Below are 144,179 nucleotides of genomic sequence, written 5' to 3'. Positions count from 1 at the left end.
GAAGCATGTTTGTCCCTAGAGGAACAGTAGAGCCCCAGGACACGTATCACTAACCTCATGACAATACCTACAAACACTAGTATAGGATACACTAATCGACAGTTGCTACTGAAAGACAAATAAATAATACAAACTAAAATGAATTGACTGTAATACAAAGAAGGACAACTTTATCACTTTTTCTTTACAGTATACGTACAGTTCAAATACGAATGCTTAACTATAAGAGCCATCTCTAAACCCAGCTAATACATTTCTTCCTTTTCTTTAGCTTCAGTATATTAAGACCACCTTCTGCAAATGACTGTTCACCGACATACGCAGGTAAAGCAAAAATAAAGTTTGTTAATACTGGCTTCACCTACCAATATACAATGGACACGTTTATTGCTTTGCCAATACAAAACGTTTTTTTAAAACATGCTGAAGTTGGAGAGTACTTAATAACTATACTTTTAGGAGGATAGAGCACCACGGTTTTCAACCACAGTTGAAATCACAGTCGCTGGAAAGGTGAGCGGATAAAAGAACATACAAGATATACAGTGGGGAAAATAAGTATTTGAACCCCTGCCGATTTCACAAGTTTGGCCACTTACAAAGAAATGTGTGATCTATAATTGTAATGGTAGGTGTATTTTAACAGTGAGAAACAGAATATCAACAAAAAAATACAGAAAACTGCATTTTATAACATTTATGACTTTATTTGCATTTGATGCAGAAAATAAGTATTTGAACCCCTAGCAAAACATGACTTAGTACTTGGTGGAATAACCCTTGTTGGCAAGCACAGACGTCAGACGTTTCTTGTAGTTGGTCACCAGGTTTACACACATCTCAGGAGTCAGGAGGGATTTCGGTCCACTCCTCTTTGCAGATCCTCTCAAAATCCTTAAGGTTGCGTTTTCAATGGGAGGGAATGAGGGAATGAGGTTCAAGCCCAATATTCCACGTTACATGGCCCCATTCATAGTCCTCTCGATGCGGTGGAGTCGTCCTGTACCCTTGGCAGAGAAACAGCCCCAAAGCATAATGTTTCCACCTCTATGCTTGACAGTGGGGATGGTGTTCTTGGGGTCATTCAGCATTCTTCCCCCTACAAACGCAGCAAGGCGAGTTGATGCCAAAGAGCTTGATTTTGGTCTCATCTGACCACATCCTGTCTCCCAATCCTCCTTAGAATCATTCAAGTGTTCATTGGCAAACTTCAGACGGCCCTGTACATTTGCTTCCTTGAGCAGGGGGACCTTGCGAGTGCTGCAGTACTTCAAACCATTATGGCTTAGTGTGTTGCCAATGGTTTCCTTGGTGACTGTGGTCCCAGCTGCCTTGAGATCATTCACAAGCTCCCCCTGAGTAGTTCTGGGGTTATTCTGCACCTTTCGGATGATCACCGATACCGCATGAGGGGATATCTTGCATGGAGCCCCAGACCTAGAGCGATTGACAGTAGTTTGGTGTTGCTTCCATTTACGAATAATCGCACCAATAGTTGTCTGCTTCTCATCAAGCCGTTTGCCGATGGTTTTGTAGCCCATTCCAGCCTTGTGCAGGTCTACAATCTTATCTCTGACGTCCTTGGACAACTCTTTGGTCTTGCCCATGGTGGTGAGGTTTGAAAGTGTGAAGTATGATTCTTTGGAGAGGTTTCTTTTATACACGTCACCAGTTGAGATCAGGTGTACCTTGTTAGTTAGGGGACCTGGTCATTAGGAGCCAGAATTTTTGCTGTTTGCCTGGGGCAAATACTTATTTTCTGCATCAAATACAAATAAAGTCATAAATGTTATAAAATGCAGTTATCTAAACTAACTGTACTATACAAGCAATGAAAACAGTATTTGGACATTTTATGTGTCTCTACCATAGCAACATACATTAGTAAGTTTCTATGATTCATTTCAGTGTCCAATGCATTTCCTGTAATTCTTGTCCTTACCTAAAAGATAACACACTCAAATTTAGTGAGGGGTTGTTTCTGAAAGCACCATCAAGCCACCTTTATGCTCCTGATCAACATTGCAATATAATTAAATGAAGGAGGTAATGTCCTCTTCTCCCCTGCACCACAATATTGACTTAGCAGTACATTTCAATGCTATAAGCAACTCAGTCAGAGGAGCAGTCAGCCAGAACAGAGACTCTGTAAAGCGTGGCTTACAAGAAGAGAGCTGACCAGATAAGGCTGGCTGGGCAGTCCAAACACGAAGAGAGAGAAAAAAACAGGACTGGAAATATTCAGACATTCCACGGGGCCCTGAGCATTTCAAATGGTGCAAGGATAACGCATGTCTTAGACAGCAGTTAATATGCAGGAATATGATCCTCATCGTTTTGTGCCGCTGGATATGCGCCTGAAAAGCAGCCTAGTGCAAACCCTCACCTGATTGTGCAGTTCTCATGCAGAGACGCTCTCGGGCAGATTTAAAAGTAAGCACCCATTTGAATACAGGCAAGCTAATTAAATGTAAGTCCATGAATGATTTTATATTATGCCTCTGTAAATCCCACTGAGCAGAATATGATCACAACATTTTAGCCAGTGCATGCAAGTAAAGCCTATTGGAAGATAAACATGGATAATGCCTCAGTTTAAGGATTACATTTAGCCTGAAGTTATGGTCTTTAGTTATGGATGGCAGAGATGAAGGCAAAAATAAGAACTTAGCTGCCAATTAAAAGTTTTTGAAAGGAATGCCTGCTGATTGGAGATGACTCTGGTAGGCACTCATGGGCCTGCTGTGGATCCCAAGCTGTTCAAGCAGTTAATTAAAAAAAAAAGTCATGGCGGCACCAATTGGTTACAGATTGCAATTAAAGCGCTTGGCGAGACATGCCAGGAGAAAGCAATCCTGCTCAGCTAATGAGAGAACGCCTGCACAGGTCAAAGGAATCTGAGACGGCAAGGCTTATTTATTTTGTAATCCATTATTTAAAAAACCAAGAGAGACAAGGCCGGGCATGCCCTCTCATCTCCCGGAGAATGCATCGTTGTTTCTATGGCAACCCTGCCTTGGTTTCCCAAAGTTGGATAATGACAAACAGGGATTGTGCTACGTATCTGAAAGCCATCCAATTTCACTGCATTCATTCGATACATTCGTTTAAAAATACAGGATCTACCTTAACCATGTGGTTTGCTCTACCTTTGCTTTTCCAATTTTGGTTTCTGCCACTGAGACCTGTGTTGGACAGATATCTGTTTGACTGTTCTGAGACCTGTGTTGGTCCGATATCTGTTTGAAAGTGCTGCATTGGCTGTGTGTGTGGAGGCTTGGATAGAAAGTGCTTTGCTCTGCCTCGCTTACACAGGTGAAAAGGTTGAATTGCTTAACTTGGTCGATAGAAGCACTTGAGGCAGATGGTGCCGGGAAAGCAGTCTCTGCTCTTTTCAGCAGAGTATTACCCTGTATTGTGGGGCCTGATTCCAAGTGCACAGCAGAGCCCAGGGCATTTTTGTGACGCAAAAGCCAGCCAGCCAGGGTGGAAGAGGCTTGTCACAGGGAACACCTGGAAATGAAGAAAGCTCAGGCAGTGACAAGGATTGCTCAGACATCAAACAGGATGAAACAGGGTATTGAGTCCATAACAGAGCAATCATGAATTTTAGCCAGGGTTGCTCCTCCAGAGACAGCAGGTTGCCATTTCCTGTATACATCATGCCCATTGTTATTTTTCTGTAACGCGTTTCCTTAAGTCTGGCCGGGAAAAGCAAAGAAATTCTCTGAGTGTACATCTGTGCCTTGAAATCAGATGTCTGTCTCTGTTGATGGAGTGTCCAATGTGATCCTTCACATTTTGTTGTTTTCTGCATTATGCCATGAATTTATGTCATATTGTGAGGTTTTACCTCAACAGGACACACTCACTCGACAGTGGTAATGGATATGTTGTCCATATGCAGATATCAGGGGGAAAATAAGCCCTTCAAGGTGCTGATTTACTGTAAACTTGTTGGCAACTGAACAAGCCCACGCCAGAGAGACAGATCCCAAGGCAGCTTTCACACAGGGACACAAGGCTGACTGGGACCTTGGTACTGAGCTGAGATTTTTCTGCGGTGTGCTTTCCCCCACATCCTTTGCTGTATGCCAGTCTGTGTTCAGACTAAATAAGTGTTTTTTTTCCTGTTACTTCTGCAGCAACGAAAAAGAGCTTCTTACCTTTACTATTGTCAAGATATAAACCTGTCTGCATTGTTAAAATGTGTACAGATGGTAAATACTAATTTACCCCAAAAAGAAGGGCTCTTTGAACCCTGCTAAATTCTTTAAATAGAGAGGGCATTAGCATTATCCATATTGTACCTCCATCAAATTGTCTTCGGGCAGTCAATCAGTATTCAAGTGACTGATGTTAGCTTACACTGAATTTAACCATATGGTAGCAGTTTGTTAGATGTTAGTATCTTGCAAGACAACTATATATAATCTATCCTTATTATACATTTCCATGCCTTCCAACTCTTAAACACACCAGGGACAAGGCTATTCTCTCTGGGTCTCTCGTTGCTATCTTGTGTGTACCCACTTCTTTTAGCACGCCTAAGTCCCTCGTTTAAAATGTCATTCAGTACGGACATAATCCATTTGGCGAGGAGGGCTCTAATTGTGGAGCCGATTAAAAGCTCTGAGTGGAATGAGAGTGAGAGGGAGACGGCGGGAGTGTGGATATGGCGCGGGGGACGTCTGCCGGAACCGGGGAGGAGTGAGTTCATTTACAGCATGATTGAGCCTGATGAAACTCCCACCACTTTCGTCAGTCTGCATAAACTCAGCCAGCCAAGCGGCTGGAACATTTCTCTCCTTTAACAAGCTGGCAAAATCACTGCCTCACCACAATTAAGCCGTAATGTGGCATGGAGCACCGACACAGGTGCCCAGGGAGCTCGTCGCTCTAATGAAACATTCTGCAAGTCCAAGAGTTCAAGCTGTCCAGCAGAGACATTTTGCAGATTGTGTGGAGTTTCTAAGCTATCAGATGACAGGCATTTTACTATCTCAGGGAGGCTTTGTCTGGAAACACGTTCTTTGCACTGATCTATGGTGAGGTCCAGAGTTTTCTTCTGTGACCATAGTTACAGCCACAGAAGGGATTAAGTGAACAGGTCTGGCATCAGTAGTATTGAGCCGGATGCAGCTGACACAGTGTTTACCAAAAAGCGTAACATTTACCCGTGGTGCTCGTTGGCTGCTTTTTCTCACATGAGAAGCCCCAGTGAGCGTGAGCGAGCGAGGGAGGGGAACGGGGGCTGCCTGGATATGGAGGGGAGGCCTGTTGCTAAGCTACAGATGGATGTAAAGCCACGCTATGTAGAAGGCCACTTCAAGCTAATTGTGCAAGCAGCCAAAAAGGCCCGCCCGAGAGCAGCCGTGCAAAATTAATCGCGTCAAATGAGCCCATGGTGTCGCATTCTCCGTGCTTTTGTCAGAGTTGCAAACACATGTACACACAAACACACAAATACCCACACATACACACACACACATAAGGTCCCACACATAAAAGGACCCACATAACAAAAAAAATTGTTTGGTAGAGAAAGATAGAGAGCAATGTAATTCAAGTCGGAATATCAAGAACCTTGATGTTATTATGTCTTACTGGTCTTAATGAAGTGTAAAGTACTGTAAATATGTAAATTATTGGAATGTGTCTCTGATTCATGAGTTTATTATGAAACAAACAGACCCAATAATAGTACCCTACCCTCTGAAATGGTAGAAAGGAACCACAGATAATGATTTGCAAGATGTTGAGGGTTCCTCTAGATAAAAATAAAGGCATTTCTTCATTACACAGATTTTATTTTGAAGCTTATAGTAAATGAAAATGAAAAAAATCTGTGAAATCATAAGGATCATTTTCTATTGTATCAAACCTCTTCCTGCAGGATCCTGTGGAAGTTTTGTGTTCCTGCCAAGCTCCCAAACGGACCAGCCAGTTCGGTCATTCAGGGAAGCGCTGGCACTGCTCCCACGGGCCTCTAGGAGGCGATGTTGGAGATGGCTGTGCCCTCAGCCCCGGACTTCCGCTGGCAGAATCTGGCCCGGCTGTCCAGCGGGCGCGTCTACCACTCCCTGGCAGAGGTCGGTGGCCAGCTGTATGTGCTGGGGGGCTGTGACGCGGCCGGGCGTCCCTCCAGCGCTCTGGAACTCTACTCCCCCGAGGTGGACCAGTGGGTGACTTTGCCCCCCATGCCCCTGGCCAGGGCAGGTGCCGCAGTGGTCACACTAGGCAAGCAACTGCTGGTGGTGGGAGGGGTGGGGAGGGAGCAGTGCCCCCTTAAGGCGGTGGAGATGTACAACACGGACGATGGGAAGTGGATGAAGAAGAGCTCACTGAAGGAGGCCATCATGGGTGTGGCCGTCACTGTCAAAGGTTAGGGCTGTCCCCAAATCCATTGCTGTTTAGTTGAAGTTCTATTTTCTTCAAGGGCAAGTCCTAGTCAGAGCTGGAACAGCATAATTAAAAAGGAATGCTATCTTTTTTTTTTTAAACACAGCTACATCAGTGGTGTACATGGTCGTTTGGGGTTTCATTGTATAATACATTCATCTGATGTGACAAACACTATCAATATTGCATTAACGTCTGCCTAGACTTGTTTTAAAGTGATGTTAGTGTTTAAATGGTTTATAATATCAAATGAAACCAGCAAGTCATCATACTATGAAGCATATTAAGAGATACAAGAAACCTTTAATTTGTATCAAGATTTTTTACAAGATTAATAATTAGTGTGTGTGTGTGTGTGTGTGTGTGTGTGTGTGTGTGTGTGTGTGTGTGTGTGTGTGTGTGTGTGTGTGTGTGTGTGTGTGTGTGTGCGTGCGTGCGTGCGTGCGTGCGTGCGTGCGTGCGTGCGTGCGTGCGTGCGTGCGTGCGTGCATGCATGTGTGTCGGTGGCATGTGTCCCTGTCTGTGTTTGCCCAGATGGCCGGGCGTTTGCGGTAGGGGGAATGGGTTCTGACCTGTTGCCCAGGAGTATCCTCCAGCAGTATGACCTGAGGAAGGACATGTGGGGCCTTTTGCCCCCTATGCCCACCCCCCGCTATGATGCTAACATCAACCTCCACGGCTCCAAGCTCTATGTGGCAGGTGGGTTTGGCAGCACGGTGAGCGAGCACATGGTCGGAGTGAGAGCAGATAGTGTTTCATGTGAATGAGATTTTTGCTGTGTGCAACAGCCTTTTAAATGTTGCCTTTTATATATTTCTCTCCATTTAAGGAGCTCTTGAAAAATGTACCGTTAAACTTCAGTCTGTGCATCTCCAGAGATTTGTAAGCGGGTTATAAAAAGATATGAGCAGGGGAGTGTTTGTTCTGTGTAAAACATTCATGTGTTCTAACGGAATTCATTGTACAGTATATGACTGCTGACGCAGTTCTTACGTAAGTGTCACGCCAGGCCGTGTGTGCGGACATGGTCTTGTCTAAGACGGACAGATATAGCTAGAAACAATGGGAGTAGACTATAGAACACAGTCATGTATATAGTGTCATAGTGCCGCGGGACTCTTATGTAAGACCCTTTCAACCACTGACGGCTTCACTTCCCCGTACAGGTGGCCGCCAGTGTAAGCGATCGCTCAAAGCCTTTGAGGTGTTCGATATGGAGAGCCGCCAGTGGAGTGTCCTCCCGGCACTGCCCTGTAAGAGGTCCTACTCCGGCGTGCTGTGGGACACCTGCGGCTGCCTCTTCTGGCTCGGAGGCCTGAGGCAGGGGGGCCTACACCAGCGCTCCAAATTCACCAACAACGTCAACATCTACAGCCCCAGTGAGGGTGAGCGCAATTCTTGGTGTTCACATACCAAACAAGTTAATATGGCATGCAGGTTCATGTACAGGTTAATATGCGTTAGACATGTAATATTGGAAATATTTGACACTTCACATCCCTTATATTGTTATATTGTGATTCGCATTGGTACTTTCAAATACCCTTTAAAGGAGTATGTAATGTGTATGTTTTCTAGATCAAGGATGAACATTGAGGTGACGAGTAAAGCCCCCATTATCTCTGTTGTTGAGCTACTCTCTAGAATGTTGAGAACACTTATTTGAGAATTGGCACGCCCAGCAACTTTGGGACTATTTGTATTTGTATTTTATGAGACACATCACAGTAATGATCTAATTCAGCACGGTCATGTCAGTATTTGGTCTCGTCTACGATTTCAATTTTTTTACCTACACATTTACTCCCTGCTTTATTTCAAAGAAGGCAGTCAGACGGACAATTTAATCTGCCAAATGTGCAACCAAAGCCAAACGCTCAGTCACAGTCTGCCAGTGTTACCATGTCCGTGCTGAACAGAAGCTTTTGGCAGCTCAAGCTCAACAAATGAAGTCTTTGCTCTGAAGTCAGAATAATGAGATGCTGCTTGGCAGATTAAGAAATGCCCATCTGGAATATCTGATGTCAATAAAGCATTAAAAAAAATTAGATAAGGTCTGACAATCCTTCAGATGAGTTATTGATTTCTTTCGAGGTATTACTATGGCTATTCATACGGCAGCTTCCCCACCCCCACCCCCGTGGAATGCGATTTCCACTGGTGGCATTCGTGAGTGGGAGCAAACAGAAGATATATTTAACCTGCTGAGAGGGTGGGAGATGAGGGGACATCTTGACAGCCTGGTGTCATGGTGCAGCTGTGAAAATAATACGAATCTTTCATCTCACTTTTTTTTCTCCCCCTGCACGTTACTCTATTCAGCCAGACTCTGTCAGTCAGAGCATGGCTCTGAGCAGCCGCACAAAAGGGACTCTTTAAGTCAAAGGTCTGAGCTCCCTTTGCTTTTGCCTTCTGTGCCAGACAGCCAGAGTCCTCCCTGCACACCCCCCCCCCCCCCCCCCCCCCCAGCTATGCAGCCACATTGTCAGGAAAATCAGCAGTACATTATCAGATGGTATTTAAAGAAGCGCGTTATCTATTATTCTCTTTATATCTCCCGTGCCATCTGCTGGACCTGCCAGCGAGCCGTCGGCCTGGCAGGCCACTCAGTCAAAATCCCTCCAGTGCCGCAGGATGGGTCAGTGTCTGTGTTCTTTTATTCCCGGCCATTTTAATTATGCCGCCTCATCTCTATTTAGATGGGAGGGTGTGATAACCGTAGTGTTTCTGTAAGGAATACCTGCCAATCAGCGGCTAATTTTTACTGCCGCTTTCAAGCCTCAGCTCTTATGGGAGTGACAGCTTTTTTTTTTTTTTTCAGGGAGCTCTTTCAACTGCTTCCACTGCAACACAAAGAGAAAGCTAGATCAGACACCATCTGCAATGCCACACACTGTAATATACTTATGTCTAGCCCGTACCATTCAACACCCCAAATACTGTCAGTGCAGAATTGAAATTAGTCATTAGGAACTAACTTAACATTTCATTTAAAGCTCTCTCTCTCTCTCTCTCTCTCGTTTCTCTCGTTCACTCTCTTCCGCTCGTTGTGTGTCTTGTTGTCTCTCTCTCTTTCTGTATCTTTCTCTCTCTCTCTCTTTCTCTCTCTCTGTCTCTCTCTTTTTGTCTCCTTGGTGTCTTTCTGCCAAATGGTGCAGATCAGAATCTCACCCAGGAAGAGCCTGAGATAGAAACCCCCTCCCCCTTTCTGTGGCTCTGGCCCAGTTATTAAAACTCCAGAGGATTTCCACTGCCCTGTCAGCAGGCAGGCAGGCAGACAGAACAGGAAATGTAAATGAAAAATTGAATGAATGTTCCACCTCTGTGTAGCACAGAGCAGTGTGTGTGTTTGGGGGCGGGGGGTGTTTGGGATGGTTCTGCTCACAGAGCCAATTAAACTGTTCCAACTGGATGGTTTACCAATGGCACTGATCCCCATCCCAAATATAGCCAATGCCTTAACTAATAGGGTTTGTGTGAACTGAGACAATACTGCCAGCACCCTATTCCCATATTTTAAGAGGGCCATGATCTCAGACAGCAGCAGATTATAGCTTTTCCACTTCATGAAACTGTTGTTGTTATTTCATGTGAAAAGTGTTAGATTAGCCCCTGCTTCTCTATTTATGAGCACAGCTACGGTAGCTCAACTTGACAGCTCTGGAAAACAGTGAAATAACATTTTTGCCGAACTGTGTTTTGCTTCGATGGATTGGAAACCAACCCTGTGTAAAATCTATTATGCAAATATGATGTTTTTTATACCAAACTAACAAAACCAAAAGGTTGCAAATTATTTTTAAGACAATGGCTGTTTGTATTCATTAGAGAGGCTACAAGCATGTAAGTGGTGATATAATTTGAATAGAATGAAGGTAGCACAGTGGGCCATTTAAATGACATCCAATAGAAATCCTTTGTCCTGTCCTTTCCTCCATTAATCGTCCTGACTGTTCCAGGATCTTGGCTGAAACGAGAGGACACTGCTCCCTTGAAGACCAAACGTGCAGATTTTGCCGCTGCCATCTTGGGAGGCAGAATGATTGTGGCAGGTGGTCTAGGTATGTCAACACATCATGCTAGCACTCAAGCAAATCCCCGAAACAGGATCCTTGCCATAGGTTTGGGTCTTAGTCGTGCATAGCAAGATGTTGATTCAAATATACGTTTGGTGAGAACCATGTAAGGAATTGGTATGTGTCGATGGGAATGATTATCATGTTTCATGCATTATAATAATCCAGTCAGATGCCTTGTTAAGCTGGGGTTGAATGTAGCTGTGAACAGAATATATGAACTTTCGTCATGAAGGGCCCTGCAAAGCTCGGCTGGTTCTGTGTTTGGATAATGCTATAATTATCCAAGATCAGAGCTCTTCAAACAACTAGCTTGTATGGGCTAAACAGTTAGACTTCAAGTTTGGATATTATTTCACCTCACTCTCACCATACTGTAGATGGCTTAAGAATGAAGAAGAACGCTTGAAGGTTCAGTGTACTACTTAAATTCAGAGGGTCTGTCAAAAGGCTCTTCCTTTATGCTGTAATCTGTTCAGATTATTTTAAAGACTTGGCATTGAATTATGGCTGAGAATTTCACCTAAATTGAATTTGCCATTCACAATGAGTTTATAAATGGGAGGGCATCAACCCAATTTGCACACCAATAGGATACTCTCGTTATAAAGAACCAGATCGAAATGGTAAGGGTATTTTGAAGAAAACTCATTATGTGAAGAGGTCATAGATCTGCAGAAAGGACAGCCAGTTCTTGGAATGACCTTGTGAAATGTATTTATGTATATTATAATGACATGATGGGATGCTATTCAGTTTCCCCTGACAATGTCTCCCATCCTGCATAAATGAATACATATTTCATCTCATATTCATATTCCACACCGATGGAATAAGCAGGGGTCATGATAGTGTGTGTGTGAGAGCTAAAAGGAAGAGGTAACAGACATGACTTTGAGACAACTTGTTGGAATATCGGTTGTGGCCTGTTGCTGTATCTGACTGTTCATTCTGAAACTTGCCCACAGCTTGATAAGAGCATCCATCTCACAAAATTCATTCTACTACATTAAGCTCGGACTGCAATGAGCAATGAATTGATCCAGACATTAAGAAATCTGTAAATCACCTAATCATCCAAGTTCTAAAGCTCCATCATGTTCGGAGTTATTCTAAATCTGGCCCTTTAAAACCAGACGAGATATAAGTGCAAAAAAAAACATGTATTGCAAGCTACAATTATTATTATTTTTTTTTAAAGTAACAAGAGTTAGCACATATTTTCCTCTGTAACTTCCTGGGGAAAACTTCTCGGTCCTTATCAAGTAATCTCCTCTGAAAAGTGGTGGTGTAAAATAAACGCAGGAATTTTCTATTTGAATGTGTTCAGCAGAGTTGCGATTGATTAAACATTTTCTTATTACATCTCCCAAGGCCACCAGCCCTCTGTGTTGGACACGGCCGAAGCCTTCCATCCACAGAAGAGGAAATGGGAGTCCATTGCTCCGATGGCATCTCCCCGATGCTCGGCATCCACCATTGTCATCCACGACCGCCTGTTCGTAGTGGGTGGTGTCAATCAGATCCCCAGCTGTGCTCATGAGGTTCTGTTTATAAAGGAAAAGGAGTGCCTGTAGCCGTAGGCTGTGCTGAAATCACAGTGTGAGATTTTCAAAGCGTTAGCTCCCCCTACAGGCCACGCTTTTACAGCACACACATTTAGACCTGTAGCGCCATCTGCAGGCTCTCATGTTAGAAGCGGTTGCAAACTGTAGCCAAACTGAAAGTAGCTGTCAAATTTAAGCAGTAGGAAGCCTTAACCAATAGCCAAAGACTGGCAAAACTACAGTCACATCAGACCTTGTTCCCACAGCATTAAAAAAGTCATAAATGTCAGTGCGTACCATGTACAATACTGTACATTGTGATTCATCCACACATATACAGATTTTTCATTATTTGAGGAGCTGGTTTTCTCTGTAGATAGCTCACTTATTCAGGAATACAGGATGTGTTCAGTGCAAAGTGTCTTTGAATGTGTTGACTTTTCAGCTTTCACCATGTGCACTTTGTGAAAACTGCACTGTCATCAGTATTCCTGTAGCAGAGTGCACTTCATTTTGATATCATTAATCAACACATGTTGGATAAGTGTTTAATGTGTGTGTTCTCACAGTAACAATAATAATGGGATGTGAAGGTCATTCAGCCGAGAAATGCCATAAACAGATTATATTTTTTACAATTGTTAAAAGTGCCATTTGACATACACCTTTAGTATCTGGTTGACATTTTTTCTCTCTTGAAAATGAAATTCAGAGACCAAATAATGCAATATAATAGTGTTTCACCGTTATAACACCTGGGACTAAATTCTTGTAGTAAGCATTTCAGTTGTAAAAAGAAATGGGGATAGCTTATAGCAATGCAGTGTTCATGGGGTGCTAACTATGTTCAATATTATATTTTTAGCTTTGTTTAATTTAATGTAAATGATTAAATATCTTCTTGGCTAAAAGCTTGTATAAGGACAAGTTGGAGATGGCGTTTATCTACCAACAGCACCACCAAAAGGCCATGAAGAGCAAAAAAACAGCATGTTTGTGTCATGATTTAAATCAGATGAGTTTACTCTGGCATTGTGGATTGCATGTTTAATGTGACAAGATATCCATTTTACTTATTAAGTTAAGTGTATATTAGGCAAGTCATGCAATGTGTAGGGTTATCAGGGAATAAGGACATTAATGTGATGATAATCTGTGTTTGACGGAAAAGTATGTTAGAGGGACAGTGCAATGTGCAATACATAGAATTTAAAGTTTAAGTGAGATGAACAAACTGACGAAAGTCAGATTTCTTCGTTAAATACTGCAGTACCATTTTTATATGTCATTGTCATAGGGCTATACCTAATACTTGCATAGAGCTAACACAGAGGAAGAGAGCTAGAATTGTCCTTGTTGTTGTATGTAATGTACATGTGAGAATAATAATTGATCTTTGTTATGGGCTTATCACTGATACTGTAGCATGGGCAGAGGATGTGCAGTAAAAAGCCATAATTGCCAACATGGTCTTGGAGCAGGTCCACTCCCCTGTCTGGAACCTGTTAATCAATTAAACATTTTCTGAACAAATAAATGTTTGTTACTCTGACTTATTTGTGACTCTTTTTGTAAAGCAGTACAAATGTAAATATAAACATAAGTGTTTTGCACTTAGTTGGATTTGACTGGACAGATTTCCCTAATCAGTAATGTGAGTAAGTAATGTTGCTCTTGTATCATTATCATGAGAATATCATAAGACTTGCTCACTTGTACTGGGATGTTATTATCATCATAGTCATAAAACATTGTTAGACTCTAAAAAATATCTTTTTAGCAAAGACTACTCTCAGTTATATTTACTACTATCATTTTTGTCATGTACACTATGTGATCAAAAACAATGTCAAATACGTATCTCTTCGACCACAGACTAAAGAGCAAAGCACATAGTTACTTCTACCCACAGTAACATCCTTTTGACCTTTATGTGGGATTATCAGAAAGGTGCATCATCAGTTAGCATGACTGCTTGTGCAGAGGCAGAGCCTGTATGTCTTGATAAGGGGCTCTCTCATCCTTTCTGTATCCCCTTGCCTGTGTCAGACTCCTGTTGTTTTACTGAGCCATTGCCAGGAGCCTGGGGGTTATTCATCCGTATTGATTTCTCTGCTCTGCTAGTTAGCCAAGAAGCAAACACGTTTATTCATGTGACTACATCTGTGGCGAAGTTGGCCACAGTCCTCTACAGAGGTGAGGTGCTCCTTTAGTGTGTACTGCTGTTTATCCTGATGCTTTAATGTCATGGAGAATAGATTAAAAGATGTAGGTATACAATGGCCTTTATGGTAGAGAAGTCTTTACTCCAATTCACTTCTTGGGATTCTTTGCCTCCACCTCCTCCACATCAGTGAAATGTTTGGAGACATCGTCAGGCTCTGGTGAGTTTTTATTCTGTCAAGTAACAAAATAACCAAAGCTAATACTGCTAGTACCTTCAACATGTAGACATGTAGTGTAGGTTTTTGAGATCAACAAAAGTATGATGCAGTAACTTTTATGTGAGTTTAAATAGAAATAACAAGAAGTAACATTATGGCTATAGCCAAAAGCTCCACTCTGTTTGAATGCCTTTGCCTCTCTGGAATGTATTCCTTCACAGGTGTCAAAGTTACACATTATCAATGACACTTCCCACTGTCTGTTTGAGCAAACACTTGCAGAGGAAACTTTTAAAACATTTGTAAGTAGTTTAGTGTCAGGAAGTTAAGCAGAGGAAAACAGAACAAGTATGAGATATCTCTGGCAACACTCAAGGGAGCTTTGCCGAAACTAAGTGTCATCTAACGGCGTCATCTAAAGTGTTTTTGCACTGAACAGTGACACCCTCTGATGAAGACAGAAAATATATTCCAAGTTTTCTCTGAGACTTCTCAAGTCTCATGGATCCCAAACATAATTTGTTTTGTTTGTTTGTAAGGTTTCCTTGGTATTAGGTACAGGTCTATTTCAGATTCAAATGAAACAGAAAAAAAGAAGGAAATACATAGTATACTAGCATGATGTAGCCTGTGGCAGACACTCTTGGATACATATACCCAAATATACCTGTCCCTCATCTGCATGGCCTTGTTGCAGGATACATGAAGTGCTTGCTTATCTTATCACTCAGGTTTTTCTGGTGGTTTCATATTCCGCCTCATTCCCCTGCCTAGGGCCGGGCCCTAGCACATTTGGCGCCCTAGGCAAGCTTCACTCCTGGCCTGGTTTGCCAAGATGTTTTTGAAGAGTATACGTTTTAAGAACACGTTTGGTGTGCTTCAGCCGTATGTCGCCTGTAGGAAGAACCGGCCCTGCCCCTGCCTGATGATCATGCTGTGCCTCCATGTATCTGTATTAACCCAACTCTTGGACATGCCACTAGGGGGCACCATAACAACATTACTCTAGCAGCTTACAGCAAGCCTGATGAGGGTGTTGTGGATACATTGATGTATTTACAGTAAGATAAGACACTATGTTAATGTATTGATTGCATAACTACATGTCAATAGAATAAGATGATTCATTCTTTAATTCAGATGTACTGCATTGTAGTTTTAAGGACAACATGGAAACAAGAAACTATTTCAGAACTCAACAACTTCACTATAACCCCAAGTCTGAATCTTATGTGTGTGCAGAGGCTGGGCCATCTACTATACTTTACCATAAAAATGTCAAGAAAAGAATTTTCTCTTCAGCCTCCTGTTTCATCCAAACAGAAAGGTAAATGTCTTGTTTCCATGTCTTATCAGATGAGGACAGAACAGGCTCATACCTTGGCCAATACAACAGTGTTATTTAAGGCACGTAACATGATGTGTTAACTTACTATAAAATAGACAAAATTGTTTAATATTTCATATATATAGGGTCCAGTTTAACAATGACTACAATAGTGTATTCAACAGTAACTCATGTGTTTCTTTCTGTGATTGTGTTTTAGTGCTAGAGATTTTGTGATTTTCACCTGAGTCACATGGCGTTTAATTTCTGATGATGAAAGGGATCTTGAAGATTTACCTGAAAGAGATTTGAATCATCATCAATAATGCAGTGCCTCACATGAAAATGTAACAAATTAAAATTACAATTAGAAATATGAATTTGTAGATAATATTAAGTTACAAAAATTTACTTTGCTCAGCCAAACCACCCACTCAGTACATGTTTCATGGTGTATATGGTCTGTCCATTATTCCTCATCAGTTAAACAGAAACCATCCATGAATGGGGAGGTTTTCTCTGCCTCTGTCAGAGTGACGTGCAGGCTCTCTTGGCAAAAGCACATTTTGTTCCACTAAGGTGTGTGGAAGGCCAGGCGTGCATTTCTCTGCCCAGGGGTATCTGAGGTGAGCGATTCTGGGGGAATAGTAACGTGCCTCTTAACGCATTTTGTGCATGCTGCCCAGCGTGTCGCCAGGCTACTCTGTAACCAACCCTTCCTGTTCTGCGTGCCTCTGGACCCCTTCCACTGGGGTACTTAACTGGTCATGTGACCAGCCCCTGGACTGGAGGTCTGCTGACCTCCAATGCAAAGTAGATGATTGCCTCCAGTGGTGCTGCACAGTGCCTACACTCTCAGGAAGCTTTTTCCACATTAGCTTTGTTAAGTAACGTGGGCTAACCACTGTCTTTTGGAAGGTTAGACCAGCGTGAAGACAGCATGACTGTTATCCAACAGAGGATGATGCGATTCAGACAACAGAGATGATTTGAGAGGGAGAGGATTCATCCTGAAACAGTCACTACGTAATTAGTTGTGTAAATAAGAAGCCCATATTTGTAAAGTGTCACATTGTGTGATCTGAGATTGCAGGTTGGCTCTGACCTACATGAAGAGTCTGTGTGTTGACCTTTATCTGGCCAACAAGGGGGATTGTGTAGAGTAGGGTATCTTAATAGCATGGCCTGATATGGAGTGTCTCAATGGCTAAAGAAATGCAGAGAAAATGCCAGAGAAAAGATTATCTTGCAGCTAGTGACCAGCCAAACCTGTACTTTTGGATTTTGGAGAAGTTCTGTGGTTTATTATATAGACCTACAGTTCAACAGTCCTTTAGTTTGTTTTGGTGCTAATTCAGTTACATTTACAGCTTTGTTCACGAGGAGTAACAGCAAGTTTCAAGGACCAAAATGTGGTGAAATGTGTTGATTTGCACTTATTCTGCAGTAGTGGATGGGAACCACTTCTCTTCCCTTTCACTAACCTTTCCATTCACTCGCAAGGCCTCTCAGCATACCAGTTTCCATAGCAGTATAATTTTTTTATATTATGCCTAATGACCCATTAGTCAAGACAGAAGATAATGGGACCATTTTCTGCTCTGCCAGAAAGACAGAAATGTATTTAGTATGTTCATTTCAATAACAGAGAGGTCTTGAATTTACCCTGACTTGTTTCCAACGTATGATTCCTGATGGAAGGACACTTCTTGGGTTAGGAGCTGAACCAAACCATTACAACTGTGTGCCAAGCAATTTACTTTTATACACAGACACCTTGCTGAGCGTAATGTTAAAATGGAAGCAGAAATGGGATTGACTAAGAATAAGATTCAAAGGGTGACATTAGATTAGGGTTGCCACAAAGCAGAATTGCAAAGATGAATACACTTTAAGTGGCAGAGCCCTCTAGAAAAGAGAAAGAAAAAGATTGAACTGTAAGAACAAGGAAGTAATAGAACCAACAAAGAATCAGACTAAAACAGCCACTTCTAAATCACTAAAGTGAAAAAAGAAAATAATGAGCATAATGTTTTACTGATCCCATTTACTTTTCACTTCCACTCTCATCACTCAGGAGAATAATTCTCAAATCTACAGGTAAGATAGGCAATGTGAACAAGACAATGCATGACATTGTTTTTTCCATGGAAGGACGAAAATGTCATGATGCACCATGGCTCTATGTGCAAGGACACTGATTGATTCAAGTTTTTCATTCAATGTTACTCATAAACAAATTCGTTTAGAAATCATATGCTGCATCTTTGCATAAGTGTGACTGGAGTGCCCATAACTATTGCATTGCCTTGAGAAATATTTGGAAAATAACTTCATATTTCAACTGCAGACAAGTATATTTTGTTATGAACCTTTCCAAAAAAAGAGGGCAAGGACACATGTTGGGAACATGTGTATTTGTACAGTAAAATGCTGTATTCCGACATAGGTGCATAGCGTCTGTGTTTGCACAGGTAAAGTCCTCCATATCTGCTGAGAATAAATCAATGCTCTTGGGAAACTGACAGGGCAATGAAGGAATGCTAAATGTAAGAATTTAAAGGAACTATGAAACCTAAATTAAATTCCCCAGTTGTAACACAGATACTATGAATTACATCACTATATTTGTTGCTTTTTGTCATTTTTAATCAGTGATATTATGAGTTACAGCATACCAGCATGCTGGCCGTGAACTTGAAAGCAGGTTGACACATTATGTAATTGCAGTGTGCTATTCCTGTTAGCCAGCTAACATGTCACCAAATGTAAATACTCAGTGAACTTGATTCCTCAAGCAAAGTCCAAGGGGAGTTGAGAGGCTATGGAATATTGTTTTACAATGTACAGTGGTTAAGATGAACTTTTGGTACTTTAATGAAACATTGACTGGATTTGTCAGGTTAATTGGTGAGACTTGTTATCCATGAACGTGGTTTTGAGACCTCCATTGGGGAAATTTCCATGTGGCCTTTTCCTTTCCTTTTTCCTTCTCTCCATACCTACTGTATTGGCCTTTCTTCTTAAATTTTCTCATTGAGATTTTAGGATTTCATCAACTAAGTGAGATGGAATTTGAACTAGGTTATTGAGAATGTTTTGATGGAATCACACTCCGCAATGATGCATTTTATACAGATATAACAGTCAGCTGAAGTGAGGGTTTGAAAAAGAGGGGTCCTGAAGTTATGGTGGCTAAAATGGGCTTGTTCGGGCCTCTCTTTCCTTTCACCAGAGTGAGTTGAGGAGGTGCTAACCATTCATAGTGACTCAGGATCGGTTTTTAGTCCAAACCGAACATTCTTCAGAGAGAAAAGAGCTCCAGGGAAAGAACTGGCAGAGGCCGGCTTTGGGGTTGCCAAGGGGAGAGTGGATGTCTTGAAGCAGTTGTCATGGCGAGATTTGTTTGGTCTCCCATACGCACTACCCTGTGCCACCTCACTTCCTGTAGAAAATCATTAAAGTTGTACACTTCCTCTAGACAATGAACCACTGAGCAGCGGGTTTGTCATCAACAATTGGTTTAATCCTTGAGTAATTTTGACCTATCTTTTGATGAAATGATGATACTAAGAATTGTAACAGAAAAACTTTGTGAAATTGGCATGCATCTCCTGACAGACAAAAAAGTAGAAAGTTGGATTGGTTTACAGTTTCAAAGGGTCAACATTTTCCATCTCATCTTTCAGCTTTTTTTATTCTTGGATTAAATTACAACTATAACAAATCCCTATTGTTCGGTCTACATATGACCCAGTTCACTAAAGTGTCAAATGAGATTCTGCAGTCACCACTCGTTATGTGAGCTAACAAGCCAAGTAATGTTGCTATGAAATGTTAGCCCTGTAGGCCATGAACTAGCATGGTGTTGAAAATGCAGAGGTAACTGGGATGTGCTACCTGTTGACTGAGCACTTTAGGTTGCTTGAACCTCATTAACCTGTTTCATAATACTACTACTCTTGCTCAAATGCTGTAAACCTAATGTACCCACTGCTGCTAAAAATGGTTCTGGTCGCATAGAACCGTACATAATATTACCATGATAAATGTAACTCAAGACACTTATTTCAATCATCAAATCAATCATTACTGGAGGATTAAACACTATTTTCTTCCTTGTCATTTTCAACATTTTTGAAATGTGATAGAGCTGACACACTTGTAAATTCAGCTGACATATTAATGCTTTTACAGTAATGACTTTGTGCAAACACACCTTGTGGTCCAAAATATAATTCCTATGGATTTCACATAGAATTAGGATAGTGGTGTTGCATTTGATTGTAAATGTACTGGATCGGATATTCTGGGGTGGCAGCTTCAAAATCAGTACAGTGTGATTATGTTGGGCTGAATACAGTTCCATGGCTGCATTTTGACAATTGTGACCCTGTGTGAACATCAAATATAGATGACCTTGAGGTCCGCCTATAGTTGAGATGAATGTTCAATTTGCCTCTGATGTTTGAGTGAGGGATAAAAAGAAACCTTCGCTGGTAAACTTTTACCTTATGCCCATGCACGTGTCTCACTTTATATTTCTAGCGTTAATCCACCAAAGGCTTTCAGTCTTCCAGAAAAACTGATCGTAGACTAATCAAAGTTCCTTGTATCAGTTGTAAAGTAGTCGTGTTTCTGCATTCATGCGATTCATTATTTATACTCATTCACAAATAAATAATGTGGTATATAATTGATAGAAAGAACGTGTTCAGGAATTTATATTTCTGTACTGTTTATATAAATTGTTTATAAAACACAATTTCTGATTGACAGTCAAAAGGCGCTAATCATCATCAACACCACATGATCTCTATTCCGAACCATGGTGACAGGTGTACTCTGGTCTTTCCTAAAGATAATACAACAATCAGAATGGGTTCCAGTATTTTCTGACTATCACAGATCCGTTTTCCTATCACTTGACCATATAAAAAAGCTCATATACTTTATACAGAATTGCAGCAGCTGCTCATCTTTATATTGCTCCCGTCCTGCAGTCTCTCCAATGCACACTTGATGCACAATTAAAATTGTTGAGGGTGGTGGGTTTGTACATTTTTTATAGACAAGATATTCTCAAGAAGTCATGAATTGTTCCAAAAAGCCTCATTAGCTGAATAATAGGTTCACCTCCCAAGTATTGTGGCACACTTTGAACATACACACTGGCTTATAGTTCTATTTGGTTGAGTAGCACGAGACAAACTAATGCTGTTGTGTGGTATCTTAAGCCAGAGAAAAACCACCGTGGTGAAATTAACACTATCAAGGGACCTTGTTAGGGCTGGCTCATGCTCTGTTCTCCGGTGAATTCTAGTGGTCCCTGAGGCCTCTCTTCTAAATGTCTTTTCCAAACAATCCGCTCATGGTTCAAACCCATACTGCCTGATTTCTTGGCCCTCACACATGCAGACATGCAAGTAGGCTACAAAAAGCCTAAAGTCTTTACTGCAATTCTGTAATAGGCTGAAGTTACTCAACCCATTACTGTTAGCTAAGTGATTGGTAGCCAATAACATTTTTGTGATTTTTGATTTTTGATTTGAAAGAAATATTAAACCTTTGGATTTTGTTCTTTGAATTGCACATTTGTGTGTAGGTGTGTGTGTTCCATAACCCATTTCAATTGAATATTAATGTTTGGTTTTGTATATTACTAACTTCTAATTAAGAATTGATATCTATTGAGACTTTCACATATGATGACACTTGTGTCTGGGCAGAACAATACACTAAACTCCAAACAAGTCGTCTTGTAGACAGTCAGGTAAAGCGTGTGCGTAGTGGAGTTGTTGGTGGAACTAGCCTATTGCTTCTAATGAACTGCAGGGCGCGCGTCAGCTATGCCCCCGCCTAGCTCACTTCCTGCTCGCGCGAGTAATATAGATGCGCAAGACTCGCGGAATGTCAAATGGAACAATGTAACGGACCGGAGTGTGAGCCTTAACCGGGGGTTACTTATTAATCCATGTCCAGGCCATAGCCCTACTTAATGGTTGGAAAACGGCAATTCAAGCTCAGGAAACAAGCACAAACTGGGAAGGTTATGATTGGTCCGCATAAGGATTCTGACCCAGCAGTGCGTTCTTCATCTCCTCGAATGTAAGCAATTTCCTAAGGTAACGTTACTGGTGGTGAATGACTTCTTACATTCATCAAGCTACTCATTTAATGTTTTGTATTTCATTGATCAAATTGGTCTCTCTGCTGGATATTGCGTGTGCTCTGTCTTGAGCGAAATTTCAAACAAGCCGCATATCAGCTTGTTTGAAAATGCTGACAAATGTGCAATGAAATCTATAAAGTAGTCAGTGTCCGGGATCCTTGCTAGTCAACAAAAACAGATTTGTTGACAGACTTTTGTTTTTAATTAATTAACTAAATTGTCAACCAAAAGCAGGAAGGTATTTGTAAATTACTCGGTGATGCTGAATGTGACATTAATGTGGTTACTGCATCAGTCTTTGAAGAATGCCTTACTAAGTACAACTTGATGTGCATTTCTTTTAGAAACTTACAGTTGTTACGGGTTTTACTGAACTAACAATTTGCACAGCAAATTTACGTCGCTCACTGCTTAGTATATGATCTGACTACCAAGTAGGGGGATTGTTGCACTGTGGAGGTAATGAGCAAATTGACGCTGAAGCGTATCCTTTGCGGATGTCCTTACAATTATGTAGAAAATCACTGCGGATGTTTCCTATTTCTGGGGGGGGGGGGGGGGGGGGGGGGGGGTATATATATTTATAGTCATAGGAAGCTGGTATGGTATAATGTGCAATGTATAGATATGTCTGGCAAGAGTGCTCTACACATTCACCAATCAGCCAGAAGAGCTGTGGGCGAGTCCACATGACAACTTTTGTTTTTGTTTTACATAGCCTACACCATTCATAGCCCAAACGTTGTATCCAACATATATTAAATAAACCACAGTAATTGTTTTGTGTGACAACTGGAAATAACGTAGCCATCAGATGGCTGTAGTTTTGAATGCAGTCTTTTCATAGGCCTACCTGCTGCGTGACATGGATTTAATGCTTATCTTTCTGGAAAGGCTTTTGATAAGCCTTTTTCCAACACATTGCTTGATCAGGTGGATTCATGTTCGTTACCTTTTTGTGATAACTTTTTGCAGGTGACGTGGAACAACTCGACCCTATCATACGCAGTAACTCTACCCTGACTTCCCCGGACCCTTAAATACACCTCCAAAAACTTATTTGCCACGTGGTGTAAGGTGAGAAGCTCCCAACCCGTGACAACTGTCGAGGACTGGTGAGAACAGGACGAGTGAAATCGTCCCGTGCAAGAAAGAACTGAACAAGACATTCGGTACGAAAACTTCAGACATGAACATAAATTCAGCGTGTTGACGTTCTGACAACCAGATGCTATCCTAGTCAACAGCAGTCTAGTTTGTTTTTGGTTCGCTACGGACAATATTTACTTCTGTTTTCGCTCATTAAAGTGATGCAGATTTGTTTTACTCACTTGAACTAGAAACAAGCTTGTTGAATGGGGAATATCATTTGTATGCTACCTAAGTACAGGCAAGATCTTTCACGAGCCTGGAGCACGGGGATGCACCTGCCTTTCTTATCCGACCTCTAAAAGCGCTGCGCCACTCCGGATCTGACAGAGCCGTCAGTTTACCTCTCTTTGATGGGATAAGTAAACGTATGACAAGTCAAACCCGAGTCCGAAAAGAGTAACTCGCTCCCGGACTTTTCCTTTCTCATTAGAATATCACCAACATTCCGCATGGTTCTTTGGTCGAAAGAACAAGACAAACTGTCCGAAATGTCCGCCGGTGCGATAGAGACGAAGAAGGAGGCGGTGGCACCGGCATATCACCAGTCGAACGGGTCGGTGCACCCGGTCATCCTGTCGGAAAGCACCCAGGAGGGGCAGCAGGAGGCAGGGGAGTACGAGCTCACCGAGGTGACCTCCTTCACGGACCGGGGCGACCAGGAGAGCGACCGGTCAGAGATGGTGGTCATTGACTCTAGGGCTAACGCCAAGGGGCAGCGGGAGGAAGACGCACTCCTGGAGAACGCCAGCCAAAGCAACGAGAGTGACGACACCAATACGGACCAAAGCCCGGTGCCACCACCGCTGCTCAAAGAGACATCCTTTTCCATTGGACTTCAGGTCGTCTTCCCATTCCTGCTGGCCGGGTTTGGAACAGTGGCGGCGGGCATGGTGTTGGACAGGGTGCAGGTTAGTGTCAAAAACTACTCTTTTAGCAATGACATCAAAGAGACAGGTGGCCGGTGGGATAGGTGTGCCACATGCTATGGACAACTTTAAATGATCACAACATTTTGTTGACTGATTAAATTAATTCTTTCTTACACAAGGTAGTTACTTTTCACAGTCACTTAGCTCAAACCAATTTGTGTGGAAGACTTCACAAAAATGACTGATGATGATGATGATGATGCTCCCATCTCTTTCAACAATATGGAAAGCAACTCTTTCCTGATCTTTGTGATAATGGTATGGACAGGTTTTCTTTATTGCAATGTGTCTGGTGGGTATGGGTTGATGTGTCTCCTTCATGGTAAACTGATCTGAACTGGTACTAATTTGAAGATGGTCAAATACTGGAAGCCTGTCAAGGTGTTTACATAACACTTCATCCTAAACATGCTAGCAGCACTAAATGTGGACCTAATATAGGGCATGAGACTAGCTTGAACTCACATTGTAGCTTGACCATTTGAGCCACATCCTTAGCCTAGTCTAGATGATGGTCCTCTAAAGGTAAAGCTAACCTAGTAAACTGATACACACTATCCAGGAACTGAATCAAAGCATAGTGAAGGCCCGTCGCTTTTGAAACTTAAGACTGATGAGATTTGGCTGTTTTTAAGGGTGTCCCTGGGAATGGTGCCATGCACACACACACACACACACACACACACACACACACACACACACACACACACACACACACACACACACACACACACACATATGGACACACAGACGGACACATAGGGCTATCTGCCTCCTTGCAAAGTGAACTCGCTCAGTGACAAACAGTCTCAGAGCTGTGAGGGCTGTGGAGAAAAGTATTTTGGAAAGTTGTAATTACTGTCTGGCTCGCTGCTTTCCTGTTGACTATACTGTTGTCTGTACAGTATATGTGTGTGTGTGTTTGTGCTGTCTGTCTGTTTAAAAATAACGACCACAGCCTGGGTGACAGGTCGTATATATTTTTTAAGGTCAGTCTTCGATGAAGATAAAGTCTGAGGTGTCTGGTTGCTGGGAAACATGGACTTTTCAGGGTGGCAAACTGGCAAGACCTGATCCACACAGTTACAATTTGTTTTCACGAGAGTGGGGAAACAATTAACTGGACACTTCAGTGGAAAGGTTAACTATGATGCTTAAAGAAAACAACTTCGCTGTGCTTGTAAAGTTCCCAGTCAGAACCCCTTTCATCGTGTAAGCTGCTTTAGCTGCTTTAGATTAGACGGCTCTATGAACTATTCCACACCCTACCACAGTAATCTCCCTCATCTTCTCACTACATCCCTTTGGAACTTTTGATCAGTTCTAGTAGGTGTACATTATCACAGAGAGGTCTCCTAGATTATCACAGCCTAAAGATTGTTACCAGTTTTGTCTCCCTCTCCTTTCCCTGTCTTTGTGTAATATATTTTTCTGTTTCAGCCTCTCTTTCTTTTTCTCTCGTACTATCTCTCTGTCTGCTTATCTCTCTGCCTGTTCTTTCCAGAAGCTCTCAATGCTTCCAGTAAAGCCAAATTTAAGTTAACTTGAAATTGCACATGTATTGCCCTGAGTGCTTAGTGTTGTGTTCTTTAAGTTAATTGGTCTAGAAGGCTAGAGTGGTTTCTGGCCCAGGGAAAGGAAATGCTGGGTGTGTTTGTGTGTGTGAATGAATGCAGCTGACGTAAGCCACATTCATAGAATGTAGTACCAGTTATGCAGGTGACACAGGGTTATGCATGCATGAAAAATCAAAGGTTCCACCCATTTTTATCTCATGGCAGGCCAGGTGCATCATTTGAATCTCAAAAACTACTGTTGTTTGCTCTCTCTTATAACCTGAGACATCTTTTTGGAGTTTTATCAGCAAACAAAAAGGACATAGGAAGAAAGAATGGAGTTTGTATGTGCGATGCTGGAAAAAAAGAAAACTAATTTTGCTTGCCACCCGACTCTTGCCTCTCCTACTCCTCCCACAGGAAGCCATCTTGGGTCTACCACATCCAGGCTGTTGTTACAGGAAACATGCGTGGGTCACTGCAGGAAGACGTACTCCTAACTGTCTGTCTGGCCTAATGGATCCCCCACACTCACGGACACAGTTAGAAACTAAGAGTAAAGCATTATTACTTTTAGTTTAAGTTAAATGTGTGCATCTGTGAACTAGCCTGAACCAGGGTGGTGTGTATGAACTACCTTTATCAGGATATATTATAGTATAGTGAATCGAATCACATAGAGACTATATAGCTTCACCCACAATATTAGTTTTAGTCTTTCCGGCATGCCCTGTGGTCTTTGCCATGCCATGAGTTCACAGTGACCATTGGGGTGTTATGACTGATAGTGGACGTCTACTACAGGAGAGGGGAGTGGTTTGTGTTGGTTGGTTGTTGGTTGGTTGTGCTGTGACCATATAAGATGTGCCTCAGGGACTTGGGGGTTGAAGTGTACCCGCAAGCATTACACAACTGTGCAACCAGAGACCCCCCCATCAGCATGCCAGCCCCGCGGCTGCCAGGGGGCGGGTTCGTGGAAATGAGGAGTCGGAGGCATTGGCTAAATGAAGGCACAGCTCCATGGAAACGACATCATATATCTGCACGGAAGGGCTGTGTGTGTGATTGTGTGTGTGTGTGTGTGTGCGGATGTGTATGTGTGTGAATGTGGTGGTGGGGTTGGATGTGGGTGTTGAATGTGCAGAAGTTGCTTTTGACTTGGATTGTGACTGGGGGGTAGAGTGGTGTGTGGGGGGTGGGGTGGGGGGGGGGGGTTGTTGCTTGGGTTGCTTTAGACCCTGGAAACTAAAGACTTTGTGGACAAGTGCCAAGCTGGATGACTGCCCAGTGCATTTTGGTTGGTAGCCACTGTCCTGAAAAAAAAAGTTTTAAAAACATGAAAGGCTAAAGAATGCTGTTGAAACATGGTACCACCGAAGTCAACACCATTCAGACACCCTCACTTAGATCACTTGCTAGCACTGGCTGTTTTCGGTAGACTTTATGGAGTATTTCTCTCTGAGGTTAGGCTATCCTCCTCAGCTCTTCATTAAATACACACCTTCAACCGGCCGGAATTGATTTACACAGGCTGGTGTCAGCACTGGAACTGCTGTGTGGCACTGGCACAAGCTTTAAAGAGAAGCACTTTTTACTCTTCATCAATTTCTCCCCCTTTATCTCTCTCTCTCTCTCTCTCTAGCTCCATCTATCTATCTATCTATCTATCTATCTATCTATCTATCTATCTATCTATCTATCTATCTATCTATCTATCTTTCTATCTATCTATCTCTCTCCCTCCATGACCCTAATGGTAAATATTAGCATTATTACTGTATATATCAATGTAAAGTCCTAGGCTTTTATTTTTTACAGCAGGCTCAAAATCAATACATGAGCAGTTGATATGAGTGACCATTTTGTAGCACAGCTAGACACAAAGTAATGAGTCTGTTGTTTTTGTGGCCAAAGCAAAGCTGTTGTTAGTCCACAGTAACTGCTAAAGCGCTTTATGTCTGGCTTAGCTCGTGTTAGTTTCTTTCTTTATTAAGCTCTTCGTTAAGCAGGTCATTAAGAAATGATTTCCAATATTATTCACCCAGCCTGGCTGGATCTGGCTTAATGTGACTCATGAATGGAGAGAGGTCAGAGAGGTTGTCAGGCACAGGACGTCCAAGGCTCTGTTCAGCAGGGGCTTTTAAGAACTGTGGCCCCAGCTGAGGTCAGCTCATGTTACAGCGCTGAGCCGATATCAAGAGACAGACACTGCTGAAGGTCAGAACCCTTCTGTATCCCAGTGGTGCCTCATTCTATCACGAAAGAACAAACAGAACACTGATCCCTTTGCCTGTTCTCCTCTAACTCCAGATAACACAGTTTGAGCTGAAATGTTAACTACACTAACCCTTGTCCCTGCTCTCTCTATCTCTCTCTCTCGCTCTCTCTCTCTCTCCCCCCCAGCATTGGCAGGTGTTCACTGAGGTGAGCGAGGTGTTCATCCTGGTGCCAGCACTCCTCGGGCTTAAGGGCAACCTTGAGATGACCCTCGCCTCCAGGCTCTCCACAGCGGTGAGTAAACATGCTCAGCTGCAGGAAGATGTCTGTTTACCAACACTCCTTCACCAACACCAACACCACACCAAGGAGAAACCACTATCATAGTCCCTAAAAACAAATGTATACCTTCCCCTTGGGCTGTGAGTCGCTCTGCATAAAGGTGTCGTCCAAATAAATGTATGTAATGTAGACACACCATTAAACCACCATGTCCACAACAGTGTTTTGCCCTCCCTCACGGCAAATAACTCTCCAAGCACTCCACAAACAAACATATTGACATTGTTTGAGGTGATGGTTCACTAATCTTATCAGCTGTGTGCTCACTGTTCTGACCTGAACTAGTTGTAGTAAATGACTAAACTGCTTCTCCTAAATTCTTCTAAATTCCTACATGTGTATTGTCTTGAGCTGCATGTCACAGCATATGGTTCATCATGACTTCATCATACTTGAGTTATGGCATGAGTCCTTGATCTATCGCCTTGCACTAATTCAGTGTTCGACATTGGTTTTGAGATCCGTTGATTTAAAATCAAATTAAGGTGGCTTAAAATCTCAAGAAATGGTAAACAATGGGATTGACTACTTATTTTCCACAGCCAGAACCTCTTTGCTTGCCATCCCTTGTAAATCAACTCTGGCTTGTAGAGCAAATATTTTTCCGACTGTAGCTAATTATCAGCAGATTAGGACCACTGGAAGGTCCAAGCGCTCTCATTATGAGAAAAGCTCGTCCACTGCTCCGGGTGAATTAAGTTCACCAGACAACTCTTTCCTTGCGTCCACGCTGTTTCCTCAGAGAAGCGATACTCTCCCCAGTAAGTCAGTACTGATGTTTTTCAATACTTTTTCAAGAAGTTTGCCAGCATTCATTTAGGGGTACTTTCATCTTTACTAGATGTACCATTTGGAAGTTAAAGTACAATGGGGCACTTCAACCATGCACTCTTATGTTGGAATACTACAATACCACTAAGGACACTGCAGAGACAAAACAATTCACAGACTATTTACCTTACAAAGACATTCCCATAATAGACTGTCTCAAAATCCAGATGATATTTTTAGAGCCTTGGAGACACCAGCATTTACAGCAGCAAGCCATGCAATGCAGAATCAGGGCTTATGGGTGTTGCAGCTTGGCCATTTTTGTTTCTTTGTCTTTCTTGATGCACACTGTAAATCTATGTCATAAACTCCTCAAAGTAAGCTCAGGAAATCAGTGCAATGGCTCTGGCATCTGCCATTTGCATGTCTTTAGAATCCCACTGGACTTCTCTCGCTCCACGCTGCTGAGCTCCATGCCTGGAATCATGTGTTATTTATGAGGCTGCCCAAAGCACTGAGCCCTTATGATAATGCTGCCATGCTCGGCTAATTGACTTCCAATAAGGCAAAAGCCTACTGTCTGCCCTTCTCTACTCCCTGAAGCCTTTTATCTGACATGCAGTTTGCTGCCTCAGAGACCTCCGTGACCCAGCCCAGGCTTCAGGCAAGGCCCACTTTGGCAGCCGCAGAAGAGAGTGAGTGAGAGAGCAGAAGAGAGACAGAGAGAGAGAGAGAGAGAGAGAGAGAGCATAAGAGAGACAGAGAGAGAGAGAGAGAGAGAGTGAGTGAGAGAGCATAAGAGAGACAGAGAGAGAGAGAGAGAGAGAGAGAGCTGGACTAGCCTTATCAGTGTGGGTTTGTGTAATCTACATACTACCACCACCCACAGCCAGCACCAGCAGCCCTCCCCTCCCTCCTGTGTGCGTAATGATGATACACACTCTGCTCTTATCTCCCACGCCTGCCCTCTCACTGCGGCCCAGGGCAGGCCGCTCTACCCTCATGACTGCTCCGTCGGTTTCTGTGCTGCTGCCTTTGGAACTGTATACTCCACCTCCCTGTAATCAGAGAAACCGTCGGCCCTGGCAGAGCAAACTGACTCCAGACCAGCTGGTAAATTGAGTGCTGCATCTGTTACTGTGCTCGCTGCCAGAAAGGACTGGACTGACAGGATCACCGTAGAGAGGCCAAGGCTGCTGGCACCTACCTAAAAACAACCCCCCCCCCCCCCCCACACACACACACACACACACTCATACACCCCACATACACCCTCGCTTGCTGTCTTTTCTTTCTGGCTACAAATACAAATACACACGCACACACACACACACACATACACACACACACACACACACAAACGAACACACTCTCAGTTACACATGCACATGATCCAAATATTTTTGCCTATACACACTGAAGGACAAAGATACTGCAGAGCATTGCAGGTATTGCTAGCTCACCTTCAGACTTGGGAAGGAGCCATTTTAGAAACTGCCACGTTATGCATAAGCACATCTAGCAGTGCAGTAAGGGATTTGGGGATTTACTTTCACACAAATTTAGCACCCACTTTTACAGTTCCAGTCTTTGTCATGGAATGAAACCACGAGTAGTAGGTCTCACAGCAAAACCTCTTGTCCTTGGCAATGCTAGCGTCATCGCTAGCACTCCAATTGTGCAGCAGAAGCTTCTGTAAAGGCAGTGTGGGTCTCAGGACTGAATGGCTAGCGACAGCAGCAACTCCGTGCAGCCTGGCACAGTGTCAGCTCTGGCCTTAGATGTATTCTCATGGCGTACCACAGCAATTGTGCTGCCTCTACCATTCACACCAGCAGCCTGTCTCCACCTACTCACCGTTTGAGAGAGCCTCTCTCTGCACAGTGGCTTTGCCTTAGCCACACACACAAATATACTAACCGTCTTCCACAAAGTCTCTCCCTGTCTGTGGTCTGTGCCTCTTGCTTATTCTCTCTCTTTCTCTCTGTCTCTCTGTTACTCTGTCTGTCTTTCTTTCTCTCAATCTTACACACACACTCACTTTCACACACATTTCTTGGCCTTTTCTATCAATAATTTAATTTCAGAAAGTCAAAATGACTGATTGGTTTAAAAAAAAAAAAAAAAGCTTTTTTTGTCATTGTTGTTTGGACATTGTGATCCAGACCTTTTTCTCCTCTGGGCAGAGGGGAGCTTTGGGATGGGACTGTTCAGGTATGCTGCCCTGTCCCCCCACCCCATGCCACCCCACCCCCCAGACAGCACAGAAGCCTCCTCTGTCAGGCCTGAGCCTCTCCACTCGACAGCAGCGTCTGTTCTGAGAGATGAGATGAGTGCCGTGGCGAGGGCGGGGGGGACATGTGTGTCCACCGGATCAAACAAGCCTTTGTTCCCAACACTGACCAGGGTTTTGTTCCGGCTGATCCTTGGGCCCAAAGGCGCCAGCAAAACACTAAATATTCAGATTTTGCTGAGAGAAAAAGAAATGGCAAAGACAATTCAGCTCCCGGGGTGACCAAGTGGACTGTATATACCATAACATTAGTAAAAACAGCAGAAAAACATCCCTGATATTCATTGCATACTTCCTACTAAAAGAACTAAAGCTATTCACAAGGCTATAATGGTTAGCCTTGTAAATAGACTCACTTCCTGTTCGTGTCTGTCTCTCCAGGCTAATATTGGCCAGATGGACACGGCTAAGGACAAGTGGAAGATGATCGTTGGAAACCTAGCCCTCATTCAGGTACGGTACACTCATAAAGTTAAGATTCTATTTCTGTTGCAATAGATCCAGTGAGGTCATTGAGGACATGTTTTCAAAGTCATGTGTTTGCATTTTTCCGTATCATACAATTCTGATTTTGTTATATAATGTTGTTATGTAACATCTGCAGGAGCTCCTGTTCTTGGAAGCATCCCCCTCAAAATTCAATAGTCCAGCTGCAGAGCAAACATAAGGTGTCCCTTTCTCGAACTAACCCGACATATGCTCTGGGTCACAGACTTTGGGCTTGGTTCAGCTGGGTTGGAGGAAAGTAGAAGTAATCAGTTGCTTTTGGCTGTTCCATGGTGTCAGTTTGAGCTCCATATTGACTCGGTTTTTAAGATCACTAAATCAGGGCTTTGGCACAGCCTATAATCAGGTGTAGCTCTTCCATTTAGTTTGAAAGGAGAATACCACCATTTGTATGACATGACATGACTTTTTTTTAATAAAATCTTTTTTGTTACTTTCTGAGCCATGCAAGCACAGTAGGAATGAATGGCACTCCTTGTTCAGAGCATCTAAAAGCTTCTGAACACCACACTGCATTACCCATAAGGACTCTGTACGGACAGGTCAGTCACTTTTGTTTGTTTGTTTGTTTGCACTCCCAGGTCCAGGCCACCGTGGTGGGCTTCCTGGCCTCCATTGCGGCCGTGATCTTTGGCTGGATCCCAGAGGGCAAGTTTAAGCTGGGTCACGCCGTGCTCCTGTGTGCCAGCAGTGTTGCCACGGCCTTCATCGCCTCACTGTTGTTGGGTGAGGAGCCACGCGAACATACACGTGTGCACACTGCACTCTCTTTCTCTCTTTGATCACACGTACACGGACATGTGCAACCTAGCCCTCTCCATACACGCATATGTGTAGCCTAGCCCTCTCCATACACGCACATGTGTAACCTATCCATCTCCATACACGCACATGTGTAACCTAGCCCTCTCCATACATAAAGTTTGGTAATCAGACTCTTGGCATGTGCTCAAAGCTACAAATATGCTTAGTAATCGGGACTGTTTACCCTATCCCCCTGTCCGCAGGCCTCATCATGATTGGCGTGATCATCGGCTCCAGGAAAGTGGGCATCAACCCCGACAACGTGGCCACGCCCATCGCTGCCAGCTTGGGTGACCTAATCACACTGGCGTTGTTAGCAGGCATCAGCACAGGGCTCTACAAGGAACTGGGTAAATACTTGGTTGGCTATGTTTGTATGGTATTACAGGACCATATTACCCATTACTAATTAACTGTCCATCGGTATAGTAGGCTGTTGTGCTGAGTAATGCATTTCTTATTCTGTTTTACTTCTGTTGTAGTGATAACACTGATTTAGTATATTACCAGTTGTTGTTGTTCAGTGATGTATTGCTATTCACACATTGACTGTGTCAGCTGTTGGAATAAGGAAGTGATCTTGTGTGCCAACAGCTTTGTCAGCCTAGAAAGTCGGGAGGGGGGGGGGCAGCAGCAACGCTTACAGCATCACTTTTATATGATACACTTTTAGTCCACCGAGTGGTAATGCTGATACACAGAGATTCTCCCCTAGCTTCTGACTATTCTGCATATTTTCAAACGTCTGCTTTTCCCAGGTGCTTCAGCGGCCATCTGGCTGTCTGCATCCCACAACTCTGCAGCATCTCACAATAGTAATAAACCAGTCACAGTATACACAGCATAGCCAGTGAGTTTGTGGCAGTTAAATGAAGGCATAAATGTTCCTGCATCATGAATCAGCCTGAATCAGCCTCCCTGAAGGCCACCTCTGGGGATGAATACAGACATTCATCCTGTGTGGCACTGAGAAACGTCAGACTCAAAGGAGACCAGTTATGATTAAGATGTTTACACTCAATTGATGTGCGGAGCCATGATTTGTGTGTTCTTAAGCGTGGGAGTCAGTGTGGAGGCTGCAGACTGCCAGACACTGGTGAGACAGTCCCTCACGTGGGGGCACTGCAGTGGCTCTGAGACCGCGCCGACATGGGGGCTATTGTTAGGTGAGCGATAGCGCCTAGAAACCCCAACTTGGTCTGCCGGGGCGAGTGCAATCACTGGCACACTGCAGTGAGTCACTCACATAGTGAGTGTTTATGGTAAACAATAATGACCAGTTTCTGTTTTCTCCGTCCTGCTGAAGTCACATTCCATGGCCCAATGTAAGCGCGTTTGGGGTTTACGTGTTTATGCGAGGTGAACCAAAAGAGATCTTCCAGAATGCCCCCGCGACTGTTTGGGATGGTTGTGGCCTGACACAGTGTATTACACGCTTCACTCTGCCTCAGCCACAACCATGGTTACAAAACCAGATGCGTTGTGATGCTTTAGTGACCCACTGACCTCGAAAGTGGCGTTCCACTTTATCCACTGAGGTTTCTGTCTTCCTCTCTGACACCCTGATTTCCGTCATCTCGCTCCCTCTGCAGACAACAATGACTACGCCAACCCGCTGGTGTGTGCCTTCTTTGTGGCTCTCACTCCCATCTGGGTGCTGATCGCCCGCCGGATCCCATCTACCAAAGAGGTGCTGTACTCGGGGTGGGAGCCGGTCATCATCGCCATGGCAATTAGCAGGTGGGCATCAACAACACCTGTCCAACTCTCTTTGTCTATCAATGCTCACTCTGCTCCCTTTCAGTATAAGTATAAGGACATTTACATGTATTCATCTGGCAGACATTTGAAACCAAAGTGACTAACAATAGTCAGTTGTTATTATTAGTTCTTACACAGCATGATCAGCTTAATCATATATGTCACTTAATCTTAGTCACATATGTGACTCTTGCCTTCTAACTCTTGATGATTTGTTTATATTGCTTTACAACCACGCAACACAACCCAGTCTTGACTCCTCTCCGGTCTGTTTCTCCTGCAGTGTTGGGGGGCTCATCCTGGATAAAACGGTGTCCGACCCAAACTTTGCCGGCATGGCTGTCTTCACCCCCGTCATCAATGGTGAGAGAGGAGTCTCTCTGACTTAATCCTGTCTACACAAGGAGGAATTGTTGAATTTGCTATATATGGCAAAACCCCATGGACCATATGAGTTACAGTACGAGAAGATGCTATAATGTCACCAGCACCACTCTCCCACATGTTAGACTAGTCCATTTGTTACAAAGATGTTAAGATGTCAGACTGATCTTTTCTCCCCTCCTCACTCTCCCTACTCTCTCTCCCCGTGGCAGGCGTGGGAGGAAACCTGGTGGCGGTGCAGGCCAGCCGCATCTCCACCTACCTGCACATGAATGGGCTACCCATGGGAGAGACCGACCCTAATGAACCAAACAAATGCCCCACGCCCTGCACTACTTTCTTTGGGTCAAGTGAGTCACTGCAACACTGCACTGTTATTGTCTGTGAAAGCTAGACTTACCTTGAAAAGAAGAGAGAACAAAAGGAATGGTGAAAAACCTGGGCTTGCCTCTGGCAGCCTCTTGCCTCTGGCAGGCAAACCCTTGAATACATGGCAGGCATTTTGCCCCAAGCACATAAATATGTGTGATACAAATTCATGACAACCAAGGTTCTGTCACTGTCCCAGACCAACTCATGAATTACGTGCTTTTATGTTCTCTGCTTTCCTCTCAGGTCTAAACTCTCGTTCGGCCCGAGTGCTCTTCCTGTTAGTGGCTCCAGGACACCTTGTCTTCCTCTACACCATCAACACCATGCAGGGTGGACACACCACCCTCACCCCCATATTCATTGGATGCTATATGGCTGCAGCTCTCCTGCAGGTAAGGCCACACCTGAATCACACACCTGAATCACACTCTGTGATAACGTCTCAGATTAGTTTCACTATCTCACACTGAAAAGAAGGCAGCTTTACTGCATGGAGAAAGCATTCATATCAGTATCACTGAATGACGATTCTTACAGTGCTAAATGTAACTGTAAATCTGACATCCAAAGGACCCTCCAGAACCCTTTGCAGAGAATACGTCCTCAAAGGATTTGAAGCAGATCCTGCAGGTATTCTTGCAATTCCCAAATCAGTGCATGGGAGATCAAGATTCTCTTTCTCTCCCAGGTGTCACTCCTGCTTTACCTGGCAAACTGGATGGTACAGTGGATGTGGGGGAGAGGGATGGACCCCGATAACTTCTCCATTCCGTACTTGACGGCGCTGGGGGACCTGCTGGGGACCGGCCTTCTGGCCCTCTGCTTCCACGTCCTGTGGCTGATCGGGGATCGGGACACAGATGTGGGCGACTGAAGCCCTTGGGCTCTCACCTGCACGTCCGACCTTTCCTCCCCACCGGTGTGCCAGTCAGTGCATTACTCTACGCCGTAAAAAAAACAAAACAAAAAAAGAAATGATATGCCTGTATGTTGATATTGTTATAAGTTGTTGCTGACTCGAGGGTCCTCATTATTTTTCAATGGGGCAACTCCTCCTCTCTTCTAGTGTAAAAGAAATGATAAAGTTACACTACAAGTTTTAGCAAAAAATGCAAACATAGAATGCAAATCACCAAGTGCTACATGTGCTGAGATGTAAATGAGTATTTAATTAAAAACTAAAAGAATGTTTTAGTGAAGGAAGTACAGGCTTCAGTTCCCACTGTCAATCCTCCCGACTGAACGCAAAAAAACAAACAAACAATGGACGTTTTTTGGACCAGAATTAAGTGACCTGAACACGCTTAGACGACCTCTCTTTTGTCAGAGGTGTATGTTTGTGCTTCTCTGTAATCTTAATCCCCACTTTAGCCTTAGCCACCCCTTGCCAAGCCTGGTGGCTCTCTCGTGAGACGGAAGAGTTTCGCACTGACCCTGGTCACAAAGGTCGCTCACTGTAAAGGTCAGAGAGTCCTGCCTGTAGGCCGTCACAACCACCTCAGACCCACCCGCCCTCTCAGTCTTAAGGGACTCCATTGTTCCCTCTTAAATCCTGTTGGACCGGAGCTCGTGAATACCTTTTTTTTTTCTCTGTTTACTCACCACATTTAAAGTTAAAATGTGCATAGAACTGGGCGGCTGCTCCTTAGATGTGCATGCATGAATACTGTCCTCTGATTGGTTAGAGGGAGCTCACTGTGCGGACTGTTGTTGCACGCACTGTGTGCAGTACTTTTCAGTTTTTCCAGTGCCGCTTGTAATGATTTATAATATAGCTAGATAATGGAATCAGAAGGACAGTTGTAAGGTTGTGTTTTTGACATGACTGTAAAAATGAAGGTGGCATTACTTGCTCCTAATTACACACACTGTAACACACTTCAGATGAAATGGTCGTGAGCGATGAGAGAATGGCCAAAGGCAGAGAATAAATCAGGGTTAGGGTTAGGGTTTAATCTCCCTTTAATCTCCTAGAAACTGTCAAACTGCATTCTAAAAGGAAAAAACTACCAGCAACACTAATGTATATTTGCTTTTATGACAACACATAGTGGAGAACTTTTCTCAAAGATGATTTTTAAAGTAGAAGCTAACTAAGATTATGCTGACTGGCTATAAGGGCTACTTGTAGGGTGTCTGCTCTCTGACACACCAAGGAAAATGCCCTGGCAATATGTCTGCGGGACAAAGCCGTCAGGCTGAAGACCATGGGATCACTGCTAAAGATGCCCCCTCTGGGGTTCTCAGGCTACCACAATACCCACTGCAGTTAGAAGCTAATTTAGGGCATGGCTCAAACAGAACATTTATAGAGGCTACATTAAGGCATGGCTGAAATAGAAAACTTGAAGTGAATGGCCTTCTTTTTAACAGTATGTCTTGAATGGATCTGATTTTCTTTACCTCGGTACATGAACCCAGGAAGGAGAAAAATCAATAAACCAACAACAAAACGTTCAACTATAGCAACCCATAGCACTCACCAATGCACTCTGTAGCAGCAGCTGCTGATAATGCAAATATATGCAACTAAACTCTAGTTGCAGTTAAACGCAACTGACCACTAACCATTGTAACGCCTGGTATTGTCCTTAAAATGAGCCCTTAAGTCTTATTATATGTGCAGCAGTAACGACACTGCTGTTTTTAAATGTAATTTATCTTGTCCATGATGAAAGGAGGCTCATCTATTTTATGTAAGCCTGTGGGGTCCACCTGTCTATGCTGTGCAGGGAACATTAATTGCATTGTTTGATGACATTTTCTTTTTTTTGTCCAAGTACTTTTACCTGGCATACCATTCTTCAGAATTACATTACACAGCATATTTTTTTTCCCTTGTGTATGTTCCGTTACTTTCACCAATTTCTTGAATTGTTTATTCTACGCTGATCAGACGCCAGTGAGCATGTCTTACTGTGGCAACCTGAGGTGAGATCACTGCTGTGCTAAACGTACTGTAATTCTATGGCCACAGGAGGGCACTGTTGGCATCTCAAAGTACAGCTCTGAGGATGGCCACCAGGTCGCATGCACAAACTTGTGCTTCATCACATCCGGAGTCTGTGTTTGTCTCTGTTCCTTGGTGTAACTCACCTGTTGCCATGACACCACTGCCTGGCTGCGAACACTCACCTGTTGTCATGGCGCGGCTGTCTTGCTGTGAATAATTCTTCAGGGTGTGGGCCGCTTTGTTTTATTTATTTTTTAGATGTATACAAAGCGAAGTTGTATATAATATATATATTTATTCTATAAATAAGTTGTCTATTTTTCATTTTATTTTGTCTGTCTCTCAGATCATGTTTGTTTCGTATTGGGCCAGTAGACATGCCTTGTTTGCCCCCTTTAAGAAAACATGGCAAACCTAACAAACATATCAGACATGTGGTGCCTAATATCTGACAGAAACCTCACATTTGCGCTCTCCACTGCGCTGACTGTAGAACTATGCCTTAACAAAATCACCGGCAAGGTTTTAAACAAGAAAAAAGTAGTTTTTAAGAGCTTTTATCAATTTGTTTTTATCTTTTTTTAATTCTGTGAATTGATTTTTATGTTGTAATGATTACATTTTACTTGTGGTAAGACACAACAGTGCACAAAAGCAACCGACTGCTGTGTTACTGTCTGTATGGGGTGGTGGTGTATTAGTATGTGGCCCTAAACACAGAAACAGACTGCTGTGTTACTGCCTGTATGGGGATGGTGGTGTGTTAGTATGTGGCCCTGAAGACAGAAAAAGACTGCTGTGTTAATGTCTGTATAGGGGGGTGGTGTGTATGTACGTGGCCCTGAACACAGAAACAGACTGCTGTGTTACTGTCTGTATGGGGTGGTGGTGTGTTAGTATGTGGCCCGGAACGCAGGACAGGCAATCAGTTAAACCAAACCATGTTACCTGTCTCCCACTCAACTTTAATCAATCTTTAAAGAAAGAGAACACACAACACAGATCTCAATGGAAATTCCCTTTATTAGAAAACCCTTGTTAAATTTGTCATTTTACATGAAAAAGACAACAATAACAAACGTCACATCCTCCCTTCCCTTGTTCCCTTGTAAGCAGAGGGGTTCAACCCAAGCCAGCTCACCCAGCTGTCCCCTGTAACAGTGTTACTACTTCAAGTCTTGGGCTGTCTGAGGGTAGGGTAAAGGTGTCTGTCAGATCATATACTGGGCCTGGGCTCTGGATTGAACTATAGGATGGGTTGAGGGCTCAACACAATGCCACCATATTGCTGTCTGCACCAGCACCACTACCATCCTTCAGTCTCTCCTCTGCTGTTATGGGGATTCAACAGTGGTACTTGTAAATTTGCTGGAATAAAAAAATAAAGAAAATCTATTATTTCGTATCAATCTGGTGTTGAAGTGTTTTCATGGGTTAATGTTTCACAAGAAAGGTCATGTTTCCTTAATCTGAAGCCTTTGTTTGTGCATTTGTTTGAGTGTGTCTGTGTGTGTGTGCATGTTTGTATGTGTGTGTGTGTGTGTGTGTGTGTGTGTGTGTGTGTGTGTGTGTGTGTGTGTGTGTGTGTGTGTGTGTGTGTGTGTGAATGTGTGCGTGTGTGTTTGGGTGTGGGTGTGTGTATCTTAGTCTTAGTCTCTTGCTGATCAGCCTTCTTCAGTAATGTCCTTTCTATCAGATGAATATTGATCCCTAACAGTCCCAGTGTTACCTTTCCTTCCATCACTAGACACTCACACACAGACTGGACAAGAGGCACATCTTACTGTAAATCAGAGTGCAGCTGATCAGCATTTCACTGACATTATTCCCCACGGCAACCAGTCAACAGAGGGACAATAAGGAGCTCAAAGATAAGGACCCACCTGAACTGCTCTTAGAGTGGGAGGATGAGACCATGAGGTAGGAAGGAAGGAACCTATTAGGTCATTGCCGGTAAAAGAGGGGAGGGGGGGAGAGAGAGAGGGAGAGATGAAGAGAAAGGGGGAAAGCGTGACGGGGACTCGGCAGCCCAGAGCTGACGTCCTGGTTGGCATGGTGAGCCCAAGCGAAGAACAGAGATTGCGTTATGCGTGGGCGGCCGAGTGCAGACAGGGCGGCTATTGTGCGCAGCCAGATGTGTGTACGGTGCCCCGGCCCAGCTGACCGATAACAAAAGGCTGATGCAACGTTAGTGGGTACAGCAGAGAGAGCTCCATCTCACAGCCCCAGTATCACATGGAGTATCAGTCCCCTGGTGCACTGTGTTCTCCAATGATGAGGAATGATTAGTTCCCACAGCCATGCCTACAGCTGTGTGCGTAGATGCAGGGCAGAGCAGGTTGGCCTTGGCCCCCTCCGCAGTCACAGGAAACGGAGAAGACACGCTGACGACAGCTGGACAGCGCTTGGAAAAAATTAATAAATGTTTCTGCTGCATAGATTGTGGTTCAAGGACATGGGACTGACGTGCATCTGAACATGATACCCTTTTTACACACATGACTCATCTGATGAGACTCACGAGGTTGCGCTCTGCTTTGGCAGGTCTCGGCCTTCTGCTTGTATAACTCTAATTAGTTTGCTAATTAAGTTAGCTTATCCATGGACCTAGGATAGGCAGTTAACTTACAGAAATAGGCTGCACTTTTTCATGTGTAATAGACCAAGATGTTAGTTTCTCAGTGTGATGACACAACTCAATGTAAGCAAGAGAGAAAGGTATTTATTTACCACTGGAAAACATTGTGGTTCTTAGCACTTGATTTGTACACAATAAATTAAATATACAATATCTTATTAATGTTAATTAACATAGATTTGACACACACATGTGTAAAACCTCTCTAACAGACCACACGTCTGTAAGTGCCTTCTAACCAGTGCTTTATGTAAAACCTAGGCATATGACATATGGCCTGAGGGAAGCTTATTGAGATTCAGTTAGTTAAACACAATCAAAATCTAGCAACAACCATCTGTTTACATATTTGTTTACATTAATTGTATAACCTGAACATATAACTATTGAATAACTAGTGAATGTGGTAGCTGATTTGATAACCGACATGTTACTAATAACACCTCCTGCGATCTGAAAGAAAAAAGTCAAAGTTCTTCCTCTCATATTAGTGGATTATGTCTTGGTACTCTAAGCACTGGTGTTTCAGATCTCTCCCATGAGTATTATGCTGCCAGTTTGGAAAACCATGTTTGAGGAGGTAGAGCAGATAGAGGTAGAAAAGCTAAGAAAACTGTGATGAATGTGACATGTGGTATGATGGGTAATGGCCTAGCCATGAATAGTTTGTCTCTAAGGTCTGTCATTCAGATTATCACAACATTCGGAGACAAAAATGACACAAAAGTCTAAGCTAAAAGTGTATTTTGGGAAAGCGGGCATTGTGCATTATCCTTTGAAAATCGTGACAGATCCCCACCAAGTGGGCATTTTAACATGTTACCAGTACTGAACTGGTAACATGAATGTCTCCCAAAAGTCCTTAAATCATATCAGAGATCACATGGTAAGCAACAGTTAGGGGCCTGCCCTCAGCAGGAGATTAGCAGGGGGTTGGTGGAGCTCTGGCTAGAGGACGTTACTTTGGGCCAGGGACCCTGTCCCCCATTCTCCCCACCGCCTCCATCTCCACCCCCGATCAGGAGGTCACTAGAGAGGAGCTGATGACAGAGAGCGTCCACCACCTGCAGGACAGCCGAGGGACCTGAGGACAGGAAGCAGAGGTAGAGAAGGTCCATGATAAGGTGGGTGAGCCAGTGGGGTTTGGGAGCATCCGAGTGGGAAATATAACACTGTTTATACACTGGAGGAACCTGTGAGGAAATGAATGCTTGGCTTGCTTGGCTTGCTTACCTTGATCATTTTGGCTGAAGACATCCAAAGAGCTCATCAGGATTTTACCCAGCATCCTGTGGGACACTCTCTGGTGAAATGAAAAAGACAGAGCGGGAACTTTACTTCACTTGATCTGTTGGTGCCAACAGCGAGATAAGGATTTCACCACTAGGTGGCAGCCTGAGCTTGAAAATGCTTACTGAATTGTGTTACAGCCCCTGTTTCCCTGTGGTGTCTGTTTCAGTGAGGGGTGACATTAAATCTCTGAGGTCCAGGCCCTTGTCTAAAAAGTCTTCATAAAAACAAAGTGCTACCTCTGTGATAGTCCATTTGTTACACTGTACAAATCCAATGCATGAGTCATTCTCAAGTTATTACAGAAGTTATGAATCTTCTGTTCAGTACATGTTTTGTTGTGTACTTCTGAGAAGGTGCAGTCCTATGCTCTGTGTGCAAGATAATATTCCCACATGGAAGGAAATGAAACAAAATGTCTAAGGAAGTGGGGTCAATGCAGTTTCTCTATTGCATTGATGAGGCACATTACATACAGTAATACAACCCCAAATCAGAAAAAAAAAAAAAGAAAGCAGTGATTTATAAATTCACCTTGACTTGTATTTCATTACAGACAGTATGAACACAAGATATGTCATGTTTTGTCTGGTCAACTTAATTTGATTTGTAAATATATGTACATCCATTCCTGCCATTCAGGCCTGCAACACATTCCCCAAAAAGTTGGGACGGGGGCAATTTAGGTATAGTAATGAGGTAGAATAATGAAATAATGATCTGATTTAAAACTAGCGATGTCAACAGGTCATTGTAATCATGATTTGGTACAAAAGCTGCATCCAGGAAAGCCCTAGTCCTTTAGGAGCAAAGATGGGCCGAGGTTTGCCAGTTCGCCATTAAATGCGGGAGCAAATTATTGAAATGTTTAAAAACAATGTTTCTCAATGAAAAGTAGGAAGGGATTTGTATATTTCACCCTCCACGGTGCTTAACATAATTAAAAGATTCAAGGAATCTGAAGGAATTGTCAGTGCGTAAAAGGCAATGTTGCAAGCCTAAGCTGAATAACCATGATTAAAAAAACAATACAATTCTTGAGGTAAAACATAAAATAATGCGCTGTTGTATTCAGGGGCGGAGATCCCATTTCATTGTAGGGGGGACAATACATGGTAACATTTCAGAGAGTTATTCCGGGGGGGGGGGGGGGCCTCTCTCTACCTCTGTACCGAGCCCAGAAAAAAACGTATTCTTAACATGTTCTTTACATGTTCTTACTGCGTTTGAGAATGAGGTAAATCTCTTTACATGTCTTGTATCATAGCAGGAGTGACAGGGGAGAGAGGAGGAAAACAATCTCACAACCTGACCGTGTACTGGGCAGATTGACTGAATGCGGAGCTGTTGGTAGCACAGCCAGTTGGAAACAGCATGTGGACCAAACCACTTTGAGGGATAGGGGGATCATGATTTTTTAACACTTAAAAAGCACATTGTTTTACGTTAATTACAGTGGCGTTTCTACATTAGGGGCAGGTGGCACTGCCCCACCAGATGGCGCTGTTGTGCAGAAAACTCAATACATTCGTACTTCGCGGCAAACTATATATATATTTATATGCAAAGTAGCGTAAATATTTGTGTAAATAACCTTGACTCGCAAGCATTTGATCTTGTTTTGGAGTAATTTGATTTGTGTGTTTTTCTGCTGTGTGCTTGCCATAGACGTGAATGGACGTTTATATGTCTATGGTGCTCGCTCTGTGCAACGTTTCCGGTTTCCGCTGGGGCACAGGCCCACGCTGCCCCACTGTTACCATGGAAACATCAATGAGCGTGAACCACACAGGCCAAAGTTAACATTGAGCGGTGGGGCACTTTCAAATGTGCCCCACACGTAATCTGCCTAGCAACTAGACTGGAATAATGTGCTGTACCCCGAGACTAAGAAAAAAAAAACAGAGTCAAAGATCATATTAGACAGACCAATGCCAGTAACATTACTGCTAGTCAGCTATCGCTAGTTTTCGACACGTTCCTCCCGTCCCCCCCGGATCGCCGCCTATGGTGAACTCACGGACCCTTCCCACCCTGCCCATCATCTGTTCACGTTGCTCCTGTCAGGGAAAAGGTTCAGATCGACAAAGGCACGCACCTCCAGAATGGCAAAGAGCTTCTATCCCTGTGCCATAAGGCTTCTCAACAGCTCACCCAAACCCCCCCATCTCCCCTCGGCTCAGCCCGCCCCGCCCCCTCTGCACTCTAACACTCTACCCGGCAACTATTGATGCACCTCAATATATATGTGTGTTGCTTTTTTTTAATTATTATTATTTTTTACTCAGAGATATTTAATAATCTATTTATGAATTGTTATTTATTATTATTTAGCTGTGGCAGTTAATGTCCACAGCAACTTAAGTTTATACTGTAGCTGTCTGTTGTTGCATCTACTGTCTCATTGTATTTGTTACAATGACAAATAAAGTACTTTGAACTTTGAATGCAATACAATGTCAAAGAGAATTTACAAATCCCTGTTTTTAGTTTTCATTTTATTTTAACATACCGTCCCAACTTTTTCTGATTTGGGGTTGTAGATCGGAAACAAATGTTACTAAGCAAAAGCTTAAACATCTTAAACTTGACTTATGACTATAATAAGGAGCCCCATCAGGAAAACTTCCTGCAGGAAACTCACTTTCAATTTGGATTTCCACATTAAATCAGTAATGAGATGAAAATGGTAACATATTCCACAGGTGATTAGGAAGAATTGTGTTTATAGTTGTTTTTGTAGTAGTAGTAGTGGCGGGCTCTTCTGCTGACGATTTTTACACCAAATTATATTTGAATACAGGTGGATGAGCACATTTACTCAAGACAAAAAAATGTGGGTGAACTTGTGTATGTGTGTGGGTGTGTGCACATGTTTGAGTATATGAATGTGTACCTGTGTGCGTGTGAGTATGTGCGTGTACTGGGTGTGTGTGTGTGTGTGCATGTTTGTACATGTGTGTGTGTGTGTACCTTGGAGCGCAGCTGCAGCAGCAGTGAGAGGGCGTCAGTGAGTCTCTCCTCCAGCAGAGAAAGACGCACACGCTCCGTCTCCACCTGCTGCACCTCACTCTGCAGCATCAACACCTCCTCTTGACGCAGCTCCAGCTCCTGGCAGACACAGAAAGAGAGAGAGAAGCAATGAGAGACAGAAAAAAAATGCATAAAATAAGGAGATATATAGAAAGAGAAAAAGACACAGAAAAAAAGCCAGGAATAGACCGAAAGGATAACACACTGCCAGCTAAGTCTAAGTCCCTTAGACCGTTAAAACAGGAAGCAATGTGAGAGAGGTTTTGCAAAAGATGTTAACTTTGCTTCAAACTTAAGAAGCATAGCATGGTCCGCACCAACTGTCTGCACAGCACCACAAATGTTGTATTGATTCATTTAGCAGACTCTTGGGCAATTCGTCCAAAGCGACTCACAGTACAGATGCCCATTTCCATTAGTGAGTCTGCTTCCTGGGAATAAAATGACTTTCGCAAGGGAATTCAGAGACACCCAAGCAGATGTTTTGGAGGGTCCCTGGGCCTTAACCTCTACAAACTGCATTACTCATCCAGTCTCTCACCTTCTCGTGCTCTCTTGATCTTTTCCACTCGTGAGTCTGAAATGGGCCACCCCTTACCCTCCCCGCACTCACACACTCCTCATCATCGTAGTGAAGACTGTGCGACAAGAAAATCTGGGGCACGGCAGCATTCTGGCACCTGAGGAATAGCAGACAAGCAAGAAGGGAATTATGTCAGCCCTGGCTCCCATGAGAAGGTCACAGCCTTGAGATATTATTGAGGAAGGAATGAAAGAATGTAATACAATGAAACAACCTGGCAATTGGATGTGTGAATGACAGCTGCACTTTAATTATAGAACCATGAATCCCTCTAAATAACCTTCCTTAGTCAAAGAAGTCACAATTTACAGTCATGAGTTGTAAAATGAGGCAAAGATCATAACTGTTATGTAATAAAATGTAAAACAGCATTTCCTGACTATGGAGAACATCATGAAAAAGTACAAGCTAGTGAGGATGTTATGATGAATATGAGGTCATTGATGTCCAAAAAATAACCATTTGTGGTATGGAGAGACCTGACAGGGATAGTTCATTTTACGAGAGAGATTGTTGTCCTTCATTGTCATAGCCACACCAGTAGGAATTTCAGTATTTGTTGTGTTTACTCATCTTATGGTTTGACTATCCTTAAATTGTAATCGTTGATGGTGATAATCACCCCTGGGCTTAATGACTAAGACATGACAGCCTACCCACCAACTAGAGAAAATGTGTGTGCTGTGTGTGTGTGTGTGTGTGTGTGTGTGTGTGTGTGTGTGTGTGTGTGTGTGTGTGTGTGTGTGTGTGTGTGTGTGTGTGTGCGTGTGAGAGAGAGAGTGTGAGATACGTTCGTGTGAGTGTGTGTGTGTGTGTGTGTGTGAGAGAGAGTGAGTGTACCAACCCTCTTGTGCAGTGCTGCAGACGTTGAATCAGCCTCTTCGCTTCCAGGAGGCAACACTGACCTTCGTCCTCTCCCCTCTCCTCCTCCCCCTCCTCATCCGAGGCCGCCCGACCCTCCACAGCCCTCTGAAGACACTCTTCTCCTGGAGGGGGGAGCGACAGGCAGTCAAGAGGTCAGAGGGTCAAAAGGTCACGTCAAACCAGAGTACTATCCCCCCTTTATTACTGACTGACTGACAGTAAGTCTTGACTCACATCTGCAGCTTAATGTAACACAGTTTATATTTGAGGAGGAACATGTATGCAGGATCTCTAAGACTAAATTATTCAAACATATAGTTGCACCAGAGCACTTAAAATCCCTAAGCACAATCCTTTAAGTTGACATTCAACTGTGAGAGAAAGAAACTTTTGTGTTGCTGATGGATGGCTAAGTAAGAGGGAGCGACAGGGGGCAGTTTTTGAAGGCACTCACTCCAGCCCTCAGGCGGGTAGTAAATCTGCTGAGATGTTTCCTGGAGATGGAGCTCAGTGATCCTGCTGTTTGCTCTCACTGAAAGACAAGCCCTGTGCGGTGTGCTTCTGCTTTGTGTTTATGTCATTGACAAATCAAATGGGGGATGGGTGGGTGGGGGGGTGTCCTAACCTCCTCTGAAGCTGCTGTCTTCACCCCCAGCATGGACGTGTGGTGTGGACTGACAAGAGACAACAGAGATGACAGGTTGTTGTCTCTCACCTGAGAGACCTCCTGAGAGACCTCCTGCTTCACTCACAGCTTTGCAGGAGCACATGGACCTAGAGGGGACAGAGATGGTCAGTGTTGTCAGTTGAAGAGTAAGCTATGTTGTATTTGCTGTTGACAAGAGAGAATTGTTCAGGACAATGTCACTTACAGCTGACAAAATCAAAGACACTTGGGTTTGAGGCTTAGTCCAGTATTTGGAGGTCTTCACGTGATACAGAATGAAATACAATATACAATACATTCCTTTGCTGTACCACAGAGATATCCAGTATTAGTATCCAGTAAACACCAGACACCTCAAATAGGTTTCCACCTTTACACCTGTGCCACACCGTTTACCTCAGCTGTGTGTGACGGTCACGAAACCTCTTACTTTTCATTTCGGCGCCCATGTTAACAGGTAAGACCAGCCACAAAGCCTGCGTGAGATGCACATCTGAAGCATCTAGAGTTTCTACCTGGAGCCTCATTTTTCAGCTGTGAGGTATGCGGTTCTCAGCAAAATAGACAATGAGAAGATCTGTTGATAGTGAGGGCTTAGAGTAGTAGTACCGCAGCAGCAACACTGCACTGGAAGCACACGTGCGTGCGAGACACTGCAGCACAGCGAGCAAGCAGTCACGCAAAGATAGAGTAAGTGCTGTGGCCCAAGAGTAAGCAGGCTTCATTTTAAAAAGACTGTCAGTGGGGTCTGCCTTCTTTACGATGAACCCGAACCAAACTAATTGAAAATAATTGCCTGACTCTGCTATTGCGTATTCTCCTCCTAAACAGACCTGTACAGGAAATGGGAAACGATCCCTGTGCGTCTTAAGTCACTATGCTCTGTCGCTTCTGTGTTGCTCTGAGAAAAAAAAATGGTCTCTAATTGACTACTTTCACAAAAAAGACAGGGACCGGCCTCAGTCCCATTCTCTCTGCACTCTTTCAGACAGGGTTGTGTGGCAGGCCCAGGCTAGTCCAGTCTGAATGGAATGCTCCCCTGTTCCAACCAATCTAAAATAAGACAGTCAAGTGATCATGTTTCAGCACTCAATGTCATTCATGGACATGTTGTACGCGTGCTCTTGGAAACCGTAAACATTTTTGTGTAAACATTATGAATGCACCTCTGATGAAGCACACCATGTCATGTCATGACCACAGCACCATCATCTCTTGTCATAGTATGGCTTGTCAAAACCAGTGCATAGAGATGCAGAGGTTCAGCAGGGCAAGTGTTTAATCGTTCTTCTGTTATCAAAGGGTTGTTCTGGTGAGATGAGTCAGAGTCGAATATCAAACCTCCCTTTAGATCACCACACAAAGAAGGCAGCAGTATGAGTGCTGCTGTCAAAGTGCTCTAGTGGCGTATTGGTCGGCCCACTGTTTTTTAACTGCTTTGTAATTGACAATATATCTGCATCTATTGTCTGACCATGTCAGAATTCCAATGGGAATTTCCATGGGGAAAAAAAAAAAAGAGCCTCACAACAGGTAAGAGCAGTGATGCAAAAATCCCCTCCACTTTTTCCAGTTCTCTGTGTTGACCTGAAGGCATTGGAACTACAACCTACATCAGAACAGTGATTCAGGAGCGGCGGAGGCAGTGGGGGGAGGCAACTAGTTCAGATTAATCCAATTTCCCAGTGTTGAGGGAATCAAAAAGGACATGTCCTAAGGGCTAGAGTGCACATTAGCTTATTCGTCATATTAATTTATGGGTGCGTGTTCTCTCCCATCAGCTGCATTATTTGCATGAGCCCCTAACAATAGACTTCTGGAAAGGGTAAACTAATGGAAATTGAAAAAAGGAGGTAATTGCTCGTTCCAGATAAACTTATGACATGCTTTTAATTGTAAGACAGTGTGTTGGATTTTGAAATGATTAAGGTGAAGGCAAATGTGGTCCTGATTAAAAAACACAGTTTACATATGTTTTGGTATGATGTGACTAGTTGAGACAGCGATTAAGCTTTAATCTCATAGTGAGAATACAGCTGTACCAAAACCCACAGACGCATTAACAGAGCCTGTACATACACATGACAGCAGGTGTCTCCTCACCTGATGTGGTTCAGCTCCATCTGCAGCTGCAAGATGTGCTCCTGCAGTGGGGCGACCTGGCTGGCCTTCCCCTGCAGCTCCTCCACCCTCTTCAGGCCGGAGGCCAGCGCTGCCCGAGCCTCCTCCATCTTGCTCCTCATCTGAGTACGCTCCTTCCTGAGCCGGCTCGCCACGTCCTCCAGCAGCCCCGCCTGCCTGTGGGCGACACTCAGCTCCGTCTCTAGCTGCTGGCTGTACCGCATGGCCTCCTGCAGCTGTCCGTCACGTGAAGAGCGAATCAGCTCCAGCTCCCGCTGCAGGTCCAAGCCCTTACTCCGGCCCCAGCGACCACGGATGCTATGACTTGGGGTTGTGGCTTTGGTTGTGGGTGTGGTCTTGCGCATCTCCTCCCCCTTAGCAGCCCTGCGAAGTGCCACCTCCAGAGCAATGCAGCGGGCATCGCTGGACTGCAGGGAACATCTCAGGTCTTCCACCAGCTCCCTCAGGCTGGCATTCTCCATGGTCAGCTGCTCTTGTAGGGCCCTTCGAGGACTGGGGGCACACACTGTGTGCCAGAAAAAGTTAGTAATTTCTAAGAGCATAGTCCCACACACCATAACTTCTCTCACACATCAGAAATTTACATAAGCAATGTTATCAAGTACGGCTGTAAACAACAGGACAAAAACACATCATTGACAGATCAGTTGTCATTTTGAAGTTCAGACTTTTGCTTCAATCCTTAGATCATGTATTCTTTCCAAAACATTACACTCATGGCTGCTGACATTGAAATATGTCATCATTTTATTGCAAATCCCCAGATCCACTGACATGCTTCAGTATACATAACCAAGGGTAACATGTTAGATTTGTCAAATTCTACTGCCCTCAGTGTACCAAAAATAATACTATGATAATGAAAGTATTCAATAATAATGAAAACATACTTTCATACAGTTTTATGACTGAATTTGTATTTCAACCTGTGCCAGTCAACATCCAGAAGATGTTTTCACCTGGAGCACTTACAATAATACCAGCTCCCTGGTAAAGGCTAACAGCTGTCAGTATATTCAATTGATTTTATGTTTTATGTTAAAGTTTATGTGAACTTTATGAAATAATCTGCTGTCAAAATGTAAATATGTGAGGTTAGTGGCACTTGGGGTAATGTTACCTGTCTCATTGCTCCAGTCAGCAGAAGCTCTGTTTTCCGCCAATGTCGAGTGCTCTTTTTTTCTTTTGACAGTATCTCTCTGTTCTTTAGACAGATCAAAACTTACACATTTCCGTCGGCGAACTCGTGGCCACCGAACCCGGATCTCCCGTTCTATGTGCTCGGTTTCTTCAGTGACAGGAAGACGCATAGCTGACTTTCCGCCTTCGCTGTTCAGGGAGAAATGGCCACACAGGCGAGCGTGAAATTCTCTGAAGTTCAGCTTGCAAGGTAGGTCGGTCAAAATGTCACTTCCCTCCTCATCACCTTCTTTTTCGTCGTTATCACTGTTTGCTGTGGAAATTCCCAATGTCAAGCAAAGCACACTGAAGTCCTCTTTCGAGACAACGTCCTCGGAGTTTTTGAAAGCAAGATGATGGAAAACCTCCTGCAAGTATTGGTCGATGCCAGTAGCCAGGACTAGGATCTCATTCTCTATGCTGTGGTCCGGGCTGTAGTGGTGGGACAAGGCTCTGCGTAACCACTGGCCCTTGCGTGCAGGGGACGATGACATGCACGCAGTGTCCAGCATTATTTATCTTCGAAACTTCTGCTTGTCCTTAAGACGTCGTGATATCAGTCCCTCGCAATGAGTCTTCATTTGGACTTTCCCAGTGTTTGTTGAACACCATCCAGGCCAAACTTAAATCAATGAATTGCATTCATTAGGACAAAGAAATATGCGAGTAGGCTACGTGAGAATCATGCTCAAGCCCCACTGGTAGGGAAAAATCCTGGAAGCTTTTCATCAACTCTCGAGATGTCATTCCGGCTCCACCCGCCCTATACTGACCGAGTTGGGGGAAGGCATGTGTGAGAGTGAACGCCCATTGCTGAGAATACATTCCTTTTAAGAGCACCTTTGCATGAGGTGTTACTCAAATAGTTTGGTTTAGTCCGTGGGGCCCGGATTCATTTCTCACTGTCTATGGTTAACCAAGTTTATGAACTCGATAGTAAGCCATTGAGCGCAGACACACAGGCAAGACAGTCAAAATGTATTAAGTAATAAATAAGTGGCTTGATTTACAGGTAATCTGTTGACTACTATTTATAATTGATGCTTTATTTTGCCACATTTAATAAATATAAGTTGTACTTACTATTAATTCACTGAAGGCCAGCCATCCACCTGCTCATGTTGAGTCCAGCTGCAGCCCTCAGGCTAAGCATGGCCTTTGACCTCAGCTGAGACACTTCAATTTGCTCTACAAGCGTGATATTAGCATTGGGATGATTTACTCTATGTATATAATAAATGTGATTGATTCTGAAATTTGCAATCGAAATTTAAAAGTGAAATTACAAAATACAGGCCACTCTCTCTCTCCACACAACACTCTCTCCATGTCTCTATTTTCCACATCTGAATGTTTATGTGTTATAGACATTTTAAGATGTACTGTAACTGACTAATGTTAAAAATAATGTGTTTTGTACTTCTTGAGCAAAGCATGGTCTTGTGATAGATATTAGCTCCAAATACAAATCTTATTGCTTAAAGGCACAGTCCAGGATTCTATTCCAATCTCATTTGATTTTTTTGGTCAAATTCAGCTAATTGCTCTATCTGTCCACTCAGTGTTTTAGTTCCAAATAACAACAGTGCCTGTGCACAGTCCTGGCTCTGTAAATGGGAAACATAGTGGCTTGGACCGAGCCATAAATAATCTCAGCCAATCAACATGGTGCTTCAGGAGCACAGAAGAGATAAATATCTCCTTCAGGGAAAGCACTGCATGGAAGGTACAACTGCATGAAAAGAGCTCTCTCTCTCTCTCTCTCTCTCTCTCTCTCAGGTGGGAAAAAGAGTGATGATGATCGGAAGTCTTAGTCACTCTAAGGTCTCCTGAGAATTTCTCTTCTGTTCTTTTTTTCCTCTGTCCACTCCCCATGACTCAAGCACACTGAAGACTCACTGTATACTCATCTACAATACAACTCTAACAGTTATTTAATATTTAATACTCATCAGAAATGTGAGCTGGGGACTTTACACCAAGAGAAAGACATAGTGTTGCCTTAACTGACAGCTAGCTCAAGAGTTGCCCAGTGTGTGATTGTAAACATTCTTTGGTCCCACAAATACATTCATTTATTTCTCTTCCGTGAGTCAGGAAACAGCAATGTTGTGAAAAGCCTGTCAGAGAACCAGACCTCCTTGGAGTAAACCACATTTCCCCAGGCACTCGTGATGGGAAGGATGTGACAGGTAAAGTGGACTGGTTCATTTTTCTTGTTTTGTCTTCATGTCAAAGATATGGAGAGTTCCTTTCCGAAGAAGCAGTTTGCATATCGCTCTGGCACGCTGGGGGATTTTTATTGTTTTGTCTTATGGGCCATTTTGTTAATCTTGTATAACTATGCCTGGTTGCAAGTGTGACACGGAAGGCACGATTTCACCTGATGCGAAGGGATGATTTAAGCATGTTCTTTCCAGGACAGGGTATTTATCTTAGCATGGTGTTTATCTGGCATCGTTGAGGCTCACTGGCCTATCTACCTCCACTCTGACCTGCTTTTTGGACCTGATAAGACAGGAATTTTGTTCACCTTATTCTACAGTAATGTGTAACGTTATCTCCCTGTAGTGCTCACATGAGGGGAATTTCACGTGAGTGCAAGCAGGAGTCAGGTGTGGATAGGCATTGTAAGATGTGTGTTTTAAACTTTGACCTTCAAAAGGACGGCTTTTGTAGACCAAATAGTTGTTTGAGGGTACTGAAAATGTAAATGCCTACCATGCATTCTGTCAGTGCGCACATGAATATTCAGCCTGAATATTCAGACACACACACACACACACACACACACACACACACACACACACACACACAACACTGAAACACACACATCTGTTTCACTTATTGTGTCCCCTTTTGTCTCAGAGCAAATTATTAACTAGTGTCTTAGAGTAGCACCAGATCCACTAGAGCCTTTGTGTCTCTTTTCCACAGCTGCCCTGAAAGCCTGCCTGGTCTGAATGGCAGCAGCTGATTTGAACCTGAAAGGCCTCAGCACAAACAGAAGGTCAGAGCACTGCAATGGAAGGGTGGGATGACAGAAGGGCAAAATTACCTTAATTACTTTTTAGAGACTGTGGGTGTTTTCAATGTTTCACACAAACACACACACACACAGACAGACACACACACACACACACACACACACACACACACACACACACACACACACACACACACACACACACACACACACACACACAAGCAGGCACATACACAAACATGGCCGTCTTAAACTATTGACCTTTTACCTTATCACCTTATCTCTTGACTTACCCCTTCTCAACATGCATGGGGCCCATCCATCACCCATTTGCCCACCATGTATTTTGGGGTCAACCCCTCTTAGCCATTTTCCAGAATTAAGACACTGTCAGAAGAAGGGGATAAGACCTCAGATCTGTAATAACATGTTCAAATTTTTACCCAATAAAATGCACTCCCTATCAAAAACGATCACCTTATCTTCATGTCGTCAGAAAGGAAAACACAAAGATTAGATGTTTGGGTATCGTGAGTCCTAACTCCTCATGCTGTACATGATCCATCAGTTTGACATTCTGTGTTAAATACCTGGGCCTAGTTACTATAGAGCCATACTTAAGGAGTCTGTAGTTGACAGGAAAACTAATGAGATGCAAGAGCCAGGAATAATTCAAAACATGCACCTGAAGTAGCCTCCATATGACTACATTAAGACTGGCATTACTTCACCGTTCTAATGGCTTATAGTCAGTATAAGTAGTAGATACTCATACTTTTTAGTGCATGAATGACTGTCTCTGGGCTGCTGGGAGGGTGCCTAGCCTCCCTTTACTTCCAGATTGAGCTGCCTTTATGATGGCTCTTGGTTTGGCAGACGGAAAGAGTCGTTTATGGGCATCCAAAAACCATCTGCTCACTCAACAACACTTCAGTTACTGCAGGCTACAAGGCTAGATCACCCACTGTGTTGTTGTCTGGGAGAGTGACTGTGACAACCAGACAAAGGGAAAGAGAGAGGCAGTGTGTGTGTGTGTGTGTGTGTGTGTGTGTGTGTGTGTGTGTGTGTGTGTGTGTGTGTGTGTGTGTGTGTGTGTGTGTGTGTGTGTGTGTGTGTCACACAAGGTTCATGTCACATGGAACTTTAAGAGCTGAGTGGAATCCGTGTGCATAAGTAAAGGTTGCAAAGGTGACAAATGACTTCACGAAGGGGAACTCGTTTTGAAAATTATGACACAAAAGCCACAGAGCGTGACAGTCTCAAGTAAGGCAGAACCAGAGAGTAAACATATCCTAACCCACACTTGACAGAAACACTCCGAAGCCTCAGTAAATGCACTTCTGCTGTACCATCCCACCCAACCCACCAACCCTTGCACCTTAAACCAACATTCCATTCCGCAGGAGCGACCATTAGGCAGCCACACAGCCGACATGAACAAGCACCAGCAGGTGTGGAGAGCATGACATCATGCTTTCTGTATTGTTGTGTGTGGGAGCAGATTTGGGCCAGTTACCAAGGGCTTCCTAAAGATTATTACAGGCTGACTCCAAGGATTTGTTCTAATTGAAGTGGGATTTTGACTGGGCTTTGACTTTGTCAGCTAATATAATACAGAAGGCTTAAGTTAAGGCATTTTACGCATACAGTAAGAACCCCATCCTCTAAACTGCTTCTCATATGCACTCAGCATTGGGTGTGTTACTTAGTTTAATGTCAAAAAGAAAGGTGAAATACAATGACAACAGTGCTCTATGTCTTGTCTTACCCTGTGGGACTATGCTGGCATTTACTTCCCATTGGTCGATGTTGGTGCATGATCTTGTCTTGCATCAATATCTCTTTCTAACTTGTCTAATGGAGGCATGTAGGAAAGTTATACGCAATAGAGCAGCCTCTGCTGGACACAGTCTTGTATAGCACTGACTGAGGAAACTGAAATAAAAATCACATCAAAACCAGTTCATTGCATGTGTTTGAACATTCATTCGGAACATTTTGTTGACCATGCCCCATTTTTACAGTGTTAAAAAGTTTCTCGGTATTCATATTCCTCTATACTTTATTATACTTTGTATGTTTTCAGAGTCAAGCAATTACAGTTTTTTACGATTGCTAGAACAATAAAACCCATTGGCTGAACAAAATTCTAAGTTGCCTGAACTCATGTCGCTAATTGTGCAGTCTGTTGTCAATACCTTAAACTATTTCACATCGTAAAACATAATTTGCAGATCTCACTAAGACTCTTCAGCTAAACTCTAAACACATTCTCAGTCTCAAAACACATTCTGCACTCTAATGCACATGTCATCCATACTGGTAAACACAAGTGGCAAAAATAAAATACAAATAGAGAACACACGTCATTGATTAAACACAACCACTCAAAACTGATTTCACTTGTATCAAATGATGTGACACAACCAATATAAGCCAGTTTAGAGAGCAAACAGGTTGTTGAAGGTGGGAAGAAGAAAGTCTGAGAATGGATAGAAGAAACAATGTGAGAGGTGAGGGCGAGTGCGTATGCGAGGTGGGCGACGAGGAGGAAGAGGAGGAGGGCAAGAAAGAGGAAGAGATGAAAAAGAGGAAGACAAAGAGTAGAAATATCTGATGAAATTGGAGCAACATTCACAAACCATGTTACAGTAAAGTCCATGGACTGATAGTGAGGGAAGCAGGACTTAGAGTGTACCCCAATTTCAGCCGATTTTCTGTGTCCACCATAGTAAGGGCATTCAGAGAAGAGAACAGGTACAGTATACTACTGTATTTTCGTAATTGCAGATTTACTGACCTGACCCAGCCCAAAGACAAGAAGGAACACATTGATGACATGTTGACTCCTTTGATTTGTGTCCCTTTTACTGTAGTAGTGTATACTGTAGTAGGCTTACAGTGCATTGTAGGCTGTATGATGTACAATAAACAAGTTGTATGGCCCTGAACATTGTGCTTTCTATTTGTTACAGTAACAGTACTGACTGCTCAATAGATTTTGACTGGTTGCAGGTTCATATCAACAAAGAACAAGAGTGAGTTGTGAGTAGTGAGATGCAGGGTACAGTACTATAGGGGTACAAGGAGGAGAAAGAACCAACTAAAATGAGAGCAAAGCAGAGTAGTAATTTCTGATACATTTTTATCAAAAGATAATGACGGATAAATATGAAATTTGTTTTGAGATTAAAAAAATGTACTTCTTCCTGAGAACTAGTATATGTTTGGAACAATGTGTTTTCTATTTTTTTGGTTTATTGTTCACTGACTGGTTGAAAGTGTTTATCATTTTGATCACTTTGTTTATTTGAGAGCAGTGTTTGATTTTGAGCACAGGTAAAACTGTTTTGAGGCGAAAGTTTCATTTTGCAAGAGAATTCAGGGGTTTTGTAATTACAGTAATTAGTGCTTGAAGATGAGGTTTTGTGTTTAGAGTTTCGAGAAAATGGGTGACTGTTTCAAGAAATGTGTTTTATAGCAATTGTGAAAAACTGTAAGCACTTAAGAAATGCAGCTGGTGAGTTTACCTGTCTTCTATGGAATCAGATCAATGCCATTAATATTTTGTAATCTGTAATATAGATTTTGTATCTGTAATATAGATTTTGTATCTGTGAAACCATCTACACTTTCAAAACCTATCTACAGATACGGATTTCAAATACGAAATGTATCTACACTTTCAAAAACTATCTTCACTTTCAAAATCTATCTGCAGATACGGATTTCAGTTACGCATTACGGATACGGATACGGATACGGATTTCTGTTACGAATTACAAAATCTTTTTGGCACTGTTTTTACAGCCTTTCTAAAGAGCCAATCAGCACATTGTATCCTGTACTGACTAGCCAATCAACGCTAGCTTGCTGGCAACTGCTGGCCCTGGGAAAGTTGAGTGAAACGGTGTATGCAGCAGTCATGGATCAGAGACCGAGAAATGGCACAAGTAAGAAGTCCTATATTTGGAGTTGTTAATAAAGTCATTTAGGTTTTTTTTGATTTTGTAATTCGTAACAGAAATCCATAACTAACTCCATAAGTCTACAGCATTGGTCTTGTGTAGTGTTTGGTGAATGTATTGTATATTTGCACTTTCTAGGTGTACTTCATTTACACTACTCTAATCACTGAGAAGTAGAATTTCTAAAAGTGTTTTAGGTTTACAACAACAATGTCTAACTGGTACAAAAATAATTAAGTCATATGCAATGTGTGTGTTTCATATGTAACAAAATATGGTTTTGATAAATAAGTGTATAGTTGATACAACAGTGTGTCATTTTGCAATGGATCTGAGGTGTTGTGCTAATTGGGTGTATGGTTGTGCTTATTGGGTGTATTGTGCTAATTGGGTGTAGTGTTTTGAAAAACTGGGCCCTGTTTTCAAAATAGTGTTTAAGCAGTCGAGAAAAACTGTAATGTAAACTTATGTTATCATAAATTAAATGTTTCATTTTGTGGAAATGTATTAATGTAAGTAGTTATAGTTCATTAGAAGTTAATTAGTGTGCTTGCCCGAAGGTGCTGCTTTTCGTGGCGGTACTCCTTGCCACTCCTTTTTTATTCCTCTTTTTCCATCACCTTTTTTCTCCATAGACTTGCATGGCAGAACTTTGAGGCATTATGACATCATAATAGGCTCATTAAACTGGCTTGCACCTGTGATTCACTGACAACTCTCACTGACACCTGCGCACGGTTCCTCTTCTCTCTCTGTCCCTCTCCATTCAACTGTATAACTAGGAATATTAAGAGAAACCTTCCATACCAGGGCTCTACTCACTCATGCATACTCACTCATGTTTACTCACTCGTGCATACTCACTCATGCATACTCACTCGTGCATACTCACTCATGCATACTTACTCATGCATACTCACTCATGTTTACTCACTCATGTTTACTCACTCATGCATACTCACTCATGCATACTCACTCATGCATACTCACTCATGCATACTCACTCATGTTTACTCACTCACGCATACTCACTCATGTTTACTCACTCATGCATACTCACTCATGCATACTCACTCATGCATACTCACTCATGCATACTCACTCATGCATACTCACTCGTGCATACTCACTCATGTTTACTCACTCATGCATACTCACTCATGCATACTCACTCATGCATACTCATTTGTGCATACTCATTTGTGCATGCTCATCCAGCAGGGAGAGCTGGAGAGCTGACACCTGCCCCAATTCCAAGGCACTTGTTCTCTCGGTCATGGCCGCAACAGAGCAAGCACACTCTCGCAGTTCGTTCACGAAACGCATTCTAGTTCACCTTAATGCCTTTGCTTCATGTTAATGATAATCAAAAATGGATAAGTTGCAAATCATTGTGCATATGATTAGATTCAATTAATACATGACATGTACAATCAGCAATCCAGGGTTCTTTTTTATATATAATGTCCTCTTCAGAGCAGCTTTAAGGCAAAGGAGACAAACAATTCACAAGTCATCATTTCATCTCAGGTCAATAGGCTGTGCACTTAAACCAAGCTGTGGTGTGGCTGTTCCACCACTAGAGAGCGCTCTTTAACTAACTGCCTGATGGATGATACATAGTGAATCTTCTTACCTTCAGAGGCCTTGCCCACAAACCAGGCCATGGGCTGATCATCTTACCATTGGACGGACTCTTACGTAACCTGCCTGTTTGAAACCATACTTTGGGCCTATCAGTCATGTCTTTAATGATCTCAGATATAACATGTTTGGAGTGCATCTCCATCCCCTTCCTGCAACCTGTACTCCTATGACTGATCTAGACAGCTGGTCCAGCTCACTGCAAAGTCAAAGGTCTTTTCAACGTCTTCCACGTTCTCATTCATAAACATACACCACTGATGTTTCTTAGATAAATGTGATTGTTGTCTTTTGCTATAATATGATTTAGTAATAATATTTAATGCATACAATATGTTTCCCCCCAACATTCCCAAAACATGATTTTTAGTGAAGGATGGCCAACGATCCTTTATTGAGAACCCACACTCAAACATCCCCTCTCACTCTTCGAAGCTGAAGCTTTGAGTCGTCAAACAGCCTCATGAAGCCTGTTTTCAATTATGTAAAAAGGCACATAAGTGATCAAGGCCTAATTGTTGTGTCTTTCAAAGTGAACCAAGTCTTGTTCCCCTTTTAGCTTTTTTTAGGAGGACAGTTCTCTATGCAATGAAGAGATCTGAGTATTCCCTCATATTAAATATCTGTATGCCACTGTAACCTCATGACTAATCTAAGCCCCACAGCTTGCCTTGCCATTGGCTCGTCTTGGCCTGGACCTGTTCCTCCACTGCGCTTTCTAAAAGGTCTCTTGGAATTGCTATCTTCACACAGTTTTGCTTCCACGTTTGGCTTGTTTGGCTTCCACGTCATCAAATCACAAACTTGTGTGGTTAATGTTATTACTCCGAGAACCTTCTTCCCACTAACCTATAGAATGAAAGTAGCCTGGATACCAGCCCAAATCGTCAGGCTAGAATGAAAGGGGTTACAGGTGGCTATTGTGATAAGGAGACTGCACAAATCAGATTCCAGACCTTAACTAAGACTCCTGCGGTCAAATGTATAACTAGTAATGGAAATGTGAGTTGATTGCCATGATATACATGCCTACTAATCCATACGATCCTGTTAAAGCCAGGGCCCACTTTCCACATGTTGTCACTGCCTTAAAGTAGAGGACATACTGCCCTCTACCTGCCAGTATGAGTGATCAGAATAATTTCCAAAGGTTTTATGTTCATCACATCTCAGATGCTGATATAGGCCTATGTAAATGTAGGCTACCTGGTTTCGGTCAAAGTATTTGTTGAACAGGATAATCAAGGACTGCATTGGTGGTGCTAAATCATTGGTGGTGAAGTCATACTTTAATAGATAAGATCTCACGTGAATGTTGTCATAGTAGGGACACTTTTCATCACTGTCCAAAGTGCACCAGGCTGATGGGTCACCTGGGTCTAATAAACAGTCTATGGTGTACTGTATCAGATTATCCTGAGTTAGCAACCTTTATTTTTATGTTGCTCAGACAACATCAGCCTAATGCTTTGTTTATCAAACAGCAGTCATTCTAGTACAACCACCTCAAATGTCAGCCTATAACACTGATCTGCCTATTCATCTTAGTCCCTGTAGCCTGAACACCCACCTCCTTGTGCTCCAGCCTTTTACAGACGGCACGACCAACAAGCTTGTTACATCGAACGGGTTAATCCAGGAAAATCGGAAGGAAATATTCACAATATGTAGATAACAAACACAGAGTTGGGTCTCATCTTCCTTCAGGATCGGCCTTGAAGAAAATAGGCGTGTCACCGTAACCATCATTCTCGGCCTACCCACCACACCGTAAGCAATCGGATGATTCTGCGAGGGCGGTGCCTAGGATAGAAGCAGCAGCTACATAGCGACAAGCAGCATCCGTGAGTTCTAAGTAGCGTTAGCTCGCTACACTGCACTAAGGTTAATCCTCTGACTTAATATCAAATCTTGCAGAATACAACGTTACGTGTGGCACTTTAGCCATCAGTATAGTAGAGATAACAAGGCGTTGGTATTTTTTTTGATTGTGGCCCGTTATCATTTTAATGTCACCCAACTGAAACTGATCTGTCATTCAGAGGGAGAAATTAGTTCACAAGCTGGACATATAATGGAGACGGAAATACACGTGCCTGTTGGGTCACCGGCAATAAGAAAATATCCAATATTTGTCGACGAACATAATGTTATCGGTGGGGCCATGAAGTTAATAAAAGAACTACGACCAGCGTGGGACATAAAGCTCGTAAAGACCAAGGTAAGTTTGACGTTTTCTGTAACGATGTGGGTTAGCGGCTAGCTGACGTTAGCTGGATAGCTAAGTTGTGTTGCAAATAGTGTCTGGCTGAGTCGTTTGACGTTATTTTTTAAGTAGCCAGTTCACCTTCGCAATCTAACGAATTTACGCATCTCAGTCTGCTACGTTAGAAAACTACAATGGCTCGACCTGACGGTTTTCTTGTGTTAGCCGGTAACACTGGGTGTGTAAGTCTCGACTTCGTCATTTAAGGAAGCTAGCAGCTCATTTGTTATCTCGAACTAAGACAGGTTAGCTAGGAAGAGACACCCTTCATCACCAGCTGGAAAAGATCATATGAGACGTCAGCACTGAGGAACTTAAAGCAGTTGCACCCAAGCCAATGTTATCGTCATTTAACGTTAAGTTGGTCCTCTGAAAGGGTACATGCATTAGTCAGCCAATTAGCTTGCAGCTACCCACAAGTCTTATTGACAATACATTTCTTTCCAGACTCTAGTAGACTTTACGATGCTTAGACATATCACTAACAAACTGGTCGGGAGTAGGATGGGCTGTACGGTTAGTTGATGCTGTAGAGTAACACTGACTAAGCTTATGGTTGATTAAATAATTTGTTGTTGTGTCTAAGTCATCCTCAATATGGATGTATTAGAGAAGGTTAAGCCTTTCGTTTCAACATGACAAATAGGAAAAGTAAAGCATGCGAACCTACAAGTAAATAGCTTCGTCAACTCAAGGCAAAGAACATATGTATACTGGGGCTACGTTTTAAATGTTTTAACATTTAACTGATGCGTTTAAGAGAATATGCTAGTTATCCTGTTGCTATGTACTGACTCGTATAACCTTGATGTTAAACATCAAGTGAGCTTTTCTTGCATCATGAATTAAATTATTACTTTGCCTATGAGTTACCTTGTACACAACGCACGATGTTGATGCTCATAAAACACGCCCATTTCCATCTAAGCCGAAGTAGTAACCTTCTAAGGAACACATTGAATATCAGCTCAAAGTATAACAACTAAAAACAGTAGAGCCAGTTTTGAGTGTTAGATGTGTGTTGCTTTCACTAGGGTGTTTTCACTTCATTAAGATGTCCTACTGCTCACCTCAAACCACCCCTCCCTGAACTGATGGACAGTCTTGGATATCCTCCAAAACTCTTAATTCTAATAAAGAGTGAAAATGTTAAGTTTTTAAGGGCTGAGGTAGATGGATTCTGACAGAGGCACATCTGAAGGGGCATATCCAGGCCCATATTAAGGGGACAGGCCCATATAAAGACTGGGTATAAGCCTATGCATTTGGGGGGTGTGGGCTGGGTGTGTGTGAGTGGGTGGGGCAGTGGACAGGGTTACAGTAGTGTATGCATTGTTTTGGTGCTTTTTTGGGTGCTCAGCAGTGGTGTTTACCATCAGGGGCGGCGTGTGGTCCAGGACCCCTGATCCCCCTCGTGTCTGGCAGGGCTGTTCATGTTTACAACTGGTTGGAATGCAGTGCTGTCATTGTGCTATGGGTTTAGGCCTGGAGCTCGGCGTCATCGTGCGAATAGTGCCCCCGAGCCTGCTCACATAGAGAGGGATCACCCGTCATTAGATTATTGGGTCAGATAACTGTGAGGCTGAAGACCACCACATTCCAGGCCGATTAATGCAGAATGGGGCGCCGGTGGTGGGAGGGCGGTTGAGTTGTTTACAAAAACCACCTGAGCCACCTGGACAGAACAGTCAAGAGCAAAAAGGCGATTTACAGTCTCTGTTTAGGTTTGTTTCTTTCCATGCCAGTGGAAAAGTTCCATTACGGATCTGTTGGTTCTATACAGTACATGAAATAAAAGCAACCATAGGATACGTGGTTCTTACCAGACCAGTTGTCCGTCAGTCTCCTGCTTAGCGCTGTCATCAGGTGATGTTAGAATGCAGTAATTTCTGAAGAATTACTTAAGAAGAAGACCTACATCTCATAGAATAGATAGATAGAAAAGCCTTAGAGCTCTATGTATGGGGCCCACCAGTGTCTTGCCCCTGATTGTGCCCTGTAGTGGCATCTCGCAATGAAACCATTCCAGGAATGGCAGTAATGCATGGTAGGTGGGTGGGGGGTCATGTACATTGTGTTCAGCTTCTGAGTTCTAGCCCAATCACAACTGAATGGAGTTGGTCTCTCTAATTCATGAAATTCATGTGACTCATGTGAACCATATTGTAGGCCAGACACATACCACTGGGTTTGAATATCTGAGGCTCAGCCTGCTAAATCATTGGTGGTGAAGTCATACTTTAATAGATAAGATCTCACGTGAATGTTGTCATAGTAGGGACACTTTTCGTCACTGTCCAAAGTCCACCAGGCTGATGGGTCACCTGGGTTTAATAAACAGTCTATGGTGTACTGTATTGTCAGATTATCTTGAGTCAGCAACCTTTATTTTTTATGTTGCTCAGACAACATCAGCCTAATGCTTTGTTTATCAAACAGCAGTCATTCCAGTACAACCACCTCAAATGTCAGCCTATAACACTGATCTGCCCATAGTCATCTTTGTCCCTGTAGCCTGAATACCCACCTCCTTGTGCTCCAGCCTTTCACAGACGGCACAACCAACAAGCTTGTGGGCTGTTACATCGAGGAGGATCCAGAGGACGTGGTACTGGTGCGGGTCTATGGCAACCGCACAGAGCTAATTGTGGACCGGGACAACGAGCTGAGAAGCTTCCAGGTCCTCCACGCCAACGGCTGCGCCCCGCGGCTCTACTGCTCCTTCCAGAACGGCATCTGCTACGAATTCATGCAGGGTGACGCCCTGGGCACACAGGACGTCCGTGACCCCGTGCTGCGAAGGTAAACCAGTGCTCTTTCAGAAGGAACTGGTTCCTATTATCCTCTCCCAACCCACTCGGGCGAAGCTGAGAAGAGGTGGTTTAAGTAATAAAGCATGCTTCGCTAGCCCACTTGGTGAATAAGTGCACACATAACATCAACCCACAAAGCAAATGCTACAGGTGGTGACTAAGATTTGAGAAACTTAGCATCCAGTATTGTAACAGAGACTAGACAAGTACAAAAATGTACCAGTCACTTAAAAGTGCTAACTGTGCCTGCATTTTCAGTATTTAGATTTTGAAAGATACTAGTTTTCAACTAAAACTCCTGACTGCTGCTTTAAATACACAGTGGTGTGCATGACAGAGAAAGAACATTAGTGTTATTATTCAACATATTGAACATGTTTATCTGTTGACAAGAAGATCCTTGAGAGTGAAGCACATGACTTGTATCATGTTATCGCTCTGCTCTCTTAGTTAGACTAGGCAAACACTTTTCGGCAGTTGATGGTTTATTGGATACTATAACATAATGTAGTAACCATATACTGACCGTAGATGTCATTCTTTTGTCCACCCTGTGTTGATGTGTGACGATTTTCTTGTATTGACCAGACTTATAGCCAGAGAGATGGCACGCATCCATGCCATCCACGCCCACAACGGTTGCATCCCTAAACCCAACCTGTGGATCAAGATGCGCAAGTACTTCTCCCTAGTGGCCACAGAATTCACCGCACAGGCTTCCAACAGCAGGTAAACCCAGGGAATTCCCTTTCCTCTCCTCTCCTCTCCTCTCCTCCGTGATGCAAAGAGTACACCCGAAATGTGTAGGAAAGACTAGCCAAGTGTCTCCAGTTCATGGTACAGTATTAGTCAAGAAATATTATTCAGCTAAAGTCAGCAGTCTATGGTCAGATACATACATAAAGAATCTTCAGAGGATCCAACCGTTTGAATATTAAATGTTAGTGAAGCAAATGACGGTAGACAAAAGGCTTCAATATTGGTGAGCTAATGACCAGTAGTGTGTGTTGCAGCTCTAAGGGTTTCCTGCCTGAAATGTCATTCTTGGGTTATGAATGAAAAACTGAGGGGGAAAAACTGTGAGGAATTTAGCTCAGACACATATCTTTTTTTAATCCCTGTATCCTGGATTATTTATGCTCAGTTGAGTGGAAATAATCATCCCCTTAGTTGCCACTGGGTTAAGCACGTATAATAAGGCTTTTACATAAGCACAGCCATACCAATGCTGGGGTCCGGAAGTGCTGGAGGCTTCCAAAGGACAGTGGAACAGTGGGCAGATGTTTGCATTCTGCCACCTATCTGCAAGGCTACGTTTGGCACCCAAGCAACCCATTATCTCACCAGCTCACCAAAACTCAGTATCGTCTTAGATTCTCGGTACAAGTGGCCTTGACCAGAAAACCAAACAGCTGTAAAACCCCTGAAAGTAGTGTTGATCTTGTTTTTTCTCGTTTAAACCATGCAGCGACTCTGCCCATTACTGCTCACCTTTCATTTGACGATAGACTTCCTTAATGTGCCAATTGCTTGAGCATTCCTGAATCCATCCATACACAAAACAACTTTCTATTCACACTGACTGAAAAGGCTTGACATTAAAAGGGTTTTGTGTAATTGTGCTCAGGTTGAGATCAATGGCCGTTGTGGTCTTACTTTTTTTTGTCAGAGAAGGCTCTAGTCTTAAACAGAGCACAGTCTGTCACTCTTTTCCTTCAGTCTTACTCCTGGTCGGCTCCAAGCAAATCGGCAGATAGGTGAGGACACAAGGGCTCACCAGACGCCAAGATTAACCGGTAAGCCACTCGCATCCAGAGAGAGTGGTCACCAGAGTGGCGTCTTGATTGGCTGAGCTGGGTCATGGGAATAAACCTCTTCTCCCTTTCAGCTAATTGGAAGTCTCTTCCATATGTCTTGTCTCATGTTTAGACACCGACCATGTTGCCCACCTCAGCTGATTTGATTGACTAAGACAGTAGTTTATTTTTTATTGTTTTATACAAACATTTATGTCTTTGCATGACGAGTGTCTGAGACTTGCCCATCTTAATGACTAGTTGTAAAAGCAGATCCTGAAAGACAAGAATTCCCTCAAGCATGTAGTAATGCATATGGCTCACATGAACTGAGTATAAACAATAGACACAGTCCCAAGCACTTTTATTTTATTTTATTTTTTATTTTTTTTATTTAAATACAAACATTCTTTGCATGAAGACTGTCTGAGACTTGCCCGTCTTAATGACTGGTTGTAAAAGCAGAACGTGAAAAATAAGAATTCAATGAGGGAATGCAGACAGCTCACATGAAGTGAGTATGAACAATAAACAAGCACTAGAACAGACTTCAAATAGTGTATGTACAGTTGGAACTCCACAGATGAATTCATTCATTGTGTGATTTTATCAGGAACTCTTACTGTGAAACATAACCCATTACCTAAACAGTCGCACCTCTCCTCCAAATACTTCCTGTCACTGTAACTATAATCTGATATCATCTGAACAACACCCCTGACCTGGTCAAGAAAACTTCAGCTCCCCTATTCTGATATTCTCTTACTCCTCATATTCTGTCTTATTCCTGCACCGCTCTATATGCCGGCTCCCATACTCACTGAACCCTTTTCTTCTGGCATCGATGCAAAGAGTCTGCCTATGACTCCTTGTTAGCTAAATATGTTTATTTAGTGCGAGCAGCTGCAACATAAGTCTGCTAGCTAACAGTACAGCACAGCAAAGTCTGCAGCCAACCTCGTAACCACTAAGTCTTTCCAGTCTGGCTCATCAACGGACATCAGAATTGCCAGAGCAGTCCATCAGCGCACCCCTTTCCCCCAAGGACCAGTAACACAGCAACAGTGCACAACTAGCTCGTATAGCATAACCATTTACATGGCTAAGCATTGGACTGCTTACATTTACATTACATTTGTCAATGTTCATTTATTTATTTGGTTTGTTCACGGAACATTACTGTTGTGATATATTCATGTTGGGTATTTGGTTTTGTCAGACCATACATCAGTTGATGTTAGTAATGCTTCACCCAAATGCAGGGTCTTGCATACAAAATAAGCTTCCTCTTTTCTAACCTGACACCGTTATCCCACTCAGATTATATACACATACTTTGAATTGGCCTTAAACAGCCACACACGTGGAGAGGAAACTCAAAGCTCCCGCTTCACACATTCCTTTGTTCCTGAAGTCACATACATGCCCACGGATCATACGGGGGATAAGTGATGTATTTACAGCCCTAGACACCAGCCAGTGCTAGTACCAATGATTTTTACTGTCTGGTGGGACGTGGGTCATGAACTGATTTTCACATGGGAATGAATAAAGCTTCTCCGGCTGTCACCACAGTCAACAGGTTTTTGCTTCAGTCGTTTTAAGTATTTGCATTTGCCCTTGTTGATACATTTGAAATGGACCATATTAATAGTGTGTTTATAAAATTATACCGATTGCATATACTTCAAATTATTGGGAGGTACATTTATAAAGTTGGTGCATGTTTGGAATATTCTCAAGACTCTCAAGTACTGTTCTGAAAGTCAAAAGCACAAAACTATGCAAACGCCATACACTATCCTGGAGGCCAGGGCGTTTGGGGGTTACACGTGATTGGGAAGCATTGGGACTGGGAAGTGCTCATGGTCACTGAGATGACTTTTTCAAATAATTGTTAATATTACCAATGGTTTATGTTCCCAGGATCCAACAGGAAGTTCCCAGCCAGGAAGTGCTCGAACAGGAAATGACCTGGATGAAGGAGCACCTGTCTCAGCTGGGCTCGCCTGTAGTGCTGTGCCACAATGATCTGCTCTGCAAAAACATCATCCACAATGACAAAGAAGGTACCGGCTCTGTGCAGTCATGTCATGTTTGAGCTGGTGTTATGATCTCAATCTGCTTGATTTCGTTTTACACCAGCGGTTCTCAACTGGTCTGGCCTTGGGACCCACAACTTCCTATGGTCATTAAGTTGTGACCCAGATTTGATGGAATTCAAACCATAAAATACACATACAAATCTAAACTTAAAAAACAATAAAGTAACCCACCAGTTGAGAGACAACTGTTTAAGACTGTAACCCCATTTAAATCAGGGAATCGTTTTCTCCTTTTCTCCTTTTCTCCTTTCTTAGGCCATGTCCGGTTCATAGATTATGAATATTCTAGTTATAATTACCAGGCCTTTGACATTGGGAACCACTTCAATGAATTTGCTGGTAAGGAATCAAATCATGTCCTTGGTCATTTTGGTATGTTAACAACATTCATTTATGATGGATGGATATGTCAGTCAAAACATGGCTTTTGTTCGTTTAAAAAGTTTTTTTTTGTGTATGGATGTCATAGTTGAATGAATAATGGATATTTCAGTGACATTTGTGTGTGTGTATGTCTGTGTGGCAGGCATGAGCGAGCCCGATTTTGGCCTGTACCCAAGCCGGGACATGCAGTTGGAATGGCTCCACACGTACTTGCAGAACTACAAGCTCTGCACCAAGAAAGGAGAGGAAGTTAGTCAGCGGGAGCTGGAGACTCTCTACGTGCAAGTCAACAAGTTTGCCTTGGTGAGCCAGCGGGAGAGAAACCCAGAGAAGACACGGGAATGCACTAAAACATACATAGACCACTGCATACAACTAAGAGTAGTCATATAGACCCTAAGTTTAGGGAAATGTTGTTACCTGTGTTCCTATTTAACACTCTGTGTAACATGTGGTGACTGTTTTAAAGGTGTATATGTCAATTGAGTACAGTACAGTATAGTTGCTTGAGCGCTCTTATGTCAATGGTGTGTGTGTGTGTGCGTGCACATTCAGGGGTAACCTGTGGCTCTCCCTGTTAGGCTTCACACTTCTTCTGGGGCTTCTGGGCGCTAATCCAGGCCAAATACTCCTCCATCGACTTCGACTTCCTTGGGTGAGTCAGTCAACATGAGCTTCACCACCTGCTGCTACCCATCTCCCCACCCCTACATCTGTACTCACTTAAAACCAGAACTCCTGCTTTCCCTTATCCTTTCGCCCTCTCCATTGCACCAACAAAAAAGATCCTGTCACTCTCACGAACACTCCATGTTGGTTCACTACACCGCTGACTAGTGGACGTGCACCTCTGCAGTCTCCCCTGTGAGAGCCTTAGGTAGTTCAGGTCCGCCTCGTTTTGTAGATGCTGTCAACAGAGTCTGATTTGAGGACGCTAATGGTAGAAACACGATCTCTGCTGAATGCATTGGAAATAACACAGCGCAAGAACGGTTTGTATTGGCCGCTGTCACCGTTTTTCAGCAAGGCCCTAGACAATAAGGTGAGCCCTCAGACGAGCCTTTGTGCAGCTGCAACAGAATAGCACTCAGCATGCCGGTGGGGTTCTTCTTCTCTTAGCCTCTGAACCAGATGAAAACCTTGGCGGGTTCATCACGGTGCTCAGTTTGCCCTTGAGTGAGTTTGTATGGCCCCTCTGTCAGTATATCGGTCTGAATGACCAAAGTATTTCCCCCTGCGTGGCCTGCAGAACATTTGACACCCTACTCCAAACTAAATCTTTGTCAGACACGAGTTTGAAAGTGTCTGTCTTTGTCACAGTGGGGCTAATGATGGTGACAAACGAGGAGTCACTACAGGTCAACAAACATAAATACTGTTTCATAAGTAAATGTGTAAATTAACTAAGTTAGTTAATCTCATTAAATAATATCTACCATCCAAAAGAGTTATCTAAAAAAAAAAAAACAGAGGCCAACCAACAAGAATTCAACGTAAACCTCCTCCACTTCCTCTTTCTTTCCATTTTTCTGTGTGTTTGTGACAGGTATGCTGTGCTCCGCTTCAATCAGTACTTCAAGACCAAGCCAGCAGTCATGGCCCTGACCATCCCTGAGTGAGCTTGGCCAGGGGCGCAGAAGGGAAGGGGCTGGCTCTAGAACGGACATCAAACAACCAGACCATGCGATGTTCCTGGGGGTGTTGTGGGGTTAAGGGGTGGCTTGGAAGGGGGGTTGCAGGCAAAGCGAAATGGTCTGGTTGACACCGTGTCTCATGCTCCATCCTGCAGCCTAGCATCAGTAACATGTCAAATGCAAATTCCTTTCCTTTTTTTCCTTTATGTCTAACTTCTTTCAGACCTTTTTCACTTACTTTCGCCAGTCTCCCTATAATCCCATGTTCTGACTGACCCAGAACCGGACAGAGTTCGCCAGAGTGTGTATTTGCGCACAAGTTATATGTTTGTGTATGAGTGGGTATGCATGTGTGTTGTATAAAGTGGACCATTCCTAATTATTTATTTATAACAAGTGACTGAGCCCAATCACACTCACACACACCCCTACACTGGGCAGTCCCACCAGGGCTTGTGTGAGCCTCCAGGTTTCTTAGCAGCTGTGTCCGCAGCTCTCAGGAACCGCGTGCCGTGACTCTTTGCGGTGGTGAGATGAGTTGGCCGGCGTGGTAAGGCTGTTTGCTGTGGAGCTCGTGTCATGGAGGTTATTGGTGGGAGTTTTCATCAACCCACAGATTCTCTGGTGGAGTTAGAAGGAATATTAACAACAACAAATACTTTTAAGCTTGCTTGCTCTGCTCCAGCATGTTTTGCTTTTTTTTAAATATATTTTAGCAATTCATTTATGGGTAGTTTTTTGCCTTTAATTCCAATTCCTTTCATTTAATTCCAGTGATCCCAGGGATGGTACTCTTGCAAACAAGTTTGCATTCTCAGTACTGATCCTGTGCACGGTTAATACTGCAGCTCGTTTCGGTTGCGGCACATCTCTCAGTTTGTCCTGCTACTCTTCTAGAACATTCCCTGACCAGTGAGCAGTGAGGATATCTCTGTTGACCTCTAACAGGAGACAATGCTTCCACATCCTCGGCTTTTATGGTTATCACCCGGCCAGGCTGTGTTTAATTTTCCACTCATCACGAGGGGCCCCCAAGCATAATCTCCTCCTCCTGCCCTCGGTCAACCTCTCTCCTCTCTCTGCCCTCCTTCCTCTCATGGCCTCTCCTCCGTTCCCTGGGAGATTCCTAGGGATTTGGACGGGTGCCGGTCAGAACCTGTTTCTTGCTCAGATCCCTCTCCCAGCGACCTTGTTGAAAAGAAACAACCAAAACGGTTATGTAACCATCTCGCGTAATTGATACCTGAAGTTCAGGCTCAGAAATTGAAGCAGTTGCCTCAGCTTTAGATTGTATGTCTCTACTGTAGAGATCAGTTGGTGTTTTCTATGAGAACAAGCAGTATGTATGAACAGCTCTGTTGGATGAGATGGTAGCAGAGCGGTAAAGGCCCCAGGAGGACTCGTCGCAAGCAGCAGTCCGGTTTTGTTAGGATTCGAACACACAAACATACACATTTTCGAAATACACATTCTGTGATTGAAAAGGCAAATCAAATCTGGCCTCTTAAGTTTGATGGCCTATAATATTAAGTTGGACTGTGTACAAATGTACCATAGTATTCCTGCACAGCAAGGTACACCACAAAACTCTTGGCACACATTATTTATTGATGACTGCAAAAGTTTGACTTTTGATCTTATAGCCATTAAATGTTCACAGACTCAAGCTGAAAATCTCACCAGCCCATTTCACAGACCAATTTGAGTACCGTCTCATTTGTCTCTCTTTCTGACAGACTCTACCTTTGTTTACCTCAGTCTTTATGTTTATCAGGCTGAATGGGTTTTGCATTTGCCAAAGTTACCTCACTGACTTTACCACTCGCTCTCCCCTCTTCAGATACTCTGCAGTGGCCTTTAGCTTCTTTGCCATTCATACAGATAGTTGTACAGAATTCTGTCTGATTGTGGATGTTTATTTGTCTATTGCATTTCTCTTATTCCTTGGATGTTACATTCCTGTTTGTAATCCAAAAAATCCTGAATCTGTTGGGTGAATCTCCCTCGACAAACTGCAAGTTTGCAGATAGACTTCCAATCACTGGTTAAGTTTTCCCTCTAAGTGTCAATGGCATTCCATGATTAACCTGCTCCAGCCTCAATAGCCCCAAAGCACAATTCCATGGGTGCAGGTCACAACCCAAAAGCTTGCCTGATGGCTCATAGTCTGGGGGCTGCGTGTAAAAACTTCATGACGGCAGGTGAATTATTTAGTACCTGAAGCTGCAGGTGTTCATAGCAGAGGAGAGTCTCTCCGACGGTAGCGTGAATAATTGAGAGGCTCCCGTGCTGCGTTTCCGTGAGTCACTCCCAGGGCATGTAACCACAAACTCTTGCAACGGTCATGAATCCGTTCTCTCCTTAAGTGGACGAGGGAAAAACTCAGCAGGATGCAGCCATGCTATTGGCTTTCCAGGGTTTTACACCCTAAATCTGAAAATGAAGAACGCATGAGGAGGAGTATGGAGGAGATTGTTGATGTATGGATAGCTTTTACCCAGTAGCGGTGGTTAGCAGGTGGGATAGAACAAGAGTGGGTGATCCATTTACCAAAGGTTATAGTTTGTCTAGTAGTGTATGTTTCACCTCTAGCAGGTCTTCGCCAAATTGGCCATGTTAGTCAAGTCTGACCCATGCCCAAGCTTCAATAGGTAGGCTCTGTTTCTGTGCATTATCTCTCCAAACCTTGCATTGGTGAGGGGAGAAAAAAACAAAAAACACTAATTGACTGCTCCTCATACCACCACTTTAACAATGTACATCACACTCCCATGGGTTAGAATCCCCTCAAAGGCCAGTTGAGAGTAACTTTCGCAGAACACTTAGTAAATCCTGTTGTTGCTCATAACAAACATCAGATATGCCTTACGTGTGTGTTGGGTTTCTTTTTCAGTAGGATACCTCTAAATGAAACCCCTCAGGACTCTGGTGATGATTAAGGAGTGTCGGAGGGGCAGGGTCTGTGTGGGTGCTTCAGTACATTGGCTTAACACGCCACTCCATGAAGGTGGTGCGCCTGCTTTGAGTGAAGGAGTAGATATACAAATCATTTTATTTAAAATATGCTTTGATATGTACCTATTTTGATATGTAATATTTATGTGAAGGCACTTGAATTATGGGGATATTTATTATTGCTGTTTAATCCATGACAGTCTTGTTACATGAACTAGAATATCATAACATGTTTGCAGTGCTTATCGGTAAAAAAAAAAAAAAAAAAAAATCATTTTGATTTGAGAAGTGATGCTAATCCACAATGGCTCCCTTACTCTGACTACAGTGCATTTCCAGTAGGATCCCTGTAGTGAATGTACTGTTCTGGGGGGGCACATTAACTGATAACTTGCTTTTCTCTGCCAGGATTTCTTTGTGTGTGTGTGTGTCTGAGTGTCTGTGTGTGTGTGTGTGTGTGTGTGTGTGTGTGTGTGTGTGTTGTAAGTTCTCTTATTTTTTTCTCTCGCTCTTTTTTAACATGGTTTGAATCTGCTATAAAGCCCATTTCAGAGTAGGATGCCGACACTGATGTAGTGGCAGCGTGTTTCCATTAGAGGGAGCTGTTTAACTCGCAATCTGCTGATCAGGGGTTAGCAGTGTCCAGGCTCTCCCCAGTCAGTCTGACAGGCCTTCATTTCAAGGAGCCTGTGGAGAAGGAAGTGGATAAAGAGAGAAGGGGAGGGTACAGGGAGATCTATACTGTAATAAATACTGTGAAAAGATGTGACTGTACAATGATCCTTCTCACTTCAAGTGCTTGGGAGAGTAACTTAACGTGTCAATAAATACATTAAAATCATCTGAACCAATCCAGTGGTCTTGTTTTATTTGATTGAAGAGTAATTACACTAATTAAAATGATAGAGACTTTGAGATCTCTTTAATGCGGCCAGAAATGGGGAAATTCTAACTATTATTAGCATGATGTAATAGTACTTGCCCACATATTCTTCCATCTCATAATATGGGTTAATGCAGTCAAAATGTGAGGGGCCAAACTTGTTGATGGCACTTACATTTGCTATATGTTGCCACCCAGATCCGGCAATAGGAAATGCATTTGCTTTATTTAGCCACACAAGAAGCCTAAAAAGGAGGATTCATGGAACAAGGGATTTGTTCACCCATTTTGGTGAGACTAAAACTAAGACATTTTACCATCATTCAGATTCTCTTAACACACCAGCTTCCGCAAACACCCTGGTTTCCTCCTGGAGTTTCCTGCTGTCGCCTTCTCTGCTGCCCGGAAACCCCAGCTGTGGGAAGACCTCTATCGAGGATATCCTGCACTACACACACATACACACAAAACATCCTATGTTCACTCACACAGAGACGTTGGATGTCTGTCTTATGGCTACTTTGTTTTACTGCAAGCTTGAAAGGCCAAGTGTGTCCATGCTCCCGTCTTTGGAACCTCGTATCAGTGTGTTCATTGCATAGTGGTGCGTATTGATAATATAGTGATAAAAGGCAAAAATCATTTTTATCAATACTGAAAATATTGCTTTTATAAACATTTTGTTTTTTTTCGCCCTAGTGCTTATGCTGATGGGCCAGCTCAAATTCTGACAAGCATGCTTACTTCCGATGGTGCCTTAAAAGGCAAGTTGGCAAGTTCTGACTTGAGCATAGCCTTACCCACAGGCCAAGGACTATAGACAGCAATACAGAAGCCTATTTCAGACAATAAGGGCTAGTGAACCTACACAAGTGGGCCGTCTTAAGACAAGTGTAGCGTGGCGCCATGGGCTAGGCTACAGGGCACTTAGACCCAGAAAGACCTTAATCAAATCAGATTGCCGCTCATTCATTAAGTGAGTACCCAGTGGGCCTACCCCTAGAGCTGAAGCATGGTATGAGATACATTATTATCTATAATTTCAGAGTCTTGATGTACATTATGGGGGATACAGTAAATGTACCTACCTCGACCTACTCAACTCAAAAGCTATCTGTAGGGTTGACCACTAGTTTCATGCTGAGTGTATGGGTGGGAGCATGTGGAAACAGTGAAAGTGAATACATTATTTGTCCTCAGTCTTACCTTATGATACTCTGTCATTTTATGAAATAAATCTTGTGATACATTTGGACAACTGAGAGTGTAAGAACTATAGGGACCCATTGTTGATTTGAAATCATTAAGTGCATATCTATTTCCAAGCACGTTAGTCTCACTTTCTGCTGGCCTAAGTGGTTGATAGGCTGTTATATTATGCAAAGTCTTACCGGCATGATATGATTCTTTTGTAATCCGCAACTCACAAGGTAGTGCATGTCAATGAACTTTATCAACTAGTTGAATCAAGGAAGCACTAATGTCATCATCAACCTACCTAAAAGTCGGACGCAAAATCAGAAGGACTTTGCTCAGGCCAGCATGTGCTTTTCACAAGTTCACACAGGAAGGGGAAGAGACAACAAATGGAGCACATCAGGTTTTTTTTATTTCTATTATAATATTTCAAAAACAAACCACAAACCTCTGAGAGAGAAAAAATAACAGAAAAAAAATGTACAACCTTTAAATTACAGCTTTATAAACAAAATAATGTCTGTTATATACAACAGGTGCTACAACAGCGATAAGGACTTGGGGTTTAACTTTACCAGATCTTACACATAAAAAAAATGACTTCATATAACTCCCTACTCAAGTACAGCAACTTTATGAAGTGCCAACACATATATTCCTCTTCAGATGCCTGAATTCCTAAATTCTGATGCTTTTTTTATGTTCTCAATTAAACTCTGCAAACAATTTCTGTACTAGGTGTTATTTCATATATAACTGCAGCATTTACAGTCACCATTTTATACATTTGACTCACAATGTTGGGAGGGAGGGTGGGTGAGGGGTGTAACGAGGAAGATAAACTAATTGAAAACAAAACACACACATACACGTACACCAATGGGTCTAACCAGAGCTCTCGCCCCTCCTCTCTGACTCAGACACAGCATAGCATAAACTCATCAAGTGCAGCGTCCTCCTCGCAGGAAGTCTCCTGGCCCCCACTCTACATGTCAGCAGACTCCCCTCGATCAAATCAGTGCAAAAAAAGAAAAAAACTACTTCTGCGCGCTATACTGCAGCGTTTCAGGTCCACACTGGGCACACAAGCACCACACATGGAAGAGCTCTCAAATACAGCTAAAATTACGGGCCAGTCCAGTAAACGACTGCTTGCTGATCAGCTTGTGGATCAACGCTACCTCTCCGTGAGGTGAGGAAGGGGTGGGTCCCACTGATCTCAAATCAGCAGAAGTTTGGCAACGGCATAGAGATAGAAGAGCCGTTCCCGAAAAGATAAGACTCCAGCTGAAAAGCATAGAATTCCAGCCATTTTGACCCTCAGGCAACATTCCCAGGACTAATCCTGGACTAACTCTTTAAAAATACTTACAAACTAGGCTTAAACCAGACCCCAACGGACATTCCTCCAAATGAATGATGACTCTTTTCTGCCTTTTAGCTCTGCAACACAGACTCAATCGTCCCACATAGAGATGAAGGTATTCTACCACAAAAGTGGTAGATTCTCTGTACTTTCCAAACAATGCATACATAAAAACAAACAAAAAACACACCATGATCAAACATTCAAGTTAAGCTTAAAGTTTATAACAGAAATTATAAAACCGTCTTGAATTCCATTCTTTTGCATTGGCATTAGCCATAGCATTTCAAATTTGAAACAAAAAGCAAACAAAACACAACAACATCAGCTGGGGACATTTTGATAAATCAGGACATTAAAATGAGAACTGTCATGGCTGGCCACTGGTTGTGCCCCTCTCTCAGATATATGTATGTCAGCTGCACCTGGTAGACCTCACAGTACACCGCGGATTGACATTTTGCTGTCAGTGCAAGATTCATATGATTGGGTGTGTTTGTGTCACATTTTGAGAGTGAAGGGGCGCGTGTTTGTGTGTGTGTGTGCCTTTTCTGAGAAGGTAGGGTTGTGTGTAATATAATTACTTACCAATAAATATAACTGTATAACTGCAACAGCCTCTCACACTTACTCAAGCTTGTGGTTTTCACACAGCAGCAGTGTTGGGTCATCTCCAGAGGATGAACTGACCCTAGAACAGGTCTGGCCCTGGTCCATTGTGGATCTGACCCTCCCAAAGTCAGCTGCCATCAAGGACATAAACAAAACACCTGCATAACTCCCCCCCCCCCCCATACCATGATCTCTTTCTTTGAGTGCCACTCAAAAAAAAACCTTAAAGCTCCCATATGTCCATGAATGTATAGAACACAAGAATCTTTTCTTCATGGGAGGCCTTAGAAAAAAATCAAAACAAAAACACACGCGCACAAACAAACACAAACAAATGTAAAACACACATGAACCTCCATACCCCCCTCCCACACCCCCCTCCCTCAAACCCACATGATTTCAGTCAGTGAGCACCACCAGCTCCCCCTCACTGCGCTCCCCTGCGTCGCTGTCCTCCCCCTCACTAAAGGGCTGTCTCTGGGCCTCCCTGGCTCCTCTCTGCCCCCCCTCCACCAGCCCCGCGTCTCTGCCCTGCAGCGTGTCCAGGTTCCGGGGAGGGAGGTAGTGCTCCAGGAGGGCGGAGTGCAGCGGCAGCGTCGCCATGGAAACCGCTGTGCCGGAATACTGGCTGTTACTGGGGGCTGCGGGATAGTGGAGCTGTTGCTCTAATTGGCTGCAGGGGAGAGGAAGAGGAAAGTGGATGGGTGCTGTGTGTTCACTCCTAATAGGTGAGTCATTTAGTAGTACCATTAGACTGGCATGGAAGTCTACAGAACAGATTGTATACCTGGTACACTAGCTGGTGGCCAAGTGTGAGTGTGTGTGTGTGTGTGTGTGTGTGCAGAGGGGGGCAGATTTGTGGACTGGATGGTTGGTGGGTGGTATTCTTGATTGAGGAGGATGATTGATTGGGCAATGGTTAGTATTAATCTAAGGGGGCAGAGGGTGTATGTAGCTCAGATCAGAGGGTTAACCCACGCCTGAAGTAGATTACTGAAGATGGGTACAGGCAGCTCACCTAAGGCTGAAGGGGAAGTGGGAGGAGATGGGGAGGGGGCTAACCTGGCGGGGTAGGTGCCACGGTGCTGCTCCTGCCGACGGCTCTTCATCATGGCCTTGTACTCGCCCACGCGCAGGCGCCGGCCCTCCACGATGCACGTCCTCTTGGGCCGTGGCTTGTACTTGTAGTCTGGGTAGCGCTCCAGGTGCTGGCGGCTCAGGCGCGCCTGCTCCTCGTAGTACGGCTGCTTCTCCTGGTTGGACATGGACTTCCAGCGCGTGCCTGCAGGGGGAGACAGACAGCCACGGATGTCAGAAGGGGGGAGACATGCATGGGCCAGGCTTTCACAGCTAAGGGCAGGTGGCTTTGCATAGTCAGTGGCTAACAATTGAAGTGTCATCTGGTTACACTGCAAAGCAGTGAAGCTTGGTAAGAGAGAAAGGGAGGAGATGGAGGAAAGAAAAAGCAGAGGGAAATGGAGAAAAAAAAAACACTGAGAAGGTTGAACAGAGAGAAGAGGAGAGAAAACGACACGAAACGAGACGGGGGGAAAAAAGAACGAGATGTGAGGCCAGAGAGGAAAAAAATGAGTTAAAAGAGAGAAGGAATGAAAGAATGAAGAGAGGGAGAGGGAGAAACTGAAAGGATAAGATTAAGAACAAGAGAGAACAAAAACAAAAAAAACTAGGGAAAGTAGGGACTGGGCATGTAGCGTGAGTATTTTAAGCAGAGCACAATGGAAAGGAATGTCAGTGTTTTCTCAGAGGAAAAGGAGGAGGGAGGAAAGCGAGGGAGGAGGAGGAGGAGTGTTGTTTTCCTGCGGCTGGGGAGGCAGGTGGCAGCTCCAGCCTTGTGCCTGCCTGGGCCACAGGATCAGCAGGTGACACACCCCAAACAAAGGCACACTCTCTCACACACACTCTAAGACTGGCTCACTCTCTCACACACGCTTTAAGACTGGCTCACTCTCTCACACACACTCTAAGACTGGCTCACTCTCTCACACACACCTTAAGACTGGCTCACTCTCTCACACATGCTTTAAGACTGGCTCACTCTCTCACACACACTTTAAGACTGGCTCACTCTCTCACACACACTTTAAGACTGGCTCACTCTCTCACACACACCTTAAAAGGCACCCAGTGCAACTTTATATAAACATTCAATGAAAAATAAACATTCAATTTCTAGTCTTTTTTACATGTAGTAAGTTTCAATAACTCCATACCATTACATATCGACATTCAAGGAGCAAAGATGAGACGTCGTTGTGTGGTGAAAAAAAAGTGTAAAAAAGACTAGAAATTGAATGTTTATTTTTAAGCCTCGAAAGTTGCACTGGGTGCCTTTAAGACTGGCTCACTCTCTCACACACACTTTAAGACTGGCTCACTCTCTCACACACACCTTAAGACTGGCTCACTCTCTCACACACACTTTAAGACTGGCTCACTCTCTCACACACACCTTAAGACTGGCTCACTCTCTCACACACACTTTAAGACTGGCTTATTCTCTCTCACACACACTTTAAGACTGGCTCACTCTGAGGAACTGACAACAAAACACATCTTGTTTTTATCCATACATGCTGAGCTTGTGAATACATATTTGAAAAATCCAAGCGTTACCATCGTTTTCTAAAGAAAAGTCATAATTTTCATTCAACTAGTGTTGCTTTGAGTGGTAGCAGTGTTTGCGTGTTTGAGTGTGTGTGTGTGTGTGTGTGTGTGTGTGCGTGCGTGCTTGCATGCGCATGTCATGTGTCAGCATATGTGTATGTTCAGTTATGGAATCAAGCAAAGTAGTCTTTCAAACCTGTCTACCTGTCAATCAGTCAGACTGTTTACCTCCTCATCCTGTTCCTGCCTGACGGTCTGCATAAGATGCGTGAACACGTCCCCTCTTTATCTCCTAACACCCCTATCCTACTCACCCAGGATTTTGCTGATGCTGGAGTTGTGCATGTCTGGGTAGGCCTGTAGGATGCGTCGGCGCTCGTCTTTGGCCCACACCATGAAGGCGTTCATGGGCCGCTTGATGTGTCCAGAGGGGGCCGTCCGGCTCTCCCCCATCCCCCCCAGGCCAGACATGGACATGTGCCCTGCAGGACAACACAGAGACATCCTGCCACTCAACAACTGAAGTCAATCACTCCTACATGTATCAGCATCAGTTTCCCCTGAGGTGGATTCCCATTTTGAACCTTAGAAGTACTGTTATTATATAAGAATACTTTTGAAGAAATATGTTCAGTCCAATGAAAATACAGTGACATGCTCATAGAAACGGGACAAAAGCTGCTGGTGTATAATTAATATTGTATCTGCTCGTTTGCTGTTACTCGTCAAAGTGATATAATTATACTGTCAGTGTTTGTAAAAGCAGTTTACAATCACAATCACATACTGCCATCGTGTCCCCACAGCCGTTGTTTATCATGCAACTTAACTTCACATGTACACACAGCACCCTACAGGAACCCAAAGGAATGCATGGCCAGAGAGCCCAAAGAGGAAGCGTTAAATAAAGGGGGGGTTTGACGGGCCATACCTTCGGAGTCACTGCAGATGAGGTCCTCCCCGGCCCTCAGCACCTGTCGCTCCGAGGGCCGCTCCGAGGGGGTCAGGCGCTCACCCCGCGACCCTTCCTTGTAATCACCCTGGAACAGGCACCAAGGGCGAATTTCAACACGGCTTAAAACCATACGGGATCACAGCGTGACCACACACAAAGGCCACAAACCACAAACTTTATATAGGTATACAAGAAGACAGAGAGAGCATGCATACACCCACATTCTAACTATATATATATATATATGTAAATATATGTACAGGGACTGAGGGAACTTTCCATACTATGCACCCTTCTACTACTATACATAGCCCTAAATGTGATCCAGTAAACATCATTAATCAGCATTTCAGTCGTATGGAAATCAGACCTGTGCGCTACTGGTATTACCGTGCCACCACATTTGAATCAAATCAATCACAATATTGAAAACATGAATGAGGAACTGAAGCACGGAAATTAGTTCCAGTTTCCCAACACGGGGAATACCCCGTGAATATCCTGTGTCATGGTGTGGTCGTGCTACACGCATAAATGTCTCAGGAGCGGAATGTGTACGAACACGCCAGTGAACACGAAGCCCTTAAAAAAAGGGTGGGACCAGGCACCAGAAGAAAAGGGTCAGAGACAAAAGATTAACAATGCTATTTCTGACAAAGGAGGGGGGAATGACTGGCATATTTGCGGGCTGCGGATGTGTGGGGCTGAGAGGGTAGCAGGTAACAGGTGTCTGAACATCAAAAATGAGCCCTACAGTATGTTTGGGCCGATAGCACTACATAAATGTGGGGTGTGCCCCTGGGGGGGGGGGGTGGCATGGGTGTGTGAGCATGTACATGTGATGTGTGTATAACTATTTGTGTACGCACTGTGTTTGTGTGCGTATACATGTGTGTGTATACATGAGTGTGTGAGTGTACATGTGTGTGTTTGTGCATGCAAGTGTGAGTGTGTGCAATTGTGATGTGTGCGAGTGTGAGTGTGTGAGCTTTAGTGTTTACATGAGTGTACATGCGTGCGTTCGTGCGAGTGTGAGTGTGTATGTGAGTGTACGTGTGTGCATGCGAGTGTGATCGTGTACATGAGTGTACATGCATGCACGCAAGTGTGAATGTGTATGTGAGTGTATATGTGCGTGCATATGTGTGTGTACGTAAGTGTGCTTGCGAGTGTGTTCGTGCCTGTGGGCATGCGTGTGTGAGTGTGCGCTTGAGTGTGTGTGAGTGTGTGTGAGTGTGAATGTGTCCGTGTGTGTGCCTGAGTGTGTGCGTGCGTATGTCCACCTATGAACATGAGTATGAGTATGAAACATGTTTATTTGTGTGTATGGGTGTGGGTGTGTGTGGGTGCGCACATGCACAATGGTGTGATCATGTTGGGCAGAAATGCTGGTGGGACTGGTGGGTTCAGTGTGTGTGCGTGTGTGCGTGTGTGTGTGTGTGTGTGTGTGTGTTTGAGAGAGAGGCTCTGGCTGGTTGGGGCAAGGGGTGATGCCTGTGAAGGGAGAGAGGGGTGCGTTGGGGGCCTCAGCTGTAAGTATGAACAGAGGCCTGGTGACAAACGGCCAGCTCCAGGTGCCCTCAAGAAACCTCAGCTGTGACACGAGGAGTCTCTTCGTGTGTGTGTGTGTGTGTGTGTGTGTTTAAGAGAGAGAGAGGGAGGGTGTGAAGGCCACTGTCGGAGTTTTTTAAGATGTTGACTCACCGGCCTGATCGTGCCGTCTCTCTCCCGCTCTCTCTGACCCCTGAGCAGCTGCTGTGCCTCCTGGATAGCCTGTGTCACCATGTCCCCTTCTCCCAAGAAGTCTGAGGAGAGAGAGAGAGAGAGAGAGAGAGAGAGAGAGAGAGAGGGATAAAGAGAGGGAGAGAGAGTTTTTAATGTGAGGGCTCAAGTGTTCTCCTGAGAGGATGTCTTTGTTACAAACAAACAAAAGCTGGAGAGAAAGAAAGGAAGAAAGAAAGAAACAATGAAAAAAGAACGAAAGAAAGGAGACAGATATAGAAGGAAAATAAAGACATGTCAGGGCTTTAAGTGCTGAGGGAATAATAAAAGAAAGCCAGCGAGAGAAAGGACTACAGTGAGAGGGGGGAAAAGAATCCCTTGGGGTTGGACGTGCCCATGTGAAAGGAAAAGAAAGAGAGGAAGAGATAGTGAGGGGGGGGTGAGGGAGAGAGAAATACTGGGAGAGAAAGAGAGAGAGAGAGAGAGAGAGAGAGAGAGAGAGAGAGAGAGAAATAGAAAGAGAGAAAGCACGATAGAGACAAAAAGGAACACAGAAGGCCTGGAGGCTTGGTGGAGCTTAGTGCAGAGGAGGAGGAGGGCGCATAAGGAGGTGGTGACACATTCTTCGAGGCCCTCCGGCCCCCCTGGGCAGCACTGGGAACAGGTTCGACGGCGCGGATGGGTACCCGCCAAACGGCACGGCAGCTCCAGTTTCTAAACCACGAGGAGGAGTACCCCATCGTCCAGACCAGCAGCTGCAGTGCAGACCGCCAACCACCCAACACCTACTACAGCAGCACACCAGCCATACACTATCCATAAACATCACATGGCCACTACACACTAGGCAACATCTCAGTATCGCTGAATGACAACCTGATGTCAGCTGACATTACTGATTCCTTCCTTTTGTAGGTCCCTAATTAACATTGTAACTGTGAACCTCACCCCAAACTGCATACCAATGCAAATCACAAACAACAAAGAGGTCGTGGTTTGGGAGCACTATGGCAAGAATGACAGAGGAATTCTGTGTCACTTCTGCACAAACGCACACACACACAGACACACACACAGACACATGCACAGACACACGCACAGAGACACACACACACACACACACACACACACATCTCAGATATCTCAAGGGCAAATTCAGGAGCCTTGCAACTGTTGCTGGGAAGTTTTTCTTGCAGTTCTTTTCCACCATGTTCTCAACAAACCCCTACTGTCACGACATAGAAACGAGATGACAAACCTGCACCTGAGTGAGAGATGGAATAGCTTGGCTTCCTTTGCGTGTTCGTCAGTCATAAACGGAGGTGTTGCTGACAGGTGTGAATGACTATGTGTGTTTAACCAAATCTATATTTGATTTCATGGACACGGACCAGGGAATGTTATTCTTGTGATCTGACTGGAAAAACTAGGTTTTGCTCCAAATCTATGCTATCTCTTCAGAACATTTATTTGATTCTCCAGGGTTAAGTCCTTAATGCTAAACTATGGCCATAAGATAAGCTTAAAGCATATACCACTAGATACCAGCACAAATGTTGTACGCCCACGTGGGTGTGTATGTGTGTGCGTCTGTGTGTGTGTACACCTTGCGAACATACTCAGGCTGAGGGGTGCACGCTGGGGGCTGGGTGGGAGCTCGCGGTGCCGGTACCCCCCCTGCAGGTGTGCGGAGGCCAGCTCCATGGCCTGAGGGCTGGGGGTCTTCCCCACCTCCAGCCCCTTGGGCTTGGCTGTCAAGTTCAGGGGCTGGGTACTCTCCTGTGGCACAAAAAGAGGAGATATCAAACCAATGTTGACAACAGAGAATGCTGAACACGCACAATAAGACACAAACTTGAAACAGATCCACCAACATGGCATGGCAACTACCACTATTAAATAACGCTTCGCTAACCCGTGTGAATCAAAAGTTAAATCACCCAAGGAGAACCGCGGTAGGCTACCTGTCGAAACGCTGTGCCACTGGACCTTTTCATGGACGTGGTGTGTGGACTTGAGAGGAGAGGCATGGTATATTCCACTGAGGACAGGGAGACAGAAGCAGACATTCGTAACCTGAGTTTAATGTTAATACCAAAAAAAGATGGGATACTAATACAAATATACTAAAAAGACAAACCTAAGAAGAGATTGTTAGTCACACACAAATATATACACACACACACACACACACACACACAAATACAAATTCTCACACACAAACAGACATACACAAACTGGGACCAACTTTCAAGAAACTATTGAGTGTGTACCAATGAGGGAGCGATCAGTAATACGGTGTCAATAAGAACAACAATACAGCTGCACACAGCTAAATTCACCGTTACCAAGAGATGGCCTTGGGCTGCATGAGTTGATACTGGCTGGTTCACATACAAAAACATAGAAACAAAGGACCCTGTCTGTCTATTTATCTATACATGTATATATGCATCTATGTATCTATGTACAGTGCCACTTGAAAGTATGTGAACCCCTTGAGGACTTAAGCGTTTTCTGTTGTTTTACCATGATTTTTCATTTTTTTATCACCAATTTTCCATAGATGAAATGTCAGGTTTATGTTTATCATTTGCATGTACTTGTTTAGAGGAAATAGTTTGAGAAGCTGAAAAACTACATGAAACATGGAATTAGTCCATTTCAAAAGTAAGTGAACCCCCAGATGAATTGATAAAGTCAAGCAGGTAACAGATTCAGTGAAACTTATTTGGGTGAATAATTAGTCAATTGAGCAAACCGATCATCTGAGACATCCTTAGGGAAAGGTTTGGGCCATACAGATTAAAAGAGAGAGGAAACCAACCAAACTACTGTAGTGCCAAGGTGTACCCACACAGATCAACAATGCAGAGAGGAAACGAGATATCCGAGAACATCAGGAAGAAGGTACTGACAGCCCATCAGTCTTGGGAAAGCTATAAGACCATCTCCAAAAGATCCCAGCTCCATCCATCCATCCAAGACAAATAATTTTGAAATGGAGGGTATTCAACATGACCGCATCTCTGCCTAGAAGTGGACGCCCATCAAGACCATCACCAAGAAGCACCAGAAGAAGAATAAATCAGGTAAAAGTCAACCCACACATCACCTCTAAAGAGTTTCGGACTTCTCTGGCAGCATCTGGAGTAAATGTACATGGGTCTACAATCAGACGAAAATTGTTGGTTTTGATCGTGACAAAATAATTCTATCTCGGACTCATCTGTTTAAAGAAGGGACTTCCAGAAGGCCTTTGGTTTATCCAAGTACTCTCGGGCAAAGTTGAAACGGGCAGTTTTGTTCTTTCTTGAGAGCAGAGGCTTCCTTCTAGCAACCCGATCATGAATGTCATGTCTATTCAATTTTCGTCTGATTGTAGACCCATGTACATTTACCCCAGATGCTGCCAGAGAGGTCTGAAACTCTTTAGAGGTGATGTGTGGGTTGACTTTTACCTGATTTATTCTTCTTCTGGTGCTTCTTGGTGATGGTCTTGATGGGCGTCCACTTCTAGGCAGAGATGCGGTCATGTTGAATGCCCTCCATTTCTAAATTATTTGTCTTGGATGGATGGATGGAGCTGGAATCTTTTGGAGATGGTCTTATAGCTTTCCCAAGACTGATGGGCTGTCAGAACCTTCTTCCTGATGTTCTCGGATATCTCGTTTCCTTTCGGCATTGTTGATCTGTGTGGGTACACCTTGGCACTACAGTAGTTTGGTTGGTTTCCTCCCTCTTTTAATCTGTGTTGCCCAAACCTTTCCCTAAGGATGTCTCAGATGATCGGTTTGCTTAATTGACTAATTAAGCACCCAAATAAGTTTCACTGAATCTGTTACCTGCTTGACTTTACAAATTCAGCTGGGGGCTCACTTACTTTTGAAATGGACTAATTCCATGTTTCATGTAGTCTTTTGGCTACTCAAACAATTCCCTCTAAAAAAAGTACATGCAAATGATAAACATAAACCTGACATTCCTTCTATGGAAAATTGGTGATGAAAAAAATGAAAAATCATGGTAAAACAACAGAAAACTCCTAAGTGGTCAAGGGGTTCACATACTTTAAAGTGGCACTGTATGTGTGTGTTTGCCTCTTTGCATATGTGTGTGTGTGTGTGCGTGTGTGTGTGTGTGTGTGTGTGTGTGTGTGTGTGTGTGTGCTTGCATTCTAATCCTCACCTGGCTTGCAGGGAATGGGCTGGATAGGGAGCCCCATCTGAGCCTCGGAGTTGACGGGCATGGCCTGGGCACTGGGGTGGAAGGCGGGGATCATGACGTACGGCATGTTCACCTGCTGAGACAGACAGCACAGCACATATACACACATACTCTCTCACATATGCCACCAAAGCTCCTCAAACAGTCACTAACATCATTACTTACTACGTTAGAACTGATGAAGAGCATATAGGCTATTGACTGATGCTATCAGGACTAAATAGAGTGCAGATGATCATGATGTGATCGGTGTGTGTGTGTGTGTCTGTGTGTCTGTGTGTCTGTGTGTGCGTGCGTGCGTGTCTCTCTGACCTGGATCTGCTGCTGCAGAAGGTTGATCTTGTGCTGCTGCTGGATCAGCTGCTGCTGCTGCTTGGCGATCTGACACAGAAGTCACACAAACAAACACGTCAGTAAGATGACAGCTTAGTGTCTGTGTGTCTGTGTGTGTGTGTGTCTAGCTGTGCTTGTCTACAGGCAGAGTGTGAGGAGTGTGGGCTTTGTACAGATGCTAGCGCGCTGGCAGGCTTTCCAGCTGCACTGTAGCCACTTTGCTCTGCTCTGTGTGGCAGGAGTGTGTCAGAGGTAGCTAATGGAAGTGCTAACTCTGCGGGCGAGCTGCCAACTAGTCAGGGCCTTGTTCTTCTGCTCAGAGCAGTAGGTGTCAGACATGTACGTGACATGACAAAGGAGCGCGATGGATTAATCTGCAAGGTGTGTGTAGTGGGAATGAATGTGGTATGCATTTGAGGTGTGTGTATATATATGTGTGTATGTGTGTGTATGTATATGTGTGTGTGTGTGTGTGTGTGTGTGTGTGTGTGTGTGTGTGTGTGTGTGTGTGTGTGTGTGTGTGTGTGTGTGTGTGTGTGTGTGTGTGTGTGTGTGTGTGTGAGTGAGGGGAGTGCTCCAACCTGCTCCTGCTGCTGGCGGGCCAGCTCCATCTGCTGCTGCTGTTTCTCCAGCAGCAGTGCAGCCATGTTCCTCTGCTCAGAGTGAGCTCCCAGCAGCTGCTCTCTCAGGCCCGACAGCTGGTTTATCATCATCAGCAGCTGCAGCTCCTTCTCAGCTAGGCTATGCGGTGTGCCTACACACACACACACACACACACACATACATACACACAAGAAGGAAATATTAACAGCCAGGACAAAAGATACATTTCAAAGACTCCCGAGTGTGAGATGTGTTAAATTTCACGTCACCTTGGAGGCTACTTGAACCTGGTGAGCGTCTATCCAGGAGCCTCTCCCTCCAGTCTGAGTTTAACAGCTTCTCTATGGTAGGAATTGCTGAAGGGCAGGATGGAGAGAGAGAGAGAGAGAGCGAGAGAGAGAGAGAGAGAGAGAGAGAGAGGGAGGCTAGGGTCATGTGGTGTCAAGGTACTTGTGAAGTCGTAGATGGCAATTGGGACTCGACTTGGACTCTTTGGGGACACGGGTTTGGACGCTGATGCAGACTTGAACACTGGGGACTCGAGACTCAACTCGGACACGAGGTTTAGTGACTTGACTACAACAATGGATGTCATAATAGCAGGATGAACACAGAATAGGAATTGCTAAGTCCTTGTTTGAATTAATAATGTAGCGTCCAGTTCTATTATATTCGGTCGGATAGAGACCTCAAAACATTCCTCCTGTGCATGTAGAACTATAATCTGTCTTTATCATCAATTCAATCATCAATCATCAAGAAGGCAGACTTGTGAAACAATTCTCAACCTTTTAAAAATGAGTTGTTCTAGCTTGCGTTGTACATGAGTTGCATTACACAATTTTCCCCTTTATATATGGTGATACCTTGACAGGGGCAGGTACAATGCCTTGCAATAGTCTTCATTTTCTGTTATTTTACAACCTATCTAATGGCCCTTAGACTGAATTATTTCTATATCCAGCAGGTGATCTACTTGAGATCTGAAGTACTCATATCTAATATGAAGTACCTACTTATGATCAGTTATGGTCAAATAAGTGGCACCTCTGTATCATTTGTGAACCATTTGTGTAATCTGTCTCAATCTGAAATTGAAAGCAAAGGGGGAGGAATACATATGCAAATATTATATTTAAGTTTTTAATTCATTTATTTTTAATGTTAGCAGATAAATAACTTCTTTGCCTATGGAAATATACTAGAACATAAATATTCATATAAAAATACTGATTGGGAAAGTATGTGTAAGAATCTTTTGTAATTGAGTAAATAGTGATGACACCGCAGGGGGTTTGAAGGCACTGTGGCACTGTGGTTTAATGTCATACGTAGTAAAACAGGGTGGGTGGATTTTGCAGAAGGTCATGCACAGACGGGAAACAGTAGCGAAGGGGACTGGCCAGAACTGTATTTTAAAAATGTCACATTGGCATTGGAAAATTCGATAAACCTTTGAAATAAAGACTTGTGATTTTGAAAATGTAGCAACTTTAAATAGTGACTCTAAAGTATTTTCTATTCAGCAGAGGTTCATCTACAATAATATGCAAGCTATACGCATGCCAATATTTCTAAAATAAAACATACTATGAGGAATAGTTTGGGGGATTTTTGTTCTGGAATATGTAAGACTTTTTGTAACATTTACTGAAACCTCCACACCAACTACAGTATACATGTATAAGTGAAAATGAACAGCTAAATTAACCTTACTTGAGACATGTTGTCTCTTATGTTAACAAAACCTCCTTATACATGCAAACGCCAGTGGTACTTCTTCACAGTAATATTCACACTTATCATCCAGTTAATCCTCAGGTGGACCAATTATTCAAGGTTCTTAAAGGTTCTTTAAGGTATCTGATAAAGTGATGTGAAATTTTCCAGTCAAAACTGACCTAATTTCTGATTGATGCCAAAACTCCAGACTCCACCCCCCTTACTTCAGTATTTCTTAACGAAAAATCTCATGGAGACAGGTGAACAGTGAGGTCAGACTGCTCTATGTGTGCAAGATCTGTGTTCAGTTAAGCCACAACTTACCTTCACTGCCATTGGGCTGGGCACCCTGTCGCCCAAAGCTCCTGGTCACCCCCTGCTCCTGTTCTCTCAGTGGAGAGACCTCCTGGAAGGAAGAGAGAATTGGTCTGAGGACTAGTCTCACCTCCTCGACAACCCAAAACTGCTTTCATTTGTTTGTTTGTTTTAGTGAATGATTTGCTAAAATTTAGAGAGGTAATCTATGTGGTGTGTGGCCCTAGCTTTCGAAACGCCGCTAAGGAATATATACATTGCCTAGTTCTCTTATGACCAATTCGCACTGATGGTTGAGACATGCCATGATAAGAAAACAAGCGTTCATACTGAGGTTGGTGGACGGCTGGGGGGTGTAGTTTTCTCATCCGTTTGTTCAACGGGCAGTGGAGAGGACCAATTCTCTATCGGAGACGAGCGCTGAGGTTCCCTCCCCTCATCGACAGCTCCGCCCCCACCGCTCGACTCCTCCTCCTCCTCCTGCTTGATGCTGACGCCCACCATGGTTACATCACTGGCGTAGGGACGCAACGCGGGAAGGCTGGGCTCGCACATTCTGGACAGAGACAGGAGCAGAGAGAGGGAGAGACTGAGCTTAAAAACACAGAAGATGGTGCTGGCATGTATCTAAATTCTAGATCTAATGCCCTGTTCATAACATAAACAGAAGTCAGATGAAAAGAGAAAAAAAGAAAGAAAGCAGGAAGGTAAGACGGAAGGAAGGAAGGAACTGAACAGACTGACATTAAGTCAGAGATGGAGACAGACACACAGACACACACAGAGAAAGATAGAAAACAAAGATTGAAAGAAAAAGCTATTGAATTGACTAAAATTTTGCTCAATGCAACACAGCTTTTACGACCAAGACCAGGTAGATGCAGAACTGCAGTGAAGCTTGTGCAAGAAAGTGAGGAGTGAGACACCTAGGTGTAACCGTGCCTTGCCCACTGCCAAGGTTGACACCATGGCTAATCGTCTCCCCTATCAGCGGTCTACTTGTTCTCTTATCTCATAATGACGGCCTGCCATTTTGGCACGGCCTCCCAATCTCATCTGGCCAAAGGGGTTTTGATTCACAGGCAGGCTGCTTTGTATGTTCAACAAAAGAGCGCTGTAGATGGGAGACATTGGCAGTTCCCAATCAGAACGCTTTCAAGTAACACCGCAGACCAATAGAATAAATAGTCCACAGAAAAAAAAATAAGAGGTGAATAAACTGTAGTAAACTTTATCAAACCTTAGTATCCCCCTCCCCAAACTGACACACAAGAGGAAAGGAAACAAGCCAGAAGAAGGGAACAAGTCTCTCTCACAAACACACACACACATACCCGTATATATATAATACATACATATGTGTGTGTGTGTGTGTGTGTGTGTGTGTGTGTGTGTGTGTGTGTGTGTGTGTGTGTGTGTGTGTGTGTGTGTGTGTGTGCAAGAAAAAGAAAAAAGTGAAATCCATTGTTGCCAAGAGGGAACAAAGGAAGCGTTGAACAATGGGCATGAGGAGGACAGCAGTGGCCAGCCACAGGAAGCTCGCCGGGTTAACAATGTGTGCGGAATGTGCCGACAGAACGCTGCCTCATAGCTCGCGCCGCCGCTGGGTGACCCAAGGGCGATTCCAACTTTTTGGTTGTATTAATGAATTAATAAATTTATCAGCATTATGTAAACCCAGCGGTGTTAGGATTACTGTGCGCTCCCGAAAGACCAAAGACCTAAAGATGAATGCTCTTACAGCCTGCGCCAAGGTAGCCTGGTGAAGCTTTTTACTCGTCAGCCTTTGGTTATCATGGCTGAAGCGCATGCTAATGAATGGTTTGCCTAAACAATAACAACAGTGGTCCACTGTTTACGCATGGATGTGCCTTAACCCCCATCTCCTCTTCACACACACACACACACACACACACACACACACACACACACACACACACACACACACACACACAATTATTGCAATTCTGCAGAAGAAGACAGGTGCCATTCCGAGACTTTCGCCTGATGTCACTTCGGAATGATGGTTAAGCGACCACCCACTGACACTCACAGCAAGCCAAAAACAGACTGGACCCTAACACTCTAAATTACCATGTTAACACAGCCTCATAAATGGTATTTGCAGACACTGCAGACTTGACAGGTCAAACATAAAACAAGTAAGGACATACCTGGCATCCCTGCTTGGAAGACACTGCGCAATCAAACTAATACTGAACACAGCCAACAAGTGGACCTCAAACAAAAGCACAGCTTCTCTTTTCGTGTGAAGAGATAACTTAGTAAAACTGTAAGCCACAAGGACCGAAGCTCTCTTAACTAAAGATAAACTTACCCTGAAGATCATGGTCAGGGATTTTCGTAAGGCAATATGGCTACTTTTGATAAAAAAAAGTAGATAAACAGGAAGACAGACGTCACGGGGAACTATAAACAAGCAACAAAACAACATTAGCATGCCACCCGGAGGATCAGATAGCATCAGGTCCAGCAGCTCATGCAATTTCTTAACCGAAGCACCATGAAATTCTAGTATGTGCGGCTTTTTGTTGTAAATCGTATTCCTTTTCCTTCTTCCTTCTATTTCTTACACAAACAATAGATGACAACTGTCAACGACCTATCAGACTGCTAAGGTCACTGGACATGCCAAGGCACAAGTAGCCTAGATAGTTAATTGTCACTATTCGTGGACACAGACAGATTTGAGAACACGACTAGCCTATAAGCAAAAAGTACTTTTCTTGATTCTCATCATAGATGACAAAAACACAAAAATGTAACTACTTCCCAAGCTTACACCTCAGATAAGTTTCACACTTGATTGATGTGCGCCTTGCGACCACCGTTCCAATCACGAGATAGCGATAGGGACGTGTGACCCAACCTGTCAGTGCAGCATCCCACCACGCCTGAATATCTGTGATCTGAGACCAATCAGCTTCTGAAAATGGGCCACATCAGCGATTCACAAATCAAACCTGAGAGAGAGAGGAATCAGCAACTAGTGTTTACAAACCTGCAGAGCTCACGATTGGCACGTGTCCCACATGCCAAGACCGTAGAGCTCACGGTTGACTGCCAAAGTCGGTGGCTGGGGATGCAGGTCATGCTGCTGCAGTGCGAGGAGATGGAATGAACACACACTTGCATGAACACACGCTGTGGTGCTGATGTCTGTGTCACCGTGTGCTGAACTGACCTTGAGCGGGAGCTTTTAACAAGCCATAGCATAAGCATTTGAATAAAAAGTTACCACTCACTGAGACCCCATCCCACTCCTGAGCTACGCTTGACTGATAACGATCTAACTTCGCAGTGCAGCCATATACACAAGGGCTTGTGTGTACCTAAGAGCCTGTAAGATCAAACAGTGTTTTTTTTTGTTTAGGTTTTTTTTTTACATACAAAATAGAGTGCCAATGGCAATAAGTTCAGCTAATTCCTAGAGATCTTGACAGCCAGGAGGACATGAGGCTTTTAAAGAGGAAATGCTGCTGGTTTGAAATCTAGACAGAGGCACTGTTTTTGTGTTTACTTGTATGGGATGGATAACAGGATATAAAAAATATAATTGACAAAATTATTCAAATGCTGCTCACACTATGCATTGTTCAAGTTATTCCACCATGTATGACAATACTGTGACTTTATAAAATTGACCATGGTCATTAACTTAAAGCAGCATTATGGGCACAAACAAAAAACATGTAATGTTTATCTATGTACAATCCCACAAGTTTTATGTCTTTTATGTTATTTTTTGTTTTGTTTTGTTTCCTGTTTTTCTCTTCCGTTTTTCTTTCTTATTTTCTATGTTCCATTGTGTGCTCTGTAAATTCAATGAAAATCTAAGTGATAAAAAAAAAGCAGCATTATGGAGTTTTGGTCCAGAACTAGCTGGGTACCTACAGAAAAAGTATGCAAAATCCTGAAAACACCACCAACCCTCAGTTGGCTTGGTAGTTGGTACCATGCTAACTGGCGTATTTAGGAGACATTGCCAACAATGTCGTGCTATAAAAGGCTTTCCTTCCATATTTGTGGGGTTTTTCAACCCAGACCACAAAACTACATAGTGCACAGCCTGGACGGCTAGAGGAAACGAAATGTGTGTTTATCGTTCATTCACATGACCATATGTCATCACAAATAATTTGAAGATCATACCAAAAGTAGTAGTTCATAAAAAACATACCTCAAAAAGAGGCAGTGTTGCTTTAAAAAGACACAAATGAACCAATAAAATGAATCCTGAATTGGAATTGGAGTTTTCCTGTTCTAGGGCGATGCTGGTCTTCCATAAGAATGACTGCCTACCAAATATATCAGAATATGATTCACACACAGACCTGCAAATTATGTTTTGGGGTGAAAGCCTGTAATCTGATCTATTTAGCACATAATTGGGACATTTCAATATGTGAACCTGAAAGAAGAAATAAAATAAGAATACAAAAAAATAGAATAAAAACGAGTAAGACGAAAACCTCATATTGTGCGATGTTGTGTGGCAAAAGAAACAATCTATGGATTAGCTTTCCTATTCAGAGTAAATATTTGAATAAACTCCTTCAAAGCCTTGCTTGTGTTGCATGGTTAGACAACTGTTGGAAAACTCCAGGAACTTATCCCAACCGGGAGGACAGAGGTAGCACAGTGTTCACAGGCTACACACGCGGAGGCACATTAATAAATGATCCACACAGATAAGGGACGGAGGAGACAAACAAACCGGTGTTGTGTTCTTTCTACTTTCAGTGTGGGCATCCCGCCAAAGACAGCAGTAGCAGGTGATAATGACACCATCTTTCCTGTTTGTTTCCTTGTGCTTACTGGGGGGGGGGACAGTCCCAAACATCCCCCATATAAACACAACGCCTTCATCAGGGATGCTTTGAATGTGAGGAAGCCAAAGGGAAAAAACAAAACAAACAAAAAAAAAACATGGGGATGCAAATGAACCAGCATCAGAAAGCACGCTTTACTATGTCCTGCTTAGAAATACGTCAACCGGAACCTCACAATGAGAGGTGTGTTGGTTTCTTAGGGGTGTAAAAAAAGGGTTTCAGGTGTTAACCCAAAATGGCTGTGGCACACGGACTTCTCTTCCAGACCTGCCACCGCCACAGGTCGGGCGATAGTGGACATGGATGATGCTGGAGATGCTGGAGGAGGAACACAGCAACGTAGTCCATTATCACGATCCTCGAAGTTAATACACAGTCAGCGTGCTGGACTGACCATCAGATTCCTTTAACTCATATTCAGTAGAGCAGATTGAGGCACAGCATCAAATGCAACCATTACAACAAAGACTCAGCACTAGGAACTATATAGTGTGCCTGTCCACAACCTCTCCACACACACACACACACACACACACACACACACACACACACACACACACACACACACACACACACACACACACACACACACACACACACTCTCTCTCAAATGAGAGATCACATGGAACTTGCCTAAATAAGATATCTGAATGAGTCGATGACACAACCCTGCTCTTCAAGACAAAAAGAGGGGGGGGGGGGGGGGTTGTGAGAGGGGAAAGAGAAGAAAGCACTGTAGCTCTGCTTCTTTTTCTCTTCATCTCTTTCTTCCTCTTCTTCTACCTCTTTTTTTCTCTTTCACTGCTTTTCAGAAACACAGGTTAAAAAGCAGGCTCCTTTTTATCCGGCGGCTGTGCAGGCCTGAAACAGCGCCGGCATTGTGAGGCAGAGCGAAAGGCTACTGTGGTATTTATCTGCAACACAAGAGCGGCAAGACGAGGGGGCTGGCTGAATGGGGCGAGAGCACAAAACACACTTAGAATAAAGAAAATATAACAAGAGAAGAGAAATAAAAGATGTTTGTGAAGCATCCCCCCCCCCCCCCCCACCTCCTTTCCCTCTGCAAAAAGCCTCCCTCCCTCCCTATTTCTGTCCCTTGAGGCAAGGAAACACAGAAGGCAAAGATACAAAAAAATGGTCAAAAGGTTTCTGAGGCCTCCACTGACACACTTCAAATATCCAATCTGGATTCAGAGAAGGACTCTTCTTATTGCTGTTATTTGTGTGTGTGTGTGTTTGTTTGGGTTGGTGGAGGGGTGGGGTGGACTTTAAAAACAGCTAATGGAGTTGGGGTTGAAAAAGCTCTGCAAAAGCTGTGACGTTGCCATGACAATCCTGGCCATCTCCTTTTGTCACAGTGATACAACAGGTAATTGTAATATGTCCAGGCAAGTACTATAGGACTGATCTCAATGGAGAGACTGGCAGAGATTACCTTTAGGTCTATACTAAACTCATTAAAAGCAAACAGCTTTTTTGGGATAGCCAAACCGCTAGCAACCGATATGACACCTGCGTAGGAGTTTGGTACCTTGCTAAAGAAAGAATGTTTATGTGTGTCAAGTTCAGTGTCACGTCCGTATTACTTATATTTTCATCCTTCGTTGTCGTTCAGCACATTATCATCATCATCATGATGACACATTTGTCTCTAAAGAGTAGCAGAGATCTAGTCACGATTTCCCTCATCAAGCACCCACCAGGGTCTGTGAAGATGAACAGTGAGGCTAAAGCTTTCCCCAAGTCATCTATATAGTTCCCCACTCACATTGTAGAGAGACAGAAATAGACAGAGAGAGCGTGAGCATCTGGATGTGTTCAACATAAGGCGTTCAAACACACACAAAAAAGAAAAGCACGAAGGCCTTCAAATGTTATAGAAAAAGAGGAACGGCGGTGTAGTAACGGCACGCCGAGAGGAAGGAGGTTGAAGCCTTCACCTTCCAGGACATCCTGAAGCCCCGACGCTCCTGCCCAGTCCACCCGCCACCTCACAAACGCCCTACCTCACACATGGACAGACGCTTCTCGAGCGTTCCCTCACTCCTGCCATCACAAACAGGATACACACTAACTCCACCAGCATGGAGCTGAGGTGGCTGGGGTCACAGGGGTAAGAGAGGGGGGAGAAGTAGATAGAGAGAGATTGAAAGACAGAGAGAGAGAGTGCGCAACGAGTAAATGTAAACGATGTCTCTGTCCAGACCAGCATGAAGATGTTTTCTGAGGAAAACAAACAGCCAAGCTTTGGAGAATGAATTGAATAAAATCTTGTACACATTAACAATCAGTTGTTAACACATTCATGAATATGGCACAATAAAGAGAAATACTATAAGTCATAGATTTAAGATCCAGAACTTTGTTTTGTTTTGTTTCAGATGAGAGCGTTTAGAAAATGTAACTTGCTTCATTCAAAAAAGAAAAGTTTGAGGAAAAAGTCAAACCTGAGAAAACAGAAATAACAAATGAAGATGAGGAAGAATCACAGACGCAACACACATTGCTTGTGTTTCTTCCTTCTCGGAGTTCATTTCCTACGCACTTTAGGTCCCTCTCTATCAGTCATGCAGCAGCTTAACCACAGTACCCCCAATCCCCATCCCCACCCCTCAGCCTGCAGCAGGTGCAGTGGGGTCCGGGTGGCGGAAACACTCAACACTCAACTCTATTTTACTACCTTGCTTCGGATGAGCACAAGCTGACAAACCCTTAGTATCCACATTGCATCAAGGGATTTGGTTCTCTAGGACAGACAGAGAAAAATAAATGATGACATGCGACTCTGCATCACTTCGCTGGTGCGTGAAGAGCGAGAGCACAAGCATGGCCTGGTGACAAAAAAGGCCACGGATGATCACGATTCCATACAAGAACTTCTAGAGGAATTTGCCTCTCTTTTCAGGCACTTCACTAGTTCTTTTGTCTAAGTGGAAAGGGTGGGCCACCTGTCAATAAGAGAAGTGGCCGAACCAGTTTTCTTTTTTCATTCATCATTTTCAAAAAACATAAAAATGTTATGACAAAAGGTCATTGCCCCACACCCACACCCACACACACACACACACACACACACACACACACACACACACAAAAGGACAAAAAGCACACAAAAAGAGACTTTTAGATCATATCCGTGGAATGCACGACTGACGCTACAGTAGGGACTTAAATATGCGTGAATATAAGTATGCGTGAAGTGAAAATAACACAAACACAAAAAGACCAGCAAATTGCACACTGCAAGGTTATATCGTGTAGTTGCCGTTATTGAGCACAAACCTGTTTGTGTTCCATTAAAGATGTGAGTTGAAGCTATGCAAATACATAGGGAGATGTTTCCTTCTTTATTTGCTCGCTTGTGAATGCTGCAGCTGTGTTCGCAGAAACTGTTGTGAATTATGCGAGGACTTTACAGTGTACATTTGTGTGGGAAGGAGAAGTGAATAAACAGATACCTGAATTACAGCGAGCAATGTCACACAACGCAAATGATGTTCAAACAAATCCGATGGGAATACAAGCAGGAAGGTCACTAAACATGATGTAAATGATTAGATGGCCAGTTTGTCTTTATCACCATGATACTTTATACAAAATGACCGCAGGGCACTCCAGAGAACAACTAGAGCAGCCTTTATGAAAGGGACTATTTTCCTCTTTTGAAAAAAGTGTCACTCAGCCAAACAAGAACTTCGTTGTCAACTTAGGAGTTATGAAATACAGTCATTTCATATAAGGCGCTTCAGATGTGTACGTATGACAGAAGGTGTTAATAAGACTGTACATCAATTAATTTTGACTGTTAGTATAATTTATTCAACTCCATGAGCATAAGGCTTTGTGAACACCTCTTAATAAATACAAGAGTGCTTAAAAAAATATAAGACATTCTGAGATCACATACAAGCAACACAAAACCTAAAGTAATACACTTAAAAATATTGCTCACTAACTAATGTCATTATTTATTAAGTTGTATTGGCAATATTGCCATCAAACTGCTTCCTTTTTGTGTGTAAAACTGGCATTCACACATCATAAGCATGATTAGTAAAATTACAATTAAGGTACAGCCATAACTCATGTAACACCATACATGGCTGTCAAAACTGTTGATTTAACCGTAGCCTGTGCTTGTTTAAAGCAGCTCTTATCTGAAAATCTGTCATCAAACATGAGTTGTCTCTTCTTACTTAATGCCAAATTGTGCCAACTTAACCCGAAACACGCCCTGTCGAAAACTTCTATGGTTGGTGGGAGAATCACATCAGTACAACATTCACAGAAAATGGCACACACCTTTGTACTGCTATTTATCTGTGTTAATCAGACATGGATCATACCACAGACCTGATATTAAAATAAGTCAAGCAATGTACAGAGCAAAAGATGGGTACCTATGTTAATTTATTTAAGGTCTAACCTATTTGATGGTTGCGAGTTTACAAGGCCTGCTTCCATTTTTTTTTTTTTTTATACAGGCAGATTTACTGCTCTTTTGGTAAGAGTGTAACAAAAGTAACCTTGCCGATTAGAATCTTGAATATGTAATTATAAAAATGCTTTTGATGGAAAACTGTTGAGATGCTGTAAATGCATCCTAAGTCAAAACTGTGAACAAACGGAGAGAAGTGATCTTTGAAAAAATGTTAACTTTTTAAAATGTAAACGTTTTTATGAAAGCTATTGGCCTTAAATGAGCAATTACCTCTCCAGCTCTACCTATTATATTAATATTAAAAATAAATAAATTAAAACTAGGGAAATGTGAAAATTAATAAAAAATCAGTACGCAGATGAAATGACAACTCTTCACAAAACTTCTTCCGAGCTACACACAAACATTTGCCAAAACTTTAACTACAAGCAAACAGCTTGAGGATAAATTGGAGCAGCTTACCTCATATAAATGACTGCGGACAGAATAATGTTGATTGTTGCTTCTCGTTTGTTCTCCTCTCACAGAAAATGGCTCTGTGAACATGTGGGCCATTCTTACGCCAGAAGCGAGTGTTTCCGCAGTACCCTAGTTCCATCTAAGGTGGGTTCGCCCTAAAAAGTGGGCAGGTGGAATGGGAACAGTGGTGGGTTGAAGGGGTGCTATACGAAGGGCTTTCAGAGTCAAAATTAAACCACACTCCAATCACGCCTCGTGACAAATACAGGGCAAAAATTAAATACCAAAGTGTCCGTTTCAGTTCTACTAGAGGTTCAAGGCCAACTCTAACCCGAGCTTTCGAAATGTGGGCATTTACATCACTTGCAAGTTGTGTAGTTCAGCCATACATCAAAACCAAGACTAACAGGTGTTATATACTTAGATATCATGATGAATTCTACTAAAAAACACATCTGTCAAAAGAAAGCCCATACCAGAGCCTTTTAGAACTCCTCTTAGATGGTTGTGATGGGGCCATGTAGACACAACAAAATACGAACACAATTACCTCAAACCCTTATGTGCCTTCAACCTTCTGCTGACCTATTTAGCTAAACTTTATACATCACCTTTACAAAACTTTGTATAGCCTTAGATCAGCGTACTACGGGTGATATTAATTCATTTTTTTTACAGGGCTTGTCTAGTCTAATCATTGAAGAATGCATAGAATTAAAACTACAATTGATTGATTGACAGATTGAATATAATCATTTTCAGGGATGTCACTGTACTTTCACCGAGGATTTCTTTGAAGTGCAATGGTAAAACAACGTGGTTTTCTGTCTGACATCCTTATTTAATCAGATGATGGCACAGGAATACAAAAATCACTGAATCTTACAGACAAACACGGCACTACCAATTATTATCAATAACTATAAATGTTTGCTCATATGACACACAACAATACTATGTAATCTTTAAATCAGACAGGCCTGGTCTCTGCAGTTGGATTATGTCAAACTGGAGGAGCAGTGACCGTCCACCTGACCAACATGTCTGAGATCTCCCCTCTACTTAATCAGATGTGGTGAAGTGTGCAGTAAGCTTTAAACTCGGATTCCTCTGAACCATGCTCCCTTTCAAAACACCTCTCCTCTCCTCACACACACACACACACACACACACACACACACACACACAGCTGTGCCCTCCACCTGAGGTTGAATGTCCCCCTTCACATTTACAGAGAACCAATACTAAATCAACACGAGGGTGGGGCGAGGGCAGTACAAATAGCAATCGAAGGCTCTGCATGCACCTTCACTGAATTCTGTGTCACCAAAAAAAAAGCAAGGGGCTTCTGAGACATCACTGGGAAATCACTGTTGCTCATGGAAGGTCCAAACAGAGATACGGCCCACAGGTTGAACTGAGTCACTTGGGAGCATGTCTGAATTGGACACGCCTTCCTGTGTCCCCACCATCCTGTGTCTCCCGGGCCGACAGACGTGGAGGACAGCCCCTTTCACCCGTTCAGTAAGGACAAGGCCCAGGCCTGCCTCACATAAAACCCTGCCACAATGGCGATGTGTGCGTGTGCATGTGTGTCTGTGTCTGTATGTGTGTGTGTGTGTGTGTGTGTGTGTGAGTGGGTGGGTGTCTCTCTGTGTGTGAGTGTCTGGGTGAGGGAGAATGTGAAGAAAGAAAGAAAGAGAATAAAGGAGTGGATGAACAGAGAGAGACAGAGAAAGTAGATGGAGATGAAGGTCAAGGATTCCCTGCTGACAGATAGCTTTGTGCAGATTCAGCCAGTGTGAAGCAACACACTCACATCCACTTTTACCAAACTTCCCCTTTTATAGAGCTGTCACTCGAGCCAATGTATGTGCTTCAGGTGCTGGGAGCAGCAACTGACCTTCACCTGGAGGATGGGCTCTGAGAAGCACCTCACTCAAATAGGGACAACACTATCCACACCAGACACACTTATCGCCGTCAAAGTCATCAGCAGCATCGTCCAAACCTTCACAATCAATGTACTATTTCTACGAACTTAGTCATCCTACTGCTCGGGTTCTTCTAAATATGCTTTGTGAGTCACACCAAAAGAGAGAAATATTTGATGGGCTTAAAGACAAGATCATGCCACGCTGGTTCTAGTGATTAGGGAAGAGTTTCTGTGAAGGTTCCCTGGTGCCTTTGATGACATCAGTTAGTTTTAAAGTCAGATAGAGAAAGGGGGGGGGGGGGGGGGGGGGGGGTTGTCACTGGCTAGTCGTCATCCAGTTCGAAAACTTTCAGATGTTACTTTGAGACCCGCATGCTGTTTACAATTGTGGAATGTTTCTCTTTCATTCAAACAGTCATTATATCAAATCACATCGAGAGTATTTCTCTAAGCAACAAGCGTTGGATGGCACTCTCCCATCCTAAACCCATGCGCCTCTGCGCATTGAGTTTCCAACTGTGCTGGCGAATGGACTGTCTGCCTGTCAAACGGTGCAGCTTTCTGTCAACGCGCCAGACCAAGAGTACCCCGCAAAACTAATTTTCCATTCAGCTCTAATGGTTGACAGACAGACTTTCCACATAGTTTAACACGGATCTTACAATAATAAACGATAAGAATAAACAATTTGTGAATGCCCGAACATGAACGGGCCAATTCTGTCGATATTCAGGAAGGCACCACAGGGTGTAACTGAGGAACATATACAATATTTTAGTATATTTACGGCTGAATATACAAGTGATTAATCGATTACGGTGTGGAAGACAACTGCTAGGAGCGAAAAGCACATAAACTGATGAAGCGCTCGCTATGGGGAGCGCAAGAAAGATCCCAGGTTTCGTAGCTCAGCTTCACGTGGAAAAAAGCAAACAAACAGCGTTGAATAAGTAGGCTAAGGCAAACAAATGAGGATTTGAAAACTTGCTTCACGAGTCTTGATTCTCTATACACTTACCACTCCAGAGAGAACCGTGCTGCCCAAACTTCTGCCTTCCCTCCAGCGCTTGTCAGCGAGCTCTCAGCCGCATGCAAATCGTGGACTATGGTCACAGCGAATCACGCTAACTGTCGGTAATAATCTCAAGCGAAGGTAACTGGACAGACGCTGATTGATCTCCGCTCCGTGAACTCCACTCTTACATCTCTCCTTGGTTCCTGCTTCTCCCTAGACTGCGAGTGACTTTCTCATGTACTATTCCCAACATTTTTCTCCTGCCATTCACCTCCCTCTTAAAGGGAAAGCACTGCATAATTCTCTCGTCGGTCGTCAGACACCTTGAGCCTGTTACGGGTTAGGAATGTAGAGGGGTACGAACCATGAGAACTATTTACATTAGTATATATTAATCTATGCCAGCACGATTTTTCAGTTAATAATAATGCATTTCACAGAACTTCCAGGTTGTCAGTCAAAAGGTAAATAACATCCCTAAATCACATTAACGCTGACTCATTTAAAAACTTATGGAATACATGATGACATCAAATGGAAACACATATAGTAATATTTAACTTATTTTTGGGAAACTTAACTACTGTAGCCTATGGTAACTCGTTAAAAAAAAAAAACTGTGCACCAACTGAACTTGAGCTGTCAGTCACACACAACCAAATGCTCCCAGATGGTTTGAAAGTGCTCATCCCAACAAGGGTAGTTAGAACATTGAGGTGACACTCTTAGCACTATGATGATATAAGCAGGCACATATGCAATTGAGGGCTCTGGCCTCCAAAGTGTTAAGGCTGGTGTTTTTATGTCTCTTTTCCTCTACCTCTCCCCTCTGTGCTCGCAGTGAGCCACTGGCTCTCGGGGTGAGGGCCCAAAGCCGATGTGCCATTCCTAATCCCCTCTGTTCCTGCCTTTGTGTTGGGGCCCAGCAGGAAGTGAGTGCCGGGCAGACAACAATTAACAAAAGAGCTGTGAAGAATACAATTAGCCATCAATAGGAAACCACAGGCCTTTGTGCCTGTTTCCATGGAGATGCTTGACTAACCACTATTCCAGGATTACAGAGCCCCCTTTCCACTTCTCCCTCTTCTTGCTGGCTGCCCTGTCTCTTTCTCTTTTCTCTCTCTCTCTCTCTCCTCTCTATCTCTTATTTTCTCTGCTTTCTTGTCGTTTCTTTTCTACTCCATCTCCCCCTGTGCACACACACCTCTTTATTTCTGTGTCAGCCTCTTGTCACTAAGCAACTCGGGAACCCTACACTAGCACTCACACCTTTGTTCCTTCAGGTCTTCCACTTTTGTCTCTCCTGCTGAGCAGAGGTGAAGTTGGCAAGTTGTCTCTCTCTCTTTCTCTCTCTCCTAGCCTCAACCCCTCCCCCCCAACACCACTACCACCCCCATACCAACCCCCTGTTCTCTCTCTCTCTGTCTTTCTCTCTCCCTCTCTTTTATTTGTCCTGAGCCCCGAGGATTAAATGAGGGTGAGCTTTGTGTAGACCTGGGGAGAGGAGGAGATCTGCTCCTCTCATGTTCCAGACACACAAGAGACGCTCCTGTGGAGAAACCCTCATTGTCCGTTTTGTACACTCCACAATTTAACGGACACCGTAGAGCCCGGAGGACCTTAGCGAGAACTCGCCGGCATCTCCAGCGACAAGGAATTGATCCCTATTAAGAGCTCCGAGGCACAGGCCACAGGGACCATCAAATGGTTATGTTTGCATCCTTTACATTCCAAAGAGGTGATGGGCAGTGTGCCTGTGGGTAATGTTGAGGAGAGACCTTTGTCATGTTGTGAGTGGTGTCCTATCTGGGTGGAGGTCATGTCTTAATCACACCTATTTGGCTGTGATAGTTTGACATATTAAGATGCATAACATGCATCATAACAAAGCTGAACTGGGAACAGTCTCTTGAGGTGGGTTAGGAGGGCAGGTGCTCTGCAGAACACAGAGGCCTATCCTGATGCCATTATCAGAGTGAACACCATCAGATGTCGCAAATGCTATCACCAGGGCCAGTGGTGGAAAGTAACTAAGTACATTTACTCAAGTACTGAACTAAGGTACACTTTTTGGGTATTTGTAATTTAATTGAGTAATTTTGTATGCTACTTTATACTTTTACTCCACTACATTCCAGAGGGAACTAGTGGTCTTTCTAGTCCACTGCATTTATTTGACAGCGTTAGTGACTAGATACTTTGGAGATGAAGATTTTATACAATGGATGGCTATATCAAGCTTTTAAAATACAATACATTGCGAAAGATTTAACCAGTGTTGTACTACCTTTTTGGCTTCTGATATACAAATAGCAGTGTGTAGTCAGGGTCACATTTGTATGTATGTAAGTTGTATGTGATTTCCCCTCAAAACCTCTCACATTGTTTAATTAAATAAATGTTCAAATGATGATGAATTATGATTTTTTTCAATTTCTGTATTGGTACTTTTACTTAAGTTAAGGCTCTGAATACTTCTTTCACCAATGACCAGGTCAGTTGGCATCACCTACAGATGGTCACTGTCCACATGTCACCTGTGAAGACTGATAACAAAGTCAGCTCTAGGGTTGTGTTGCTCCTCAAAGAGAATTGTATTTCTGGTCCCACTGCAAAATCACACTGGAATTATGGTATTGTGAAAACTCGCTTTTTTTAACTATCATCTGTCTAATATGTTCATTTGCGTGGGGCCTACTCATAGTCAAAGTTTTGGCATTTGTTGTTTGTTACTGTTATTATTAATTGGTACCTAATATTGTTTTTTGTTTTTCATTATGTTAGTATTACTGCCTTTTTATATTTTCTAATGTCTGTTTTGTAAGTCGCTTTGGACAAAAGAAAAGGTTGCTACACCTGTAACAGGCACTGACTGTGCACTGGTAATCAGTGAAACTAGAAAACGAAATCTTCGCATCAACTCTACAATTGCACAAATATGCAAACAGTAACTGAATATTATTTTTAACATCTAAGTGGATAGATAAAAAGTGTTTGGTCCAAATAAAGTGAAGTCTAATTATAGGAAACAGCGGTGGGAGGATGCATCACTTTGTAGTGTGATAAGCATCAGGACACGGGGATGAATTTCATTCTCTGAAAAGAGTTACAAAAAAAAGAGCTTACACACAATTATCTCATGTGTGTGTAGGCTTTGACACTTGATATTGCAGCTGTATCACTGCATTCTCTTCCTGTTTATAGCATAGCCTCCGTTTGTGCAGAGAAGGCAGCCTCTTCCTTCAACACCTCGCTTGGTGGCAGAGATCTTTATCAAACCACAGTCACTCTGTCATCATTATAAAGTTAACTGTGGATTTCACACAACTAATTCACTTTCTTGGGCAGGATGTGTGATATAAGTTTTTGTGTAGGTGGAACTATTTAAATGGAAAATGGAAAAAATCAGTCAAGTAAACTGATAAAATAGCCACTCAATGAGTATTTCGCTTTCACGGTATAGTTGAGAATGTATAACTTTTTTGCAACTGGTATCCCGTAGTCCAAAGCAATGAGTTCATGTCGCTCTTTCCTCAGAACTATCAACAGGCTTTAACTCATTGCAGATTGCAGTTCTACCTCTGCTCAACCATTGTTGCATCTTGGGAAATGATTGGGATGGCACACAGAGCATACCCATGCACTGTGCCCCAAAATAAATAAGAGCATGACCTTAAAATAAAGCTGTGTGAGGTTTTTGCTTATGTGGTACACTTTGTAATAGCAGGGAAACCAGTATGACACTTTTGCCATGTGTGCATTTCAATGAAACCAAAATGCAAAGGCAATCTGGAAACAGAGTTGAGGTGGATAGGCCTCCCAACCACAGAGGAGAACCAGGGGCGATTGAGAACAGCAAACATGACAACTGTGCACATGAAAAGTCATATATGTGTGCACATACACGATAACCGCTGCCGTATTATTTCTGAGAAGCATTGGAAAACCGCAACACCAACACCCCCATTCCGACCTCCCTTCCGCAGATACCGATAGCTGCAAACAGATCTACTTTGCTGCGCATAAAGAGAAACAGCATAATGTCCTCTTTTTTTTTCATGTGCATCTGCCGATATAGATCACAGCTAAATGTGGCTTTTTGTGTAAGAACAATTTACATCACTAAGGCTGCACAAAACAACATCAGTGCAAAACAGCCAGATAAACAACCTGCACTTCTCTGCTTGGCACGAAAACTAACATCAAGATACAGATTGGAACACGTTAACAAGAGAGGTTTGCATGACAAAACTGTTAATGTGCTCTATTTTTAGGATTCTTGATTTTTTTTCCGTGTGGTTGGTCTCACAGCCAAAAAGGTCTTTTATATGAAGGCTCTTCATTAATGGAACACTGATGTCGGGATTGTCATCTAATTGCTGAACTATGTTGGTTCTCCCCTTTTGGTGGAAAATGTGTCAAATATGTCTTTGGGGTGCCACTAGGACCCCGAGTGCTGTGTCTCTCTTCTCGACACAGGCTTATTCCTGTGAGGTGGAGGCCCTTACTGACTCCAGTGAAGAGTCTCAGTTATGAAGTCCTGGTCCTGGCTCATGTCGTGTAAGATGAGGGAAAAATGGAAGAGAACAAAGACATGGCCTCCTCAAAGGCTCCTTAAGGCAATCACTGAAAAAGAACTTCCCATGAGGTCTTTAAAAGTCCTGTGCAGACCCCTTTCTTCATTACGTTCTGAATGAAACGGCTCTGAAAAAAGCTTTCTAATGTTATTAGGCTTGTGTGAGGCGCCTTGTGTCAGGGCATTCAATGTAGAACCTTTGAGGAGAACTCAAAAAGGGCTCACGGCAGCACATCTTTATGTTAGAGGCGCAAACGGCAAGCAGCTACAGTGGGCAAAGCAGGGTAGATTAGGCCACATAGCAGCGTATTGGTGGTGGTGGTAATAGCGTGGTGCCTGAGTAGGGAACTGGTCATCAGGACCTCAGCCATTACCACCCACACTATTTTATGTTTTCCTTTTTTGTTTGGGGCGAGTGGAGAGGTGTGTGTGTGGGGAGTGGGGGGTGTCTGGGTGGTGGGTCGGTGGAAAACAAACAGAAAGAGGAGAATAAAGGCTTCGTGGCAGGGGCTGGAGGGGAGGACCAGCGGAGCCCCACACAAAGCCCGGCCCTGAAAATAGCCTCCTCGCACAATGTGACCTGCCACTCTCTCCATGAGATAATGTCTAATTGAAAACAGTGTGGCCATTGTGTCGCTGTCACCGGCTCCATTGTCCGGCTCCCCCTCCCCCTCCTCCTTTCTTTCCATTGACGCGGCGCGATTGTTCCCCTCCATTGTGGCTCGCTCGGCCTGCTCTCTCTCTAGCTCTCCCTCCGTATTGTTATAATTTCATTAGTCGTTTGTTTTCTGTTCCCCTTCTCCTTTTGCTCCCCTGCAGATCTTTTGTTCCAACACATTTGCAGGCACTTCATATTGAGTCACCTCCGGGCGTGTGTGTGTGTGTGTGTGTGTGTGTGTGTGTGTGTGCGTGGGTGTGTGTGTGTGCATGAGTGTATGTGCCTGATGTTTATTTCATGGAGAGATAAACAGGATGCAGAAACCTGGCTTATTTTGTTCACTTAGAGTGGCTGATGAGGTTGCAGCATGATGTATGTTATGAGCCATTGAATGGTCGACTCTTAAAGTGTCTCTCAGAGGGAATGAGCTTTTTCCAAACATGTCCTTCACCAAGGCATTGGGGTTCCAAAGAAATGGGCCTGTTTGTTCACACATTTGCACGAGCATGTTATCTGCAGTTTGTCACCTACAACTTGAATGTGGACACCTGGACTATATAACCGCCCCCTCCACACACACACACACACACACACACTCACGCCCCTGTACAATTCTTTGGCCAGAGAATTCAATGCAGCCATGTATCCTTGTTTTTCCAGGCTTATTTTGAACAATTCAAGTTCTTATCAGAACCTGCATATTATTCTACGTGTTAATAGGTGAAAAATGAAGGCATTGAGCATTGTGACAGCCCTGTTAAAACAAGATAAGAGCAGTGATGTTTGAGAGAGAAAGAGGGGGAGAGTGAGAGAGAGAAAGAGAGAGGGAGAGAGAAAGAGAGAGAGCCTGCTGCACTTTGCACGACAAAGACCAGTGATGGACCAGTAGCAGGTCAGTGGAGTTTCCCTATTTTACCACTTTTAAGGCTGTGGTGTAAATGTAATCACAATTACGGTATTACAATCGTCAGAGAAAGGCTAATGATGGACAGCTGCACCATAGTATAGATTCTATGTGGGTCAGTACCTAGTAATTATTATCATGGCAATTATCATCACCATGACAGCAAAATTCTCCATCAATAAACAGACCCCGAAAGAGGCAACCGATATTACAGAACTGAAAGTACAAAAAAGAACTGTCTCGAAATGTTTATAATGAAATATCACTCAACAAAAACTCAACACCAATTCTCTGTGCCATGTATAAAAATATAAGTAAGTGCCATGTGGGACCATTGACTCCACACAGACAAACTGAGAAGGTGTAGAAGGTCAGTGTCTGCATCTCCTGCATAATAGGCATGCTTAAGGAGCGCAGTCTACAATGCACAGCTCTAATAATACACAAGGCGTATCACTTGCACCGAGATGAATGCAAGGCTATTACTAGTAACCAGTATTAGCTGGCCTCAGTGAGAGTTGGGTAAGATCAACCATAAGGAAAAATCAAGGGTCTGCATGAAGTGAGATGACTGTTTTTTCCACAACATGGATTTCAATGAGAGAATTGTGTGTACCGCTGTTTGTTGACCATGGAGGTGATAAATCAGTTGGCAGGATACATTAGACTGTTGCTTTTTGTTGAGTGGTTGCAGATAAGTGGCATACAACCGGGCAGGGCCAAGCTGGTCTGTCCAAACAAGAAAGACGGTGGGGGATTAACAATCGCAATTGCAGTCATAGTGACAAATGAAAATAGAAACATCAGAAAATGAAGAGCTAAATCGAGACATCTTTGTAAGTGTATGTGTGTGTGTGTGGCTGTGGGGAGGGGGGGGGGGGGGGCTGGAGGAGGGGTGAAAGACGTTCAGGTCTGAGAGAGGAGAGGCAGCAGGTGAGAGGTCAAGAGGTCAAAGGGTATGGCAGAGGCAATGAGAACAAAGAGTTTTGAAGGAACAGGAAAGCTCCAGGGAGCCAGACGATAGCAATCTGACCTGGGTAATTTTTCCGCTGGCTTTACATGGAGCGCCAGAGAGAGAGAGGGAGAAGGGGTGAACGAGGCAGGAGGAACCAGAGGGACAATACTTAGAAGTCTGTGATGGAAGTAAGGGCATACCTTAGTTAAAGGGCACCATGTTGTCTGCACAGCTTGGAAATTGCACTACTTCATTAGGCACAAAGCCACCAACAGGATTTCCAGCTTGATCCAGAGTGTGTTCTGAAACCTTCTCCCAAACATGAGCTGTTAGGGTGCCTGTAAAGTAAGAGAATGGAGTATCATAAGAACTGATTACCATAAAAACTGATGAACTTATTCTGATTCTGATTAATAAAAGGCAAAAAAGAGGGCAGGTTGAGAGAGGGAGAGGCACAGGAAAGAGGAATGACACTCATATGGTAACGGTAACGACAGGTGTGCAGCTCGGTGGTGGTGGTAAACTTGTGCACCATTTGCTACTTTTGGAGTCAGCGCCTGGTTTCCTGCGAGCAAGTGCTTGGCTGAGCCTGCAGTAATGAGCTACCGCTGTTTCCGCCTCAGATTGATAATCCTATCTATGGAGCCCCAAACCACTGAGTTCCCCCTCTTCAGGGCACCAACCACACTCCCAGCCCACCTCCCCTTCCTGTTGTAACCACTCTCCTGTCAAGTCTCAACAGGCATTCAGAGCAAGAGGACAGGTAACACTGCTCTCATAAGTGGGTCCCCTACCAGCCCCTCTAACACATGGGCTCTGTTTTTAAACTTATATTATTGTTAACCCTTGTATGGTATTCAGGTCTGTGGGACCCGTTTTCACTTTTGATCAAAACAAAAATAATACTTCTAATCATTTTTTCAAACTCAAACTCATTGGCTTTGGCTCATTTTATGCGAAGAACGGATATCAGTCTACATTTTCATTGAGCGCACACCGTAACCCCCCCCCCCCTACACATTTGTGTTACATAGAGGGTAGTCGGGTCCACTGGACCCGGGGCAAATAAAAGTGTGGAAATTGTAGGTCCTGTGTACCTAAAGTCAGTTTTCCTCCTGTCTGGGTCTGCTGTAAGTGTAAGTGTAAGTGTGTGTGTGTGTGTATGTGTGCGTTTGTGTTTGCCCCGCGTGTATATGTGAGTGTGCCTGCAAGTGTGTGTGTGTGTGTGTTTGTTTGTGTGTGTGTTTGTGTGTATGTGGACCTTGTTTGTATGTAGGCTAAGTATGTGTGTGTGATTGAGTGAGTGTGTGAGTAAGTTAGAGTAAGAGTTTTGTGTTTCTGCCGCTGATGCCATTTAGGGGCCCCTGCCCCTTTAGACATTATATACCATCTAAACTTGCAAAATATGGTATAAAGATCTGGGCTGCCTCTGTGATGCAACTTCCTCATATGCTTGAACTTACAAATCTACATAGGGTAACCTGTTGAGGACACCCTGAGAAAAATCAAGGAATGAGAGTTGTCCTGGACATGGCTCAGGGACTCAGTGGACACAACATCACATGCTAATTTTTTTTACATCCTACAAGCTGGGACAGGAGCTGACCATGGTGGGAACAATAAGGAAAAACCGATCTGAGCTCCCACCCCAACTGCTGCCTACAAGGAACCGGCCTGTCAACTCTTCTAAATGTATTTACCCGGCTGACGCGTCCCTGGTATCCTATGTGCCAAAGAAACGCAAGAATGTTGTACTCATGAGTACACTGCACACAGATGGGAGCATCTCTGGCCTGGAGCATCAAAAACCAGAGATCATCATGGATTATAATGCCACAAAAGGTTGGGTGGACAACATGGACGAGCTTGTGTCTGCCTACAGCTGCAAAAGGAGGACCCACACTGGCCACTGCCGATTTTATCATACATATTGGACATCTTGGCGTACAACGCCTTTGCCACCTGGATGGCACTGAACCCGGATTGGAAGAGAGGAAAGCTCCAGAGGATAAGCCTTTTTCTTAAGGAACTGGGAAAGACACTGGGGAAACCTTTAAACCCTGAGAAGACAACATGCTCCAAGAATCTCAGCCTCTGAAGCCACCATCAGGAGGATTCAGGAGAAAGATGCTGGTGCCCTAACCACCCATATTGAGCTATGTAAACTGACCTGTTTTCAAATTAAATTCACATAAATCAAAAAGTTATGAAAACCCTTGCTTCATTTGTAAATTTGTTGAATTTTGTCCACTGATATCTTGATTATAATTGATTTTCTTGATTTTTGTAAAAAAAAAAAAAAAAAAAGAACGGGTAGCACTTAAATTCATAAATGTGATATAACAAAGCTAAAGGGCCAATATTAACCATATTTGCTGTTCATATTGGTTGCAATTGAGATGAAGTAAACATCTGTTGAGAATTTTACCCAAAAAATTGTTTGATTGTACTGAATTAAACACCCAAAAATCGAGCGGGTCCACCAGACCCGCAATACCTTCTGTGTAACAAAAAGGGTTAAGGTGAGAGATGGGCCAATTCAAAGCACATATATGAATGTAAAATATATGCAAAAAAAAAAACAGTAATCACATCTGACATTTTCTCCTTTTCATACTTCAACATTGATGTGAACAGGTAGGTTGTCTGTCACACCTTAAAATGAAAATATATATATTTTTAAATATAGTAAATAGATTGTTTGAAAACAGAGATGACACCGCTGCTTGATGATCCTGGTTCCGTTGGCCTTGATCCATGCACGGCTTTTCGGTCACCAAGCACAAATAGTCGATTTTACTACAGCTAGCTACCCAAATGAAAGCAAACCGAAAATGATTTAGTGCGGCATTGTCGACTTTAAAATTCATAGTAGGCTACAACAGAGTAGCCTATGCCACTACAAGAAATAGGCCTACTTTTAGTATGAAGGCCACTCTCAGGCTAAGGGTAACTCCCAGGCTGGCTCGAAGGATGTAAGGAAAATGTTCGCATTAAAATAGTTGCCATCCAGTGAGCTATCTGGTTAACAGTTTAGTTTGCGGAGGGCGAAAATAAATCACTTATTTTGATCAGTCAGTTCAGCCACAACCGGCTATTTAAGCAACAGCACAGAAACACACCTCCCTCTTGTGGCTGTCCTGGATCATTACATGAATATCAACACAGGACGAGTGGTCCCGTAGACTAGCGCATGTTACCTCCCACTGATCGAAAAATGTATTTAAACTCAGAGATCACATGTGACAGGGTTAATAACTCATTGTTTATTTGGGAGGTTCATGTCAATGATTCATTTCGTGTTTTAGGTGCTTGTTTAACCCAATGTCTTACATTAAAGGCACCCAGTGCAACATTCAATTTCTAGTCTTTTTTTTTTTTACGGGTAGTAAGTTTCAATAACTCCAGTCCATACCATTACATATCGACATTCAAGGAGCAAAGATGAGACGTCGTTGTGTGGTGAGAACTGATAGAAAATCGTAAACAACAACAATCGCCGCCATTTTTCCCCCAAATCTTTATTTATTGGTGCCACCAATAAATAAAGCAGGATTCCAGTCAATGGAAAAATGGCCTCTCCCCACCGGCGATTGTTGTTGTGTACGATTTTCTATCAGTTCTCACCACACAACGACGTCTCATCTTTGTCGATATGTAATGGTATGGAGTTATTGAAACTTACTACGTGAAAAAAAGACTAGAAATTGAATGTTTATTTTTCGAGTCTCAAGCCTATAAAGTTGCGCTGGGTGCCTTAAATAAGTTGTCCACTGAACAGAGTATTAAGATTCCGGTCCCAGTGTTGGGGCCAAGTGCATATCTCCTCTGTATGTCTAGGCCCCTCTTCTTTTGTTGATAGTAAGGTGATCTCTGCACAATTGTGGTAGAGATGAGGATAGCTCACTGTTCTGGTAAACTCATGTCATGCAAAGACAGACTAAGACTTCGGTAGTCACTAAGTGAAATGATTAGAAGTTGAACTTGCTTATTTTGGTGAACTTGATTATTTGGTATGACAATAATGTGAAGCTACTCTCCCTCCATGCATGGGTGCTAGAACAAACAGTCCTCTGATTGATCGCTAACAGTCCGAGGTAGTAAAAATGACCATATTAAAACTACCTAAACAAGCTGGCTAAGTTGCTAATCTAAAATGATCAGTCTTGAGCAAGTGTTGCATTGCAGGATGTACTGTCAGGACTATTTGTGTATAAATCGATGCATTGAAAGACAACATAATAAGTCAAACAGGATAAGAAACAAACCAAAAATCTTTAATTGTAAAGATTATCAAAAAGCTTTCACCACCATAGCCAACACAAATCACAGGTGTCCTCCTTTAAAAAAAAAAAAAAAAAAAAGCCCTCATCCTTACATTCTAGAAATACACAACCTTATAAAAAAAAAAAAAAAACAACACCACTCAGACAGTCCACATCACAGGTAGGTGCTTAGGTTGTGGCGGCCACACTCTGTAGTAGGGTAATGTTGTCTCCTTTCAGCATGACCCGACCTGTGGAGGACAGAACGTGTCAGATGTTTCTGCCTTGAGTAAAAGATACTCTCTCTTGACCAATGTTATCTGAATTAATGACTAAATACTACAATTTCCAAAGGTACACAGGAAGAAGTAAACCATAAACAAGGCTCTAGCATGGGTATTTTTAGATGTTTCATTAGTGCAGGCTAACAGCTTTTTGTAGTTCTAGGACTAACATGTCATCACAGTGGATTATTGTAACAACAGTAATGATAAAATTGTATTTCATATTTTCAACTGTCTGATGAAACCTCCCTAAAATTGTACTACTGTACTACCCATGAGATCAAACATGTGGTCAATCCTGCCAGAAACTAAAAATATGGACCAGTTATAGTAATATAACACATCACACCACTGATCGGATCTATACCATCTCATAATTTAATTAATGGAAGCGAAAAGCTTTTGCGTCATATTTGCTACAACACCATCAGTTCATATCATGGGCGTCAGCACCAATTTGAAAGTGGGGGGGACATGTTTCAGCGGGGGGTCTAAACATTTTGAAAAACGTAGATGCAATTTCCCGCATTCTGGTGCATTTTACCATGTTTTAAGATAGAAAAAGAGAGTTAAACTAGTCATGCAGTTGAGATGGACTGAAGAATTATTAACTTCCGTGCCAGAGACGGAGCTCGCAGGGGTCCTTCCTTATAATGGATAAGAGGGTTCGTATCATAGATATAGAATATTCTATGGTGTAATACACAGAGGACTGACACTGACAACTTTTTTGACACTTTATAGTCTATTTAATGAAACCAAAGGGTTTAAAAGGAGGACAAGTGAGTGACACATTAAAAAAAAAATCTTCTTTGGTGAGTGTGTTTAGTCGCTGCTGTCGTTAGAAAAACTGCCATTAGCTAGCTAACGTTAACGCCAGATTAGCTCACGGTTGTTATGGCAATAACAATACGATTATAGCCAGATAATGACCATTGGGTGGTCCTTAATTGTCCACTTCAGGTAAAACTTGGGTAACTCTGACTTACTTTCCTCTTCTTCAAAAAAAAATTCCGTATGTCCATTTCTGTGGTCTGCTTCTAGCGCGACGCTCCGATCAAATCAGAGAATGAATGAAAATGAATGACAGTTGAATCTGCGTGCGTGATGAGGCTGCGTAATACACCAGGAAAACGCGGAGTGGATTTATATTGCTGTGGGTATTCCCCACTGATAAAGTGGAACGGATTTAATTGTGAAGCAATGGAAAGAATGCTGGACTAATAGACCAGCAGTCACGCACGCACTGATATTTTGACTGCAAAAGTGGGGGGGTCGAAACGACTTGTTTTTAAAAGTGAGGGGGTCTTGTCCCCCCCCAATTACATTGTCGCGACGCCCATGGTTCATATATACATATTTCTGGACAACAGAAACTGCCTAACCTGCCTAACTTCTACAGCTTAACAAGCAAAATAAACTAGGTTTGCTGGTGTAGTGGGACATCTGCAGTCTTACCCAGGGGCTTCCTGGCCTTGGTCTTCATGTGGACCTCCTCTGCGTCATCCAGAACCAGGTTCATGTATTCATCAAAGCCCTGGAACATGCAGTACACTTTAGATAAGCATGTTCTGAGGAATGAGGCATCAAAATCATTCCAAAAACAAGACTTCCATCTGTTTAATTACTACTACCTGTTGATGGTTAAAAAAAAAAATATGCACCAAAATTGATGGCTGGATGGACAGACACAACCTTGGTAGTCTACAAGCTTCTTAAGTAGTGTGACAGATTCTAGTGATTTCAGTACATAACATCATTGACCCAGGCCCTGAGACTCTGGTGCTGAAGTAAGATCTTTGTTGTGACAAACAGAAGAACATGCAAAATAAATCTTTCTAACAATTGCGGTTAATGAGACAAGACAAGAGACCACGCCAAGGGTTCAATTTGCTGTTGACTTGCCATCCAGCCACCCTGCCATTGAGATTATACATTCAGAATGGAAAGAAAAACCTGACGTACAATGATGCATCCTTCTATCCGCATGTTGACCTGTTCATAGAGCCAGACTTGAATACGGGACCGCTAGAAAGACAAGAAAATTGAGAAGTTAACACATATTTTCAACTTCCAAATTCTAAAACGAAAAAAACATTTCCACCATCCGATCATAATGACCAAAAAAATATTTTCAAACATTGCAAAATGATAGAAATCGGTCATAAATGCCTATTGTCTTTGGGTTAATATTGCCCGAGGTAACTTCTGATTTGGAACAAGCTTTATGAACATATTGGTGATGCCAACATTTCTCCTATGCCCACCTTCATTATATTGGCATGTTATTATCACATTTCTATTGATGAGAGTAGACCCCTTCACCACTCAATTGTTAAATTTTTAGAGGTACTATTATGGGAGCCTTGAATCTTGGGCTGGAGACGGATAGTTTTTGCTTAGGGAAAAGTCTGAGTAGTATCTACGGTATTAAGCAGCCATGACGAAAGTTGGTTGAATTCTCTAAATGCTTATGAAAGGTGCTTCAATGCTTTCTCTCTCATCTCCTTTTGCATAGGGTACACTTGACCATCCTTTTTGAGAAGTCCCACAATTTATTTCAATTTCATTTAAAAGATCCATGTCAATAACATCCACCCTTGATAACATAGCTTAGTGTTAGTGCACAGTAAGTTATAAGATCAATTAAATACCAGGCCATAATGACCAAATGTGTGTTATTTTTCCTTAGGACAGTAGGAGAGTAAAACTCAATATCTTTAATAAGTTACTAATAATCTTCAATAAGCTTGTCTCAACGCCACAACAAACAACGCAAACAAATCAAACTTCAGGGGTTTAGGTAATGACAACAAGAATACATTTCACATTTATGCATAACTTTTAGTTCATGTGAAAACCATAATTATCATCATAACTATTATTATTAGTATTAATACTATTAGGCCTATTCTTACTTTATTTCATACTTACATTTTGAAGATACCTGAAAATTAGATTCTGTAGGGTTGGTTAAGGAAAAAATGAAAAAGTCGGAACGAGCAGACTAAATAAGAATGATTTTACTCAGTGTGTAGCACAACATAATACTGTTAAACTTGCTAGCTGAACTTACTGCTAGCGGAGGTTAGCTGGTGGGATAAGGCAAATTAATATTTAATAACTGTACTGACATCAGCAACGCAACAAGAATCATTTGCAACCATTTTGCACATTACTTTACAGTCTGAACTCATACATACAAACAACAAAATACATAAACGTATACATGATAAATGTTTGTTGAGAGCATGCAAGCTGATGTTAGCTCGCTAAGTTAGCTTGAAATGGTATATGAATGAATGAAAGAGAAGGCCAGATTCCTGGTGAATACTGCCGCGTGAAAAGGATACAATTGGCTGGACCATAACCTTCTGGATCTTCTGTCCTTGTCCCCGGTACGCCATTCTGTTTTAAATATTGCTGTGTTTGCCAGCAAAAAAAAGATTTCGTATTACTGTAGTGCTCTACGATTTGCGCGGCGACGAAACCTTCACGTTGGTTTGTTCAGCAATGGCGCGTTTCCGGTTTCCGGTTTCTTCTTCTTTGTCGTTTAACGGCAGCCGGCATCCTTGCTGTTTCATTGCTGCCACCTTCTGGATCAATCCATTACGCCACCGTGCTCAAATCATATTGATTGACCCAGTGTCTTTCAGTAATTTAAAAATATTTTCCATATTTTCAGTAAAATACTTTCAACTGATACCTCTGTCATACCAACAGTCAGCATTATTTTTGTACATGTGTCATATACATATACATCTCTCTCTCTGCCGTGTACCTCCTGCAAGATATAGGATGTCGGATGTGGTACTGTACATACCTCAGTTTGAGGCTTTCCTATAACATTAAGTTTATTTAAAGCCCCATTATGCAACAATTGTACCTTAAAATAACAGCTTGAAAAAAATTGTGCCGCTACAATGACAAAATACTCATTCTGCTCATTCATGCAGATTACAATTGAGTCACCAAAATTTTAGGCAAGTCTTGCCCACTGCGCTTGCACCAATCTTCGTGGCATGGCTTTTGCCCTGCAGTGGACGTTTAGGCGAGGTAAAACGACAGGTACGCTGTTTCTTTCTCTACCCGATTCCTCCTGGGGAATACTAGTTAAAAACTAGGCATCATGTTACATTACTTAAAAAGGTGACTATATAGTGCAAATATAGGTGCATCATGCACCTTGTTTCATACTTAATTTGTGAAAATGTAGCGGATTATCTAAGTTTTCTGCCTTCATCCGGTGACTTAAAACTACGCAGCTCTCAGTAAGTGTCTGTGACCAACCAAACTCAGAAAAAAAGTACTCATAAAAGATTTTTTTGTATTATTTACAAAGACTTATACAACAGGATTGAAGATGAATCAAAAGAAATTAACGACACAGTAACTCATGTACGAGATACTTCTAGAGAAGTAATTATGCAGCAACAAAATTAAATGAGACAAAAGCACAACAGGATACAGTTAAACAGAGAAAGGTATTTGTAACCTGTACAGCAACCATCAGACAGCTCAAGTGTAGTCCCTGAGTTTTCAAGCCATAATTGTGTACATACAACATGGTCCCTTGAAGTAAGGTGGAGAATAAAAAGCAGATGCCAGTGAAGCAAAACAAAAACGAAACAAAAATAGCCATCTTAAGAAGGGGACTGAGCATGAGCACAAAAGGACCACAGGCATGTCAGATGTTTAGGAACTCTGTGGCTTAGAGCTTCAAGGGGTAAGACATTAAAGAGTCACTGATCACATTTTCTTGGGCTAAGAGACTGAGATAACAATGAATTTAAAAAGAAAGGGGGAATACAACTTTGTACATGATTTGAAACACAGGAAAGAGCACAGTAAAGGTTCCTGGGTAGTGTCACTTTGCTTTGTTGAGCCAGCCCTGTTCCATGTCTCTGAAGCTTGATGTTTGCATACATAGTATACAGAATAACCAACACGATTCCCCTACTCCTGGGGAGTCTAGTCCAACTGTCTACCTCAGCCCTGCTTTCTTGGGAGTGGTTCTGGAGAGAGGGCTTGATTCCTCAACAAAGCTGAGTCAACATCAGCTTATCAATGAGCAAAACAATCCCTTATTGTACTTTTATGAGATAAAGGGGACCATAAAAAAGCCTTTAAATTAAAAGCACTGAAATATTATCCAACAGAAATTAAAACCAAATGCAATAAAGTTCATTTTAAAAGGAAAATGGTGGCGTTTTTTCCCCCATCATTGATGGCAGTAACAGTGAATAAGAAGGCGTGCACGGGGCTTGTCTTGAGTGTTTTCTTTCAGCTACCAATCATCTCCGACAGTTCTAGGAGAAGGTCATCCTCCCCCTTCTCAGGCCCCAGATCGACTTCATCGTCCATCTCAAACTCATTGATCAGCTGTTCAAAGTCATCCACATTAGAGGTGCTGGACGTAACAGAGGTGTTGATGCGGGGAGTGGTGGTGCTTCCCTTGCGTGCCCTCGGCTGGTTTGGGGTCTTCGGCACAGGAGGGCTGGAGGACAAAGCAGACATGATTTTTTTTCAATTCATTAATGAGTTTCCTACACGTACTGGAACCTCAAACCTGCAGCAACTTTCCATTGAGACAATATTAAATCACTCCACCACCCCAAAAACAGTAAGACCACATAGTATAGATCTATGAGGTTTCAGAAGTAAATTATTTGACGACTCACCTCTGAGGGGCAGTCATGAGGTTCTCCGCTGAGCTGTTGGCTGTGGGTGTGGCCAGGCTCTGCTCAAACACAGGCACAGTCTGGAGGTCGTATTTCTGTGTATTACCCTCGACAGCAGAGCTGCTGATGGCACGACCCTGGAGGGGAATCTGGGTGGCCGCTGCTTCTAAGGCAGATGGAGGAGTGGGAATAGACACCTGCAAACAGAAATCAGGTAAGGCCATCAACACACCATACTAAGGCCCCCGGGCACTGAAGTGGAGAGACTGCCTCCTGTAGCTTTTTACTCATTAGTGAAGGTGGGAGGTAGGTCTAATGACAGGGACTGCTTGAATGGGATCAAGGGTGAAAATGAGAAGCTGAAATAGTTGACAAGGTCAGTGATGAGGGTTGGAGAGGAGCTGTGAAGGTGTACAACCGAGGGTTGCCATCTCACCTCAGAGCGTTTGCAGGGCGGCTCCTGCAGCTCGGGGGCTTCTTCACCGGCAGTTGCAGGGCTCAAGGGTTTCACCGCGGCAACAGCTGACCCCTTGCCGCCCGCCGCCCTCCTCTTCTGGCCCGGCCGCACGTGTGCAGACGGCTTCATAGAGGACGGCTTCACCACTGGCTTCACATTGACCTTGGGTTTCACTGCAGAGAAAATCACAGGGAGCTGTTAATGCCTGTAAAGCGGTAACCTGCTGCAGTCACATGGCCTGACAGCCATTTTCAAACCAGATTGTTATAAAAATTAAAATAAAAAAAAGACATCCTTCATAAGAGGAAGAGTGAGGGGCATTCAAAGGCATGAAAAACAGTGGGTTTCATGAGATTTTGGGTCTTTACCTTTATTCTCAGGGGACTTTTTCAGTGGGCTGGTCTCTGGGGCTGTGTCTGGTTGCGGCGTGCCTGAGACAGGGATCTGCTGGACCGGCAAAGGGGTGGGGGTGGGGGCTGGGACAGGTGTGGGGGCTGGAGCAGGAGCTGCAGCGATCCTAGGCCTTTTCACCAAACTCACAGGCAGGTCTTTGGGACCTGCGCTTGTGGCGACAAGGGGCTCAGCATTGAGGACGGCAGGTGCCACATTGGGCTTGGCAGGGGCCAACTTGGGCTTTACAGTGATGCGCTGGCGGGTAGGGACAGGGGCAGGCTGGCTGGGCGCCGGGGTAGTGGTGGTGGTGTTGGTCACCCTGATAGGCTGCCTCTGGGAAGCTGGTGTGGTGGTGGTGTTGTTGGTCACCGTGATGGGCTGCTTCTGGGCAGCTGGTGTGGTGGTGGTGTTGGTCACCGTGATGGGCTGCCTCTGGGAAGCTGGTGTGGTGGTGGTGTTGTTGGTCACCATGATAGGCTGCTTCTGGGCAGCTGGTGTGGTGGTGGTGTTGTTGGTCACCATGATAGGCTGCTTCTGGGCAGCTGGTGTGGTGGTGGTGTTGGTCACCGTGATGGGCTGCTTCTGGGCAGCTGGTGTGGCCTGGGACTGGGTGGCCTCCTGTTCCTGCCTGCGCAGCTGCTTCTCCTGCATGATCTCCTCAAATGTCTTAACCTTCACCGAGCTGGAGTCTGGCCGCACCTTCTCAAAAGCAGGAGCCACGGCTTTACCATTGGCCACCGTCTAGGGCACAGAAAAAGGACAGCTCAGGGCTTAGTTGTTCAGCAAAACCGAAGATATGACAGGGTTTTAAAGGAAAAGCATCTTACCTCATTAAATCCACCATCTTTGGGCTTCTCAGGCAGCTCAGCAAGTTTCTGCACTTTGACAATAGCTGAAGAGTCAAGTAAAACATACAAGATGATCAATAAATTTCACTCCGAATTCGACCATAAATTAATAAGAAATAAGCTTAACAGGAGCTGAAGTAATAAAGCATACCAGGTACAGGTGTTATGATACGCAGGAGTCGCTTCTTGTTGGGGGCTCCTCCTTCTTCAGACCCCGACGATGAGCTCTGGTCCTGGGCAGGAGGGCTCTGGGCCTGGGCTTCCAGTCTGGCTGCCTTCTCCTGCCTGATCTCCTCCAGGGTCTTCACCCGCACCCCGCCACTTGGCTGGGGAGGAGAGGAGGGTTTGACAACAGGTGTGGCCTCTGGAGTCTCTTTACCCACAGTTTTGGTCACCACCTGCACCTTCCTCTTCTGCAGCTCCTGCTTTTTTTTGGCAAGGAGGGTCTCAGAGAAGGTCTTCATGATCTTCTTGGGAGGGCTGTCGGAGGCATCACCGGAGGCCTGTGCCTGGGACTTGGCGGCCTTCTCCTGCCGAATTTCCTCCAACGTCTTAATACGAATCTCTCCAGTCGGGATCAGCTGGCTATTGGCTGCAGGGCTGGGAGTACTGCTGGACTCTGCATGCAGGCCCAGTCTCTCCCGCATTGAACCTGAGGGACACAGAGCAAAACTCATCAGCCTAAACAGCAGACACATTCGTATATATATATATATATATACACAGTGGGGAAAATAAGTATTTGAACCCCTACCGATTGCGCAAGTTTGGCCACTTGCAAAGAAATGTGTGATCTAGAATTGTATTGGTAGGAGTATTTTAACAGTGAGAAACAGAATATCAACAAAAAATTTCAGAAAACTGCATTTTATAACATTTATGACTTTATTTGCATTTGATGCAAAAAATAAGTATTTGAACCCCCAAGCAAACAGCAAGAATGCTGGCTCACAATGACCAGTTATGTGCCCAAGAAGCACACAGATTTGTCATCATTAGGTCTAACAAGGTACACCTGATCTCAACTGGTGACGTTTATAAAAGAAACCTGTCCAAAGAATCATACTTCACACCTTCAACCTCACCACCATGGGCAAGACCAAAGAGTTGTCCAAGGACGTCAGAGATAAGATTGTAGACCTGCACAAGGCTGGAATGGGCTACAAAACCATTGGCATGCAGCTTGGTGAGAAGCAGACAACTATTGGTGCGATTATTCGTAAATGGAAGCAACACCAAACAAATGTTAATCGCTCCAGGTCTGGGGCTCCATGCAAGATATCCCCTCGTGCAGTATCAGTGATCATTCAAAGGTGCAGAATAACCCCAGAACTACACAGGGGGAGCTTGTGAATGATCTCAAGGCAGCTGGGACCACAGTCACCAAGAAAACCAACACACCTCGCAGTAATTTTTTGAAGTACTGCAGCACTCGCAAGGTCCCCCTGCTCAAGGAAGCGCATGTACAGGGCCATCTGAAGTTTGCCATTGCACACTTGAATGATTCTAAGGAGGATTGGGAGACAGAATGTGGTCAGATGATACCAAAATAAAGCTCTTTGGCATCAACTCGACTTGCCGTGTTTGACAGGGGGGGAATGCTGAATATGACCCCAAGAGTACATCATACCCACCATCAAGCATGGAGGTGGAAACATTATGCTTTGGGGCTGTTTCTCTGCCAAGGGTACAGGACGACTCCACCGCATCAAGGGGACTATTGTGGAGTGGAGTATTGGGCTTGAACCTCATTCCCTCATTTCCTCCCATTGAAAACGCAACCTTAAAGATTTGGAGAGGATCTGCAAAGAGGAGTGGACCAAAATCCCTCCTGAGATGTGTGTAAACCTGGTGACCAACTACAAGAAACGTCTGACGTCTGTGCTTGCCAACAAGGGTTATTCCACCAAGTACTAAGTCATTTTTGTCAGTCAGTTTAGCTAGGGGTTCAAATACTTATTTTTTGCATCAAATGCAAATAAAGTCATAAATGTTATAAAATGCATTTTTCTGGATTTTTTTGTTGATATTCTGTTTCTCACTGTTAATGTACACCTACCATTACAATTATAGATCACACATTTCTTTGCAAGTGGCCAAACTTGTGAAATCGCCAGGGGTTCAAATACTTATTTTCCCCACTGTATATATATATATATATATATATATATGGAGGGGTTATAAGAACAAGACGGAAAAGAGTGGAATCGAGAAATATGGTTCTAGGTCTCACTGAGTAGCAGATTAGGTGTGTTGTCTGAATAGAGGCTTCTGCATTTTGACTTTTTATGAACAGATTACAACATTTCCCCCAAACCTTACTGCTCCTTCAGACACTTACCCCGCTGGGAGTGTTGGTCTGGATCCTCTGAGCCATCCACCCTCCCACCCAGACGATGGGACAGGCTGCGCTTCACAGGCAGCTCCCCATCCATAGGCGTGTCTGTAGAGAAAAACACCAGTGAACTCCCATCACACTGTTGCAAACAGTAAACTACAGTACCACCTTCTACTTACACCACTCACAGAGGGAGAACATGGGTGTCATCTTACCATCGTTAAGTGTTCTTTTCTCAAGTCGATCTGTGATTCTCCACTTTCCTGCTTCTTCAGGACCTGTGGATGAGGGATTTCAGAGACGCATGTTCACAAAACATGTTCAAGACGACGTGGCGGGATATTGGTTATATATATATATATATATATATATATATATATATATATATATTTATATATATATATAGTGATTTGTTGAAGTAATTCTTACGGTTCTTGGCAGTGAAAAGTGCTGGGCGAAGGATGGAGTTCATGTTCTCCTTCTCTCCAGTGCTGCTTGGTACTGTAAGCCCTGCATCCTCTGGAGGCATAAGCAGTTAATTTGAACATGAGTCATGAGTTAAATCGGTGCTGTAACGTGCCATCCAAGCTAGAAGACGATAAAATCTTTATTACCTGCTCTCCTTAGACTGGCCTTCAGGGCTTTGCGCAGCCGGATCTCCTCCAGCGTCCGCACACCAAAATTCAAGGAATCTTCTACATGAAAAGGAGAGACGTAAACTGAAGCCAAAGGGATGACGGGACACAGGCTTGATGACTACTTATTTACATTAGCTTTACCTTTGGGGCCCGTCATCAGTTTCCTTGGAGAGGACATTCTGGACCTCTCCTCTCCTTCCTCTGAGAACTGATCTGGAGATGTCAGGAAAAGGAGTTAATGTTATTGACCATCTAGTCAAAACAACCTAGTTTTATGACTCCTGTACATCTACAGGAAAGAAAATAATTTCAGTCAAACATACCATCCTCATCTTCGTCTTCATCATCAATAGGGTTAATGACCACTGGTGGATGGGTGGGGCTGGGCACGTTCTCCTGCGTGTCAGCTTTTATGACACCGCGGAGCTGGGGGTTAGAAGGATTGAGGGGCTGCGGGGCTGGCTCTTCCTGCGTAGGCTCCTCCTCTCCGTCTTTCTTCATAGCTGAGCCTGCGGTAGCAAAAATCCAACTACTTAAAACCTTGAAGGGCGTTACCGTAGTAATGCTCACAATAGTGAGAGGAGCCTGCCTGTGAAAAATTAAATCACCTGAATGTAACGTGCATGTATATGTATTCATGGTTTTACAAACTAACTTTTATTGGGAGGAACAAGGACTCCGTCTATTAAACGAGCTCTCTCATGGTGAAATGCGCAGTGGGACTTCTGGCATCCTACTGGCTGTCTCTCCCAGTAGCATGCTATCTCCTTCCTGTTTTTCTGTAGACAAGGTTGCAAGCAGATCCATCAAATATAGCACAAATAAATACCGAGGTTACCAAGATACATACTGGAGCTTATCTAGTGCCAATGAACCAGTTGAAAGTATGTACTGCTCACCTTAATCTCCATGTGGCGAAACTTGCAGACCTTGCGGAAGCAGCGATTCTCTTGCCACAGGCTGCAGACCATCTCGCTGCCCATTGCGGCATCGCAATGTCTGAACGGGCAGCTGTCGCCCTGCCACACAAGACACAAAACTTAGAAACTCAAAAGAAAGCTCAGAGGTATAACAGCCATTATTACAAACTTTGGAAGCTTTCAGCCGGTTGAGTTTAGGAGCTCACCTTGCTGCACGTCGAGTAGTAGAAGAAGTAACAGTCATCACCGTGGTTGGTCATGCTGGGACAGGCGTCTCTGGATCCTCTCACTGGCTGTCTCTTTCAGGGCCTGAGCTCTCTCTAACAACAGAAGTGCACACCTAGTTACAGCCTTGCACCACAAGTGCAAGCTCTGACACAGCTCCTGCTCCACTGCTTTACTTGCAGAAAGCCCTTAACAGATAGTAGTACGGATCTCAGCATGAGATGGGAAGAAAATGCAGACACGTGTGCTGTGATCACCTGGAGCGGTTGAGAAGAATCCCCTGCTCTTCTCTTAAGTGCTGAGGTCCGAGGTGAGGCAGATATCCTGAAGGAAGACTTGATCCGTGAGTAAAGAGTGAAAGCACGGCGAGAACAGATCCTACTGCTCCCGTTAGCCTGATCAACTATTATTCATCCGTGGTGCAAAAGTCTTTTTTTTTTTTTTTTTTTTATTAATAGTGGACAAATGAAAACAATCTAAGGGGTGAGAGGGATGATGAAGCAAATTTTAAAATAATCTTCTGGGTGGATGTTTTTCCCAAGGAATATCAAAAGAGGGGAGGGCATCAAAAACTATAATAATAAAAAGGGGGGGGGGGGGGGGTCTTGTATCTTCTGAAATCTGGGTCACTGACAGGAAAAAAAAAGTGCTGACTGTGGGGGTTTTGGGTGGGCCTTTCAGAGAAATATGGAAAAGGTAAAGGATAAATTGTGGGGGGAGAAAAAAAAATAAGGGAGCAGAAAATGGCAATCTTCCAGAAATCTCTTTCCTCTCCTCAGAAAAAAAGGAACTATTCCATATCCAGAAATCTTCAGAAAAGAGAAGAAGCTTCTTTACCTAAACATAGAAAGAACAGAAACACACTCCCCGACATACACCAACAGGTTCATTTCAAAATTCTGGAATATTTGAGGTGAACTGGGCATGAGATGGGCTCTGGACACTGATTTGAAAGCGCAGACACCCAAAGTATCTAGGCAATGATTTATTAGGTATATTTTAAAATAATGCATTACCATATCTGCAAAATGTTAAATGCCCAGACACCTGAGCAACCTTGTGGCTAATGGAAAGACAAGAGTCTCAACCTCAGGCACAATCAGCCAACCACTGGCTTTGATCCAGAAAGTAGGACTGATGTATTTGACAAGTCATTTCATACATCAACACTGTGTTACAGTGTGGAAATACTGGATTAGGCTATGTTACACAATCTAAATACATGACAGGAGCTTTCTGATTCATGGTCAGGGATGTTACATGATATTTATCCATGGTGCTTCCATAAAGCCAAATTGGAGAGTCATTCGATGTTATAGAAAGTAATAACAGGAGGCCCTTCATTAATATGCTAGATACCAAATAAGTAGAATCAGAAAGTGCGGATCTACACGACTTCTGGGAAATCATAAACTGGCAACAATATTTGCAGGACATGGTTTCTATGTCAAGCTAGCCACATCAAAGTTATACCACTGTTGATGATAGCTAACTAGCTCAAATAAATTCACAGAACAGAGAAGCAATAAGACTGTTTCTTTTACCAGAATTATTTGGAGAACGCGTTGTTCATCTTCACTCGTTGCTACTGCAACAAAAGGTTGGTCAGCGTTAGCTTTCTCCAAGATATTTTCTGTAGTTACCTAACGCAAGCAGTTCTATAAATAAAGGTAACGTTAGCTAGGCACACAGCGGTGTTTCGAAACGTTGCACGGCAAGTCAGCTAGCAAGCCTGAGTTGCTTGCCAGCTAGCTAGTAACAGTAGCTAATATGGGCCCTTCAACTTAACATTACCAAATACAATAGCTAACCAATGTTTGAATCAAGTCAGCATATAATAAAAGTTACGTTAACTTACAGTTATCAAATTAGCCTGAACAGAACAAGTCCTAGAGAATATAACAGTCGACAGGAAGAGAACTAATGTTAACATTAGCGGACTCCAAACCAACCACGATTTATCAGTTAACGTTAGCTGTGTGAGGGAGGAGAGGATAACATTACAAAGGCTTCCAGCCCGACGCAGCTATCTATGTTATGCAATTCAGTCGTGTTATTTTGCCCTTAGCTAAGATACACTGGAGACAACACGTTGTTAGCTTAATGTCACTGATCCGTGGTTGATCGTTGCAAGCAAACATTTCTTACTAGGAAAGTTAGCAAGCGACCATGAAAGCTAATGTTAGCTAAGTTACATATCATATGGGCATTACTCAGAACTCTTGGTCGCTTTAGCTCATTGAGATACACAATTCTCAAACTAAATAACAACATATAGTGTTACAGTAAATCGAATTATTTACCAGTTTACTAAAAGGAAATTTTAACTATCCGTTCTCTATTTCTCGACGTCCACTCTGTCCTGTTCTTCTTTACTCGGTTTCTGGAAATAAGATGGCGTCGGCTGGGCAGTCAGATCTACAACGGTAAACACCATAGACGTACATGTCTTTGGCAAAATAACTCGCACATAACTTCCCTTCCTAAAACTTACATGAATGTCCAATTCCCTCTTGAAATATATTGTATCTAAAACTATGTATGTTAAACAACACAAATAGCTAAATGTCAGGAACAACTAACACTTGTTTTACAGCTTCAAGATTTTTAATCCATTGACGTCATACTTCAGAGGAGGTCGGTAGAATACTGCAAACGCGCGTCGCACGTAGGCACTAGGCAGTGTACAATACATACTCTAGTGAACATGCGCACCGAAATGAAGATCAACAGGTAACGCAACTGCAACGCACACGCCACGCATCCAGTGTGAATGAGGCCTAATATGATTGCAGCTAAAAGTTACAGAATGATTAAGAAATTGTTAAATACCTAAATGCATTGCAGTAGGCTACTGCTGTGTCTTCGTTGGATGTGTGTATTCTATGCTGCGTTGTAGCCTACTGCCAGCCCTATCTTTCCGCACAGGCAGAGATGGGCAAAAATACATCAAAATGTATTTTGATACAAAATACAAAATACCCCTCCAATAAATGTATCAAAATAAAATAAAAAATACTGTTGCCAGAAAATGTAACAAAATACAATACATGTATTTTGTATTTTTAAAATATAGGAAATACTTTTTCTGTTTTCTCACAATTTGGTATAGCAGAAAATTCAGGTTTGGGCTATACAATGGCGTAATTTAGTTACCACAGGCCCAGGTGCAGGCTATTATGACGGGCCCTTGTCAGTGTTGTAAGGCAGTGGTTCCCAAACATTTAAGTCCCTTATCTTTTTTTTCATGTTTGTAACCGCCGTATAGGCCTAGACCACACATCGAAACTGCAGTGAAAAGTGTCAGAGTATGTAATGTTGCTGGTATTTCAATATGATATATATACAGCCGCGGAAAAAATTAAGAGACCACTTCAAAATGATCAGTTTCTCTGGTTTTACTATTTATTGGTATGTGTTAAAGTAAAATGTACATTTTAGTTTTATTCTATAACCTACTGGCAACATTCCTACCAAATTTCAAATAAAAATATTGTCATTTAGATCATTTATTTGCAGAAAAATGACAATTGGTCAAAATAGCAAAAATGATGCAGTGTCTTCAGATCTCGAATAATGCAAAGAAAACAAGCTCATATTCATTTTTAAACTACACAATACTAATGCTTACACTTAGGAAGAGTTCAGAAATCAATATTTGGTGGAATAACCTTGATTTAAAATCACAACTTTCATGTGTCTTGGCATGCTCTCCACCAGTCTTTCACATTGCCGTTGGGTGACTTTATGCTACTCCTGGCGCAAGAATTCAAGCAGCTCGGCTTCTTTTCATGGCTTGTGACCATCCATCTTCCTCTTGATCACATTTCAGAGGTTTTTTATGGGATTCAGGTCTCGAAAATTGGGCTGGCCATGACAGGGTCCTGATCTGGTGGTACTCCATCCACACCTTTACTGGCCTGGCTGTGTGGCATGGAGCATTGCCCTGCTGGAAAAAACACTTCTCAGAGTTGGGGAACATTGTCAGAGCAAAAGGAAGCAAGTTTTTCTTCCGGGACAACGTTGTACTTTGCCTGGCTAAGGTTTGTAAAAGACCATAAGGATTGAAAAAGCGGACTGGATGTTCTTCTAAGTTCGTCTTCTCTGATGAGTCCGATTTCACAGTAGGTGCAAGACTCTCTGGCTTGTAGGCCTCTCCAGGTCCCCGTCTAACCATCAGACGACCATGTGTTGGGCAAAGCTGAAAATTGGACTCATCGGAGAAGACGAACTAGAAGACCCTCCAGTCCGCTTTTTTCAATCCTTATGGTCTTTTACAAACCTCAGCCAGGCAAAGTACAACGTTGTCCCGGAAGAAAAACTTGCTTCCTTTAGCTCTGACAATGTTCCCCAACTCTGAGAAGTGTTTTTTCCAGCAGGGCAATGCTCCATGCCACACAGCCAGGCCAGTAAAGGTGTGGATGGAGTACCACCAGATCAGGACCCTGTCATGGCCAGCCCAATTTCGAGACCTGAATCCCATAAAAAACCTCTGAAATGTGATCAAGAGGAAGATGGATGGTCACAAGCCATGAAAAGAAGCCGAGCTGCTTGAATTCTTGCGCCAGGAGTAGCATAAAGTCACCCAACGGCAATGTGAAAGACTGGTGGAGAGCATGCCAAGACACATGAAAGTTGTGATTTTAAATCAAGGTTATTCCACCAAATATTGATTTCTGAACTCTTCCTAAGTGTAAGCATTAGTATTGTGTAGTTTAAAAATGAATATGAGCTTGTTTTCTTTGCATTATTCGAGATCTGAAGACACTGCATCTTTTTTGCTATTTTGACCAATTGTCATTTTTCTGCAAATAAATGATCTAAATGACAATATTTTTATTTGAAATTTGGTAGGAATGTTGCCAGTAGGTTATAGAATAAAACAAAAATGTACATTTTACTTTAACACATACCAATAAATAGTAAAACCAGAGAAACTGATAATTTTGAAGTGGTCTCTTAATTTTTTCCGCGGCTGTATATATATATATATATATATATACTGTATATATGATATATTTAATATTATATTATATAAATATAATAAGAAGCAATATGCATTTCATTGTGAACTGTGCTTGGCATTTATTTACAAAGTTTTGAAAATATGCATGTATATATAAAATGTAGGATTATTAGTTGAAGGCAAGAATATGCTTGGAAACAATATTAAAAGTAGAGTAAATGCTAAAGGTCTACAAGTATCGACATTCAACAGGAAAGGGGTATACACTATCATGATAACACATTTTAATATAGTCATTGGAGTCCAAACATAATGTGAGAAGTGCCCTAATTAACAAAATGTCGATTGATTTGACGACCTCTGCAAACAACTTGGAAACTACTAAGTAATTTGTGGGTTATTGAGTTGCCCCTCTTCTTACCAATCTGTAAGTGTTACCGTTTCAACACACAGTTGACCAAACATATTCATTAATTCAAAAAGTCCAACCAAGATTCCATCACACTGGTAATGGTATCAGCAAATAGCAGTGAGGAATATAGGCCAAATTAGGCCAACATATTTACAAAGATAGACAATCACTGTGGAGTTTCATTACTTTAATTGCAATAAGCAAAGACCGGTAGCCAGTTACATTTGATACACCTGCAGCTGTTTCTCAGAGATATATGGGTGTACCCAGTTAACGTGGAGAACTGCATAAAAACTCTTGAAGCAATGACATCACAAACATTACAAGACAAACATCCAGGTTCTTTAATCCAGTGAGAATCATGTGTTTGCCCAGGCACTTATAAGTAGGGATGAAATTCCCACCATGATGATGGTTAGTTTCCTTGAGGGATTCATTTGCCCTGCTTTATTATGAACTGTGTTATCAGGGCACCATGCTATATGTGTGATGCCATCAGAACACTGGAACATTGAGGCCGGGTTGTCTGATTCCAGATAGTATCCATCAGGTTTGCCACTGCAGAAGAGGTTTGAAGAGACTGGAACTGTGAGGGGTTCACACACGACTGAATGGGTTATTATGGCAGTTGAGGAGGTTTGGCTTGGGAGTGTGATGTTGTATGTGGTGGCAGTCATGGTAGGTGGAATGGTCAGGTTTTTCATGGTAGGTGGAATGGTCAGGTTTTTAACAGTGTGGGTGATCGCAGGGTCTTCAGTCGTAGAAGATAATTGCACTCCTATGTGGTAAATAATATTCATATTAGTAGGTCTGGGATGTAGATTCAACAAATCCATATTTTTGCCCTTTAATTTGGGCACCTGTTGTGTAAGGTGAGGATAAGATGACTTATACAATAGTTACATTTGTTATCAATATCTGCTATCAGCTTCCCACTTTGCAAACAGATTGCATATAATCCAAGGAAATATCAAAGGAGATGTCGCTCTCAGTGAATATATGAATGCATGTTTCAGTAAAGTTAAAGATATTTTAGACTTCTGACCTCTGAATGAGCACAGTTTGAACGGGATTTACAACGAGGCTTGGCATGGATAGGTTAACTACAATTGAAATTTACATCGAAACAGGAGTGGTCGGCTTGGCATACCATGCAAAGGTCATGATTGGTCCATATTACTCTCTGTTTAAATGTCAGCACAGTCACACATAAGTAATTGGTACACGGTACACAAGGTATTGACCAGGAAACCTCAGTTCAGGGGTTGGTGCTGTAGTTGCCAATACTGTATGTGTTTTGTTCAAGACTTTGTTTACCCTCCGCTACTGTCGCTGTGTTTGTGTGGAACTACTCAGATGAAGTATCTTACCATTTTCTAGATGAGTTTTCAGATATCTTATTAAAGGTGAGCTCCCCTGACCACAGAATTCTCCAGAAAAGTCATCCAGGTCAAGAGTCCAAACAACAGCTCCCCCAAGTTTGTTTTCCATTAGGTACTGCACCTAGAACACAGTCACAGAACACATTAAAAAACATTTTAAGACTATCAAGTCATTCATAGCAGTATTAAAAAATAAATAAATAAATAAATAAGTACCTTATAATAATAGCTAGTCTGGTTGTCAAAACCAACCCACCAACGTCCCTTCAGAGCAAATGGAACTTTCTGTTTATCAATCCACTCTACTGTTGCACCCTGAAGGAAAGAACAAATCTGAAGAAATACATGAGTGGGGAGTTAATTCTATGATATAAGATAAGATAAGATAAGATGAGATACGATGATATAAGATAATAAAGGATAAGATAAGACAAGGCAAGATAAGATAAGATTAGATAATTATTCAGATGTATTGATGTTGATTGTAAACATGCTGCACTAAACCCTTCGATCACCTCATAGTGAGACCAGACACCCATCTCTTGAGTATATGGCCCAGCCGCAGCAAAGCTACTGGTAGGGGCCCCAACCCCATCGTCTGTCGAAGTGAGGAGAAACGAGTGTCCAAATGTAGGAAAACCCATCAACAGTTTTTCCACAGGGGCTCCCTGCTCCTGCCAGTACAACATGGCAGAATTCTGGAGGCCAAAACAAAGGAAAATATATGTGAGAATTTCCTGTAGGACACTGGTTTCGGTATGTTCCAATCTGTCAACTGTTTAAAGACAAGTATAGATTGTTGCTTGACTAAGCTACAAGTGGTTAAAATAACGTAATGTAAAATCACTCCATTAAACAATGTTATCCATCAAGATTCACAAACATTGCTCTCAGACCTTTTATATCAGGTCTCAGTAACTCATCTCCCTGTCATTCTTCAACAGAATTACATTATGCTATTGCAGACACATGTAGCGTATAACTTCCTTAGCACAGTAGCGTGTTTGAAAAAACATTTAGATACCTACTACATTATAATGTAGACTCTCTCCTGTTTGATGTTCTCCACTATATAAGGGGCTGTGGTGATTAGTGAGACCATCTTGACTTCCATGGAAGCCAAACGTCATGACACTGATGAAGTCCAAGTACCTAAAAGTACATACAATTAATGTGTTGCCAGCAGTAAGTGGCTGCTGCTGTTGTGTGACATGTTCATCTGACTTACTGTGAGACCTGTGGTACATCATAACTAATGTAAACTACATTCCTTTTTGCAGCCACAGCAGCAGTGACCATCAGTCTCTGGTATCCACTGGCTCTGCTCTCAGTTTCATAGGCTTCCACAAGCTCCTGGGGATGACAAGATCATGCCATTAGCCATCAGCTAAACATGCTCTTACAGTGATAGTACATTATTACAGACAAATTCAATAGAGTGGCAAAGGCTTGAGCTCTACGCCTCTTCTTACACAGAGTCATTAAGATATTAATAAATATTATTTTCTGAAGCCATACATGAGTGACCAAGCACACTGATGCTTTTAGCAGGTGATGTGATACCAGGACATACACTGTGTTTTGCTAACAACAAATGTCAAAAAAACAAAAATGGTTCAGTCTGTGACACTGTCAGGTGCAAGAATGGCAGAAGATGTTTATCTACATGTACAATTTCACCCTACTATGAAGGCAAACAAATATATAAAACTGACAAACATGTATCAGGATGTTTTCCTCACAATGCCCTAAAACTAGTAACAATATAATCCAAAAGGCAAACCAAATGTTTAGGAGAATAAAACCCAACAGCGTGTAACTAATTTCCTTGCAGGCACCTTGCATAGAAGTGTGAATCTCCTTCTGTCCTCTGGAGGGCTCCCTTGAGATGCGGGGCCTTCCCAGGCCAGGTCCAGTCCATCAAAGCCATATGTCCGTAGAAGTCTGATGGAGGACTGGATGAACTGCTCGCGTGTAGAGGAGGAGGACATCATTTGAGAGAATCTGCTGAAAATAATAATTGACACAGAACATGCACGTCAGTCACCAAGAGTAAAGAGTGTGAGCGTCTTACTGCACACCACACAAATACTCTTATGCTATAGTTCCTTTAGCGGTAGTTTACCTATCAGTAGAAGGAACAGTGCATCTATTCATGTTTTTCTCTCTTTAGGAGGATGGCGTGTCTCATGGGTGAACAGTAAGAACTTCAGCAATAAACTGCAGTCAGAGAAATCCTTTTTCTGTGCTAATCTCCACAAATATGTTGCATGTTTTGCTCTGATGAAACACATCACAATGAATATAAATAAATGCATATTTGATGCGACAATAAGACAGTAAACTTACTTGGCTGAGTCATTGTCCTTCCCTTTTACAGACAGCAAAGTCTTTAGCTTTGGGTTCCTGCAGAAAGCATCCAAGAAGCATCCATAATCAGCAACAATGTTCTCCAAAAACTAAAGTCCCTCTAATATAGTAACTACCCATCCTTAAAAAAACTATTAATCAATTATTTTAATAATATATCTAGCATCTTTATTCTGCAAACTGACCGAATCTTCAATGCATTGAAGGATTTGTAAAGTGCATCATCATCCCAGTCGGAGGCCTCCAGCTCATTTCCATAGTTTACAATGGCAAATGCAAAAATGAGGTGAGTGCAGAGATTGGGATCCACATTGTCAGGTAGAAATCTGGCTGGACCGTCTCTGTACTGAGACCAATTAGTGAAGTAGCACACAAGTTTTGAAGAGGTGACTGGATGGGGAAAAGGCATAGACGAGTTTTGTATGACAACCATTGAAAATCCTTTACCGTGATCTGTTGAGTGATGTTTTAGCTTTTTAAAGCCATTAGGGTCAGATCATCAGACATTATTTTCATACCATCTAAATTGCTCAACATCTTAAAGGCACCCAGTGCAACTTTCGAGGCTTAAAAATAAACATTCAATTTCTAGTCTTTTTTACACGTAGTAAGTTTCAATAACTCCATACCATTACATACCGACATTCAAGCAGCAAAGTCGAGACGTCATTGTGTGGTGAGAACTGATAGAAAATCGATAACAACAACAATCGCCGCCATTTTCTTTATTTTTTGGTAACCTACAATAAATAAAGCAGGTTCCAGTCAATGGAAAAATGGCTTCTCCCCACCGGCGATTGTTGTTGTTTACGATTTTCTATCAGTTCTCACCACACAACGACGTCTCATCTTTGCTCCTTGAATGTCGATATGTTATGGTATGGAGTTATTGAAACTTACTACGTGCAAAAAAGACTAGAAATTGAATGTTTATTTTTCATTGAATGTTTACATAAAGTTGCACTGGGTGCCTTTAACATGATTTACAGGCTTTATAAGCAGAATTGAATCATGCAAAAATAATATTTTATAATTTTTATAAAAAAGACAACTAACATAACTTAGTTACTTACCAAACTGAAAGAGGAGATTCAGACCTTTAATAATACGAGATACAACAAATTGTTTCAAAAACCTCTTCAACTCTGTCATAGTAATGCACCTGTATTGTATTTTTAAAAATGTAATAAAATGACGTTTTTATATGATACGCAACAATCCTACCTGTTAAACAAGCGATTCCCCAGTTCATGTTGGTTTCGGCTACATGTCACTTGTGCTGGTAATGGGGACCTCCCTCTGCATGTCCATGAGAAGACAGTCCTGAGGAGCTAAAGCCAGAGCTGTGCAACACAAACAACCTCTCAGATTACATTCATATAAGACCCACCCCAGACAAGACCATGGGAATAAGAAGGCCTTTTACGCGACCTATGAAATACAGCTCACTATTACAGGGATTTGTTTGGATTAATAAGGTGTGGTGAGGCATTTAAAATGTCTGTCTGGCGGACTTGCTGAACTTTTAAAAAGTGAAGGGCAGTGACAGGCAGCTGTACCTGTAGACTTCAATATCTCTCCCAATGTTTTTAAGTAGAAACTCATAAAAACAACACAAAATCTAAAACACAGATTTTTCCGAACAACATAGACAGTGTAGGAAATAGATTAACAACGGATATAATTATGAATACTGAGGGTGACTGGTGACTGCCATCAGCCCTACTGAAATATAGTATTGGTATATGACCTATTTTAACGTCACCTTAAGCATTCTTTCTGCGGAGAACTGCACAGGTGATGTTTTATAAGCAGTGTAACTTAAAGCCGAACTTTACAACTACTCTGTCAGAATACTGTGTTTGAGAATCTGATATCTTGTGTGGAGGCCTATACTGGCGGAGGAGGCATAGTCACACAAGCCTTTGGGGGCCCCAGGTGTCTTAGCACTAAAACACTGTAAACGACATAATGGTGTGAAATATACTGGAGAAATGTCGGAGGGAGTTAAATTGATTTAATGATTTTTTTATCAATGACTAGCCAAAATGTTTTTAGTCCCAAAGATTTTTGGACATTTGGAGATGCTTCAGAAGTTAATCAAATACAGTTTCAAGATATTTTGAGATGGGTTTGGATTTATACCAGAACAACGAGGATATTCAATAGTATGGACTATATGGAAAGCTTTTTATCTGGGTGAGAGAGCTTTTGGCTGAAACTGAGAGGTTTGGTCAAATATAAAGAGGCCAGCTGATGAGTGAGTGAGGATGTTTATATTCAGCTGAGATTATGCTGTGCTATGGTTTGTGTTTAGTTCTTTTTAGTTTAGTACTTCAGTTTTCTTAGTTCACTTGTTATGTCTTTATCCCCATGGAATGGTAAATGGAGATATATTAGGTTTTCTGATCTAATATCCAGTCTTCTTCTGGGCTACTCTGAAAATGATGGTACAAATTGTCAAAAATGAGATCAAACCTGGTAAAGGTAGGAAAAACTGTTTTATTTCTTTGGAATCAAATATACCGCTCTTACAGACAATTCATTTTTAAGATATTGAGACCATGAACACAAAACAGAACTCTACATTGCTCTTGGTTCACAACAACACCAATGCATGATTTCACTAAGATTCCTTTAAAATTTTCTCAAAAAGCGATATATTTATATAGGGCACATTCTCAAAGCAATTCTAGTGGTACTTCTTAAGTGTCCTTCCCTGGCTTTCAGGGCCAGTTGCAGCATTTGCAGCTGTCATCATAAACTGTGCCAGCGGAGCAGCTTTTGGGGTAAGTTTCCCCTTTATCACAGTGAAAGAAGTGGGACGCGCTCTCTGGGTCGGGATAGAAGCCATCGGGCTTTCCGTTGCACCAGCCAGGGCTGGGTTTGCGTGTGGTAGTCGTAGTGGTGGTGGTGGTGGCGGTGGTTGTTTGTCCAGGTTTGGGTGGGGTGGTAGGTGGAGGAGGAGGAAACTCTGGATGATTGAGAAGAAAAAGAAAGAGTTCAATTTCAAACCTAAACACTTTCGGAGGAGATGTTAGTGTGTCTTGAAATGGCAAAATAAGTTCCTTACTGATTTCCAGAATCTTGTTCAGGTGCTTCATGAGAGGATGTTTTCCCTGTCCGCAGAACTCTCCATTGAAGTCATCCAGGTCGAGAGCCCAGACGAAGGCACCACCAAACTTCTGTTCCTTCAGATATTGGACCTATGAAGCGGACAAAGAAGGAAATCAGTTTGATTTCCTGAACACTAATAAACAAAAGTACACCTGGCCACTAAGAATACAGAACAATTACCTTGATGTCAAAGCTATCCTGGTTGTCAAATCCAACCCATTCATTGCCTTTCACTGCATAAGGAACTTTCTGATCTTCGATCCAGTTGAAACTGGCACCGTTCAGGAAACCACATATCTGAAACAAAAAGGTAAAGTATGACAAAACTGTCCTCAGTTATAACAGCACTGTGTAGACTACATCTTTCCATGACTACTATTCATGATTTTGATAATAATATAATGTTATATATTAACATGCAACTGCTACTACTATTCTACTACTCCCACTATATTCAACATCCCACTTCATCTGAATGTCATCTTCATAGACATTTGCCTACGAAAGTTCACCTCATAGTATGCCCAGAAGCCGGCCTCTCGGGTGTATGTCCCAGCTGAAGCAGCACCACCGACTGGAGCACCAACGCCACTATCAGGTGAGGCAAGGCGGAAGGTGCGGCCATACACAGCAAAGCCCATTCTGAGCTTCTCCAGTGGGGTGCCCTGGTCCCGCCAGTATGTCATAGCAAAGTCCTGAGAGAGGGGCAAAATGAGTAGACATCAGAAAATTGGGCATTAATTAATTATATTGTATTGATCCCGTTTGTTGTTTAAGATTTGGTTTGATTATAAAGCATGCCGTACATGCAATTCCATGACATTGGTTTTCACTTACAGTGTTGAAGTTGATGAATTCACCTTTGTCAAATTCCCCACGGTAGAGTGGGCTGTTGTGGCCTGTGTTTGTTGACCAGGCACCATTGAAATCATAGGTCATAATATTGATAAAGTCCAGGGACCTAGACAGAAATACAAAGACCATGTTTATAAATAAAATAAATGAAGGGAATTTTTAGAGGAGGGCCCTCTGTATCCTATCTGGCCCTGAATGCGTCTGCTGTGATGGGTTTATGTTGGAAAAATACAAGCCAAAGCCAAAGGTCAAGCTGATGGGGAATCCATGTTACATGTTACATGATCACTCAGATTGTTGCAGCTAAGCTACGGTATTGTCTACGTTCTTCACCTCAATGGCCTATATGTCACTGACATAGAGTCCAAATACATTTAGGCATTAGGAATTTTCTATCCATGTCAAACGTATTGAGCTATAGAGTGTTGTCTAGCTTCATGCCAAAAAAAAACTGATTTTGTAAGAAAAATATATACGGTTAGACTAACTTCGCAATTTCTGCAATTTCATAACCGGCATCAATGGTGGCCAGCCCAGCAGCCACTGCAGCACTGAGCAACAGTCGGGGGTGTCCAGTGGCCTTGCCCTCAGCCTCGTAAGCTTCAATGAGCTCCTGTGAAGATGGGATGGAAGCAAGAACAGAAGGTAAGACGCAGAGCAGGGACTCTGAGAGAGAGAGAGAGAGAGAGCGAGAGAGAGAGAGAGAGAGAGAGAGAGAGAGAGAGAGAGAGAGAGAGAGAGAGAGAGAGAGAGAGAGAGAGAGAGAGAGAGCTTGAGCAGGCACACCTACCCTGCACAGAAGAGTGAATTTCTGCTTGTCCTCCGGGGGGCTCCCTCGAGAGCCGGGGTACTCCCAATCCAGGTCCATACCATCGAAGCGGTACTTCCTCAGAAAGCTGATGCTAGACTGGATGAACCTCTGGCGGTTGCTAGGGGTGGACACCATGATGGAGAACCTGAAAAAGACGTCAGTGGTTTTATCTCATGTGTCGGGTCTGAAAGAAATGCCTTTTGAAGATGTGGGGAAAAAACAGGCATTCCACCAGAATGACTTACTGCGATGAGCCAAAATTCCATCCTCCAATAGCCAGCAGAGTCTTAACTGACGGGTTACTGTGGAATAGAGAATAGAAAAGGCCAATTAGATATGAACTGAATAATTAGTGCTGTAGTATTTCACTTATATAGCTTTGAGTACGGTAATCACCAATGTTATTATTTGAAAAGGATATTTCATGTAACAAAGTGTCAAATGGCTCGGTGACTATCTACAAATGCTCAGATTATAAACAAACTATCTGTTGAAAATATGTTAACTGCAATTAATGTTTCAGGTAAGGCATTGGGTTTGGCATTCATTGAACAATTAGAAAGGCAGAACTTGAATTTAAACCGACCATCTCTGAAGGCAGACTATCCAAATAAAGAGTTACTGAAGAGAATACTGGTTATCATGCAGCATAGCTCAGTTGTCACCTACACAGTCTTGATGTTGTTGAAAGATGCGTAAAGCGTCTCATCGTTCCACTCATAGGTCACTAGCTCATTGTTGTGGTTGATCATGGCAAAAGCGTAGAACAGGTGGGTGCACAGGAATGGATCTACGTTAGCAGGCATGTACTTCCCAGTCCCAGGCCTGTACTGAGACCAGTTGGTGAAATAACAGCCCATGTCCATGGATGCTCCTGGAGATACATAATAGTACTGTAAGTCAACCTGCAAGCAGTTAAACAACTAGGCAGTTAAGATTGTTTTGATCAAGGGTTTACTTACCCACATGGAAAAGCACCATGCACAAACCTAGATAAATACAAAATATTTAGGTTAAATGGGACAAAAATTGAGTAATTAATGATGTAATTATTTAATAAATGAATCTTTCTATCAGCTGTACCTGCAGTGATGGTGAGCTTCATGATTGATTGATCGATGTTTCTGTTATCTACTTTAAAAAACAAGTCAACGGTAGTCACTTTGAGTGACTCTTTAGAGACAGAGAGAGAAAGAGAGAGTTAAAAGATTAAAAAAACAGCCTACACTGCTTTAAAGAATATTCAATAAATTACTATTATGTAAAGGTTATCATTAACACAAGTCAGTTAACTGGCTTTCATCAGAATAATCTTATATTATATTTAATGTTATAATAACAAATTAGAATATCAGCTTCAGACTGTTCCTGATTCTCACTGAATATATAAAAGTAATGAATAATGATTGTGAGATTGCCGGATCACGGTCCTTACCTTGGGCAGTTCTTAACAAGTACAGAGCCAAAGATCCTCTTGCCTGTCTGGCTTATATGTGGCAATGTTTCACCTGACTCATCCTCTAAACCAAATAAGGAATTATATGGAGCATTTTATGTGGCCCTGGATGATAAGATATCTACAGTGTAAAACTCCCAAGTGTTGATCAATGTGGGTTTGGGTTTTTACAGTGAGCACACATGCCAGTCTTTCTTGACGTTAATCAATGCACTACATGTGCATTGTTGCTGATTGATGCATTGTTATCAGACATTAGAAAAAACTTCAGAACTTCAGAATATCTCCATTTCTTCCTTAGGTCTATTTAGACTTGTCCCCCTGTGTCATTACCATGTCCTGTCTGTTAACTGACAAATAAACCTACTCAAAAATGAACCTACTGATATTGTTTAAATGTCCTATTGTGTGTAGTTTCACTATATAATGACCCAACATCTTGATAGTTATAGTGGAAATAAAGGAATATTGAAATCACCTTTTATGTTGCACTAACAGAGAAGCTTAACTCTTGTCTACCTCGTTTTTTAAAGTCTAATAGAAAGCAAGCAAAAAAGAGATACATGAGTCTCATGCGGAAAAGAAACATTTGACAGAAACTGAAACCTGTTCATAGGTTGAACTTTTTAAATTCCGGGAATCAGAGTGAATACACCCACAGAGTGCTATGCAGTTGGATGAATCTGATTTATAAGTGTTTGCATAAAAACGAGAAAATGTCCTGCCATTCCAATTTCTATAAATGACACTGGCAAACTGGTGTAAATCATTTTTGTCATTTGACTTGTGATAATTGCCCTTACAGCCCGTTACAGCACTTGCAGACATCACGTCCTGAGAGAGCAATGGGCTTGACCGAAGTAGTTTATTATGGACAAAATGTGTCATTTAGGTCTAGGGTGTTCAGGCCTTGGGCTATGTAAAGCGCTTTGGAACAATGTCTATTGTAATTGGCACTATATAAATCAATGAAATTGAATTTATTTAAAATTCTTGTGTGTAGCTAAGACAGACCATTCCCCAATGTGAAGCATGGTTAAATAAATATAATAAATATAATTGACACATGCATATAAATATCACATTCAGGCCTCAGAATTTCTGATTGACAAATAGTCAGTTAGTATTTTAAAACTCCCGTCTTTGCAGTAAAGCTTACAATACAAGTTTATTTAACCATATCTGACTATCTGACCTCCTATTACCCTGTGTAAATAAACTGATACAACGTCTAACTGAAAGACAAAAGGCTGCGGTACAAAATCTAACATACAGGAAATAAGTGAAGCTGACAGTGTTTATTAGGGTTCATTAGGGTATCAACATTAATCAGTGTGCTATAAACTTTTGATATCTGAACTACCTGCAATACAAATCAAAGCAAAATCTTTAGATCCAGTGGAGTGTGAAATACTGCTTACTCAGACCAAACTAATCAAGTTGTTGAGTTTGCATTTTAGATCAATGGAGACAGACACATTGATAATAAGCTGTTAAGAACTGTAACTGATATCTGTGTACAGTATTAGAAGCTTAGTGGTTTGAATGCGAATTATGTAACATGCTGCAGTTATCTTTATTGCTTGTTTGTGAAAACTGGGGAACATGGTGGACTTTAAAACTTGTCCTTCAGACATAATTCTACAATGACCTTTTTCAAAATGAGACAACAAATTAGTTTTGAAGTCAAAATCTCAGTCATGACAATACATGAATTCAAGATAGACAACCAGTAGTTGCTCTTGACTTCTGTCGTCTAATTGGAATCAAGGGGTTGACAGTTTTGTTTTAAGAAAGCTGTGGCTTTTAGGGATACGGCCCGAATCCGAATATGTAATCTGAAAAAGCACAAATAATGGAATGGAAACTCCCTGAAGTTGTTCGCTACTCAGCTCCATCATTGATCTGTGTCAGCCATAATGTTTCTTCTAATTGATTCATATCATTGTGGATGGCCACAAGATAAAAATACCCACTCTGTTTGAATCAGGACTTTGCTTCACCAACCAGCCATTTAATTTAGTAGCCTACACATAATTGAAAAATGGTTGCTAAATTCTGTAGCCACACGCCCACCCCACCACCAAGTCAGTGCACAGCAGGCAGCAGGTGGAGAGCTGAGAGACCTGCATCGAGGAGGAGGAGGAGGCATCACGAATAGGAGCTAAGGAGTATAAACCCTGCTCACTTCTGGTCTTACAGAAGTACAGATGCAGATCATTTTGTTTGTTGAACGCATACGTCTCTGTACACCTCTAGTGGCTTTCATCAGCTGGGCTTATCATACATAGGGTAAGTCTGCTCAAGCTGTGCCACGATCACCCCATTGATTTCTGTCTTCTTCAGGCTTTATCATCTAGGCCATAAACATATGGCCTAATCATTTAATGACAGCACAAGAAGTACTGGAATGCTGCTGCATCACTCTGAAGGGACACATGGCAGTAGTCCACTTGCTAATAAACTCCTTTCTGTTTGATCACACATCTAAATAAACCAGACCTCTTCTGAGTCAACTTCTAGATTATGTAAGCTCTGTCAAAATGTTGTAAATTGAGCCCTGTCATATTGTTCTGGCAGTCTTTTGGTTGTACACTTCCTCTTTGACCTTAGACTCATGACAATGATTTTGACACGTAGACTAAGCCATCACAGGGGCTACCAGCTAATTCTTGCCATTAGCTTTGTTCACTGACAACTGCTTTGGTCTGACACTCATTTCCACGCATTTGTTCATTACGATGTAACATTTCTATTCATTTGTTAATGTATACATGTGGATCTCCTTTTCTCCCTGAGGGCTATACAATACCAGGAGTCACACTCATATCAAACAAAACAGAATCCTGGGTTCCGAGCTATTATTCGGAGACTGGACTTCTGGACTGGACTGGGCTGGACTTCCTGTCTACCACTACATTTAGGAATTTTCGCACTAGAACTATAAGTGGTAAGTATTGTATATAGTCACTAAATTATAACAAACTAATAAGTAGGATGTCGTGCCTCCACTGTGAAATTCTGTGTACCTGGCAGGAAATATGTAAATCCTCAGATATAGTTTTGATGGAAAAAGTCAATGCAAAGAGTAGGTCCTATTAACAGTAGTTTTACTTAAATCAATGGTTCACTCTGATGGAATTTAACAAACATTTATTTTCCCTTTAATATACAAATACATTGTGTGTGTGTGTGTGTGTGTGTGTGTGTGTGTGTGTGTGTGTGTGTGTGTGTGTGTGTGTGTGTGTGTGTGTGTGTGTGTGTGCGTGTGCGTGTGTTTGTGGATGTGTGTGTGTGCGTGTGTGTAAAATGTAAGCAACATCTAGCCAATTGTCTACATATGGAAACCTGCAATGTGGAATTAGAAGTTTCACCTCACTTTTGTCACCTTAGCTTAGCACACATTTGCGTGATAAACTGAAAAGTGTCAACAGAATTCTTGCAGCCCAATGCTCTTCACTCTTCACTGCGCATCACGTGATAAACCTCGCTAAGGGAAGGCAAAACA

General features: G+C 42.9%; 8 protein-coding genes across 19 annotated transcripts; 3 read left to right on the top strand and 5 right to left on the bottom strand.

Annotated features, from left to right (window-relative positions):
* Nucleotides 1–5,999: 5,999 nt before the first annotated feature.
* On the top strand, nt 6,000–12,055 carry klhdc8a (kelch domain containing 8A; the record flags this gene model as incomplete). The annotated part of the gene is made up of 5 exons (XM_080845942.1): nt 6,000–6,384; nt 6,937–7,101; nt 7,569–7,787; nt 10,362–10,463; nt 11,853–12,055. The coding sequence occupies 5 exons, from the start codon at nt 6,000–6,002 to the stop codon at nt 12,053–12,055; spliced, it is 1,074 nt and encodes a 357-aa protein (XP_080702068.1).
* Nucleotides 12,056–21,671: 9,616 nt separating this feature from the next.
* slc41a1 (solute carrier family 41 member 1) lies at nt 21,672–39,358 on the top strand. Of its 2 annotated transcripts, none has more exons than XM_080845937.1 (11): nt 21,672–21,844; nt 22,884–23,968; nt 27,949–28,056; nt 31,550–31,621; nt 32,257–32,401; nt 32,683–32,829; nt 34,072–34,219; nt 34,524–34,603; nt 34,837–34,974; nt 35,240–35,388; nt 35,685–39,358. In XM_080845937.1, exons 2-11 carry the CDS (start codon nt 23,510–23,512, stop codon nt 35,868–35,870), a joined length of 1,632 nt encoding a protein of 543 aa, XP_080702063.1. In that variant the 5' UTR covers nt 21,672–21,844; nt 22,884–23,509; the 3' UTR covers nt 35,871–39,358. The 2 variants fall into 2 exon arrangements, with proteins under 2 accessions (XP_080702063.1, XP_080702062.1); XM_080845936.1 differs by having other exon boundaries at nt 21,672–21,861.
* Nucleotides 39,359–41,498: 2,140 nt separating this feature from the next.
* Nucleotides 41,499–50,857, bottom strand: LOC308370839 (EF-hand and coiled-coil domain-containing protein 1; the record flags this gene model as incomplete). The annotated part of the gene is made up of 8 exons (XM_080845557.1): nt 41,499–41,671; nt 41,821–41,890; nt 44,851–44,988; nt 45,452–45,590; nt 46,338–46,479; nt 46,983–47,131; nt 49,128–49,671; nt 50,287–50,857. The coding sequence occupies 8 exons, from the start codon at nt 50,855–50,857 to the stop codon at nt 41,499–41,501; spliced, it is 1,926 nt and encodes a 641-aa protein (XP_080701683.1).
* A 10,160-nt stretch (nt 50,858–61,017) lies between these two features.
* etnk2 (ethanolamine kinase 2) lies at nt 61,018–69,926 on the top strand (the record flags this gene model as incomplete). The annotated part of the gene is made up of 8 exons (XM_080845435.1): nt 61,018–61,164; nt 63,752–64,011; nt 64,611–64,751; nt 67,745–67,887; nt 68,179–68,262; nt 68,450–68,610; nt 68,889–68,962; nt 69,854–69,926. The coding sequence occupies 8 exons, from the start codon at nt 61,018–61,020 to the stop codon at nt 69,924–69,926; spliced, it is 1,083 nt and encodes a 360-aa protein (XP_080701561.1).
* A 7,427-nt stretch (nt 69,927–77,353) lies between these two features.
* sox13 (SRY-box transcription factor 13) lies at nt 77,354–102,360 on the bottom strand (the record flags this gene model as incomplete). Its single annotated transcript, XM_080846635.1, has 14 exons — nt 102,164–102,360; nt 89,787–90,012; nt 89,466–89,547; nt 87,689–87,775; nt 87,398–87,570; nt 86,796–86,864; nt 86,445–86,556; nt 84,221–84,297; nt 83,876–84,035; nt 82,239–82,339; nt 80,511–80,619; nt 79,894–80,061; nt 78,017–78,236; nt 77,354–77,627 (listed from the first exon to the last, which is right to left on the bottom strand). The coding sequence occupies exons 2-14, from the start codon at nt 90,009–90,011 to the stop codon at nt 77,354–77,356; spliced, it is 1,857 nt and encodes a 618-aa protein (XP_080702761.1). The 5' UTR covers nt 90,012; nt 102,164–102,360.
* Nucleotides 102,361–113,509: 11,149 nt separating this feature from the next.
* snrpe (small nuclear ribonucleoprotein polypeptide E) lies at nt 113,510–117,317 on the bottom strand. Its single transcript, XM_080846594.1, has 5 exons — nt 117,156–117,317; nt 116,737–116,763; nt 115,768–115,830; nt 115,261–115,339; nt 113,510–113,769 (listed from the first exon to the last, which is right to left on the bottom strand). Exons 1-5 carry the CDS (start codon nt 117,207–117,209, stop codon nt 113,708–113,710), a joined length of 285 nt encoding a protein of 94 aa, XP_080702720.1. The 5' UTR covers nt 117,210–117,317; the 3' UTR covers nt 113,510–113,707.
* A 780-nt stretch (nt 117,318–118,097) lies between these two features.
* On the bottom strand, nt 118,098–127,934 carry zc3h11a (zinc finger CCCH-type containing 11A). 11 transcript variants are annotated; one of them, XM_080845755.1, is made up of 19 exons: nt 127,797–127,934; nt 127,606–127,685; nt 126,847–126,890; nt 125,560–125,626; nt 125,284–125,397; nt 125,057–125,176; nt 124,813–124,936; nt 124,481–124,666; nt 124,299–124,370; nt 124,134–124,214; nt 123,949–124,038; nt 123,735–123,797; nt 123,523–123,624; nt 121,333–121,833; nt 121,161–121,225; nt 120,309–121,074; nt 119,920–120,113; nt 119,484–119,680; nt 118,098–119,299 (listed from the first exon to the last, which is right to left on the bottom strand). In XM_080845755.1, the coding sequence occupies exons 5-19, from the start codon at nt 125,335–125,337 to the stop codon at nt 119,086–119,088; spliced, it is 2,829 nt and encodes a 942-aa protein (XP_080701881.1). In that variant the 5' UTR covers nt 125,338–125,397; nt 125,560–125,626; nt 126,847–126,890; nt 127,606–127,685; nt 127,797–127,934; the 3' UTR covers nt 118,098–119,085. The 11 variants fall into 11 exon arrangements, with proteins under 11 accessions (XP_080701881.1, XP_080701889.1, XP_080701884.1 ...); XM_080845763.1 differs by having other exon boundaries at nt 125,560–126,139; nt 127,606–127,934; XM_080845758.1 differs by having other exon boundaries at nt 125,560–126,890.
* A 9,224-nt stretch (nt 127,935–137,158) lies between these two features.
* chia.2 (chitinase, acidic.2) lies at nt 137,159–140,320 on the bottom strand (the record flags this gene model as incomplete). Its single annotated transcript, XM_080845655.1, has 11 exons — nt 137,159–137,406; nt 137,506–137,638; nt 137,730–137,846; nt 138,062–138,244; nt 138,387–138,510; nt 138,893–139,017; nt 139,195–139,360; nt 139,461–139,517; nt 139,885–140,089; nt 140,178–140,204; nt 140,299–140,320. 11 exons carry the CDS (start codon nt 140,318–140,320, stop codon nt 137,159–137,161), a joined length of 1,407 nt encoding a protein of 468 aa, XP_080701781.1.
* Nucleotides 140,321–144,179: the final 3,859 nt, after the last annotated feature.

This window comes from Sprattus sprattus, assembly GCF_963457725.1.
Source record: "Sprattus sprattus genome assembly, chromosome: 10".
NCBI lineage: Eukaryota > Metazoa > Chordata > Actinopteri > Clupeiformes > Clupeidae > Sprattus > Sprattus sprattus.
The sequence above is the reverse complement of the archived record's forward strand: the minus strand, read 5'-3'. Positions and strand labels throughout refer to the sequence as shown.

What these genes read in the sequence shown, in the direction of transcription:
- slc41a1 (XM_080845937.1), top strand. Translation starts at nt 23,510, where the DNA reads ATGGTTCTTTGGTCGAAAGAACAAGACAAACTGTCCGAAATGTCCGCC. An exon ending in GAAACCTAGCCCTCATTCAG is followed by an intron (nt 31,622 to 32,256) that starts GTACGGTACACT and finishes TTGCACTCCCAG; the next exon opens with GTCCAGGCCACCGTGGTGGG. An exon ending in CACTACTTTCTTTGGGTCAA is followed by an intron (nt 34,975 to 35,239) that starts GTGAGTCACTGC and finishes CTTTCCTCTCAG; the next exon opens with GTCTAAACTCTCGTTCGGCC.
- snrpe (XM_080846594.1), bottom strand. Translation starts at nt 117,209, where the DNA reads ATGGCGTACCGGGGACAAGGACAGAAGATCCAGAAGGTTATGGTCCAG. An exon ending in TTTTCAGGTATCTTCAAAAT is followed by an intron (nt 115,831 to 116,736) that starts GTAAGTATGAAA and finishes TTGTCTTTCTAG; the next exon opens with CGGTCCCGTATTCAAGTCTG. An exon ending in GGATAGAAGGATGCATCATT is followed by an intron (nt 115,340 to 115,767) that starts GTACGTCAGGTT and finishes TGCATGTTCCAG; the next exon opens with GGCTTTGATGAATACATGAA.
- zc3h11a (XM_080845754.1), bottom strand. Translation starts at nt 125,337, where the DNA reads ATGACCAACCACGGTGATGACTGTTACTTCTTCTACTACTCGACGTGC. An exon ending in AGACCAACACTCCCAGCGGG is followed by an intron (nt 121,834 to 123,522) that starts GTAAGTGTCTGA and finishes TGTGTCCCTCAG; the next exon opens with GTTCAATGCGGGAGAGACTG. An exon ending in AAGATGGTGGATTTAATGAG is followed by an intron (nt 121,075 to 121,160) that starts GTAAGATGCTTT and finishes TCTGTGCCCTAG; the next exon opens with ACGGTGGCCAATGGTAAAGC.